Genomic DNA, 142315 nt, shown 5'->3' on the forward strand with positions numbered 1-142315 from the left:
ATCCTTCTCAGAAGAGTCAATTACTATGACCTCTTCTTCTTCAGGGGTGAGGACGAAAGCCTCAACCTCTCTGGCAATGTCTGCCGTGAAACCCTCAGCACTGGGCATCACGGTATCCTCATTTTTGTGCTCAGCAACACTCTCCTGAATTTCTTCTTGGACCCCTCCCTTAGATTCGGGAGTTCTCTGATCCACCTCCATCTCAGGAGGTGGCGGAGGGGTCTTTTGAGGTGATTGGGGTGGTGGCCGGGGAACCCTCGGCGATCCATTGCCTTCCTCGGGTTCCCTTATTTCAACGCCGATGGTCATCGGCCTCCGCTGAAAGTCATGAGGGCCGATGATGGCCATTCTTCGGCGCCTTTTCTGAAGGGGCTGCTCGTCCATGTCTGAGTCTAAAGACTCTTCTTGTATTTGGTCTTCGGGACGAACAGGGGCTTTCCCTTCTCTGTGTCTGTTACTCTCTTCAGACTGTAACAGACAGGGGGGAGGAAGAATGTGAGTACAAAAAAAAAAAAAAAAAAAAAAGAAAGACAAAGTTAAGTCTGAAAGCTCACCAAGGTCTTCAGCAAAGCCTCGCCTTCTTCAGCTGCCCTAGCTGCAGCTTCTTCTTCAGCAGCTCTGGAGGACCCTTCTCCTCCCTCGCAAGCTTCGAGAACCCGTGCAACCTCTTCGGCAGTACGGGCAGCTTCAGCTTCGTCGTCCAGCAGCTGAAACCAGGGGTCTCTCTTCTTCCACCAAGGCTTCTGCCTCTGATACAGAGCAACAGCCTCAATTTGGAAGTGGGAAGAGTCTAGATGAACTTTCCTATGCCTCGGTTCAGTGATAGATGGGGCCCGATCAGTTACAACTCGTTCTCGGTTGACGCCAAGACGAGTGTAGTTAATGTCAACGTTGGTCTCGTCCCGTTCTGAAAAAGAAAAGGGGAAAGGTCAGTTCAGTTAGGTTGGCACAGCATAAAAAAGCGAAGTGAGGAGAAAAAGAGATAATTAAAAAGCCTCGGCCCCACCCGAAGAAGCTTACCATCCTTAAACTTTCGGCTGAGGCCAACAGCTGCTAGCATGTTCTCTTGGAAAACATAATGCGTATCGGGGAGCCAAGTCTCCGGGATATGCTGCATTCGGCCGCTGCCCCCCCGGTTCGGCAGCTTGCCGAAGATGTTCTGCTGATTAAGGTTCGGATCTGGCCCGTTATCTGCGGGGGGACCTAGACTTCCCATGTCGAGATCAGGCTCAGCAAGGTACCGGGGAGCGCTGAAGACGCAAGGGTGGCCTGGGTCCGTGGGTGCCCTAACCCAAATCCATTGACCTCTCCAGTCCTTGTCTGAAGAGTCGTTCGGCCACATGGTCAGGTACTGGAGCCGAGACTCAATTCGGTACCACCCAGAACCATGGCTTCCGTGCCCACTTTGAATATTTGGCACTAGCCGATGAAGCTTTTTGAAGCAGTGCAGGTTCGGCACATACTTGAAGAACTTGCAGACCCATAAGTATGTCATCACCCTTCGGATGCTGGTGGGAGTTAGTTGACATAGGGAGATATTGTAATGGATCAGCAAGTCTCGGACGAATACGTCCAAAGGGAACCTCAGCCCATACTGAATTTGTCTTGTGTACACCCCCACATACCCCGGGGGTGGACGATGGATTCTATCGGATGCCGCGGGCATTCGGCACCAATACCCATCGGCTTCAAAAATGCCGTAATGCAACTCAATTTGCTCGGCAAACCGATATTATTCGGCATTCTCCACCCACCATGAGTAGGGGCGGTTCTTTATCATGGCCGAAGCTACTTCGGCATTCTCCCACTCTGAAAACCCGGGGAGGATATCCCAAAGGACAGCGGAAACTTCATTGTCCCGTCCAGAAACGCTCGGCCCCACCGTTCTCTGAGGAGGAGCCGAGGAAATTGGAGTCGCCCTAATCCCTTCAGCAGGGTCAGACTCTGGCCTTTGTCCATTCCAGGTCCCAATCCTGTTCCTATGATCGGGAATTGGCCTTGCTCTTCTTGGAGCACAGGCTCTACCTCTAACTCCTCTTGCCATTGATTATTTCGAAGAAAAAAGTCGAAAAAAAGGGAAGGAGTTCGAATTCGAAGAAAAATAAACTGAAATCAAAGGAATTTACCTTAATCTGAAGCGAAAGTTGCCGATTTACAAGTTCGTAGTGGCAAGTCTCAGTTTCTAAGCTTAATGCTCGGGGAATTTGCGAAGTTTTGATGCGGGTTCTTGGGTTCTATCAAGAATTCTGGGTTTGTGTTGGTGAATAAGTGAGGAGAGATGACGCGCCTCTGATTATATCTCCAGAAATGGGAATACGGGGAGTCCGCGTTTCAATTTCTCTTAAATACCCCACTAAGTAACCGTTAAACACACGACCTTGCGATTAAACTGCCCATTATCCGTCCAACTTCCACAATCATCCGCCTTAACCGTTGTTATCTCATTAATTACGGTTTAAATTCAATTTTTTGGATTAATTAAATCATTTACTTCCCTCTTTTTCTGAATTAAATCAAACCCGACCCGTCATCCTTCCAAATCGGGTCTGGGGGGCAAGTTGTTTGGGTCCAATTTAGTCCAATTGGGCCTAGGCATTAAATGATCCAATTAAAAGCCCAAGGTCAAGGTTCAACTCTCCAATTGTGCTAAAGTCAAAGGTCAGCCCTCAAAGCAAGCCAATTGGGCTAAGGCCCAACTTCTCCATGTATGAAGAGGTATAAAAGCCATCAATATTCACATACACATTCATTCATATATTCTCATATATTCTCATATATTCTGATATATTCAAGAAAAGCCTCAAGCAACAAATTCTCTTGCATAGTGTTCTCTTTCTACACATTGTACTGACTTTAGCATCAGAGGGGCCTTCCTCGGCAACACCCCCGAGGCTAGTTTACGGGTGTTTACTGTGCAGGAAACCTTCGGCCCAACATAACTTGGACCGAATCTAGTCTTCTCTGTTTCAGCGGACCTTCGGCAAGGTCCCATTGTTTTCACCCGAAACATCAACTATAAGTCGAGGAGCTTACCCTAGGGCAATTTCTTTTGAACTCACAACCACGATTTGGAATTTGATTCGTCCTGTAAGCAAAAGCATACGAGCAGCTTTGATAATATGGTTGGCCACAAACTGGCGTGGGTTGTGGTCTATAATAAGTGAAGTATCCCAGGGGCCGGAAGTTAAACGAAATATTGTCATAGCCGCCACCGCTGTCGTCGCTGCCAATAGTATCAGCTACCCCAACATATGGTTGTGGTGTGCTCATTCCACTGCTTGCAACTTCTACACAAACAAGTATTTGAAGAATTATTACTACTTTCACCATCTTTATGGTTTTTTTTTTCTTTGACAAGCTAAGATAAGGTGTGGTAGTTGCAAGCACGAGTAAATTTTAAATGAATTATTTGCATTACTTTATAGAGTGGGCGCATACATTTACGTACGAATTGGATAAGAAATAATAGGTCAGTTATGGTTTACCATATTACTCACTGTTACACCAATTAAGCCTTGGCCTATTGAATCCTTTATCCAAACTCACTCTTAAAAAAAAATAGATAAATAAACAGTAATGTTAAAAATCAAGATGTGTCAACTAAAATAGATCAAAAAAGCTATGTGGTAACAATAAAAGTAGTTTCTTACCTTATACTGAGTATATAAAGTGTTTAACTCCCTTTTATACCAATTAATTTGATACACTAACATTTATGGTTTCATAAGTGAAAATTCTACATTATCCTTCAATAAAAAAGATTACCACAAAAATGAAAATATACTCGTACTTAGTATATATTACGGGTAGGGGTGGGACTTCGGTTTGACAGTTCGGTTTGACTTTGGTTTGAAACGGTTTCGGTTTGAAACGGTTCGGGTTGAAACAGTTTCATTTAAACGGCGGGTCGGTTCAGTTCGGTTCTGATTAGTCACAGGTCGGTTCGGTTTCGGTTTATTTTTGTACGGTTTAAATTCGGTTCAGGTCATAAACGATTCGGTTTATAAACAGTTCGAGTCATAATCAGATCGGTTAGACACGGGTCAGTTCAGGGGCGGGTTTACTCGGGTCAATGCTGGTTCGGTTTTTAAACGATTCGGTTCATAATCGGATCGGTTTGAAACAGGTCGGTTCAGGGGCGGTTTTACCGGGTCAACGTCGGTTCAGGTTCACATCGGTTCGGGTCATGAACGAATTATTTTGAAACGGGTCGGTTCAGGGGCGGGTTTACCCTAGTTAATGCTAATTCGATTCATATCGGTTCGGTTTATACTCGGTTTGGTGCTAAAATCATTCGGGTTAGTTTGGTAATCAGTTAAATTGGATCGGGTTGAAAAGGTTCATTTCTTTAGCGAACTAGATAAAGTCGGTTTGATTCGGGTTGAAATTGAGTTCTAAAAAGTGGTTTTGACCAGTTAGCGCGTTTTGTTTTATATCAAGTTGGGACTAGTATTTCCATTTCATTAGCAGGTCAGTATAGGTTGGTGAAAAAAAAATGGATCGAGTAGAAATTGGGTTTAAAGAGTTTTTGACCGATTAGCTGGTTTCGTTTTATATCAAGTTGGTATTTCGTCACTTTATTTTTAGACATCGGATTATATACAATTACACAAATCTTCATTTATTCAATTATTTTATATCATGTTAATATGTTATGTTTCAAGTTTGGTTATACTCTTGTTGTTGTTTATTAGATATTATCATATTAGTCTATTATAAATTTATAATGTATTATTGTTTCATTATCAAATATTATCAGGTTATCAGCTTCTTGTTGGATTGTTTTAGATATCGTGTCATGACCATATTTTTATGAGTTGCTACTTTGAATACGATAAATCGATTCAGATATCAGATTATATAGAATTACATAAATTCTCATATTCTATATCATGTTAATGTGTTATGTTTCAAGTTTGGTTATAGTCTTGTTGTTGTTTATTAAATATTAGTCTATTACAAATTTATAAGGTATTAATGTATTATTGTTTCATTATTGATTATTATGAGGTTATCAACTTCTTGTTTTTAAAGATCGCGTCATGACCATGATTTGATGAGTTGGTACTTTGAATACGATAAATCGATAATTGATATTGTAATAAACTAATAATTTAATGTTACAGAACTATATTTGGATATTTAATTAAAATCACAATTATTCAATTTCCCATTAGTCTAATAAAGTAATAATTGACAATTGTTTGTAACTATTCCATAATTTTGGTGTTAAAGTTATATTGCTGAATTACTTTGTTCTCTTACCCTCTCTGATCACCTTTTAAGATTACGTGCCTACAAGGCTGCAACATATATATGTTGCAACTTGCAAGTTAAAGAAAACGGATGGAGAAGTAGAAGTATTCAATTAGATCGATCATCAACTATTTTAAGTTTTAATAATCAGAGACATTTATTGATTATCTATTCATACCAATGATAGTATGATATCAATCGTACCATACATTATTATTTATTACATATAATAACTAATATACATTAAATATGTCGTATTGAATCAATTTGAATTTCCAAACATTTCTGTTTCTTACAATTGATAAGTTACATAAAGTTAATCATTTTTTAAGAGTACAGTAGTGTTTTTATTAGTACGTAGCTATGAATAAAAAAAAACATACTATCCTAATCCATCATTCCACGATCCGTGTCACCGTCTTAAATTAAATATTAGCCATTGATTTTCATGTCATCTAACGGCCTATCATCGCACCATTCCAATTCATGATCCGTGTGTTTTCTTTTCCACTAATCAAATCACTCTTACCATTGTCTCTTTAGTACTCTTTGATTTCTCTCTCGTTTTCTCTCTCCTCTTCTGTAATATTATCAATTTTTTGAGCCATGGCTGCTAATATGCTCACTGCTCTCCCGTTTTCTCTCTCATCTCCTCTTCCATCTTCCTTTCTTCTTTTCCCTTCTTCCATCTATTTTCTCCTTCTTCCATCTCGTTTTCCGTCACCGTCCACCGGCACCACGCACGACGGTTTTTATGGTCAAATTCGACCACGAAACTCTAGATCTAGTTGTTTCATGATATAATTTGGCCTTTTAAAACCAAATTCGAGGCCAAATTCAGGATTAATATAATAATATATAAGGTATTTTCGTTCTTCCTTTTTTTCTGTTTTTTTTCAGGTTGTGGGCGACGGAGGGGGCCAAGTAAGGGTGGGTTCGGCGGCGGTTAGAGTGGGTTCGGGTGGGAGGGGAGGGAGGATTTTTCAAGGGAGGGAGGGAGTTTTATGGTGGGTGAGTAGTTAGAGTGAGTGGGGGGGGGGGGGTTTCGAGGATGTTGGGTTTCGTGGGGATGGGTGGGGTGGGGTTACAGTGGGTTTGGGTTTTTTTTCCGATTTTTTTCGTATGGGGTAGGGTGGGGTGTGTTACGGTGACGGTGGTGGGTGTGGTTGGGGTTGGGCCTGGTTTTTTTTTTTTTTTTTGTACAGTGACAGTGGTGGGTGGGGTGGGTGGGGGTGCGTTACGGTGATGGTGGTAGGTGGGGTGGGGTATGGGTCTGGGTTTTATTATTTACGGTGACGGTGGTGGATGGGGTAGGTGGGGGTTTGGGTCTGGGTTTTTTTGTATTTACGGTGGGTGGTGGGGTGGGGTGGGGTGGGTTATGATAATTATGGTGGGTGGGGGTGGTGTTAGGGTGTGTCTGGGTTGATGGTGGTGGGGTGGGGGTGGGTTACGGTAACGGTGGTGGGGTGGAGGTGGGTTACGGTAACGGTGGTGGGTGGGGGTAGTGTTAGGGTGGGTCTGGGGTGACGGTGGTGGGATGTGGTGGTGATAGGGTGAGTCTGGGGTGACGGCGGGGGTGGTGTTAGGGTGGGTTACGGTGGTGGGTAGGTGGAGGGTGTTGGATTGGGTGGGTGGCCAGATTTTTTATAATTTTTTTATTCAATTTATAACTCCTAATTTAGTTATGCAAGAATATAATTTTAATTTTATAATAGCAAAAAAATTTATAAATTTAAATTAATAATTATACGTACAAAAAATTGTACTGTTAAACTACATTAAACATCAAATGTATTCGTGGAATTCTAACAAATTGTTAAAGGCTGTAAATAGTCCAATTTGAATGGAACGGGTTGTAAACGGTTTGTAATCGGATCGGTTTAAACGGGTTGCGGTTTGAAAATAGTTCGGTTTAAACGGCTTAACAGGTTACAACGGTTTGGTGTAAACGGTTAGCGGGTTGTAAATGGTTCGATTTAAACGGTTTTTTCCTACTATTCAAACGGTTTCGGTTTATAATCGGTTCGGTTTAAACAGTTAGCGGGTTAACATTAATCGGTTCAAACGGTTTCGGTTTATAAACGGTTTGGTTTGTTATCGGTTTACGGTTCGTAACGGGTTAACATTAATCGGTTTGGTTCGGTTTCGGTTTGACATTATACGGTTCAGTTCGGTTTTCGGTTTAAAGCTAGCGGTTTACAAACAGTTCGATCCGTGATGGTTCGGTTTGATAACGGACGGTTTCACGGTTCGGTTTGAAAAGTCCCACCCCTAACTACGGGTCTACCACTATGATATGTAAAATTACGGAGTAATACCCTTGTTTAGTTGTTTGTAAATCAAGATTTACAATTTTGATCACTTTTCCAAACAATAATTATGTCCAATTTTTGTAGTAGTTCTTGTCATTAACAATAACAAAAACTTACTGGCCAGTCAGATCAAGGCCAAGATTTTAGTGAAGAAGACTATTGTGCCCGTGACATTTTTTATACATACGTGCTTATGTTGTTTGTCGGTCTAGTTCAATCATAGAGGATTTTTTTTTTTTTGCTATCACAAAAAAAAAAAAAAAAAAAAAGAAAAAAAAAAAAAAAAAAACAAACAAACAAAAAACAGAATATGGCCTATTGAATGGAGAATGAGATATTATTAAACTATACTCCGTACTTCGCTTTCGACGACAACAAGAACAACAACAAAAAAAAAAACACTAAATTATACTTCGCATTATTAGTAACTACGGAGTAACAAATATGTACGGCCAAAGCCGCTAAACCCTGAAAAACAAATACAACAGATACTTTGCTCAGGAAAGACTAAACCAGATTTGGTATCAACAAGATAATCTAATGATGTACTGGTCGTAGATTTACTGTCTATTAACCTCTTCGAAGTGCCTTCAACAACGCAAACTACTTTGAGAAAAGTTATCACCCGAGTTTGTTGATACACTACTATCAATAAAGCCAACATCGGTAGCACTTATCTAGATCGAAACTTTGATCCGCTGTACCATTAGTAATTTTGTTATTTTCAGCAGCTTCTTGAAGTTGTAACGCAAACTCTAACCCCCACACTACGTCCCCCATCGAGGGACGATCACTCCCTCGATCACGTACACACATATCAGCAATCTCTCCGAACTTCCTTAGACTCTCAGGTGCAATATGGCCCATGAGATTTGGGTCTACAATAGTGTGGAGGATCCCTTTTTTATATTGGCTTCGTGCCCAAATTGCTAAGTTTGTTTGTTGTTTGGGAAGATTTGGGTTCACTACAGCACGAGCACATAACACTTCGAACAATACTACTCCAAATGAGTAGACATCAGACTTCTCAGTTACTTGATGACGCAAATAGTATTCAGGATCTAGGTACCCTGCACTCCCTTTGACTGCAGTGCTAACATGAGTACAACCCAATTGATCAGTGTGATCGGGTCCTACCTTGGAGAGGCCAAAGTCGGAGACTTTGGCCCTCGTGGCATATACTCATAAATTAGCATCAATTCACCCTTGTCATCACAATACCCAATCAATGACACTAAGTTTACATAGCGTAGCCTTGAGAGCATCTCGATCTCGGTTTGAAACTCACGGACGCCTTGTTCGGACGTAGGGTAGAGTCGCTTGATAGCCACTGTGGTAGCTCCACCGTCTATAGAGCCCTTGTAGACCTTTCCGAAACCACCCCTACCTATGACCAAGTCCTCGTCGAAATCATGGGTGGCAACCCTGATTTCGGTGAACGTGAAATGGCGACAAAGTTCAGACGGCAAAGATGAATTCATTATGCTGTTTGTGTCCGTGTTTTTTTCCTTGTTTGCCCTTCGTTTATAGACAATCACGCAAGCAATTAAGAAAAGGGAGATAAAAACCGTACCACCGATTGCGCCGCCTATTATTAGAAGGAAACGATGGTTTGATCCTTTTCCAAGTTTTGCTGGAGGACTAGGCACTTGTGGAACTTGTGGTGGGTTAGGAGCTGCAAGATTCGACACGCCGTGCCCATCTAATTCACTAAACTTCATAATCTCCAAACCATTCAAAAAGGCATCTATGAAAGGTGGCCTAAAAAAAACACACAACATGCAGTGACACAATTAGTGACGGAACAAAATACAAACGTGTTATATAGTGGGATAATATAGGATTTGGACAATAATTATAAGCCAAACTTAATTTAATCGTACTGTTATATTTTATCAAAAAAAGGTTAATTGCACACAATAAAATGTAAGTTACTTACGTAACGTTCCAAGGATGAAGATCAAGCCTTAAAGGAACTTTGGTTCCATTCCCGGCACCACCACCATCGACTCGTATGACATAATCCTTAAACATAGCAAACCCAACACCCCCTGATAACATAAAAACATCGAGCCCTGTATCCGCGTCCAGATTATCAATGTACACGTTGAAAATTTGTAGACCACTCCTTGTTATTGAAGGATTCCTTTGACTAAAATGAAGTCTTACTAGGTAATCGAACCCAGGATCCACATCAAAGCTCCAACTTAGATTACTTCTCAATTTGGTTTCTATGGGTAAGTTCCCCATTATCCTCTCCGTAGCATACACCAATTTTGGCGCAACATATGCACCGATCAACGCGTAATAAACCACCAGCTCGGTCCCATATGAGAGGCCACCCCACTGTCCTTTCAACCCTCCTGGGACTAGATAATTTTCGTCATTGTACCACTTGCGCCACATGCTGCCAGAGTCCTCGTTAGGGCTAATATGATTGCCGCCAACATTAAGACGGTAAACAGTTTGCAACGCGGTGGTATGAAGTGGAGTGTATCCTGAGCTAGGATTAGAGAGGTATTTCAATGGTGTCGTCTTGGTAAGATTAATATATAGCTCTTGAGGAATTGGCACTATTTCAATGGCATTTATAAAACCATACTGACCTCCATCTCCTGGAGTAAAGGTTAAGTTGAGGTGGTTTTCGACGGTTACATGGAACTCGATTATAGGTTGTTGAGTATTGTCATTGGGGGAGTTAAGAAAAGAGCTAAAGTTTTTCAAGAGAATGAGTTGGTTTGCTTTTAGAGAAAGAAAGAATTCGGAGTAAGGGATGTTGTTGTAAGAGGTGAATGTTGTAAAATGTAAGCGTAAGAATTTGGGGCCTGGAGTGAGGGAGAAGTTGTAGGTAAGTGGGGATCGGAATAATCGAGCCGTGTCATACGGATGACCTTACTGCGTGGTGTTCGTGGCGGCGGTGGAGATGGTGTTAATGTTAGGAGGAGCGAAACTGGGATCGTCGTCGCTCTTCCACACACGGTTGTATATGACGACAGCAGTAGACTTAGGGATGCCACAGCTTATAAACAAAGGTTGAACAACAGATGATGATGATGATGATGATATTGAAGAAATTGCTAAAATGTTTATGATTAAAAAGATGTAAAGTGGGTTCATTTTTAAAAAATTTGTTGCAAAATGTATTGGTATGTGAATGGATTTCAGAAGATAAGGTCTGAAAATTTTGGTTTTAGATTAATATTTGTGTCTTAGGTTGATTATATTGAAGACTTCAGTTTGGAACGTTAGTTGACTCAGTTATGGATGACTTTTCAAGGATGACTCTTCAACATTTACAAGCAATCACAGTCAATTCGTATATGAAGACATTGCTAAAAGGTTTATGATTAAATAGATGTAAATTGGGTTCGTCTTATATAAATTTGTAGCAAAATATATTGGTATGTGAATGGATTTGGAAGATAAGTTGTGAAAATTTTGGTTTAAGATTCATATTTGTGTGACTTGGGTTGATTATATTGATGACTTCAGTTTGGAACATTAGTTGACTCGGTTATGGATGACTTTTCAAGGATGGCTCTTCTACATTATTGTTAATTCGTTCATGAGTTTTCTCATTCCAGTTTTTATTTTGGAAATTTTAACTTTTGTACCATTAAAAGACCTTTATTTAATTTTTGGTACATATTCAAAATTTAGTTTTATTTTACTACCTACCAAATTCTAAAAGTATAGGTTTTGACATCACTTAACGGTTTCGTTAGAGTCCCATTAGTGGTCAATTGGTCATCAAATTAATTTTTAGTCTCGTTTTGCGTGAAGAAAAATGTTCCGTTGAGGTTTTAGGGGTCATTTTAGATCTTGAGGAGTTAAAGGTCCAAATTGAGATCGGAATTGACAAAAAAATAACGTAAGTGTCTCATTTTGCGTGTCATAAAATGTTCGATTCGTGTGTCATTACTTTTTTTTGCCGCAAAAATTGTTCGAACACAAAATGAGGCACTTACGTTATTTTTTTGTCAATTCCGAGCTGAATTTGAACCCTTAAGCGCTAAAAAGCCCCCTAAACCCCTACCCAAACAATTTTCGCGGCAAAAAAATGCTTCATATTACTTGAATCCAAGGAGTATAAGCTACTTTCTTTTATCACGCTTGCCAATGCAAAACTTTAACTATCCATAACTTTAATTCTTCATAAGTAAAAATTATAAGAGTTATATATTATGATAGTACTTATTGAGACGAATTTAAAAATATCCTACATCGACCGGCACATAGCTTTTAAGCAATTTAATTGACTTAAATAAAATAAGAGATAAGTGGGGTAGTTGAAATATTAAAAAATTCTAAAAGAAAGATAGTGGGGTTGATAGTTTATTGAAAAGTAATGAATGTGAGAGGAAATAAATAATAATAAAAATAGTGATGGGTTTGGATGGGAACCATGAGATGAGAGAAATATAATATTAAAATTTAGTTTTTTGCCAAAAAAGGAATCTAATTTTTAATTGGTCGAAAATATACCTTTGCTTATGTGACGCGCCGAGTGCTCTCCAAAAATGCCTACTTTATTTATATATATATTATATTAATTTTATAATCATAATTCCTCCGTTCTTTTTTACTTAACCCGCTTTGACTTTTACGTTATTCACCACCCCTCCTTTAAGAATTTTGCCACGTAAGTAAAAACAACGAATATTGATTTATTAGGATTTAATTATTTAAAAAACTAAAAATTATCTTTTAAAATAATCATCTTTAGATATAGGATTTATATACCTACTATTATAAGATAAATTTTGATAGTGTTTATGATAAAAAATAAAAATTATTCCTTAATTATAAGTAAATTAAAATTTGTGATATTTACCATTATAAATTGACGCATCATATGACACCAACAAAATTTCGTATTAATACAAAACCAAACCAAGCAAATTTTGTGTCATTAATTTTGTGTCAGTTTTATTAGGTCATCAATGGCTAGATAATTCTTAGCCTAATTTTTAAAACCCATGTTTAAATGAATATTTGTGATTATTGCTTAAATTGTGTTTATTTGGGATACTTAATGATTATATGTTTATGTTTTGTTTACTGAATTTTGTTTTTACATACAGATCTAATTTAATCAGATAATTATATTCGAGCAAAAATCTTTGGAATATCAAAGTACGAGTTTCTCGCCTGATGATCCTATTGGATGAGAAGGTATTATATCTTTATAAATCGTTTACATTTATTAAATTTTTTAATGAACCTTTTAGTTTTTATCAATTAATTTTATGATTAAAACAATTTTTTTGTGATTTAGGTAGCTTAATTAAGTCATAAAATTAACTTAATTTTTTATTTTTAATTACAGGGTGATTACGTTCATGCCTCAATTAATTCAACTTTGTTCTACAATTTTGTTCAAAATTGATTCAAGGAAAAGTTTACTCCATTAGATACTTTTCAGTCGTTACAAATAAGAATCAATATTGCACGCATTGTCAGCGACAGCAAAATAATGATTCAATTTTCCAAAATACTATTTTTTGGGCGATTGGAGACGATGAAAAAATTCCAATGCATAGATTAAATTTTGTATGATTACAATTTTTAGATTAATTTCACAACAATTATTCACTTTCTGGTAAATATTTTAATTTATTATATAAGACTATAAAGATTAATTTTATATAAATTTTATTTTTGCTAACATGTTCAATTTATTCACTTTTATTAGGTGGAAGATATATGGGTGTGAACAAAGTTAGTGATCTTATCGAAATTTTTTTTTAATACAAATTTTTTTACATCGAATTATTACATCTAAATAACTATTATTTTTAATGTTCTTATCAAAATATTTATTAGGGGAATAAATTACATAAAATTAATAAAAAATTATCCTTAACAAACAATAGCAAAGTAATCAAAAATATTATGAGTATGATCTAATTACAAAAATTATTTTTATGAGATTTTATGTATAAAAAACCGTGGGATATTAGGATTTGAATTATTAAAAAAAATAAAAATTATCTTATGAAGTTAATGGTTTTATCTAAATACACGATTAATAAGATGTTTTTTCCACAAAAAAAAAATAAAAAAAATAAAAAAAATAAAAATTAAAACTTATAGCGCAATAAAAAACTTTACCTTCTTTAAACATTAGTCTAAAAAATTGAAAAGACAGATAATTTGTTAGAGATCAAGAGATCACAAGAAATATACAAAATGATATATAGATTTGAGAGTTTAATTTCAAGTGTAAAAGGCAACGAATAATGATTTAGAATTTAAATTATTTTAAAAATAAAAAATTATTATCTTTTCATATTAAAGATCTTATCCTAATATGTAATCAATGAAATATCATATTTACAATCTATTTTTATTTTTTATTTTGAAAAATATCATATTATTGTCATATAACTAACAACAACGAATAAAATACAAATAACAATAAATTAAGTAGCATTATAAATTACATTAAAAAAAAATTATACTTTTGTAATTGGATATATCATTTTAATTAAATTATTATTTGTTTTTTTTTTTGTCTGAAATTATTAAATTGTGGAATGAAGAAGATCGTTGAGCAACGGTCTCAAATTGAGACGTTGAGCAACGGTCTCAAATTGAGACGTTGAGCAACGGTTATGCAGCTGGCACGCGGGTCGTGCCTTGCGGGCTCGTGTCGTGCTGGAAATTTTGAATCTCTGAACGTGGCACGGCCCACGGCCCGCCGACCGACCACCGTGTCGGGCCGGGCCACCTCACAGGTCGTGCCGAGCTTTGTCGTTCACCGGGCCGCGCCGTGCTGCCCGTGTGCCGCCCCGGCCCATGCCCACCTTTAAGCAAGGGTGTCTATTAGAGGTGATCAAAGTTAGCCCGGCCCAGCCCGTTTGTCCGATTTTGGGCAGAATTTTTGGGCCCAGCCGCCCCGAAAATTTATTTTTTTTGGACGGGTTTGGGAATGCGTTTTTATGCATATTTAGTTGATTTTTTTAGGGCCAGCCCAAAAAGCCCGCACGGCCCGACCATTTTGGGCGGGTTTGGACACAAAAACCCCCCGAAGCTTGGCCCAGCCCGGCCCGACCCAAGAAGTGGGCATAATTTTTTAGTTTCGGCACGGCCCACCCAATGATCACCTCTAGTGTCTATGTAATAACACCACAAGTTACTATTCATAAGCTACAATATTTGGTTTTCATTTTTATAAATGTTATTATCAAATTAGATTTTTTTATTTAATTTTTTTTGAATATTATCTCATTAAAAATTAAAGATTTTGGTCAATAAAAGTGCCCCTAATCCTTCAAAACCAAACTCCAAAAAGGTTGGTAGATTTCTCGTGGAATACCAATAACTTAGGAAATTGGCCATTAAAAAATAAAAATAAAAAATAACATAGGAACTCCAAATTTCTGATTCCCTTTGATTCTCTCTCAAATTCCGCCATCTTTTCTAAAATATATGGATTCCATGAAAAAACCCCCAAAAAGTTGCAGTCTTTAATTTCCTTCAACAAATTTCAATCACGGCTTTCTTTGTGATCAACGCCCAAACAACCCCCAAATCCCACCAAAAATCCCAAATTAAAAACAACAATTTTGATCGATTGACAAAATTGGGTGTTGATAAATTGAGAACCCCTTCTCCTCACGGAGGCAGGGGTGCTCTGCCTTCTGACGGCGGTTGCCCTTCCGATCTCCTCTTCCTTGCTTGTGGTGGCTTTTCTGTCACTTACCCTTTTCGTCTTTTTTCTTTAATATTTCTGGGTTTTTCTTAGATTTTGCTGATTTTCTGTTTTTTTCGAGAATTTTTGGGAAGTATAAAAATGGGGGTTTTGGATAGAACTCTTACTATTAAGAGGGTTCCCACGGTTCTTTCTAATTATCAGGAGGAGGGTGATGTTGGGAAGCTTGGTTGTGGGCGCAATTGCCTTGGGAAATGCTGCTTGCTTGGTATGAATTGATTTTGGTGCAATTAATTTTGTTAATTTTTTTTATGAGTTTGATTTGCATGATGTTTTTTCGTAATATGCGTTTATAATTTGATCAAGTAGGTGCTGCCTTTGTTGAATGATTTGATGTTTTTCTTGTGATCATGACATTTATGGCTCAATTTGCATGAACATCCAATATTTATGTTGAAAACCTGTTGCATTTATATCGAAAAGTGCATTTTTGGATTGTGCTATTTTATTTATCTATTATGTTTGGGATTATAATCACATTGACTAGTTATAGAGATTGCTTTATTGTTCTTTTATATGTTTGCCCATGACTTGATCATGGAAGCTTGTTTAAGTTTGATTCTCTTAGGTATTCTCCTTTGTAGGATTTAGATTCTGAATTTCATACAATTGTTTGTTGAAGTTGTTCTTATCTCCTTGATTCGCTCTTGGTTGTGTTCGTTTTACAGGAGCTTGCACTCGAGCTTCTTTTGGCTATTTTTTATTCATGATCCTCTTAATTTGTTGGAATCAAGATTTCTTTTGGGATATTGTTGAGCAATTGCTTTAGAGATGAGATCAAGATTAGTTTGGTTTACTGTATGATTAACATATGCTGTAGACCTGTAGTTCAGTAATTGTAATCAGTGTAAAGCGTGAGATTAACACATGTGTATTATCAGTTGTTTGCATTTGATACAAGATGAGAATCGAGAACGTGTAGCTTTGAAGGATGAGAGTCAATGTGTGTGTGTGTAGTCACTAGTGTCTCTACATAAAGATACAGATGCAAGGACTTGAGGATTACTAAGAAGCTTCTGGCTCACTCTAGTGTTAGGTGGATTTGTTTCCTGCCTTAGCTTTGTGCATAGAATATACTACCCCATCTATTCAATCCATTTGTTTGGTTTTGTTTTCAGTGTCAAAGCTTCCTTTATATGCATACAAGGAAGAGGATGATGCTATGATTGAAAATGGCATGGCCTATTCTTTGGATCAAGGGCCTTCTATTTCCTTTCTACATGACCTCTTGCTGGGACAGTGGGAGGACAGGATGAGGAAAGGGCTTTTCAGATACAATGTGACCAAATGTGAAACTAAAATTATAACGGGAAGATATGGATTTATTGCCCAGCTTAATGAGGGACGTCACCTGAAGAAACGGCCCACTGAGTTCCGGATTGATCAGGTTCTTCAACCATTTGATGCTAACAAGTTCAATTTTACAAAGGTTGGCCAAGAAGAAGCACTTTTTAGGTTTGAACCTAGTAACGACCATATCACTCATTATTTTCCAAGTGCACCTGTCACATCAGAATCCGATTCACCAAACATTGTTGCTATAAATGTAAGTTTTGTTTGTATATCTCAGCTTTGCTTTTCTCGCTGTCTCCCAAAAAGCAAATTGCCCTTTATTTTTGCATATTAGATTAGTTTGTCCAAGAAAAATTGTGTGGTGTGGCTCATGGGTAATTGGTTTGATTGTCAGGTGAGCCCGATAGAGTATGGACACGTTCTTTTGATTCCTCGTATATTTGATTGCCTGCCTCAGATGATTGATCATGCAAGCTTCTTGGCTGCTCTTTATTTTGCAAAAGAAGCAGCTGATCCCTTCTTTAGAGTTGGCTATAATAGTTTAGGTGCATTTGCCACGATTAATCACCTGCACTTTCAGGTAAATATTAATAGAAATCTTTTGGACTGCATTACGGACTGCATTTTGACTTCTGTCTATATCCATGTGCTTAATTTGTTTTTTACTTATGACAGGCTTATTACTTGCAAGTGCCTTTCCCAGCTGAGAAAGCACCAACTCAATTGATATCTGAAGCACAAGATATTACTCGTAATGGAGTTGTGATATCTCAAGTTTTGAAGTATCCTGTTCGGGGGTTTGTCTTTGAGGGTGGTAACACTCTTCAAGAGTTATCTGATGCTGTTGCTAATTCTTGCATTCGCCTTCAAAGTATTAATGTCCCTTTCAATATTCTCATATCTGGTTGTGGGAAAAGGATATTGTTGTTCCCTCAGGTAATCATTTTTCTTTTGCAACCGTGATCCAACCCTATAGAGTAAATTGTGTCACGCTTTTCTTAGTGACTTTTGTGTCTAGTTGCATTTATATCTTGTTGGGATTTATTAAAGGATGCTGTCATCGTGTTCCATAAGTTTACTGCATATTTCATATCTTACAGACTTGTATATTGAGGCGGGACAGGGTTGGGGGTATGTTTCTGATGGAATTATGTGATTGATTTTCATTTTAGTAGCTAATGTTTTTCTTGAAATCAGATGTTTGACAAATGATTGAAATGATGTATTCCTTCAATTAATGGCATGTTTGGCTGTTAATAATAAATGTTGGTAATGGACTAATGGTGATTAGTTTATAGGTTTTTGTAACTTTGTGAAGAAGATTGCCAATGGCCCAATACCCATGGACCCATGGTAATGCTAGTGCCTCCCCAAATACCAAATTTTCATTACCATTTTAGGGGTGGTATTGTGTGAAAATGAAAATTGTTGACAAAAATACATGTTTGTAGGTGAGGTTCCATTGATATGGTAATGGCCATAGGATTTCCTTGCAAAATTACATACAAATCCATTACCATTCCCGCCATTAATGACCGCTTACCGAATGTACTGTGTATATTATTTTCAAACCACTGTTTTAGTGTTTGCTGTTCTTTAGTGCAATTGAGAGTAAGATGCTAGTGCTTTGCAAGGAAAGAGACTAATATTTGATATTTTCTTTTGAAATACAGTGCTATGCTGAGAAACAAGCTCTGGGACAAGTGAGCCCAGAAGTGCTGGACACACAGGTGAACCCAGCAGTGTGGGAGATCAGTGGACACATGGTGCTGAAAAGGAGAGAGGATTTCGACAAGGCATCAGAGGAATATGCATGGAGGCTTCTGGCCGAGGTATCTCTGTCGGAGGAGAGATTCAATGAGGTGAAGGCAGTAGTATTAGAAGCTTCGGGGCTGAAAGAGATTCTTACTTGTGGGACTTGCATAAAAGAAGAGGAAGGGACTGAGGAATTTCTCCAAGAATCATGTGAATCGGCTCAACTGCTGCCAAAAGATTGTATAGTTTTGCAGTAAAGTTAGCAGCCAGCGTTGGCACTGATGCAGTGTACTAAGTGCCTTACCGCCTGGCCTTCACTGTGCTAACTTTTGTACTCCCGTGTACTTAAGAGAGCTTGACCTCCATGTTAGGCCACACTGCTTTCTCTGCTTTTTTTTTTTTTTTTTTCATTCTGATATTTTTCATAGGCTAGATTATAATTTCTGTATAATAAATCAGGATACGCCTGTAAAACTTCTCAAGTCCTGGAACTCCAGAAGCTCTATCTGAGAAGCAAATGTCTATTGTCTGTAGATATCTACATTCTCAAAATAATGTACCATTAACTGTTGGAGTACGAATACCCTTTTTCTGCTATTTTAAGTTTTTTCCTGTTCCTCAATTGTCCTGAGCCATCGCCCAGTAGTTTGGACATCTTCGTCATAACCTCGGAGAAAAAATGACACCCAAGAAATTTAGTTCTTAGTATCTCGGTCTACTAGCAACTCTGTTGATCACAATGTTATTCTAGTAATCTCCTCATCTATTACGGCCTCCCTTTTTAAATACCAAAACGCGTCGATAATCATACAAGTTGTCAACAATGTTATGCTAGTGGTCTCATCCTCATAACCTCATCAATTAAGGTATACCGTATTGAATAACAGTCTCATCCTAATAACCTCGTCTATTACGGTCACCCTTATTAAATAACAAAAAGCGTTGATAAACATATATACGAAGTATACAAGTTGACAACTTGAGAGTTTTCGTTTTCACAAATAACAGATTCGCAGGCCTCTATGTTCTATCAAATCAAACTTCGGAAAGCTTCAAACTTTTGATATAGTTTTAGGGAGGATTTCTGATGGGCTTTGGAAATGGTCTTCGGGACATAAATGGCCTTTATTGAAGACACTTAAGAGCCCAATTAATATCTGATAAAGTTTTATGGAAAATAAGGAGGTTTTTTTTAATCGTGACCTCTTTGTTACATTTGAGAATTGAGATTGACTTTTTTTATGTGAAATATTCTAAACTTTCACAACTAATACTCCATTCTCTGATTCTCAAGCAATACTCTTATTTGGGTTTGTTAAATACTTCCTCCTTTTTCAAGTAATTGATTTATTTGGACTTTATAATATTCACACTTTTTTTATACTCCCTCCGTCCCCGAAATTTCAACCCTTTTGGGTTGATTTCGCGGGTATTAAGAAGTTAAATTGGAAGTGTAAGAGTGTATGGGGAAACTAAGAAAAGTACATTGAAAAGGGAAATTTACATTGAAATTGCAAAAAAGTAGAGAGAGAAAGTAATAAAAGTATATAGAAAAAGCAAAATTTGCATGGGGAAGCTAATTTTGCACAAATATTATTGCAAATTAAAGGGTATTAAAATGCAAATGGGATGAACATTTTGGGACTAAAATTAGGCCATAAGGGTCGAAGTTTCGGGGACGGAGGGAGTACCATTTTTTCAAAGTATTATTAATGCTTTTTAAAAAAAATTGTCATAAATTCTACTAACACATCTCAAATTCTCAATTCATACCTCTAAAAAGAAATTTATTATAATTTTTAATTAATAAATAACTAAAGATATTAATAGTCAAGTCAAGCATGATCATGTATATAAATCCATTTATAGTGATTATTATACGGATTAGATAATGGAGGAACAACCGAACAAGTATAATCCTTATTCTTAGGAGTCTTAATGGCTATAGCACTTAAGGGTTCGAATACATTCTACACATGATTACTAAATGCTTATTGTTTTCATTTTTAGATGCCTATGTGTATTACTAATTTAGTAATGTAGATAAGACTTTATCAAATTATTTATGTCACCTCAATGCTTTAATCAACTTTGGATTAATATGATACTACAATAGTAGTATTATACAATGATAATATAATACCCCCTCCGTTTTATATTGATCTTCTCATTTAAATAATTTTTGTGAGGTAAAATTGGTCAAAGTGAGAAAATCAATATGAATTGGATATAGTATCATCGATTACAAAGTAGAAATATAAGGGATAAACATATCGTGGTAGAACTCTCCACTTCCTCCGTTTTCTTTTACTCGCAACACAACCTTAACCTTTATGCACATAGTTTAAGGAGGTGATTAGTGAAAGTAAACAAATATTTTAACACTAGATTTATTTATTTTTTGAACAAACATTTTAACACTAGATTAGAGAAGGGTTAGGTACTATGTATTTCGTATAAAATTTATTTTTAATTAATTTACACTATAATATCTCGATTTCAAAGTGTGTATCACAAAACTGTATTGTAAATATTTAAAAACGGAGGAAGTAAATTATATGTACAATCCAACAAAATAATTTTTTTTTAGACAAATTTAGAAAGTGTTAACAACCAAATTGAAGCAGTAAATCAACTAATTAGGAATCTCGTACTAATGTTCTTCAACTATATTTACTTATTAACGGGGGCAATTGTGGGTCCATCAACAGAAATAGTTGCGGTGACTCGGTGAATGGTGACCAATCTGAGCATTGAGTTTCTGGAGCTTGGGCCCACATATAGAATTTTAGAAGATGATTTTCTGCTCTTTTATTTCTTTTGAAGAACTGTAGCTGAAAACAACTTTAATGAGAAAATTAAAAAAATTCATTGACAAATTCTTCTGACATTATTTAGAATAGGTTATATATGTACGACATGTTCTTTTCCCATATATTACTCCACTTCCTTCTCCACATTCGCAGGAAACCTTAGAAAAGTTCTAAGCTAAACAACAAATCTTAACGATAATTCATACGGAGTAATTGTTGTAATATACGGAGTATGTGACTTGTATACATTACTTTATACTATGTATATCGTATTTATCGATCTCTATATATTTATCCATTGTAACTTTGTTACGTGAAAGTGTTTTGAAAAAATAAGACAAAACGAGATTAGGGTAATACTATAATATAAAATGATGTGAGATAATAGAGGGTATGTGATAGATAAGGGATTAATTATACGTAGTATTTTGACATAATTTCAAACGTTTTACAAATTTGGTAAAGAATATCTGAAGTAATTACGGAGTATTAAATAAAAAAAAATATTGTTAACTCAATATAATTACCATAGTAGCACAGATAATACTAAATCAAAATCATGCAAGCGAAAATGATAATAATTACCAAATAGAGAATTAGAAAATAAAATTATGATTTGAATAATTTACATTGATTTTGTACGCAAAATCATTTAGTAAACAATTAAAAAAACCTGAGCCATATGCTATTGCCGCGCCCCATTGAACATTTCAGACATGTCTTGAATTTTCGCCACATGACTAATCAATTCTTCAAGAGTCTATATCGTGATGAGCATTATAATACACTAGATAATGATGTGTCACGATAATTTCCTCCAATGAAGGAAAACCCCCAAAATTAACCAAATAATTTTGTGTGTACATTAATTATTATAGGTAATGCACACTTGATTGTTTTTGTGGTCATAAAATTTCTAGTATGGGCAACTCGCTTTCTTTGCTAGCACTGTCTTTGTTACACCATCCGTTTATGAACACGATTAAACTTATACGAGTATATTGATAAGTGATGATTTCATAGTATGGTACGGCATGCACCATTTTAGACGCACCTATTACCCTAGTTGTATGTAGTTCACACGTTAAAATCTTACCCCAAATACACGTTATAATTCTATATTACAATTGTCACAAGTAGCCTACTAGCTCCCATATCGATTACACGATTGTCAAATATACACCGTGTCTGTCAATTCCATACCATAAATGAATCCCATCACGAATCAAGCACTAAAATCGACAAAATTGATCGTAAAACACAATATTTCTTAACTCATATTTAGAAATTGATCAATTGATTAAAGAAAACCTAACTGAATCTAAATAGAATAACTCCACAATTAGAATAAAATAAACAAAAGAGTATTACGAATTAAAATGAGAAATTAAACTAAAACCAGTTAGCAAGCAAAGTGTATTCACAAGAATACTTTTCCCTTCTTAAATCCCTAAAAAACGTTAATTAAGAAACCATTAACTAGCAGTAGTATATTTAACCACTAATTAACAATCAAAAAATTACACTTAAAAAAAAGTAGTAATTAAAATTAAAATTAAAAATCATCACCTATACACAATTAATCTTCTTCTTTCTCTCTCTAGAATAACGAACGATTTCATCGATCAATTCAATCAATGAATCAAGCGGCCATCATCTTCTTAAACTCCTCGAAATCGACATGACCATCACCATCAGCATCAACAGACTGAATCATCTTCTTACAATCTTTCAATGAACATTTCTCACCTAAACTCTTCAAAACATCGTATAACTCACGCGCTGAAATCTTACCGTTGCCATCTTTATCGTATAAACTGAAAGCTTCTTGAAGTTCCTTAGTGGAGCCGGCATTGCCGCCAGATCCGGCGTGAAACTCGGAGAATTCAGTTAGATCGACGAAACCGTCGCCGTCTTTGTCCATCTCATCCATCATCTTCTTCACTTCTTCTGGCGGTGTTTCCGATCCTAGGGCTTGTAAAAGAGATTTAAGTTCCGACGCCGAGATCTTTCCGTCGCCGTTTTTGTCGAATTTCTGGAAGATTATCTCGATTTCTGTTTGAGATTTTCTCTGAGGATTTGAATTTGAAGTAGAGTTTTTCGACATTGATGAGACGAGAGGAGAGAGAAAGTGAGGGTTGAGAGGAGAGAGAAAGTTGAGGAGAGGAGAGAGAAAAAGGGGAGATTAAAAGGTTTTTTTGGGAAGGTAGTGATGGAGTTGTTTTATAGTTGGAGAAGACGCGGTTTTAGGAAGACGCGGTTGAGTAATAACCAACTTTCTTTTCATATGATTTATCAATTTTTTTTAATTTTTTTAGATTCTTTTTTTCTGTTTTTTTTTTTTAGTTAGTTGGGGCCTTGGGGGTAGTAGTGCTGTTGCTGCCTCTTATTATACAGTTAGGGTTTATATTATTAATTATGTAAATAATGGATGATTTCAGAATTATTCAAAATGGAGAGATGTGATAATGTGTCATATTGTTATGGTTGAACAAAGCAAGTAAGCAACAGATTATATCATTGAATCATTCTTTTTAGTTCCCTTCCAGTGGTGGACAAAGCTATTTGTTTAACCACGACCCAAGTTGCAATTTAGTACTAATCCAATGCGATCCAATTTTCAGGCTGGTTTATGTGCTAAATTTATAGTCCACGACCTAGTCAAACTTGTTATGAACTTATCCTATTTTGCGACATAAATTCACTTTTCAAATACACCTTAACAATCTGATACAAGCCCCGATTAACCCACGTCTTAAATTAATGAGAGTAAGCCCTAATCCAATCAGTATAATTTGGTACTTTATTGCTCCCTCTTCACAACCTAGCTTGCCTCCAACCTATCTAGCCTAACTTAAAGAACTAGGATCGTTAATATAAAAAGGACGTGATAATAGAAACCATTTGAAATTTATGCATATCTTACACACGCTCTCTTTCATCCGTTTCATAATAATGGACACATTTTGATTAAGGCATAGCTCAGACTATGTTGTGATAAGAGTCAAAGCATGTCAATGATTACAGAACGAAGAGAGTATCAATTGGTATTCTACTTATACGGGTACAAATTATGAAAATAAAGTTGTCTGGATATATATAGAAAGATGATATAGTGACATATTAAACCCTTAGGGTTACATATAAGATACTGAAAGTGGAAAAAAATACACAAAATATAACAAATTAATAATTGTTACGTTGATTAATGTGTATTATACATCAAATGTATCCAATTAATACACTAATGTAGTATAATCAATAAAACATAGCAAATGATCTTCAACCAAAAAAAAAAAAAAAAAAATCATAGCAAATGATCAGCATATTAAAGTTAGTAATTTATCTTAACAGTTAACGACAAGTTTGGGCTTTAAAACGTACACGAGAAGTGTGTGCAAGTAAAACCTTAGAAAGTGAATAAACTCCGAAAACGTAAAAGTAAAGCAGTTAATCGAAAGGGATAGACAACCAATTTATTGTGATCCATGTTCGAATAGAAGCTCCATGTGATGTAGTTATAGGTCCTATACTTTTCTGTGGGCTTTTTGGTTCGGCTTCTTTTTTTTTGGACGCGTTTTTTTGGGTACAATTCCAATCAATTTTACTTATACTATAGTATATAGTCTATTGTTTGTATGCATATTTATTATCTTCTTAATTGGTGAGTGACACAGCGGCCACAAATCCAGATTTAGCGGACCCGATTCACGGATCTGCTTTTCTCAACGGAGTTGTAGTTCAATTTATTTTATTTATTTCATGAGATGGGAAACATTATGTCAAACACTATACAAGTATACAGTGAGAGACGGTATATGATAGCCTGATAGCCGGTAGGTCACATGTTCAATTCTCTTATTCATATGTGTAATTTGTAAGGAGGATTTTGTCTTATCATAATGAAATTCCTTAAAATTTAGTTTAATTTAGATTAGCAGGTTAGATACCTTATGAGTGAAGAAAAGGGAGGCATATTTTGAATTGAAAACAATTCTACAAAACAATTGTACCAGTATGAGCAAGTATCCCCTCCGTTTTTTTTTTTTAAATTACAACACTTTAATTGACACGAAACTGTATGTGGTTGATTTAAATTTGTTAATATATTAAGTGAGTGGGGTTTGTTAGTAATTACAAAAAAAAAAAAAAAAAAAAAAAAAAAAAAATTGATAGTGGATGTACAATTGAGATAACACAAACTATTGGGTGCGGACGTCCGCACCCAACAGTTCGTGCGTTCGTGCCATTTTGCCTTCTCTTTCTCTCTCCTTCTTCTCCTCCTTTCTCTCTCTCTCCTCTGCTCCTTCTTGTTTCTAGATCTAAATCAAAAGGTTTGGTGGCAGTTTGGGTGCGATTTTGGTGGTGCAATTTTGTGGTGGAGATTGCGGTTTGGGTGTGGTTTGGGTGCGAATTTGTGGTGGTGGTTTGGGTGTGGTTCGGTGGTGCGGTGGTTGGTGGGTGAGGTGGGTTCGGTGGACGATGGGATCGGTAGGGGGTGGCGGTGAGGATTGTGGCTGGGTTCAGTGGACGGTGTGTCGGTGTTGTTGGTGGTATTGTTCCATTGAAAGAGGAGAGAGAAGGAAATGAAAAAGAGAGGAAAAGAGGGGAAAGAGGAGAGAGAAGGAGATGAAAAAGAGAAGAAGAGCTTCGTATATGTTATGTTAATAATATAAATTATGTTGTTAATCATACTAGCCAACAAATGACGCATATCATCCATTAATATAAGCATATTAGCCAATTGATGTTTGATATCAGTCAATATTAGGGACATATCAGACATTAATAAAAACGTATCAGCCAACAAAAGGAACCTATTAGCCAATAAGAGTAATATATATCAGCCAACAAAAGGTACTTATCAGCCAAGAGACGGAACATATCATCCAACAAAAGGATGAAATCAGCAAGCAAAAGGTATAAATAAGTCAATAGAAGGAACATATCAGCCAACAAATGAAGCATATCAGCAAACAAAAGGATGAAATCAGCAAACAAAAGCAACATATAAGCTAACAAAATAAACATATCAGCCATCAAAATAAAAGTTATAAGCCAACAATTAAAATATACATATCAGCCAACAAAATAAATATATCAGCCAACTAAAGAAACATATAAGCCAAATGATATCTGATACCAGCCAACAAAAGGGAAAAAAAACATATCAGCCATCAAAAGGAATATATTAGCCAACAAAAAAAACATATCAGCCAACAGGCAACACATGAAACATATCAGCCAACATGTAAAACATATCAGCCAAGCCAGCCACACGAAAATTTGCGTGCGGACATCCGCACGCAATAGTTTCTCTTGAGATACAAGCAAGGAATAAGAATGAAAAAAATATTTTAGTAAACAGTAAAAAAAAAAAAAGTGTGAGTGTGTATGAGTGGGGCCACGTAAAGTGATATACGAGTATATAATAAAATACTTCATCCGTTTAATTTTACATATGTTAATTTATTATAAATCATAAAATTTGGTCAAAATTATTCAATTTTGACTACATGAATATATGGGTCGAATTTTTAGAAATAGAGGTAATAATTAATAGCCCTTCACATTTATATTAACAATTTTTTTGTGAAGAAGAGGACCAGACCCATACTTATACAAATATACTATGTTAGTGTCCATGCGATGCATGGATTTAACCCCAAAAAATTGCATAACGTTACGTTGTATATTATTAAATTAGTTTTAAATCAATACGTAACTTACTACAATAATAACGTTTGATACTCCAATCCATAATTCAATTCAATGGTACGTAGAAAGTGGATAAGAAAAACAAACGAAATAGGGGATGAGATAGGTTGACATGAGATGAAATAGAAGAGGATAGTTTAGCTCGATAATTTATTTGGGGAAAAAAGATAATAAAAAATGGAAGACTGGTGGTGCTCCAGTTTGTCAAGTAATCCGCTGAAAGCTTTCATTTAACACCATGGATGACACACGCACCCCCATCAGGAGACTTTGACCCCATCAGAGAGACAAAACAATTTTTTTTTGGTACATGAAACATTATGATCAATGACATTCTTTAGATTTCAACCTATGAGTTATGCTAATACTATTTTGTGTTTATGGGATAGAGAATTATATTTAATTCTCAATCACCTCATATGCCTTATACTACATTATTTCATGCACATCTCAAAGATGTAAATGGTGTATATTAGAGTTGAAGCGGATACAAATTGAAGGTATAACATTATAAAACCATCATGACTAAATTTTGATTATTCTTAACTAAATATTTTTTGAGGGAGCACAGATTAATCCCTGAGATTAACATTCCAATTTATCTCCTCTCACACCTTTATGCATTGATTTATGCACCACTTTGTTATTTAAAAAAAAAAACATTATATGGTTAGAGGAGATATATTTACAGATTTATCACTGAGATCAATTTGGATTTTCCCATATTTGGATTAAGTAATACACTATATAAAATCGGGATATTCTCAATGGTAACCCCCTATAATTGCTACACACCAATGGTAACCCTTCTTTTTTTGGATTATACAAAATGACACCACTTTTCTGTTTTCTCCTAATAATAACATTAATGATGGTTTTTTAACTTACATATCTTTAATAAATTTAACCATGGTTAACCTTTCCCCCCCAAAAGTCAGCAAACAGGTTATAAAAACCCTTTCTCCCTTGATTCCCCCAACTTCCTCCATTGTTGTCTTCTTCGCCATCCAAAATTACGCAGCCACCATGGGAAGAGCTCGAGCAATCAAGCTTCGCTGTTGCGAGTGTTCATTTAAGAGGTATCTGGATGTGCGTTTTTCTAACACACGTTCCAATCCAGACAGGCCCTACTACAAATGCAGTACTTGTCACTTTTTTGCGTGGGTTCCTGAAGAAAATATTGTGAGGATTGTTGATGAGGTGAATGATGAAGGTTATTTGGATGGCTTTGGGAAGAAGATGATGAAGATTGCAATTTGGATTTTTTTGATTTGGTTTTTATGTACTTTGATTAAGTGAATTTGTTTATTTTTGGACTTTGTAAACCCTAGATTGATAATTTGGGGGAAATTAGGTGAAATTAGGGTTTCATGTAAGGGCATTTTGGTTGTGTGTACTTAGTCCTCAACAATGTAGGTAGTTGAATGATGTACTGATCTTCCTAGCTAAATAAAATCAGAATTTTGTTCAAATTCAATTTCTTATGTTTAGTGACTGTGTTATTCAACTGTATCAATGGTTCATATAATATAGCTGGACACAATATAAACATAAAGGAAATACTTGTAGATTAAAACTTAAGCAATTTGTTCACAAACCAAACTTAAGCAATTGTACACAAACCAACTGTTAATATGCCTTGTTCCCCCCAAAATACCCAAAATAAATTGATTCAAATACCCAAAAAAATCAGTTTCCAGTGCTAATTACAACAAACACTTTCATCTACTGAGGCTGGGTTGAGAACCTAATTCCCCTAAGTGTCCTCCATTTTGGAGCAGGCTGTGATTAGGACATGGGTCTTTTACCTTTATCCTTTGCAGAGGCAGAAGCAGGAGCAACATCAGCTTGCTTCCCTTTACCCTTTGTAGAGGCAGAAGCAGCAACAACTTGTTTTGCAGTGGGGCCTCCTTTACATGTAGCTGAGTTGTGCCCAAAGCATTGACAGTTGCTGCACTTAATGGTTTTGCTTCTCTTGCCCTTCCTTTCTTCATCTTCATCCCTTCTTCTCTCTCTACAAGGCCTGCCAACTCCTCTTTTCATGGCAGGAGGTTCAATCTTAGGCATGTCAAAGTCAGGCCATTGATCATTGTCAGGGATGGAGTTGATTCCACCAGCATATGCAGCTTTATACCTTCTCACATAGTACCATTCATGGACAAAGTGTTTTGGATCAATCCTTGCACGCAAGATGGCTCTCATGCCATGCCTGCAAGGAATTCCAAAGATCTGCCATACCCCACAAAGGCACCTTTTATCAGCAAAACTGATAGGGAGCACTGATTTTCCATCAGTCACCTCATACCCATCAGCACTAGGGTATGCCTTGCAACACCTGGACTCTTGAGTTATCACTTTAAGTCTAGCCTTGATGTTTGGACATATGTCATCATCTACCCAATTTGCAGAACTTGCTTCCTAGTGCACATCCTGACCATTGTTGTTCTTCTAATTCCTAACAGTAATAAGCAAAAGTGTTAATGCTACATTCACCAATATAGACACATTACATGTACATAACAAAGAATATGTTACCTTCTAACAAAGTCAGAACAGGTCTTGCTCTGTCAGTACCCAATGTGGCATTAAAGCTTTCCACAAAGTTGCTTTTGTTTACATCACATTTGATAGCCTCATTGAATTTGTGCTTGGTTCATGTTGATTGTGGCCCAACTTTAGACAGCCATATTAAAGCAGCTGGATTGACCTTCTGTAGCTGTTCCATGGCTTTTTTGAATGTGAACTCAGAATATGCCCCACAAGCCATCCAGAACAGGCTAAACATCAAAGGGCCAGGGAATGGTTTCTTCCAATTCTTTACCAGGTGCTTGCAGCAATATCTCCTTCCAGCCTTTGGCCACAACTCAGTTAATGCAGCATCAATACCCTAAAAAAATAAAAGATAGATATAAGACAAACACATGCTCAAGGAAGCTAACATATAAAACTGAGGATAAGTTTTATACCTTCTGTCTGTCTGAGATAATGCACCACTCATCCCCTCTCCCACTGTCTTTGAGCAAGTTCTTCAAATGCCACAGAAAGAACTTCCAATTCTCTGTGTCCTCAACTGATACAATTGCCCAAGCAAAGGGGAATAGCTCATTGTTTGCATCTAGTGCCACTGCAGATAACAGGACACCGCCATAATTCCCCTTTAGGTGAGCCCCATCAACACCTATAAAGCTCCTACAGCCAGCTAACAACCCATCTTTACAGCCTTTGAATGATATAAAGATGTTTAGGAATTGCAAAGGCCTGTCAATATGATCTTGAGGTGTCCAAGCACAGAATGCAAAAGAACCTGGGTTTGTTGATCTCACCATTTCACAGTAGTCAGGAAGTTGGGCATATGAGATGTCATGACCCCCATAAATATCCCTCAGAGCCTTTGACCTCATCCTGTATACAGTACTTGCAGACATTTGTACTCCATATCTTTGCCACAGTAACTAGTTCAATGTCTTGGCAGAGATATCATTGTTGGCTCTTATTTCCTCCATCAACACTCTTGCTGCCCAATTGGTAGACACCATTGGATTCTTCACCTCTAAACCAGAACAAGTGTGCTCCATGTTCTGAATGGACTTGATTGCCCATGTAACACCATCAGGAAGCCTAGATGCATGCAGCCTCCATTCACAGTTAATGTCAGAATATGTAACCGTCCACCTCATATTAGATGCCTTGAGAACAACTACATAAAACCCACTTTGTATGCAGTAATCCCTCACAACATCTCCCAAATGCTGTTTATCTGTAAATAATTGCCATGGTTTGATGACAATTTTGCCAAACTCCTCCTCATTGTACAACTCTCCATTTTTGTACAAGTTTGCAAAGTAATCTTCAGCTTCATTGTCATTATCCCACACAGGGCCTTCCCAAGGATCAAAGTTGTCATCAACTGGGCCTACATCATCAAAAGTGTCATTATCATCTTCATCTTCATTTTCCTGATCTACATTGTGATCTTCCTGATCATCTCCTTCTTTAGAATCAAATTCACCTCCATCCCCTTCATCCCCTTCATCACTCAGATCAGCTCCATCTCCACCTAAACTCACAATAAGTTGGTTTGATGGCTCAGTTGCTTCATCATAACTTGTTCTGATAATCAATCCCCTCCTTTTAGTTGTAGTCCTTGGAATTCTCTTACCAAATGTGGTAGATGTCTTGGAAGATTTAGAAGATGTCACTATCTCCCCAGAGGGCCCTGCAACTTGCTTTGTGATAACATTCATCTCAGTTATAGGTGGTGCAATCACATCCATCCTAGCTTCTGTATGAGTTTGGAACCTTTTTCTTGGACTTCTTCTGAGTACCTGCACTAGTTTGGCTTGTTCTATAGGTGGTAACCCTAGTTCTTTCCTCATCTCTTCTTCTCTCTTCTCATACCTTTCCCTAGCCAACCTCTCAGCCTCAGTCTCTACTGCATTCTCTAATTGCTTCCTATACCATGCCTTCAAGTCTCTTCTAGGTCCAAGATGCCATATCCTACCTCCTGTCAGCCTGACAGGTGCTTCTTCCCCCCTAACTCTACCCCTACATTTCCCCCTACCTCTCCCTCTAGGTCTCCCCCTCCCTCTTCCTCTCCCCCTACTCATGTATTCTTTTTCTTCTTCCATTTCCCTCATCAAATCAGCCCAGGTATCATCACTAGGTACTGCATTATATATTTCAACTATAGGGTTTTCAACAGGTTCACCATCACTTTCATCATCAGCTTCATTATCTCCCTCATTAACAGGTTCACCACTACTTTCATCATCAGCTTCATTATCTCCCTCATTAACAGGTTCAGGAATAGGATCTGGAACTGAGTCTGCAGGTTCTCTGACATTGGATGAAATGTTTCTCCTAGGGGTTAGTTTCGTAGGACTCTCAACATCTATCACAGGTTGACTTGAACTACCCTCTAGATTCCTTAGACTTCTCCTAGGGATTCCCTTTTCAGGATCACATTCTGTTGTACCCAACTGTCCCACACTTTGTTTCAAATCAGCAGCTATTCTACTTGCCCTCAAAGTCCTAGCAGCCTTCAGTAACTCATTTGGTGAATTAGCCTCACCCACCCATATATATATATAAGGTCTCTTCCATTTAGTTAGCAAACATTTTCATCAAGTCTTGATCAGTAATCAAGTCCACATGTTTCATTTTGTGAACATAAACAAAACTAGCATGTTTTGGCATTGGTTTTTTTACTCTCAATAGCTTTATCCCAATACTCTATCACTAGGTCAACTAGGTTGACTGTGTCAATATCCTCAACTACCACATCAACCTCAACACCCTTATACTGAAACCTCAACACCACTGCATCACTCATTCTAACACCATACCATATTCTAAGCACAAACACAGACAAGCAAGTCCATAACACAAAATCAGTAAACAAGACAACATACATTTTCAATTTAGGGCATAATACTTGAACAAAACCACATTAAACATGCAACAAAACGATCATGCCAAAACAGAGTACATAACATGCACAACTCAAATGTTATTTAAAAATTAGGGTTTTTTAATGCATATCTGAGCTTCTTTTTGGCAAGAAGATGCAGAAAGATTCGATCTTTCACCAGGTACCTCCGATCCTTAGCCCAAACTTCAATACCCTACTCGTAATTGTTGAAATCACAAAATTAGGGTATCACCGCCTTTTTTTATGGTATTATACACTGGCATTCAATGCTCTGCGTTTTTTTGTGTCTCGATGAACCCTTGATGGGAAAGCTATCACAGGGAAGAAGATGATGAATTATGATGAGGGAGAAAGAAGGAGAAAGAGAAATAAATGGAGGGAATGCAAAACGGAAGGTTGGGTGAAATAAAAGGGGGGCATTCTTGTCTTTTCGCTATTTTGCTTAACCATGGTTTAATTTTAAGTTAAAAAACCATCATTAATGTTATTATTAGGAGAAAACAGAAAAGTGGTGTCATTTTGTATAATCCAAAAAAAGAAGGGTTACCATTGGTGCGTAGCAATTATAGGGGGTTATCATTGAGATTATCCCTATAAAATCACTTAAGAAATATATATATATATATATATATATATATATATATATAATATATATATATATATATATATATATATAAAGTAGGCATTTTTGGAGAGCATTCGGAGCGCCACGTAAGAAAAGATATTATTTCGACCAATAAGAAGAAAGATTTGTATTTTATTTTTGAAATAAAAAATTATGTCGCCACCTAGATAAAAGTAACGAATTAGATTTGATATATCTAAAATTTTAATGCCACGTAGATTATAATCCACGAATTAAATTATTTTAATGAAAAAAATAAAGTAAAAATTTAGGAAAAGATAAATTTATTAATTCAATACTACGAGTATAAGAAATCCAAAAAAAATATACTAAAAAATATTTAAATGATAAACAATAAATTAAATAATTAAAAATCTTAGATGATTGTTAATTATAATTAAATTAAAATTTGTGATACCTACCATTATAAATTGACACATCATACGACACAAAAAAAATTTCGTATCAATAAAAAACTCCATCAAGCGAATTTTGTGTTAGTAATTTAGTGTTAATTTTTGGTCATCAATGGCCGGGTAATTTTTAGCTTAATTTTTAAAATCCTATGTTTAAATTAGTATTTCTAATTATTACTTACATTGTATTAATTTGGGATACTCAACGATTATATGTTTATGTTTTATTTACTAAATGTTTTTTTACATGCAGATCTAACACATCATACGACACAAATAAAATTTCGTATCAATACAAAACCCCATCAAGCAAATTTTGTGTTAGTTTTAGGTCATCAATGTGTGGGTAATTTTAAAAATCTTATATTTAAATTTATATCTGTAATTATTAGTTACTTTGTATTTAGATACTTAACGATTATTTGTTTATGTAATGACATACGATTAGATGTTGTATACTTAATATATGGATGACTTTAGTTATTTTTGGAGATGATGAAAAACTTCCAATGCATAGATTTGATTTTATACCGCAACAATTTTTCATTTATTGGTAAATATATTGATTTATTTTATATAGACGTAAAGATTTAATTTATATCAATTTCAATTTGGCTAACATTTCACGGTTCAATTTAGGTTGGTTGTAGACGAGGTTGGTGATTCTATCAAAATAAAAGATATTGTAAAATATTGAATAATGATTTAGGATTTAAACTATTAAAAATTTATCATTTCACATCAAAGATTTTATATAATGGAAAAAAATATCATATTTACCATTTATTTATATTTAATAAATTCATTATAAATTATAGTAAACAATAAAAAATATTAAACTTTTGTAATTTTGTCTGAAATTATTAAATACAATAAATCAAATAATTAAAAATATTAAAGGAAAAAATCGTGCACCGCACGAATTTCCATCTAGTTAATATAATATGGAGTAGAAGATCATAGTCTTGGAGGATTATTTGTGGTGGATCGCGCCGCCCAATACTCGTATTTATAGTCGATGTTTTGGTGGTATGGAGGAAGAGTCAGAAACTTCTTTATAAATTGCTACATTAATCTAGAAGTTTCTTGAACATTCACTATTTTTAGTACAACATGCAAGTATCTACTACAGTATCTAGAAACTAATCATGCATTGAGACGAATTGAAGTTGATTGATCTTATGGACTTTAAGCCACACTAACCCATTATTTATTTTATTAGAGAAACCATTGTATTTGTCCAGACAATACCCTAAATTATTACTTTAAGCACTTGTAATATGAGACGGAGTAGATTACATATAAGTTCATCTTTTAATTTTTTTTATTTCTTTATATTAATTATCTTTACAACCTTTGAGTACTTTAGCTTGTGCATCTTTTGTATTTCCTATGATTTTGTGAAATATTGTTTTTTATCCGTTATGTGGTACACATCTCTAAAAGTTGAATTATTTTAAGATAGTTTTCTACTTTTCTACTTATATAATTTTTTATGTTGAGAATATGTTAATGACTAGATTTGTATTACTTGAATTTATTTTTATTTGAAAAAAGTCAAACATAATGCTCCACAAAACCTAAGAATTTCAAATCAATCAAAATATCTTAGATTTCTATTTTTTATTTTTAAAAAATGAAAATCCAAAAAACAATAGCCAGAATTTTGCTTCCCCCACCTGAACAAAACCATCCACCTCCTCATCTCCAAACAAGGCTTTCTCAATCAAGTCAACACTCTCAAGCTCTTACTCAAACTCACTCCAAATTCTTCCCAATTTATCTCACTCATATTTTCAGCTCAATCACTATCATATTTTTGCATTTTATTTTCTTGAAATTAACCATATAATAGCATAATTTATAATTTTGTACTACTTGTAAATTATATTCTAAAATATATTTAATGGCTCTGTATTTATCCCCTTTTCACTTCACTTCTCTCTCTTCCAAATCTGATTATTCTTCACCCTCTAAATTTCCTGGCGCCGCCGTCTTTTTCCGGCGAGAATTTCCCGGAACTTTTGTTGCTCCGCCGTCTACTGATTCCGGCCGCCGTTGTATCTTGAAAGGTACCAAATTCTTTCTCAAATAAATATATTTAATTTAATTTAGATTTCTTAGATTATTTTGTCAAGTTTAGTGAGTTTGTGTTTATCAATGTGACAGTTATTAGTAGTTATATTATGAACATGAATTAGTTGAGGTTGTTAAAAAAACAAAAAATGGTAATTTTGCCCTTGTTTTTTTTATTTTTTTTATTTTTTTTTTAAAAGTACAAATGACGTGATTTTGAAATTGATTTCCCTTGAAATTCACGTGATAATTGAGAGTTGATACTGGATTATGTTGCAAAAAAAAAAAAAAAGGGTTTGGAATTTTAGGGTAAAACAAACCATTGATGGGTAATTGATTTGGGGTTTGCAAAAATTCTAATTGTGTTTGAGTTGATAAAGATTAACTTTAACTTTGATTATTAGTTGATAAACTATAAATTTTGGACCTTGGATTGATGATCGCCTATAAAAGTAATTTTTGTTGACATGGGTACTTCTATAGATGAATTGAAATTGCTTTAATTAGTATTTTCAGATCGAATCTAGTATAGTAGTCAATGCATAAAGTTTAACTTTGGCTGAAACCAATTTCAGCAATGGCTTTAGCAAAAGTGTTGATAGTTGATACTATTAAAAGGCTTTAGCAATGATTGATCAGCATTTGCTTTTCGGGCATTTTGATAGACTTTATAGTAAATATCTTTTTTAGTTATAAGTTATAACTATTGATTTGCAGTTTTGGTATGAAATGGGCTCAAGGGAAAAGAGGAAATGTCATTAGCTTATATGAAATGGGCTCAAGGGAAAGGGAAAAGGGAAAAGTAGTAAGTAGTAGAGAATTGGTAATAATTCTGCTAAACTATTGATTTTTTCTTTTTCTTTTTCTTTCCTGTGCTATGCTAGGCTTATCAAAGCATAGTAAGTTTTATAGTTATGGCCTTTATGGGTATACATATCACAATTTCCACTTCTGATTGTGAACCGTTGTGCAAATTTCTTGGTACTTTTATCCTCTCTTTCCTTTTCTCTACTAGATATATATCATCCTACAACTCTATTCTTGCGTTAGCATTGCCTCCAAACTTCATACCGCAACAGTTATCTTTATATATCATGTTGTTGCTTTCCCCTTCTATTCTGGTCTTCTGGGGTATAGTTCCTAATATTGACAAGTTTGATTATTTGATATATCGAAGATGTGGGGGTGGTGCTTAATCTTGTGTACATGATCTTTTTTCTCCTCTTATTTGATATGTTGTTGATTATGATATTGATCCTTCCAATGTTTATTATTTCATCTTTTGTAGCTAGGGCACAACCAGGAAATAATGGTTCATTTGAAGCAAGTGAGTCCTCCCTTGTGGTTTGCTTCGGGGAAATGCTTATTGATTTTGTGCCCTCAACAAGTGGGCTTTCCTTGGCCGAAGCACCTGCATTTAAGAAGGCTCCCGGTGGTGCCCCTGCCAATGTTGCTGTTGGAATTGCTCGTCTAGGCGGTGCATCTGCATTCATAGGCAAGGTAACAATCCCTCCTTGTTACTGTGCTGCACGTTCCATTGTTTCATGTAATCACTGCTTTTCAGTTAATTTCACAGCTTTTCCTTTATAAACTTTCAATATCCTGTACTTTGAATTTTATCATTTGAAGCAGAGCTAAATTTACCTCAGTATCCTGCACAAGACTGTCCTGTTTCTAACGAGTAAAACCATCTGTTTCTAATGACTAGAGGAGAATGAATATCAAATTCTCAATATTTGTAACATAATGTAATAGACTAACTTACCGCAATTATAATTTAAGACAATTTGCAAGAACCAAAGCTTAAACTTGAGTATTTGATTCACTGATGATTGAATTACAAGGGATAGGCATAACTTGAGGTTATGAATCTCACAGTAGCTTGAGGCCACAAGTCTCTCATGTGTTTTCACTAAATTCTCGATAGTCTCTACTGTCCCCTAACTACAATACATATACTCAAGACTTAACTAGAACATGTGACATTAATTAACTAAAATAGAAACCCACAAAGGTTATGATTAAAGGAGGCTGCCTTCTTTCCTCAACTTCCCCTTAATTGGCCTTGTCCTGTTGTTCATTGTTCCTTCTCACAATTGACCCTTTCTGCTGCCCCTGTTTTGCGCGCCTGGAGTACACCAAAAGTGGTGGTTGAATTGGTCCGATAGCTTTGTTGACCTTATTGACCCGTTCCATAACATCACTCCCCCCTGTGAGCTTCACCTTGTCCTCAAGGTGGAAGGAGGGAAAGCGCTCATTGACTGCATCGAACTCTTCCCAAGTAGCATCATGCGCTGGCAAACCCTTCCAAGTGAGCAGCACTTCAAGCACGAAAACAGGTCCTTTCTTAATGGTGCGCACCTCAAGCAATTCTGCTGGTTCCACCAACAATTCCAAGTCGGGGGAGAGTTGGGGTGGAATCGTGGGCGGGCAGGTAGAGTCCCCTAATGCTCGCTTGAGTTGTGAGATGTGAAACACGGGATGGATCTTGCAATGTGGTGGTAGTTGTAGTTTATAAGCTACTCTGCCAATGCGCTCCAAAATTTCAAAAGGCCCATAGAATCTGGCAGCCAACTTCTCAAATGGTCTCTTCGCAAGTGATTTCTGACGATAAGGTTGCAATTTAAGGAACACTCTTTCCCCAATCGAAAATTCCTCATCCTTCCTTTGTTTGTCCGCGTAACCCTTCATTACTTGCTGGGCTCGGTTCAAATTCAATCGCAGCTCGTCCAATATCGCATCCCTCTCCATTAACATTTCTTCAAGACTGCTAACCATGGTTTGACCAGCCCTCAAACGCCACAGCTTGGGTGGATCTCTCCCGTAAACCACTCGAAAAGGTGTCATCTTAGTAGAGGTGTGGGGTGAGGTGTTATAAGAATACTCCGCCCACGGGAGCCATCGAGCCCAACTCTTTGGTTTTTCCGCAATGAAACATCGCAAATACATCTCCAGGCTCTTGTTCACGATCTCCGTTTGACCATCGGTTTGAGGATGGTAGGACGTGCTTCTTCGGAGATGCGTTCCTTGCAATCAAAACAACTCCTTCCAGAATATACTCATGAAGACTCGATCTCGATCCGACACAATGGATGCCGGAAATCCATGAAGTCGGACAACTTCTTTGACAAAGAAATCTGCTACTTTGAGGGCGTTAAAGGGGTGTTTGAGACCAATGAAATGGGCATACTTCGACAAGCGATCCACCACTACTAACACCGCGTCGCTTCCTCGGGATAAGGGAAGACCCTCCACGAAGTCCATTGAAATTTCCTCCCAAACGGCCTCGGGAATAGGGAGCGGTTGGAGCAATCCCAACGGCCGCTTAGTGATAGTCTTGCTTCGTTGACAAACATCGCATTCCCGAACAAATTTAGCCACATCTTTCCTCATCCCGGCCCAAAACCAATCGGCGGTGAGCCGGAGATAGGTCTTGAGCTCACCGTCATGGCCACCAATGGGGGTACTGTGATACTCCTGCAAAAGTAAAGCAATATATTTTGAATGGTTAGGCAATACAATACGATCTTTATAAAAGAGTCTATCCCCTTCAATGTGAAACCCTTTAGGCCCTTCTTTCCCTTGTTTCAAGCCCAACATAATCTGGCCCAATCCTTTATCATTCTCCAGCTCCTTCTCAAGATCAGTCCAGTCCACATAACAAGAGTGAACTAAAGACCCAAACTCAACCACTTCATCTTCTTTCTTCGTCCCCTTCACTGGTTTGATAACCAGAGCTTCATCCTTGCGTGACAACGCATCAGCCACCCTGTTGGCGGTGCCCGGTTTATACTGAATGGTGAAATCGAACCCCACGAGTTTCCGAAGCCACCTCTGGTATTCACTACTCACTTCTCGCTGCTCAGTTAAGTACTTGAGGCTCTGCTGATCCGTGCGCACAACGAATGATCGACCCAATAGATAATGGCGCCACTTCGCCACCGCCAATGAGATAGCCATTAACTCCTTCTCATAAATCGATTTGGCCCGAGCTCGCACCCCCAAGAGTTTACTAAAGAAAGCAATTGGGCGATCTCGCTGCATCATTACTGCCCCCAATCCGTATCCGGAGGCGTCGGTTTCCACCACGAAACCTTCGCGGAAATCAGGAACAGCCAGGACCGGGGCTGTGGTCATGGCGGTGAACGCTGCCGTGGCTTCTCCCGTCCATCCGTAATTTTCTTTCTTCAATTGAGCCGTGAGGGGGCCGGCAATCTGAGCATAGTGTTTGACAAACTTGCGATAATAACCCGTTAATCCCAAAAATCCCCTAAGCTCACGGAGATTCCTCGGGGTTTTCCACTCTACAATGGATCGAATTTTATCTCCATCCATGGAAACTCCCTGCTTCGATATGACATGACCAAGATATGCAATTTCACCCTTCCCAAATTCGCATTTCTTATAATTTGCATATAATTGATTTTCTTCCAACTTTTGAAGGACCAACTGTAAATGATGGACGTGCTCTTCCACTGCCTTACTATATATTAAAATATCATCGAAAAAGACCAAAACAAACTTCCTTAAATATGGCCGAAAAACGTCGTTCATAAGTGATTGAAACGTCGCCGGCGCATTTGTGAGGCCGAAAGGCATCACGAGGAACTCATAATGCCCCTCGTGTGTCCGAAAAGCCGTCTTGTGAGTATCGCTCGGTCGAACCCGGATTTGATGATAACCGGATTTCAAATCGAGCTTGGAGAAAACCGTTGCTCCATGTAACTCGTCTAATAGCTCATCAATAACCGGGATTGGATATTTATCGGGAACGGTTTCCTTGTTGAGGGCCCGGTAATCTACACAAAACCTCCACGAGCCATCTTTTTTTTTCACGAGTAAAACCGGACTTGAGAAGGGGCTAGAAGACGGTTTGATAATCCCGGATTCGAGCATTTCCCGGATAAGCCTTTCAACTTCATCCTTTTGAATTTGTGGGAATCTATATGATCTCACACTAATTGGGTCGACCCCATCTTTAAGAACAATGGAATGCTCATGGCCCCTTTCTGGTGGCAGCCCATTAGGCATATTGAAGACCCCTTTAAATTGGCCCAAGACATTCATCAAGTAAGAAGGTGGGCTAACTTCAGTTGGGCCCATTTCTTGTGTTTCAGCTTGGTTGAATTCGACCCAAAGGCCTAACTTCTCTTTTTTAAGCACCCTCACCATGGCCTTTAACGAAACTTGGGTCTTTTCGAGAGTAGGGTCTCCGGTAAGGGTCACCGGCACACCTCCGATGTTGAACTTCATGATGTGAGTACGCCAATTAGTCACCACCGGACCTAACTTCTCGAGCCATTGAACTCCTAAAATTACCTCGGCACTCCCTAAAGTGAGAGGAAAAAAATCCTCAATAACGGTGATACCTCCCCTCAATTCCACCTTGACTCCCTTACACACTCCTCTACCACGAATTGTATCCCCGTTTCCTAAGGATACCGCAAATTCCCCACCTTGTGAGATGGGTATGGCCGCTTGCTCTACTACCGAAATAGCTAAAAAATTATGAGTAGCCCCGGGATCAATCATCACCACTACTTCTTGCCCTTTTACTACTCCCCTCAACTTCATCGTTTTTGGGTTGTGTATCCCGATCACCGAGCACAACGACATGCCTCCAACTTCTTCCGACAGGGTGTCACTTCCCAACTCCGGCCCTTCGTCCTCCAACTCGACTTCACCCTCCGCGACTAACAACACACTAAGCTCCTTTCTCTTACAACGATGCCCTACACCCCACCTTTCATCACACTTAAAGCACAACCCTTTTGCCCTCCTTTCTGCTAACTCACTCTCGGTCAACCTCCTCGTAACCCCGGAAACACTTTGACTTGGGCCCGACGTGGCCCGACCCAAATTCACGGACCCTTGGGACTCAGGAGCCTTGGCCAGGGTTTGGGCGGCCCACTGCTGCTGCTGGGCAGCCCGTAGGAAGCTATGAGGCCTCCTTTACTGAAGGTTGGGTTGCCTTGCATTGGGCCAGAGAGTTTGAGGGCCCAGCCGTTGACCCACCTCTCCAATTACTTAATGGCTTCTTTCCCAGCTGAACCCAATTCTTCTCTTCTATTCTTCCTGCCATTTCCATGGCTCTTTCAAGGTTAGGCGGGTTGAGGAGTCTCAGCTCCGATTTCACTTCCCTGTTCAACCCGTGGATGAATTGCCCTAACATGATACTCTCCGGCACGTCCTCTAGCGGCGCCGCCATCTCAATGAATTTCCGACGGTATTCTGCCACCGACCCCGACCCTTCTTGCGTCACCGCCAGCCACTGTTCGTGGAGCGTTCCCGAGTGGGAAGGTCGGAATTCGCTCAAGGCCCTCTGCTTGAGGTCCGGCCACCCATAAAAAGGCCGCCGCTTTTGCTCCCACTGGAACCATTTCAGAGCGGCTCCATCCATCGCCACTACCGCTACCTCCATCTTTTCCTTCTCCGTCAATTTGTAAAAATCAAAGTACATTTCGGCCTTCGCCGTCCAATTATCGGGGTCTGACCCGTCGAAGAGTGGCATCTCCAACTTCCGGTGCTTCCAGTGACCGCCTCCGCCACCGCCGCCGCCCTCTCTGGCTCCTCTCCAGCGCCAATCCCCTTGTTCAAAGTGCGGCCAGTCTTGCTCTTCGTACGGCTTCTCTCTACCTGGCGTGAGGTTATTCCCCCCACCCAATCGCGGGCTGTTCTCTTCCACCACCGAATAGGTTGCTGCATTCCTTGTGCTTGAGGTTGCCTCGTTTTCTCCAGTTCCTCCTGTAATTTGGTGATCTTCTGGCGATCGATTGCGGCTTGTGTATCGACCGTGGATCGGAAGCGAATCAAACGTTCCTCCACCTTATCAACGGCGGCTGTTACGTTCTCCTCGGTTTTCTTCCTTTCCTCCGCGATTTTTTGTCTCTCCTCCTCCATGGCAGCCCTTACGGCTGCTGTTACTGCTCGCGACAGGTTGTCGTCCGGGGTTTGTAGTTTCTCCACGATGGTAGCCATCTGGGCTTTCAGGTCTGCCAGCGTTCCCTCCAGGGCGTCCACCCTCTGCGAGGTGCTGTTTTCCATCTCTCTCTTTTTTTTTTTTTTTTTTTTTTTGGCTTAAAAGGGGGGTGGTGGATTCCGGTGACCACGGCCGCAGGACCACCGCTCTGATACCAAGTTTGTAATAGACTAACTTACCGCAATTATAATTTAAGACAATTTGCAAGAACCAAAGCTTAAACTTGAGTATTTGATTCACTGATGATTGAATTACAAGGGATAGGCATAACTTGAGGTTATGAATCTCACAGTAGCTTGAGGCCACAAGTCTCTCATGTGTTTTCACTAAATTCTCGATAGTCTCTACTGTCCCCTAACTACAATACATATACTCAAGACTTAACTAGAACATGTGACATTAATTAACTAAAATAGAAACCCACAAAGGTTATGATTAAAGGAGGCTGCCTGTGATGTTATGGAACGGGTCAATAAGGTCAACAAAGCTATCGGACCAATTCAACCACCACTTTTGGTGTACTCCAGGCGCGCAAAACAGGGGCAGCAGCAAGGGTCAATTGTGAGAAGGAACAATGAACAACAGGACAAGGCCAATTAAGGGGAAGTTGAGGAAAGAAGGCAGCCTCCTTTAATCATAACCTTTGTGGGTTTCTATTTTAGTTAATTAATGTCACATGTTCTAGTTAAGTCTTGAGTATATGTATTGTAGTTAGGGGACAGTAGAGACTATCGAGAATTTAGTGAAAACACATGAGAGACTTGTGGCCTCAAGCTACTGTGAGATTCATAACCTCAAGTTATGCCTATCCCTTGTAATTCAATCATCAGTGAATCAAATACTCAAGTTTAAGCTTTGGTTCTTGCAAATTGTCTTAAATTATAATTGCGGTAAGTTAGTCTATTACACATAATTCATATTGGTATATGTATTTAATCCTGTTACATGAGTCTTGTTTATGGGTGAAAACCTGAATCATACATTTTGCTCCAGAATTTAAATGCTTTGCTAAACTACTTTTAGTTTTACCATGAATGATGAGGCTTGTGACAGTTCATGATTCTAGTATCTCAAGCACAACAGACTTCATTGCAGCAGTTAGATATAACTGTGTGACTGAGTGTATGGATAATTTGATTGTTACGTCCTATACAGAATTATCTATTGCAATTTGTACAGCAAAAACTTTCTTGGATATCTTTAGTGTCTTAAGACTTGCATGATGTTATTATTAGTCCTAGAATGGACTTTGTGGCTGAATTTAATAGAAAATTGTGGTAATTCAAGGAGCTCACTCACAAATCTAGACACAACTATTAGACTATAGCTATTGCACAACACTCAGTTTAGTCATTATGTGATGCTCCATGTTTCCCCCACTTCGCCTATGTGAGGACTAAAAGCCTAAAACACTTTGTTGTTTTGGGGCAAGTCACACCTCAAGACTCATGAAGCTACAAATTGCAGAAATATAGTTGAACTTGAACATAAGGCTTTCTCCTTCAATGCATTTTTATTTTTGGGGGGGTCAAGAATTAGTTGCTCTTAGTATCTTTGGTGATAATTTGCTGTCATATTGCTGTTTATTTGCACAGTTGCCTTAGATAAGCTCTTCTGCTGTGTTTCTGCATTATCTGTACATGCAGGTTGGTGAAGACGAGTTTGGGTACATGCTTGCTGATATTCTAAAGGAGAATAATGTGAACAATGAAGGAATGCGATTCGATCCCGGAGCACGAACTGCGCTAGCATTCGTGACATTGAGGAAAGACGGGGAGCGTGAATTTATGTTCTATCGTAATCCTAGTGCTGACATGCTGCTTCAGGAATCCGAGCTTGATTTTGAGCTTATTAGAAAGGTATTTAAAAAAAAAAAAACCCCTTTCTGATTAAATGTAGAGACCTTGCTATATATAGTGCATACAAGTACATCAAATTTTTTTGTTGAAAAGTTAGGACTTGTGAGCTTGAAGTGCATGGATTGCAGTACAGTACTGATGAGAATCACTGTGACCGATGCTATGAAACTAAAGCACAACATTGCATGCATGTTTAACTAAGGCTGAATCATTAAGTAATTTGTTTCCATGTTATTTTCTTGAGGACTATGATCAGAATCCAAAATTCTTCGGTGGAAACCGGAAATGATGGATTATTCTAACAAAGTAAGAAAACTGAATGTTGCATTTAGCTTTTCTGCTTTAAGATTAAGGATTTTATGTGATTTCAAGAAAACAAGCTATCTACTGACTAATACTACATTTACTTAACAATCAACAGGCAAAGATATTTCATTATGGGTCAATAAGCTTAATTACTGAACCATGCAAAACAGCTCACATTGCTGCTGCTAATGCCGCTAGAGATGCTGGCGTGCTGCTCTCATATGATCCCAACTTAAGGCTTCCATTATGGCCATCTGCAGAGAGTGCGCGCGAAGGGATCCTTAGCATTTGGGATACTGCAGATATTATCAAGGTTGGAGACCAACTGTGACCTCATGCTTAAATACTGTTTTATTTATAAAATTTAAAGGTAAAAGATGGCTCTGACAGTTCATTTGGGTATAGATAAGCGAGGAAGAGATTTCCTTTTTAACTCAAGGAGAAGATCCTTATGATGATAATGTTGTGCGTAAACTATACCATCAGAACCTCAAGCTACTGCTTGTGACCGAGGGAGCAGAAGGCTGTAGGTATTATACCAAGGTAAGACTTTCTAAAAGCAGAGAAAGAAAAGCAAAATAAACAAGAAAAACTATTGGTAAAACAGTGTATTTGTATGTGATATGTTTGCAGGAGTTTAGCGGTAGAATTGAGGGTTTGAAGGTAGAGGCTGTAGACACCACAGGTGCGGGTGATGCCTTTGTTGCTGGAATGCTATCCCAACTAGCTTCTGACACGAACTTGATTCAGGTAAGGTTCCGATACCATATATCTATTACTGAGAATTGTTAAAATGAATCCGGCCGCATGGTGGTGTAGACTGTAGAGCCTTGTGTGTGGGGTGAGGGTCAGGAAAAAAAAAAACAGTGGAATCAAGTCTAAGCAAAGTGCATTGAAGTGTAAAAGATGCCTGCCATGAGACAATATTATTATGTCACGCATATTTTGTGGTACTTTTGCAGGAAGAGGATCGCTTAAGAGACGCTCTACGATTTGCCAATGCCTGTGGTGCATTGACTGTTACAGAGCGAGGTGCGATTCCTGCTCTGCCAACTAGAGAAGCAGTGCTTAATGCAATGCTGAAGTCTGTGGCTTAAGATTATGGTTGAATCCATGTAACTTTTGTACCACTATTCCCTCATTTTTAGGCCATAATGATGCTTAATAATATTATTTGCAAGGTCAACTTTGGTTTAAATAATGGCCCTTGCATTATTGCATGTCGTGTATATTAGCGTGCCAAATATTAGTGTGGCTGCAATCTTAGGATTTGCCGGCAGTTTTCTTACATATTGTAATCTTGACTATTCTTCCAAACAATTGAGAGATGATTTGCAAACATTTTCCTTACCCTTGATGAGTTGTGAATGAAATGCTTCAATTTTATGTAGTTACACCGAAATTTTGCTAGATTTTTTTGTTTTTGTTTTTAAAAAAATTGTTCTCTTACATAAACTCTGTTTACGAAGTTTTTGTTAGAGATTCCCTGATAAACTGCTTCATACTTACGTTCATCAAATAAATGCTTAACGACCCTACTAATACCCATGAAAGAAAGAGAGAGCCATCATCCAGAATTACAGATGCATAATGGACTATAGACCCTGATTTGCTGTCATTTATGTCTGAACTTAAGGCTTATGGACTAATGTTCATTAAGGTAAGACGCAACCTAAGAGAAGTACAAACAAACCTGTTGATATGATGTTATCGTAATTTTTGTACTACGTATAAAAAATCTTCCTTATCCAAGATTACCAAAATTCTGTGGTAAATAAATCCATAACTACAAATAGGACTCTAGTTTTTGAGTCTTTAACTATTTTTAGCAACAATAATCAATATTAGATTCTAATTACAACCACATCGTCAACTCTAAGCTTAAGGCGATCCGATTAGTAAGCTAATTAATACTCTAAAACCAATGGAAGACCTCAATACTCTGAAATTAATAAACATCTATATATATTTAAAACAAATGTATATCTTCCAAGAACTTAGAAATTTTTAATCCAATAACTAAACTGGCCAAGAGGTTATTTTGTTTGCCATTAACATTGAAAATAAACATGGCTGCTGAGGATACACCTCAAGACATTTCTGATAGGGAGAGAATCTTCAAGCGTTTCGACACCAATGGTGATGGCAAAATATCATCCTCTGAGCTTGGTGACGCCCTCAAAACCCTCGGCTCAGTCACCGCTGATGAAGTTAGAAGGATGATGGCTGAAATCGATACTGATGGTGATGGTTTCATTTCGTTTGATGAGTTCACTGACTTTGCTCGGGCTAACCGTGGATTGGTTAAAGATGTTTCCAAGATCTTCTAGTTATTTAGCTATAAACATTACACTAATGAACATGGAATGGTGTCTTTGGCTCTTGTATTTTTTGTAGAAAATATGCTTTTTCTTTGGTAGAAATACAAGGACAAGGCACTAAAATCACATGAATATCTGTAGGTACATGCATGAATGTTTTAACATAGTTGTCGTATCATTTCTGTAATATTTTGATGAATTGTAAGGTTTCAATCTTTCGCATTATTTGATATGCAAGCAAGGAATTGAATCTACATGTGATCATGTGATTTCATGTCTAGTTGTAGGAATTTTTTTATCCTATGTTTCCGGAAGGTGTATGCTATATTGTAATAATTCTGAGTGACAAGCGCGATTTTCTGACTTAGAATCCATACTAAAACAGACCTATTCCTAAATTCACCAACCCGAAACAAACCTGACTTGGACTCACACAAGAACTTGTATGGAAAGTGTGAAAATGTAATTGTTTCGGCATACTTTTGTTCATAGGATTAAGGCTTTGTTGTTGTTGTATAGACGAAACAATAAAGTTTTATTCAATTAGGCTGCAAGGCAAATCAGACTACACAAACATTTATAATTCATTCAAACAATTCAGGAGCAATTTTCTGACTTTCTCATTTTTGATGTGGCTGATTCTAAAAGACTCGAGTCAAACAATAAGACTTCTTGAAAATAATATTTGAAATAAAAAACATGTTACTGAAATACATAGGTCAAGTGCATTGACATTTTATCAGAAATTTCTTGCATCAACACTGCAGCAGAGTTAATATTACAGATGTGAAATTGAAGTGTCAAAAAAAAAATATATATAGAACAGACTCAATCAATCTGAAATTCTGGACAAATTTCACAATGTTAAGTTTCTCAGTTCCCCAATCAACTTCCTAACGAGAAGCTCGATCCCTCTCGAGCAACACATTGAAAATAATTATGTACACACTGATCCTACTTCTATACAAAACATTTAGCATCCCCTGCTCCTATCACCCCTGATGAAAGAGCCTGACAATTTCTCTCAATAGTCAACTAACGGAGAACAATAAACAACGCTGATGTAGAAAATGGACAGCCATTCACACACAAACAAAAAAAGTTCACAGGACTTTCATTAGTGTCATCGACCATAAAGGAAATCATCATCTTCCAGCTCAGATGCTCCAAGCATAGCCAAAGCCAAATGAGACTTCATTTCACTTTTTGTTCGTTGTAATATTGGAGGAACATAACTTCTTCGACTGCCTAAACTTGCCTTACCCTTAACAAGGCAGCCTTCTCCTCTTAGCAGAATGATGGCTTCATTGATGCTTGGCCTACTAGATTCTTCACCGCTCACGCAGGCAGCTGCAGCACGTACCAATTGGGTTATAAGTTTTGAACTTTTAGGAGTAACTTTAGCTCGTGGGTCAAGCAAACTGTCAAATGCTGAGCCTCCCTGGTCCATTAGTGGCTTCGCCTGCAATAGCAAAAAACGATGATTTAGTACATTTTGATTCACACCTGAATACAGTAGCAGAACACAACATTGTGATCTTCAAAAAAAATTCACATTTACTCTAAAATTTTGAAATGCCTTCGTAAACAAAACTTCGATACATTCAGAAACACTAGTATAATTTTTTAGTATTCATGGATTTTGATACTCTTATTATCAAATAGAGCTGCATAATTGTAAAGATATGGTAGGTCCATTACGAAGGAGTCTCAAGGAAATTTTTGATATAAAAACAGAACATTTTCAAAAATTATCGATAAATGAACTAATGAGCCATGTCTTTGTCAAACTAATTATACACCGTACAGGCTGTTGGTGTTAGTCGCCATTATCCTCTACCAAAAAGTGGGGACTACCAAGAGTACTAACCATATTCATTGAAACTAAAAATCAGTTGATGGCCTCACTAGAGTTAATGCTATAACCCTCTTGCACATTTGTACTAAGGAAAATAAAAAGGATCAATCGATCTTAATCCAGAACTAGTCAAATACCACAGTCTCAGCTCTTCTGGTCAGCGTATACAACGAAAGCAAACCGGCAAATGTCATCATCAAAGTTAATGCTGTAACCTTCTTGGTGAATTGTTTGTTTTAGGATTATCTAAGGAGGACCAGATTATCTTAACACCTAGTCGAAAACTAGACAATTACTACCAATTTAGCTCATATTAGAGGCACTTAATGAAAGGAATACAAGATTGAAGCAGTAACATACCCATTGAACCAGGTTCTCTTCTCCGGATGGCCTTGATGATTCTATTGGTTTTCGGCCTGTTATAAGCTCTAAAAGGACAACTCCAAAAGCATAAACATCAGTTTTATCGGATACCTTCCCGTGTTGGAAGTACTCAGGAGCCAAATATCTGCAAAAAATCAGGATTCACTGAGTAAAGTAAAGAAAAAAGTAGAATTGCTGCACAGAAAACAGATGAAAAACCAATTTATTTCTTTTTCAAAATTGACAAACAATAATAGTTCTATTCATTTGTAAATCCATACCCAAATGTTCCTTTCACAGTTTTGCAAAGGAAAGGGACTGATGGTGCTGCAGTCCATGTTGCTAATCCGAAATCACATAGCTACAAAATTCATAAATTCAGTTTAGGCATCTTATCATATATTACAATCAAAGCATAACATTAAATCCCCGAAAAAAAAACCAGCAATTCACCTTTGGCCTTTTCTTGGAAGACAGAAGAATATTGGAGGGCTTTATATCTCTATGAACAATACATTTTTCAGTTCCATTATGTAGATATGCAATAGCTTCTGCAATTCCTACAGCAACTTTATACCTTGCAGAACATGAAAGCGACGCAAAACCCTTCCCACTCTTCTTCTTACCTGCAAATAACATCTCATATTTAAATTTTCCATCCAATATTTACACAACACCAATGAAAAATCTCATAAAACAACAAAGAATCGCGCTAGCTATACCGTGCAAATGTCGCTCTAGGCTTCCACTGGACACATATTTGTAAACCAAGAACAAGCCTTCCTCAGGATCAATACAAAATCCCAAAAGAGGAACGATGTTTGGATGTTCAAGAGAACTTGCAATCATCAACTCTCTACAAAAAGCCTTGGTATTCTCCTTATCCTCTTTATCTAACCTCTTAACTGCCACTGCTGTTCTCAAAAACCCAACTCTACCTCTAAATACATAACTCAATGCACCTCTGCCCAATACTCTACCTGATTTCACATGAAATATACACCAAAATCAATCCCAAATTAACAATTAATACTAAAAAAACAAAAAACAGAAAAGATTCAAACAAAACAAAAACAACCCATTCAATAAATTTAGAAAAATCATGAATTGTAAATTTTTTTTTTTAAAAAACAAAAAAGATAAAAACTTTTTGCAATTAATACAACAATCAACCAAAAAAACACAGAACCAAAGTAAAGCAACCCATATAATCAGCACAAAAACGAACAAAAACCCAGAAAAGAATGAACTGAATTAAAGCAAATCCATAATTTTTTTTTTTTAAAAAAAAAAAATTGAAATGATGAAAGCAAATGAGAAAAAACACATGAAAATACCTTCAGAGAAATTGCGGGTAGCAGAAAGAATTTCAGCAAAGCTAAACCTGATCAAAGAGTTAGCAACAGGTGAAATACTCTTCTCCAATGATTCAATCCTTCGCCATTTTAGCTCTTTGGAGTTGGAATCACTCGAATTATTATCCAAATTCACCATCAAAATAGTAGTGGAAGAGTTCAAATTAGCAGTTTTTAAGGAATCAAGTTCCTTTTGAGAACATAAACTGAACCTAAAAGAGGAGTGAACTGAGTGAGGTTCACAGTTTGCTAAATCACCACCAGATTCTGCAAGTAACCATGCTTTATTGTGCTCTGAATTACTCTTCTTTTGCCCTTCATTTTTGCCCATTTTTGGTACAAAACAACCAAACCCAAAATCCCAAATCATATTCATCAAAAAAGATTTAAACTTTAATTCATTGTAATTATCACAACAATCATCATCATCATTGTCAATAGTATCACTATAAACAGGGATTAAAGAGAGAGCATTTGAAGAATTTGTAAGAATTTGTTGGTTATCAGTGTAATCACATTGGGAAAACCCCATTTTAGATCTCAAAAAAGAATATACAAAAAACCCAGAAAAAAAATATAAAGAAGGATGAAAGAAAGATTGCTACTTTACTTGAAAGAGAGGAACAGAATACAACAGCTTTTGAGAAAGAGAGAGATTATTATGAGAAAATTTTTAAAGTATGTGAATAATATTATAAAAAAAAAATGAAATGTGAGTGATTAGAGTAAACCAAGATATTAATAATTAATAAAAATTGTTGGTTGATAAAGATTTAATTAAATGAAGAGGGGGTGAGGGGGGTGGGCTGTTGAAGATGCTTGATGTTGAGGAGAATGAAGACAATAAGCACCTACTTGGGACCGTTACTCCATTATTTGGATGGTAGTGAGGTTGGGTGATCGATTTATTAGGGGGTTTATAGTGTGCTTTCGAGGATTGATTAATCGACCTAAATAGAGGGTTTTTTTGGGATGGAAGAAGTCGTCCACGTATTGTTTTTTGGTAAGCATTTATGTTCGTCGTGTTTTAATTTTGGATTATGAGTTCATATTGGGTGAAATTTGTCTACTAATGATCTTTTAGGATATACTTCGTACTATGATCAAATCTTAAGGATTGGGATATTGTATGTCTAAAAGGAATCTAAATATATGGTAAAGACGTGTGTATATATCTCTAGAATTTGGATATTACTCATATTAGTCATAAATATTTAGATTGGACTTAACTACTTAAGTAACTATGTGGTGATAAGGTCCAATTTAAGAAAATAAAGTATAGAAAATTATAAGGTCTTTGACCCCTTTGCCTTGAAAATTTTTTCAATTTGACAATTTTGGTGTTATTTTGGTAACTAATTAAATTGATTTTTATCATTAAAAGTTTCATTTACTTATTAAAAGCGATTATACATTTATACCTAGTCAATGATGTTTTTTGCCCATTAATTAGATGTAAAAGTATAATATGGATTTATTATAAAATATTATATTTACTTAACAAAACTGGTTTTAATTAGAAAATAAAGGTGTGAATAGTTTCCATGTTGGAAAATCAAAATAAAATTATTGGTCAATGAGATTTGAAAAAGAGTGGGATAAAAGTGGTCTATATATATCTACGGATCTACCTAAGAAGAGAAAAGCAAAGAACAAGATATGAAAGGTTGTGACTTGTAAAAAAGATATGGGGATTTGGACGTTGGGATATGAAGATTAAAAAAGTAATAATAATACGATAATTAGTAGCCAAATTAAACAAGTATGATTACTAGTTTGGTGACCATCCGACACTTTTTCATTCTTCACCCCTTAGCAACTAAGCATGACAGATGAGATGTTTTATTTATAGCTTCGTTTCCTCACCACTTGAAATGCAAACTTTTTTAATACACAGTGTTTATTTGTTATTGCTATGTATATACTCTGTACTTCGGAAGTATTAAATACCCCGTATATTATGTAATTTATATTTTAAAAGTTTATGTAAAACAGATTTGCATTATTAAGCATCTATGAAAGTGTAGAGGGTATTTAATACGAAGTATGAGTACGTACTTCGAATCTATTTTTTAATTCTCATCCCCTTCTCGAGTTTAAATAAAAACATTCCTGTTAAACAGTTAAAGTAAGCTGATAAGAGTATAAACTACATTTAATGTTTTTCATCTTTCATTTATTCATTTTATATTTTTTTTTCTAGATCAATCTCTTTTGAGATTTAGGGTTGGGGTTGTTGTATTATTTTTGTTTGTTTATGGGACACAAGATTACAAACACTTTTGTACAAAACTTTTATGCTTTGAAAACTTCAAATGTTGGCTAAAATTGATGTGCAAAAGTGTGGTGAAGGTGTAAGTGTCATTTCTTAGAACACACGAATTGACTTTTACTTATATTCCTTAACCATAATTGTCATTACGGATTACTCCTATATCTAAATAAACTTAGGGTTTGCTACAAATTTATTTTTATAATTTAATTTTGTTATAATTTTTATTAATACACAATTAAAAATATTATGGTCAAAATGATGCATTTTTTTTTTTAAAAAAAAGGAGAATAAATTAATACAGTATAGGATAACTCGATATGGAAATAAATTAGGAAAATCAAACATCAAAATAGAAAGTGTAACAATTAGTATGGAGTTCTACTATATGAGCTACATGTATTAGACCATCTCCAATGGTGAGACTTGAGAGAGTTTTTTTAGGAAAGAGAGAGTATTTTTTGCAAAAGATACCAATAAGTTGGTATCTAAACTTAGCAACTCCAAAAGAAAGTTGTTAAGTTTAGATACTCAACTTTGAGTCTCATTTGACAAAAAGTGTGGGCCCTTTATCAATATTATAATATATTTTGTAATTTATTTAATTTTTTTTTTTTTTTTGAAAAACTTACAATATGGATTTGGTGGGCCATAAATTGAAAGTGACATTAATATACTTTAGAGAGTCTCACCATTGGAAGTTAGATTTCACATGAGTTACTAAATTGAGAAATGGGTTGGGTATCACCATTGGAGGTAAAAAACAACTCATTTTGTATTTCAATATTCAAAGTTCGGTCTCACCAATAGAGATAGGTCTAATATATGCATAACATGTGTTATTAATGCATTAAGTAATGGTATGACATGGGCAGATTTAGGAAAATGAGAAATAAAAAGTCACCAACAAATTAAAATTGGTTAGAATTGGATATACTACCTTCTTCTTCCTTTGGTTTTATTCAGCTTTCTGCCAAAACTAACGGTTTTTACTTTTTAGGTATGAACTTTCTAGTAATTGGTTATGGCTTCTTAATACGTAGTATTTTTCTTTTACAACATTAAAGGACTAACTTTAAGAATATAGCAACATACTCCGTATAATGCATAATCTAAGGAAAAAAATGAATAAAATAACAATGATGCAAAACAATCTAAATTCAGATTTAAGAAGTATGGAAGTTAATTGCACATGATCTTTTATGAAAATCATAAAGGGTATCACGCTATCACCTATCATTATTCATTACAGTAGCAGTTAATACTAGTATGGGTGCGGACCTTGTAGTGGACTAGTAGTCATTTGGAATGATTAGCACTATAGCAAGCTCTATGTGATTTGACGTAAAATATTTTTAACAGGAAATGATCTTTTACAAAAAATACTCGTACTTCGTAATGAAAAGAAAAAAAAAACACCCCACACATTTTCAATTGTATTTCACTTTTTTTTGGTTTTGAATAATAATAAGGAGAAAACGAAATTGTAAGAAAGAAGGTGGATTGGAGGCTTTAATTTGTAGGGCTAATTAGTTGATCATTTACATTGTTATCATCACTCAATTTGTAGGGCTTTCAAATGCTCAAGACAATGATAGCAATTTATGTAAGAAGCTATTGATGAGTGGTCGGTTGAAAATGGTAGTTATTCAATTGTAGTTTGATACTCTTCCTACTTTAAAACCCTGAGTAAAAGGGTCACCTAATTTTATAATGTACTTTAATTCGTATCAATCAATCAATCAATAACATAATACTAAAACAGACACCGGAAATGACACATGTCACTTAATGGTGTCGTTTTTTCCCTCTAAAAACCATTTTCCAAAAATAAATGTTATTCTAACTTTATTTTTCTTTTTATATCTTTTTAACTGACAGCTTATTTAAGACAATAAATTTATATATTATAATACCAATTAAAGATTCTTATTACTAATATTAATATTATTTGTTTAAAATGATTTTTTTTCCTGATCAATTACACTCATATGGATTTAATTTATAGTATGAAATATAAAAACATTTTTACGTTGTATTGCATCAAATTGACTTTAACACAGAAATCTATAACTATAACTATATATTATATTAAAGGAGAAACCAAGAATGACATGCGTCATCTCCTTTATTTTTAAAAAATTTCCCACCAAGATAATTTTTTTTTTCCAAAGCTTCTTAGAGCAAGATTAGCCCTGTGTGGTCTTAAGATTTTAATCCATTGCCACATTAGATTTTATATTAAATTTAATTATATTTTTTAATTTTTAATTATGTTAAGCCTCAATTAGATTTATCTCTTCATTCCTCAGACTTATTTTAGATTTCTTTAAAATCTTTATTAATTTTTTTTTTCCTTTTAACTTATATATTTCATTATACTTTTTTGAAATACATATATATTTTTAATATGAATATTCACATCGGTGTTACAAATTTCTAATCCAATTTAGATGTCATAGTTGAAAAATAATAGCAAAATAGATCAAGCAGAAAAATCAATTAAAATGGAACTACATGAAATTAAATGATTTAAAAATGCATGAAAATTAAAAATTACACATATTGCATTAAAATAATTGTAAATGTAAAATAAAATTGACTAATGTAAAATTGATTTGAATTTAAATAGTTGTATATGTAAAACATTTTTTTTGTTAAACAACGTACATAAAAAAAAATTTGAAGAAATGTTCATAGATTTAAATGTATTTAAAAAGTAATTTTTTTTTTTCTTCAAAACACTGTGTTTTGATGTATATAGGAAAAACACTGTGTATAGAGTGTAGAGTTGAGTCTTAAGTTGAGTATTGAGTTTTCAAGACTCCACTTCAGATTTTGTTAAGACTCAGCTTCTTAAATGCATAAAAAAACACAAGTTCTTGTCTTAAGACCAAAAACTTTAAAAATGATGATGTCATCCTAAGTCTTAAGACTTAGAGCTAATCTTGCTCTAATACTATGAAATTATATTTCCTTTACTATTTGATAATCATATTCCATTTATACACATTCAACAAAAATATTATTCTTTATTTAATACTATGCAATAATATTTTCTTACATATAACTATGTGACGTAATCTGTAATTATTGATATTGTAATACTCCCACGATTTTCTGTAATATGATATAATTTCATTTTTATTTTGTAATTCTGAATTTTTTATCTTATTTCGCATGCAATTAGATAATTTTTATAATTAAATATATTGTTAAACTAATAATAAATAGTGAAAATTACCGTGCATGGCACGAGACTTAATCTAGTTAATCTTATAATTCAAAATCTAAGGAACAAATGAATTTTTTGTGTGTTATTATTCTTCCCCTAATCACGTCATCAATGTATTAATTTTTGTGCATTAATAATATTATTGTGATTTGTAAAAATCATCCAATATTGAACCAATCAATTACCAGCGTCCAACACATCCATTATGCAAAATGAGATATGAATAAAGTACTCGTATAAGAATAAACTTTTTTTTTTTACGAGAGCAAAACATTCAATTAAATAGCAAAAGCGTCCATGAGTACATACGGGGTTACAATTGGAGGATCACAATGGTCCCATATTTGCTCAACATTAAAAGGAAGAAACTTTGCAAGATTGTGTGCTACTTCATTGCCCTCTCGCTTCACATGACTCCACTGCAAGCTATTATAGTGAACACTCTGAGCCATAGCATCGCATAACGCCGAGTCAAGATCGGTAAGGTGAGTTGCGCCCTTTGAGAGTCTAGATTAAACTTAATTAATATATTAAATTTAAATTTTACAAAAATACCTATGTTTTATATTTCATATGTACTTGATATATATATCAATTAACCTAAAACAACACATAAATCAATTGATAAATAAGTATCTAGTACAAGTGTGAAACAAATAAACCATCCTTAATTACTTATTGTAACATAAATTATGTTTGTTTTCAGATTATATACGAAGTATATAAACTCAAATGTATCCTATAACTTTTAATTAAACTAAATATGCATGTGAACCAACGTAGTTAAAATTAGTACATAGCCAACAAGTAAATATGTTTAAAATCAATAAAAAGTAAGTAATATAAATAATAAAATTTGCTATTTTATGCATAAACGTGTAGCTCACCTGTGACTGATAAAGAAAAGGCATTTTAGACTAAAAAAACATAGAAGTAGACGAACGATATATATCAAATTAGTCAATAACACAAGGTTTTTTATAATTTTTATTGTAGTCGTGTATAAGAGGACTTTATAATATGTCACCAAACTCATCTTAACTAAAAATTTAATGACTTTTCTTATCTTGGTCGATTGTGATTGCACATATTTTGCTCACGCAAGAAAACAACTCCAAAACAAAACCAATATGAAAATAAAAATAGAATTTGATGTACCTAAACTAATTAAGTGTCTTTATTAAAACTAACCATATGGTATATATGAGGATGACAATCAACTTGTATACATTAAGAAGTTAATACCGTTTTAAATTTAGTACAATAAATAATCTAGTAGGAGCTGAGGTAAACGTATGGTATTCGGTAGAGCTCTCACCTTCTGATTAAGACGGTTTAATTAATTAATATTTTTTTACCCTCAACTACATAATTATATTGTGGGGGTTTTCCTTTGAATTTAAAAATTACTCGTATAGGTATCTAAATGATTAGTATTTTCTGTGAGTTTTGTCATTTGTGGGTAGTAAATCGCTTAGTAAAAACTAATACTTCCTCCATTTCTTTTTAGTTGACACGTTTCTTTAGTCACGTTTGCCAATGCACAACTTCAACCGTACCAGTAATATCTTTAATTACCACTAAACAAAAATTATAAAAAGTTGATATTTTGAAAATATATATCGTGACAAATCTAACAAGATCTCACACGATTATACTTTTCATTACGTTTAAAGCACAAAACACGCTCAAAGGGGAGTGAGTGAATAGTGCTAAAGTCAAAACGTATCAACTAAAAAGAAACGGAGGAAATATATAAATGAATAAAGTAAGTCAAGTTAGTATTTAGAGAATTCCAATCCTTTTATATTCAAAGTATAACAAATTACCACCTTTTTTTTTTTTTTTTTTTGTAAAATCAAGAAAGTACAAAATCTCTTCTGAAATGAGTTTGGTGAAATACGACACCTAAATTCACATTTAAAAGTCGAAGATGTAGCGAACTGCTTTAATCTCTTCCGGAGTATCTCATTGTCATTGACCAACTCTAGCTTGACTCTATGGCACTACAGCACTACTACACACTACCCATATACTCGTACAGTTGTACAGAGATACTGTATATATATACTCATCACAATTTCTCAAGATAGCAAGTAAATACAAGGTGGAAAATATAAGAAATGTGGGACCCATAAGATAGGGTCAATATTCCTCAATCCTCATGCACCTAATTAAGGTGACCCTAATTAAAACCAAGTGGACCATAAAATACCTAAGGAGACATAATATCTTACACAAGACATACATTGGATCATATTTAAAACCATATCTTATAACAAACACTCCTATCATTTTGACACTTATTAATTATAATGGCAATTGTAAAGTGTACATCAACAACAATTAGGGGCCACAAAACTATATAAATGAATGAAACTTCTTTAATTACACCTTTTGTCTCTATATAATATATATATATTAATGCACATACATGCATGTTCAGAGATCGAATTATTTTCTAATGAACCCACTAATTATGTAATTATGGTTTTCCCATGCATGATGAGTTGCCAAAAATCAATCATTTAGCAACATAATATATTATATAATATATATTATACTTTCATGATTTAACCTAAAAGCTCATTTTCAACTTACATATATTATTTCAGAGCTGTTTTTTTTTTTTTTTTTTTTTTTTTTTTTTTTTTTTTTTTTTATCTCTTTGCACTCACATCATTCACTCTAAATACCTTAAACCATACTCGCATAACGTAAGATTACAGCTATGTACTTATGACTTATGAGAGATTTTATTACGGGAGCTAGATGCCTAGATTTTAATGAATGATTCGATATTTAATATCAAGTTTTTATAATTTTTACATATCATATCATGTAACTAATATATAAAGCTAAACTTTTAGTCAGGTCACGAGACAACGAAACTTAGAGTTCCAACTTTTCGCCAAATGTCGCACCACATTGGCGACAAATAAAGATTATCTTGACATGTAGGATTTATTTGAATATATTTTTTTTTAGAATAGGATAAAAAAAGTTGGATATATTCAGTAGGATAAAAAGTTATTTTAGTGTTTTATTTTCAATAAAATTTGGATAGATTTAGTAGGATAAAAAAGTTAATTTAAAGTTTTATTTTCAATAAAACTTTTGGTTTAGAATGTTATTTTCAATAAAATACCAATATTTCTATACAAATGAAAAAAAATTAAAAATTCAAAGAGACCTGTTATTATATATAATCCATCCTTTTCTTAGGTGTTCAGAGAAAATGAAAAGAGATCACAGCTTTGAAAAACCGTTCTTTTTGTACATTATTACTTCTAACTTTTTTAGATTTTCAAGTGATTATTAATCCATAAGATACCCATAAATGGACAAGTATGATTGTCAAGTGATTATTAATCCATGAATAAAAAATTCTAATAACATATATATTTTAGATAAAAAGTTTTATTTTAGAATTAAATAAACAACGCGGGTATCGCACAGGCACAAAACTAGTTGGTTATTAAAGATATTACCAATTGAAATAATGCTCGCATCGGCAAGCATGAAAATAGAAGTACTGCAAATAAAAAAAAAGAATAGAGCAAGAGTACGTATACCATATTTCTAACTAAGGGCTTATTTGACATCGTTTTTTGTTTTAACCAAAAACAGGAAACCAGAATAAGGTGTTTCCACTTTTTTGTTGACAGTTTTATTTCAAAATTACCATGATTTTAATAAGTTTAACTAATGTCTTCAAAAAAAAAAAATTAACTAATTTTTGATTCATTATATGACTTATATCAGGCCTGGCCCTTACCATGGGGGCTGCACAAGGCCCAAATCCGGTTAGGGCCTCAAATGTAAATATGTATATATAAATTATACTGCAATAACTTTCAATGCATGCTAACTATATCCTAGTGGTTTAGAGAACTCATGTTTGCTGCGGGGAAATCAGTGGTTCAATTGCCACTAAACAACAAACCCTAATTTGTTTTTTAAAAAAATAAATCGAGTAGAGAAAATTCATGTACCAATTTATTTTTAAAGGTTGGGACGGCCCTAACTTATATCATATGGTTTTGAAAAACAAAAAACTGAAAACCACAACAATGTCAAACAAACCCTAAGTTCTTTGTTTTTTTTTTTGTTTTTATTTAACTATTTATATATTCATTTTGAATACCTTAATTAAGCCATATTAAAGTAAGAGTAATAGCGTAATACCTTAATTAACCCATATTATATTTGTTTCAATATGTACATATGTATATGGTCGTTGTACTGTAGGGAGCTAGATGCCTAGAATAATGTATGGCTCGATATTACAAAAACTAAATTGCTCATAAAGGTATGCATTCACATTGTGAACATACCATAAACATGCATGCATGGTACAATGGTACGGTTCTTTAATGAGACCACGTACCATATAACATGCAAAATGGAGTAACGGTGAAGGCAATTAAATTAAGAGTAGTTTTAAACTTTTAATGATTCTTGAAGCAAGGAAGCACGTAAAGAGGTAGATCGATCACGAACAAACACAATAACCCATAATCATCATTCCCCAATACCCAAGTTTCTCATGCACACGTGATGATGGGCCCATTTCTAGCTTATGACAAAAATAATTCCCTAAAATTTGGTAAGCTTAGCTTTGCTCCCTTGCAAAATTTCTCCTAATCAATGTTTTGCTCAACTAAACAAGTTACTTTAAATTCTTAGTTTAATTAATTTAGTTTATATGTGTAAGAATTTTGCAAGCCTTCTAGAAACAATCCCTTTCATAGTCTAATGAAATCATTATTCCAAATCTTAGTTATGTAACAGTAAATTAAACACTAGTATTAGATTGTCATGTATTTTGTGACAATGCAAGTTCATGATTTTTAAGATATGACACATTTTTCAAAGTTTAGTCAGCATGCATGTCCTTGTTTGATTTATTTTTATTTTATTCTCAACGTTCTTCTAATAAGTGTGTGTACACTACTGAAAAATAATATGATATGCATACAATATAATGCGTACTTAATTAGCTTTTCTACAAAATAAAAATACACATCTATAAATATAATTTAATAAAATAACTAAGTAAATAATTGAAGCACTACTTTAATCATAAATAAATAAATAAATATTAATCCGTTAACATAAGTTCCAAGGAATGTTTTCAAAAAAAAAAGTTCCAAAGAATTATTGCAAATGATGGGAAGAATATTATGTACGAAGCATTATTTGTTCATGTTTATTCACAATATTTGGCAGAAAGATTAATTTAGTAATTTAGTATTCTTTGCTCATAAAGGTGAGGTGCACTATCACAACTCACAAGTAATTCCAAAAGATTAGATTATTCTCGTACATTTACAAAAATGAGTTTATTATGATTATTGGTTGATTAGTAGATCATCGACTGATGATGGATATGCAATAATCATCAAAAATGTAGTTTTGGCCAATTTGTAGAAGAATTCATACTAATTACTCGTCCAAACTACAAATAAAGATGCAAGGGCCATGTGCAAATTAATAACATATCCACATGTATAAACAAATAAAACAATCACAAAATCTTCAAAAAATCAAAAAGTTTCTAGAGTTGTATGTGGATTGTGATTCATGTTCAGCCCTTTTAATCTTTTAGTTATAATAATGACTAAGCCATGACTGTGGGCGTGCCGGAGTGGTTATCGGGCATGACTAGAAATCATGTGGGCTTTGCCCGCGCAGGTTCGAATCCTGCCGCTCACGACTTTCTCTTTGCCTCGCTTTTTTGAGATCTTAAAAAGGAAAATAGCTAAAAAACACATGATAAGACCGCTAGAAGGAGGGGTCGAACCTCCGACCTTGTGGTTAACAGCCACACGCTCTAACCAACTGAGCTATTCCAGCTTCCGTATCTATATCCATTAAATTTTATATATCTTAAAAAAACACAAAAAATCTAGCACTCAATATTATTACGAAGTACTTATAAAAGCATTAGAGTTTGTTTAATAAATCACACTAGAATTCATACTTCTTCCTCTCAAATTAAGACCACTTAATCTTCCATTATAGAGTATATGGACTATACTGAGCTCAGCAGGCACAGGGAGTTGGTTGTTCCGGGCAGCGATGGAGCCACATTTATAACATCAACTTCAAAGCTGATATTCTCTGTAGGTAAGTTCATCATGCATAATATAGTAAGGCAAAGGAGGACGATCATGTTTATTGAGTGTTGTCGAACTTAAAGAGGTCGAATGTTGATATTATAAAAGTTGGTAATAAACTTGAGCTTTTCTGTTAACATCAACTTCATCATAGAGCAACCCTTTATAAAATTAACCATGAGAGCACGAAATAGTAAATAACTAAGGCAAACTGCTCCATGTAATTCATCAAAGAAATCATCGTACAGAGTAAAAAATGTCTCACTTATTGAGGGTACATTCTGATTATTCTCTTGTTCATGTACTCATTTTTGTTTTTGTTTATTTTTTGTCAATTCTAATTAAGATCATGTGCGAAGAGAGTGATGTAGAAAAACTGGTTAAATACATCACCAACCACGAGTAATTCTGGGGTGGAACAGAGGTTCACATCCTACCACTCACCTTAAAGGCCTTCGACATCACAAGTGAATCCAAAAAGCTTTTGGAGTACTACTTTTTTAGGACAACTCAGTCTGAAAAATCCATGTCGGTTTTCCTTCGTATCAAGTATCAACCAAGGACATCTGGAGTTGATACAGAAGTTACATTTCAGCACAAATTATCAGGATGAAAATGAGTGCCACAAAACCAAGGGCTATTAAGCAATATAGTAGAAGACAACACCGGTCACATGAGAAAAACTTCAATGCTCAAACACATGAAAAAGAACTATGGATAAAAACGAACATAAGTATTTTCTCCCTTATTTACAGAAGAAGAAAAAAAAACCATCATAAGATCAATTGTACAGTTCTGGCTACTGAGTACAGGGTGTGCCTCCAGAAACATTTTTGGAAAGGGAAACAAATTAGTGTTTAGATTTATGATTATAATGTTGACATCCTTGTTACCGCTGATCAGCAAGTATCCCTGAGTGAGTATGACATCACACCGGCAGATCAAAAATAAGCCAATGCTTCTAAAGGCTCCCACTTGTGCAGGTAAGGGGAACACAGTCCACACCCTTGCAACAGAGAGGCTGTATGAATCTGGAAATGACATAGGAAGCCTGGAGAGTGATATAGCAAACCTAACGAAGTTTCCACTTCCTAAATAGTTCATCATATACAGGACCTTTTCCTGCCTTTACTAGGTTTTGTTTCAATTTAGACAGTGTAAAGGAACTCAACTTTATCTTCCGTTCAATCATGTCTTCAGCATACTTAACTGCCTCTTGAACTCTATTGCAGTCACGAAGCCCTAAAACCAAGAAATTCCCAGTCTCTTCTAACTCAGACTGATAATTCTCAACCATGAATTTCCAGACCTTAATAGCCATGTATGGATCCCCAGAGTCTAAGAAAAGCCTAACAGCAGCAATGCAATTAGCTTGGGTTGGTAAAAATTCATTCTTCACCATCTCGGTAAATACAGATGAAAGCTCATCAAGCTTACGACTCTTAACTAAGTATTGAAACAAAGTATTATAACTCTTTGAATCTGGAAAAACACCATCATAAACCATCTCATCCAAATACCTTCTAGCTATATCAAAATTAGCAAGATGAGAATGCAATGAAATCATCATATTGTACATTTGAGTGTCAGGCCTGAAATCGCTCCTCACTGTCATCGCTTCCCACAGCAATGAAGCTCCTCGGGCATCACTCTTCCTCACACAATCCTCCAAGGCAACCCCAAAAAACTTCATCCCAGGGGAACACCTCCTCTCCTTCATGGTGTTCAAGAACTTCAAAGCTTCATGAAATCCACTTGGAGCCTTAATCAATGTGCACAAAAAAGAGTCATAAGCCGGCACATTCCTAGGGTCCCAACCAATCTCCTCCACCATCTCTCCAAAAGTCCGCTTCGCACCAGCTACATTCCCTTCATTCTCCCACCCCTCTAACAATATAGCAAACGAATCAGCATCCAACCTAATCTTATCCTTTGCAATCCTCAAAAACTCATCCGCTTTCTCTGTCTTCCCTTCCCTACAAATCACACTCAAAAGCGAATTCAATGCCACAATGTCCCTAGGAACACCATACTGATCCATAACCTCGAACGTCATAAATGTCTCATCAACCCGATTCCCTAACACATAACTACTAAAAACCGATGCAAAAGTCGCAAGCGAAAGAATCCCTTCTTCCTTCATAGACTTAATTGCATCCCACATTGCATCAAACAATGAATTCTTCCCTAACAAATCAACAACTAAATTCCAAGCATAAGGGCTATGTCTATCATTCAATTGGTACCCTGCCCACCTAAAGAACTTCACAGCAGCAGCAGGACAACCATATGACAATTTAAGAACTTGTTCAACATCTTCCTGAGTTACCCTAATACCATTATCATCTAGAACTTTCGCAACTGATAAAGGTGGGGTACTAGCTACAATTTCACACATTAATTTGATTTTTGGGGGTAAATTTGGGGATTCAAGATACGAAATAAAAGCTGGGCGATGCTTACCCAGATCATGAATTTGGCGTTGAGGGCTTTTGCCGTGAATATGGTGGTGCTTCTTCGATGATGGTGGTGATGGAGATCGATCGCGGCCGTGACGCCGCTTTGGTTGCTTCATTATGCAATCATTCCGATGGAGAAAACCCAGAAATTTTGGTGATTAAAGGGAGAATTTCGTTAGGGTTTCGGACAGTTTAAAGCTTTGAATGAAAAGGATGATTTTTACAGGAAAATATAAGTCTAGCATAAACCCTAATTCAATTTGGGAATTTATTTTTTAAAATTCCCCAATTTCAAGTGTCTCACGCAAAAGCTAATGCCATGGCCCCGTGCCAGATCTAATTTGGTATGGTTTCAATTATTTATTTATTTATTTATTTTTTATTTTTTTTAAGAAGCCTTAACAAAGAAAAACACACTCAAAAGCTAAAAGGACCAGCAAAGCAATTGGCGACGACGAGCGTGAACAGCCAACCAGTGAGCTGGGGCAACCCACTAACGAGGAACCTTGCGAAGCTTGCAGATAGAGAACCGCAGGAGAGAAAGTCGAATATCTTGCAGCAACCAGAAGAAAAAAATATCGCCATCACGACCATCCCTCAGAAGAGAAAAGAGATTCGAGCAGTTGGAGTAGATAAGAAGACGACGAAAGCCTCGGCGATCAGCAGCCCGAAGAGCCCACAAACAAGCCTGTAACTCAGACTGAAGAGCCGAAGAAGAGTAAAAGGCCCTCGAGCAGCCACCCATTACAGAATCTGAAAAAACATCCCTAAAAATCCAACCTGCTCCCGCGCTAAGATCCCTAGCACTCCAAGCCCTATAAAAAATAATGCAGACATCAAAAGTAGAAGAGGATTCACCCTGCAGATAACAAGAATTAGAAGCTACCAAAGAAGGGGGAGAAGGTCTTCCCAACGAGCAAATGAAGACCTTGAACCCTTGGGCTGAGACACTTAGCTTCTAGAAAACCATTCTTGCACCAAATGGAAAATCGTGCTAAGAGACAACACTGCGTGTCTGAAAATCTTGTGGTTATGTGCAAGCCAAACTGCCCAAAAGAAGCAAACAAAAGAGACCAGACCGTCCCAATTTCGAGAGGAACGAAACCCAGAGATCGTGTCAACGGACCAATCGTTTAAAGGTTTCCCATGCAAAAGAGGAGGAGAGGAAACCAACGGAGCACAGGCCCAAAGATGGGAAGTGAAGGAACAATCACGGAATAGGTGATCTGACGTTTCATGTGCCTGGTAGCAGAACACACAAGTTGGGTCTGTCGGAATTTCCCTAAGCTGCATATTCCCGGAGAGAGACAGAGTATTGTGAAGCAATTTCCAACAAAACATTGTATTTTCGGCAAAAGAGGTAATCCCTAGAAATGCTTCCACCAAGAGGTTTGAATTGCACTAGAGACCCCTGAAGACACTGACTGATTAAGCAACATAGCATAAGCAGACTAAGTAGTGAAAGATCCATCCCTAGAAAATTTCCAGTAGACGAAATAATCGTCCATCGGCTGAAGAGGGCGATCCAAAGCCAGGATGCGAAGCACTGTAGAACTATCAAAAAGCCGATGAATTGAGGTCGAATCCAACACGTAAGAACGCAGATTAATAATAGAAGAAACATGTGTCGGAGATGTTGACACACCTAAACCGTCACGAAAAACAACAGACCCCCGGTATGGTTTCATTTAGGGCTTAAGCTATTGACTTCCTGTTTAAGTTGACAATTGGTACAATATTCCATCCATGGCCGAACCAAGTACCAAAAAAATATGAAATACAAGTATACAACTACAATATACAAGTATTCACTTCCCTTCAACTTTGATCTTACACTCGGGGATGTATAATATATACTTTGATGAATATAAGAATGGGGTAGTAAAGTGAACAAACTCAACAAAGATTACAAATTTTACAATTTATTAATGTATCATTAATTCATTATGTGGTGAATCTGAGCCTTGGTATGTTGCTCTCTTGGTCTGTCGCCCTCGAAACCGGCCTATGTTAAGAGCATATATAATAGGTAAATAATGTATACAATCTTAAAATTTAATACATTTTTTTTATTATTGTGATGCTCCTTGTTAAATTGAAATGCTTGACAAAATCACTCGTTAATTGGTGTTACTTATGCGACTGTTGTGTGTTAGAAAAAGCTAATCTAGAGAAATCTAAAGGTATATCATCCAATGTAATTCTAGGACATAGTCTAGAAAAATCTAGTGAGATAATATCTAGAAAGTCCGAGGAAAATATTAGTTTTAGAATAATCTAACATTTGATATTATCATATTTTGTATGAAAAATGTAGAATAATTCAGATTAACCTATGTAACTTCTCAAAATATGTAGTGTGGAGTCATACAATATCCATAAGCAAGAGTTCCTTAACATTAACCTACCTCCAATTTCTAATGAATGAAATTTCATATTTTATAAAATCGGGTCTATCAAACTTTCACATATCATTGTGTGCTACTAAGGATGATCTTTGTGTGCTATTCATTATTTTGCCTCACACTGAAGTAGGCATCCTTGAACATATCAAGTTGTTCAGTATAATCATCTTTTTGGGCATTAGATTTAAGAGTTTCTTCCTGGTTCTTATACAACCATCCTACGATTATACTCATCTTGCCTCTGATTGAATGATTCTTGCGGCTGATGATTAAAGGATTCTTGTCTCTGACTTTTAGTCTCTAACCTTCCTTCGAGGTTTCTGACTTGTTCCTCCACTGCAAATGATTAGGGGATTTTGCTCCCACCAATCGGAATGCGCCACGTGAGCCAATCAGGTCCTGCCAAGTGTCCCCCAGTTGGAACTGTCAGGGCTTGCCACGTGGCACACGCCTATTCGTCCACCCTGGACCTATTATGTCATGACACGTGGCATACTCCATGCCTAATGGAGAAACCGGCCACCTAGGCCCAACTTCCAAGGGAAGCCCAATCAGCCCAAGGTTAACCTAAACCTAGGATTGGCACGTTTCCCAAGGTTATAAATACCTCCCTTAATCCTCATTAAGGGAGATTACGCACATTAAACACTCTCACCTAGAGAGACCCAATCACTTTTATTTCCGCATTAATTACTCCTTAATCAAGTACTAACTTGACCGTCGGAGGCGGATCTCCAATCATCCGGAGCATCCGTTTGTTTTGCAGGTACAGGCGTCCGGTTCCAGTCTCGGAATTGTAACTCTCCCGCAGGACGTCAGAAAACCCCGAAACATTTTGGCGCCGTCTGTGGGGAGAGTACTTCTGAGATGGCATCCACGTCTATACCGACTCCTGAAGAGAGGCGTCCCCTGGACGACCCTCAAGTTCAGTCGGACCATGATACTGAGGAAGAATTTGAAGTTGAAGCTCACACAGCTTCAGACGGGACCCTAAGGGCCTGACGCACCCGTCATACCGAAAGGAGGGAACGGGAACATCTTCAAACTGGACTCAGTGATCCAGCAGGCGCACCGCCTGTTCAGCAGCAGCCGGATGATGGGTCTGCTCCCATTACAAGAAACGAACTCATGACCTTCATGAGGGGCTTCAAGGGAGAGATTCAAGAGTTGCTCAACAAGAAGCCTGCTCTGGCCAAGGAGCAGTCGGCTAAGAAACCTTCCACATCAGGAAAGAGGAAGCCAGTTCAAGGGCGAGAGGCGACCCCTCATCCTAACTCTAGGAAGTGGGAGGCGCCTGCCCTTGATTTCACAAAGTACCACTTTCCTACTCCAGGAAAGAGGAAACCTGTTCGTCATATTCAGGCGGACGGGTCGAAGAAAACATACACAGATGCTCGGCTATTGCTAGAGCAGAAAAAGAATGACCGATTGTCAGAGTCGGCCTCTACTTCAAACTTCCAAGACAGACTGCGTAATACCTCGATGAGGCATACTCAGTCTCATCATGAGAGTCAGTCAGGCGGTACCTCCCGTCAGTCCGGCTTTCATAGTGACCAGGCGATACCAAACTTACCATTTGTACCGCAACGACAATATTTTTTGCAGCCACCTCTGTTTGGTGGGCATGCAGCAAAGAATGTCCAACCTATGGACTGGCAGCTACGGTTGCTTAGACTTTGGGAACAACCGTCAGCCTTCTCCAAGGAAATTGCTGAAGCCGCTCAGCCGGCTAAAGTGAAAAATGTATTAGTAGGCGCCTATGACGGCAATACTAACCCAGAAGACCATTTGATGGCATTCACCAACCTGATGTACCTTCAAGGGTTGGATGATTCCACTTGTGCAAGTGTTTCCCAGCGACTCTCAAAGGAATCGCACAACAATGGTTCGGCAACCTGCCGACTGGTTGTGTGAATAACTTCAGGACGCTTGCTTACTTATTCACCTCCAACTTTGCCATGAACATACCTACGAAGAAGACGACCCTTGATTTAGGAACGATTCAGCAGGGCGAGAAGGAGGGGCTTCGTTCTTACATCAGGCGGTTTAACCTGATGAGAATACAGATTCAAGGGTTACCGGATGAGGTAGCCTATACTGACTTTTTTAGAGGCCTCAAAGATGGATCGACATTCAAATTTGATTTGGTCCGAAAGAGGGTGGCGACTCTTCAAGAGGCCTTGATTGAAGCAGAAGCCTATATACAGGCGACTGATCTTTGTAGTACAAAACAGTCGGACGGGAAAAGATTCGACAAAAAAGAAGGGCGACAGAAACAGTTGTCGAACAAAGATGAGAAGAAAAGAAAAGAGGTCTGGGCGGCTGATTCCTCTAAATAGCCGGCCCAGAAGAAGAAAAAAGAATTCAAACCATACTCCCCAAAGTATGCGTTTAACAAGGATAGCCAAGCTATCCTAAAGGAAATCAAGGGACGGATCTCAATTGAGAAGCCGGTCCCCATGAAGGGTTCTGCAAGCAACCGGAACCAAGAAAAATTCTGTGATTATCATGAAGATGTTGGTCATCACACCAATGAATGCATCAGTCTCATGCGGTTTCTGGACCGCCTGGCTGAGCAAGGCGATCTTGACATTTATGTCAAGAAATCTACAGGGAACACTTCCTCGAAAAAGCAGTCGGCCAAAAAGAGTCAACAGGCCGACAACTCTGATATAGATGATGCAGTCGTCTACACCATTGCAGGCGGCTTCGCAGGAGGCGGTCCCACTATTAGGGGCAACAAAGACAATATTAGGCGGCTAGATGTAAATTCCGTTCACCAAGGACGACCCTCCAAATATTCATTTCCTGAGATTTTCATCACTGAAGAAGATCTAGGAGGGGTAAGGGGGCCGCATGACGACCCTATCGTTATTGAATGTAAAGTGGCCAACCAGAGAGTTGGCCGAATCCTTATAGATACTGGAAGCTCCTCAGATCTTATCAGTAGCAAATGTCTGTCAAAACTAAAATATCAGACTGATTGCATACATCCGACATCCCACCCTTTAGTAGGGTTTGGAGGAGGAGTCTTCCACCTAGTGGGACGAGTGGATTTACCCATCCGCCTGGGTGAGAAAGGGGAAGGACGACACATGGTAGTCCGGTTCCTGGTAGTAGAAGAACTCTCGGCCTACAACATGATTCTGGGACGACCAACCCTGAATAATTCCAAGGCTGTTATAATCCCATCTCTTATATTTCTCAAGTTTGAGAGGGATAATGGAACAGTCGGGTCCCTAAGGGGAGATCAGAGGATGGCCCGAGAGTGCTATCTCTCGGATATCAAGCCCACTGTTGTGACCGCTGGGTCAAGTGGTGGAATAACAGACCTTGACACTGTCAAGAAAAGTGCGCCTGTTCAAGAAGCAGGCGGCAAGAAGAGAAAGGAAGCAAAGACAGAAAATAGCAATCATTGGCAGAGGAGCGGTCGGACGAATTCCGCCCTCAGCCGGCTGGTGAGCATACAGACCTGATCTTAGACGACTCACGTCCTGACCGAACAGTCAAAGTTGGGACGACTGCTCTGAAAGTCTTGGGTGACGATTTGCACAAACTATTGAAAGAATACAAGGACATCTTTGCATTCGAAGTCCACGAAATGCCAGGCATTAGTCCTGACCTGGCGGTACATAAGCTGGCTGTGGATCCGAAGAAGAAGCCGGTAAGGCAGAAAAAACGGAACCATGGCGAAGAAAGAAGTCAGGCGGCAGCCGCCGAAGTTAAAAAACTACTTGATGCTAGGTTCATTCGGCAATGTTACTTCCCAGACTGGGTTGCAAATGTGGTGCTTGTTAAAAAGCCGAATGGCACCTGGCGAATGTGTGTAGACTACACAGACTTAAACAAGGCGTGCCCCAAAGACAGTTACCCTCTGCCTAAAATTGATAACCTGGTCGACTCAACAGCCGGCCATGCTTTGATGAGCTTTATGGACGCCTACTCTGGTTTCCATCAAATTCCTTTATGGAAGAAAGATCAGGAGAAGACGACCTTCGTCACTGATCAAGGGTTATATTGTCACACGGTCATGTCGTTCGGTCTTAAGAATGCCCCGGCCACCTTCCAGCGAATGATAAACACTGTGTTCTTTGATCAGATTGGGAGAAACGTCGAGGCATACATTGATGATATGATTGTCAAGTCTAAGCTTCAGATAGATTATCTGTCGGACCTCCGAGAAACTTTCGCCACACTCAAGCGGCACCATGTCATGCTCAATCCCAAGAAATGTGTATTCGGAGTTGAGTCTGGGAAATTTCTCGGATTTCTTATCAATCAGAGAGAAATAGAGGCGAACCCTGAGAAGGTGCAGGCGGTCATCGACATGCAGTCGCCTCGTACCGTCCGAGAGGTTCAGAAGTTAACAGGTTGTCTGGCGGCCTTGGGAAGATTTCTAAGCCGATCAGGCGACAAATGCTTATACTTCTTCCAAGCCATTAAGAAGAAGGCAAGGTTTGAATGGGGGCCGGATGCTGAGGCGACCTTCCAGAGATTGAAAGTTCACTTGCATTCCTTGCCGAGGCTGGTCAGCCCTTTGCCCAAAGAAGTACTCTATATGTACCTGGCCGTCTCTGATCATGCGTTAAGCGCTGTTCTTCTTGCTGAAAGAGACGGCTGTCAGCTCCCGGTCTACTTTGTCAGTCATGTATTGAAAAATGCCAAGTTGAGGTATCCCTTAGTGGAGAAATTTGGTCTTGCGCTCTTCATGGTTGTTAAAAAATTGAAGCCCTACTTTTTGGCACATGCAGTCGTCGTGTATACAGATCAACCTATCAAGCGGCCACTGACCACCATGGAGTCGTCAGGCCGGATGATCAAATGGGCCATAGAAATTCAGAGCCTCGAAGTTACTTTCGAGCCTAGAAAAGCAATGAAGGGGCAAGCTTTTGCTGACTTTATTGTTGAGATGACTCGTCCCCCTGATTCTCGAGATCTAGACCAAGTCTGGAAGGTATATGTGGATGGAAGCTCTACTTCAAATGGTTGTGGAGCAGGCGTCATATGTTAGTCGCCAGAGGGCGACAGGTACGAGTATGCTCTACGCTTCAATTTTCAGGCCTCAAACAATGAGGCAGAACATGAAGCTTTACTAGCCGGAATCCGCATGTGCAAGGCGGCAGGGGCACGAAAGATAGACGCCTGTTCTGATTCACAATTGATAGTGAGTCAGTATAATGGCGAATACGAAGCAACCCATCCGGCCATGATCAAGTATTTACAGGCGGTACGACAGGCAGTCGTATCCTTTGAAGATTTTCATCTGACTCAAGTGCCGAGATCAGAAAACAACCAGGCGGATGCACTTTCAAAATTAGCATCATCTGCCTCTTGTGATACTCCTCGAACTGTTTTTTGGGAGGTGATGGAGAAGAGAAGCATCGAGGAAGACCCTATTGGAATCCTAGACATAAGCTCAACCTGGATGGATCCAATCAGGGCATATCTGACAGACGGTACCCTGCTGGATGATCATCACCAGGCGGCAGCGCTGAAAAAACGGGCAGCCAGTTTTGAAATGATAAAGGGAGAACTCCACAAAAGAGGGTACCTTCAACCCTACTTAAAGTGTGTTACTCCAGAAAAGGGACGAGAGATACTAGACGATCTTCACTCTGGTTACTGCGCTTCCCAGGCGGTACGTCACTTGCTCAACGGACAAGGCGGCAGGGCTACTTTTGGCCTACTTTAGAAGCAGATGCAATGGAGATGGTGAAAAAATGTGACAAGTGCCAAAGGTTTGGCAAACTAATTCACCGACCGGCTACTGACCTCACTACCATTCATAGCCCACTACCGTTTGCTAAGTGGGGCATGGATATTCTGGGTCCCTATACGCCTGCTACAGGCGGAAGGAGGTACATACTTGTTGCAGTCGACTACTTCACTAAATGGGTGGAGGCGGAGGCTGTAAAGGGAATCAAGACGAAGGATGTAATTTCATTCATCTGGAAAAATGTCATCACTCGGTTCGGGGTTCCCATGTCTATGATTTTTGATAATGGTATCCAATTTGAGACGCCTGTTCTCAAAAGCTGGTTGGGTGACCAAGGAATTGCACACCACTTTGCATCAGTCGGTCGTCCACAAGCAAACGGCCAGGTAGAAGCCTTTAATAAAATCATCTCAGACGGTCTCAAGAAAAAGATTGAACGAGCAGGCGGCCTATGGGCGGATGAATTACCACATGTTCTCTGGGCCATTGGGACGACTGAAAAAGGGGCGAATGTGGAAACTCCATTCCTCCTAACGTACGGTGCGGAAGCTGTTCTTCCAATAGAACACTACGAGCCGACTCTTCGAGTAATGCTATATGACGAAGAGGCAAACTGGGAAGCCATGCGCCTGGCATTAGACTCACTCCAAGAAAGGAGGGGCAATGCTGTCTTGCGCCATGAAATTTACCGCCTGAGAATGACTAGATCATACAACAAAAAAGTACACAGGCGTCCACTCAAAGTGGGAGACTTTGTACTTAGAAAAATGGAAGCAGTTGGTAGGGCTAATGAGTTTGGAAAATTAACTCCCAACTGGGAAGGACCCTACCGAATCTATGAAGAGGTCAGGGACGGTACCTACCGTCTGGAAACACCAGACGGCCAACCGTTGCCTCGAACCTGGAATGTAGATAATCTTAAGAAATATTTCTTTGAATGATGTAAATAGTCGAGGGCTACTTAATAAAAAGTTTGATGTTTCATTCAATTTTGTACTAAGAGGGGCATGCCTACTGACAAACAGTCGGCTACTCTCCATGTTTAATTTTCATTTTTTACCTAAGAGGGGCATGCCTACTGACAAACAGTCGGCTACTCTCCTGTTTAATTTTTATTCTTACTTAAGAGGGGCACGCCGCTTGTTCCACACAACCGGTTACTCTCCCATAACACAGTTCACCAAGAACTATCAAAGGCTCATGGCTAAAATGATCAGACCAGGCGCCAAGCCAACTGATCCAAATATAAATTCAATTCGACTTGTCCCAACATTATAGCAGGCATCCGACGGCATCCATACGGATGAAATTCGTCGCAGAGAGCAGCTCCCTTTTGGGTGGAACATTGTTCTATAAAATCATTACACGACACCTATACGGCTGTCTAACCAAGACAACCACGTAGCCGTTTCTCGGACAAGGATACCTCTCACTAAACTGACTAATCAGGTCAAACGAGTGTTCGCAGTAACCATCCGTGTCAACCAACCGACTGAACTACTTGGGATAAGAACAGTCGGTCTCTTAAGAGTTAATAGCCAAAAAACATTGGTGAATAAAGGGGAACAACCGGTGCCCACCGCTTGATACCTCTTCTACTCAGTCACTTGGCGACTTGGTAACAATTATGTTTACTTGGTCACTCCTTAAAAATTTAGTATGAAACTAAAAAGATGCTCATACAGCGTCTGTTCACACTAGATTAAATGTGGCGGGGAACAGTCGGCCTGGACCGACTAAAGTCTCTAGCTAAAAACAAACAAAAACAAAACAACACTCGGTCAGTATATGCATAAACCCAACTCCAAAAAGAGAGTGAAAGGTTCGAAGCTCACCAAGGGCGCCCCCTTGTTGGGGGAGTCGGTTGAGGACTGTTGCATGATGGAGGCCCGCAACATGGCCGCCACAGTCTTGGAGGCGGTAATTTTGCTCATGGCGTCCGCTGAAAAAACAAATAGCAAAGTTAATAAAAAGTCATAACAGTAACGCATGGAAAAATAGAGTATTCGACAGGCCGGCTACCTCTTGAGCACCGACTGCTGAGGCCACAGGCGGCCAAAAAGTACTCGTCGTAAAGCCATTTGAAGCTCGGGACGCAGTGCAGGGGTACTTGCTCTCGTACCCCTGAAGTAGAGTCGACCCTCGACTCTACTTTAAGGAGTCCTTTATCCAGGATCTCTTTCTTAGCCTTGGGGGGAACAGGCGGCATGCTGCGGCCGCCTGCAAGAAGAGGCGGATTCCTGTTCCACCTGTTGAAGCGCTTGTTCAGCTCGCTGTCTGAACTCTCAATGCTAAGGAAGGTGCTTCGCCAGTCCTTCCACTTGTTCGCTTTACCTCTTGTCATGAGGTAGCCTCGGTGGCTTGTCAATTGATACCAGCCGGTACCGCCTGCCTTAGGGGTCCGGATGAGGTAGTTCATGTGGGCGAAAGCCTCGAAGTTTGGCTCCACCCCGTGCAGTTTGCACCCGGCCACATAGCCGAGTACGTTGACCCAGGAGTTCGGGGCTAACTGCCATAACCCCAACTCATACCCATCCAAGATCCGCTGAACAGCCGGATGTAGTGGGAAGCGCAGCCCAGCCTTGATGGCCGCCTCGTAGCAGCCAAAGCAGGCGCCATCATAACTAGTACCAGCCTGCCAGACGACTGTGTCTTCTGGATCCGGCACGAACACTAAAAATCCGGGGCCCATTGTGTGGTTCGCAATAAAGCTCCCCACTTTCTCTTGCATGGCCGTGATCCGGCCCCGTGGGACAGTGCAGTAGTAGGGGTATTTTGCTCTCGGTAAGAGGCGGATGGCTTCGACCAATTGTCCCCCTTCTCAACTGCGTGAGAAAGTCTTGCCTCTTGTAGGCGACTGTATTTCTCTTCTGTGTCCAGAGAAGCATGACCAGAAGAGCTAGACTCGGATTCGTCCTCTGACGAGTCCGAAGAGGACGACTCCTCCCCTCTCCCAGAGGGGCCCGCCTCCTCTCCTTTAAAAGGAGTAGGAGAGAATGTAGACTTGTCAACTGTAAAATTGGAAGGGGTCACTTTGACTCCTCCCTCAGAACTGTCGGCTTTCAAGCCGCTTTGGTTCACTTCCACATCTGGCGCCTGGTCAGATGTTTCACTAATCGGCACCCTGTGGGAGGAGCCGTCTGAGTTCGAAATCCTAGCAGTTCTTTTTGTTCTGGCCATCATGTTCTGCATAGACACAGAGACAGTCGGACTTTGTATAAAGGGCAAAGATGGGTCCGGAAAAGGGCAGGCGGCACTCCTAGTCCTAGATTCAGCCGTCCCCGGTGACCGGCTGATCACTAACCTAGGTCGTGTCGTGTGCTTCCGTGGTGCCATTTCAAAAAAGAATAAAATAAAGAGAAAATTAAGAGTAAGAGAACCGACGGTTACCTGAACGAGTGATGTTGATGGAGTTCTGAAAATCCTGTGCAGTCGGCTTGACAGAGCAGGCGGTAGGCAGAAAGGGTCCAAAATGTCAGAGCAAGTTCAGGGGTCCGAATGTTCTCTCAAAAAGTTCTCAAGTGTGAAAATGACTGAAGTCAACACTCTCTTATATAGGCGAAGTGAGAAGGCGAAGGGTCACTTCCAAAATTCAAAATTTGGGCGGGAGAATCGCTCGGCCTTTCGCCGAGTGACACCTGTAGCAGGTCGTCGCCTGTCGCAGTGCGACACCTGTCACAGGTAACACGTGACCAGTCACGTGCCACCTGTGAGGGGCAAATGATTAGGGGATTTTGCTCCCACCAATCGGAATGCGCCACGTGGGCCAATCAGGTCCTACCAAGTGTCCCCCAGTTGGAACTGTCAGGGCTTGCCACGTGGCACACGCCTATTCGTGCACCCTGGACCTATTATGTCATGACACGTGGCATACTCCATGCCTAATGGAGAAACCGGCCACCTAGGCCCAACTTCCAAGGGAAGCCCAATCAGCCCAAGGTTAACCTAAACCTAGGATTGACACGTTTCCCAAGGTTATAAATACCTCCCTTAATCCTCATTAAGGGAGATTACGCACATTAAACACTCTCACCTAGAGAGACCCAATCACTTTTATTTCCGCATTAATTACTCCTTAATCAAGTACTAACTTGACCGTCGGAGGCGGATCTCCAATCATCCGGAGCATCCGTTTGTTTTGCAGGTACAGGCGTCCGGTTCCAGTCTCGGAATTGTAACTCTCCCGCAGGACGTCAGAAAACCCCGAAACAACAGTTGTTTTCCGGGGATTCAATTCAAAGCTAGTGCGGATAATTTAGGCAGCATTTTTAATTTGATACCACTGATGCAAGAGTGTAGTAGAGATTAGAACTTTTAGAGAGAGAAAGGGAGGAAATGGAAAAGAGGAAAACAAAATAAAGGAAGAGAGGGAAAAATAGAGAGAAAAAGAGCCAATTGACTATTTTCTTAGATCTTTTGGTTATGGAATCCATAGAGTGTAATTTTCTTGAAAGCTTTTTTCGCAATAATCATCTAAAATACAGAAAAAGAAATCAATATTTAAAGATTAGAACAAAATTTTGACTATTTCATAATTTGAAATGAAAAAAATCTATATTACTTGTAATATGCGATTGCCGATGATACCTAAATGATTTATGGAATATTTATTTGTCAAAGAATTCTTGTGAATTGTTAGGTGGAAATGCAGGTTCCTTTAATTTTTCATTGAACCTAGATCAAAGATATAGTGGAAAGTGAAAATAAGAAAGAGATCTTCAATTTTTTATTTTTTCATTTTTTTTTTGCAGCGGGAATTTGGATATGTAGGTATCGGTAGAGGTAATAATAGGGCTAGCTAAAAAAATTAATTTCATTGTTACTTAGGTTTTAAGTGTCACACTTTTGTCAATTGAAAATTTCAATCAAATTTATAATAAGTTTCAATTAAATCGAATAAGTTCTAATAAGTTTCAATAAATTCCAATACGGTTTGTTAAGTTTTAATCAAGTTAAATAAGTTCGGATAATTTTTCATCATTTGTTGAAACTTGAACTTATTGGAAACTAATTAGAATCTAATATATATATATATATATTATATAAATAAAGTAGGCATTTTTGGAGAGCATTCGGAGCGCCCTGTAAGAAAAAGGTATTATTTTGACCAATAAGAAGAAAGATTTATATTTTATTTTTGAATTAAAAAATTATGTTGCAACCTAGATAAAAGTAACGAATTAGATTTGATATATTTAAAATTTTAATGTCACGTAGATTATAATCACGAATTAAATTATTTTACTGGAAAAAAATAAAGTAAAAATATAAGAAAAGATAAATTTATTAATTCAATACTACGAGTATAAGAAATCCAAAAAAAATATATTAAGAAATATTTAAATGATAAACGCTTATAATACAGTTTGATACCTATCATTATAAGATAAATTTTGATAGTATTTATGATAAGAAATACAAATTGTTCATTAATTATAATTAAATTAAAATTTGTGATACTTACCATTATAAATTGACACATCATACGACACAAACAAAATTTCGTATCAATAAAAAACCCCATCAAACGAATTTTGTGTTAGTAATTTTGTGTTAATTTTTTGTCATCAATGGCCGGGTAATTTTTAGCTTAATTTTTAAAATTCTATGTTTAAATTAGTATTTCTAATTATTACGTACTTACATTGTATTAATTTTTAAAATTCTATGTTTAAGTTAGTATTTCTAAGCTTCAACCATTATCTAAAAATTCAAATATTCAATGGTATGCCTTTTTATGTCAAGTACTTATAAAAACTATACCAATTTTGGCAAATTTAATGATACTAATTTCTCATGCTTCCTACGTCCCTAAAAAGTTTGAGATAACTCTTATAAATAATGCTTAGACAAAAATGTCCTAGTAAGCCTAAAAAGAATCATCAATAAATATGGTAGGGTTGATGAGTGCGTAACAAAAGCAAATTAAAGATATAGAGATTGAGAAATAAATTAATAAAGAAAGACAAATAGTAAAGACTAAAGAGGGACACACAATACCCATGACCTATATTTATAGTTTAAAACTAGGTTAAATCCCGTGCCATACACGGTTTTTTTCACTCTTTGTTACGGAGTATAATTTAGAACTATATTTAAATATAAAAAATAATTTGGTCTAAAATCTATTTCTTATTTTATTCCAAATCAAACAACTGAAAATGTTATTTTTTTTATTTTTTTATTTTTCATCTTTATGACTACATATTATATTTTTAATTCAAGCTTTCTTCGACTCGTATTTTGAACCCTAATGGCATTTTTTTTATTTATATTTCACATTTGATCGTCTTCCATTCACCAATTATGTTAGATCGAAAGATTAATATTCATGAAACTTTTTTTATTTTTTATTTTTTTTATAAATAATCACTGTACATTAAAAAAATTAATTACTTATATAGGAATTTATATAATGATATGGTTAGATATCTAAGTTGGTAAATATATTACTTTACGATTTCTTTTCCTAAATTTAGGAAAAAAAATATTTTGCGTATATTCTCTATCAATTTTTATAAAAGTTTTTTTTTTCCTTACAAAAAAAAAAATATATACTAAGGACACACCAGAAGATGACGCATGTTATTGCTGGTGTGTCTTTTAGTATATACTAGGTTAGTCCCGTGTGATGCACAATTTTAGCAATAAAACTTTTGCTCTTATGTGCATAATATAAATAATTTTTTGTAAAAAAATAATGATCTCTCTTGGTAGATATACTGAACTAAAAAAACGATGTTAAATATTCTAATTAACTTCATAATTAAAGTAAAATATATGAAATTTTAGCATTATATATATCAGCTTAGTTGTTTTGTTTCATAATAATTTTTTTTACAAGAATTAATAAAGGGTAGAAAATTCAAACTCATACCATCAGTCCATCACTGATAAAATGTTGAGAAAAAAAGATTCTATACAAGAAAAAAGAAAAATGACAGAAACCAACCATCAATTTTTTAATTTTTTTTTTCTCCATAGGAAAATTGGTATTTAGTAAATTTAGACATAAAAGCTTTTTAAAATGTATAATTAATTCACCTTTTCCAAATGTTAACTTTAGCTTGAAATGGAGAAAAAAGATGCTATTTAAAATTTTGGAGGGATTGTTTTTAATAAGAAGCTGACACATGACAATGGTGATGTCAGCGGTAATTACTTTAGTATTATTTATAGATAGAGCTTAGAAGAAATGACCGGAAGATTCTAAAATTTCCTTCGTCACTCTTATAATCATAATATTGTAGAAGGTTCACGAACCATATCATCTTATCTTAGCATGATTTGTTATATTGGGTCATATCGCGCTTCTTCCAAATATATGAGGAATAAATTTGTATTTTTGAAAACGTAGTTATGATTTTCTAAATCAATTGAAATTGGGAAAAAAATGTAAGAGGAAAGAGTTGTGTTGGGTTCACAGTTTCACCATATATGGGCCTAGGCTAGTGGCCTCTGGGCAATACTCATCTCCGAGTAATTTTTCACCACGAAAATGTTGGGGTTTACTTCAGTCTTCAGCTTTATGGTTACAGTTTTAGTTTAAGATAGTCTACTCAAATTAATACTCTGCTCAGTGCTCACCAACTTTTGATTAATTTCTTCCCCAAATTCCCAAATTTATTGAAAACCCTAATTCCAAATTTTACTAAAATTCAGTTGAAATCAAGTACTATAATGGCGGAAGAAGCTGGTTTCCAGCCCATCTCACTGCTATTGTTACCCCAGCAACAGGAACACTCTCAAAGTAAGCTTCTTTTATTTTCCCTTTTTTTACCGTGCTTTTTATTTTGGGTTTTAGGAATTTAAATGTCAGCTTCTATGCTTTTTTATTTGATAGATAAAAGTGAATAAATTTTGATTTTTTATTTTTGATTTTTTTATTTTTTTTTATAGTGAGAGTGAATAAATTTGAATTAATGCTGTTTGTTCTGGGAATTGGGGTGTGTTTAATTGGGATTTATTACCTTTGTTTGTTACAGATTTGTTTAAATAAGTGTATGCATGCTTGATTTTGTTTCTGGGTTTAGTGGGTAATTGTTGAATTAACGGCTAAATAAATAGGATGAAGAAGCATAATGTTTGAAATTTGAACGAGGGAATTGGGGAGAAAAGTGAACAAACTCAATGAAGATTACAGATTTTATAATTTACTGATGTATTGTTATGCGGTGAGTTGGAGCCATGGTATGTTGCTCTCTTGGTCTGTCGCCCTCGAAACCGGCTTGTGTTAAGGCCATTAATTATCAGCATTAATAATAGTTATACACCGTATTATACATACAATCTTTAGCATTCAATATATTTCTTAATATGATGCTCTGTATTGAATTGGACTGCATGTCAAAATCACTCGTTGATTGGTGTTTGTTGATTGGTGTTATTAATGCTTGGGGGCGGAGGGAGTAGTTCTAGTAAAATTGCACATAGATTGCTTGTATGCGACTGTTGAGTGCTACTGAGGATGATCTTTGTGCACTATTCATATTTGTGCTAGGGTTTAACGTAATAATGTGTCTCACACTGTAGTAGTCATTACTGAGCATAATCAACTTGTGGAGTATAATCAAGTTTATGTGTCTCACACTGATGTAGGTATCCCTGAGCATTTGCTGTACAAGAATCGCTTGCAAGAGTATGCTCAAAAGGCAAACATACCGTTACCAGTTTATCGTACCATAAACAAAGGAGGACCTTCACAAGCTCCAAGATTTACGTCTACTGTTGAGATAGATGGAGAAACTTACACATCTATGGACACACTTACTAACAGAAAGGCAGCTGAACAAGATGCTGCAAAGCATGCGCTGGAAGGAATATCTAAGAAGATAAAGAATTGTATATCCAAGAAGACAACTGAAGGAGGATTTCCTCCAATTTTTCAGGTACATTACGTATCAATAATAGGTTGAAATTATTTAGTGCTTGCGGTTTGCTAAAATTCTTTGATTTTTTTGCTTTCCACCTCTTCATCAACTTAGAGTTGTGATTTTTTTTCCCCTCATTTGATTCTTATTATTGATAGCAACCATAATTTCGTGTTCTATTGTGTGAATGCTTGATAACTGCTCTTTATCCTTTCTAAACTACACCAATTCTGAATAATTAGGTCTATTGAATAAACATGAGAATGAGATAGATATGCCTACTATATGATGATTTCCAATTATACAAAACATCCTTAATCTTGCTCAAGTGGGAGAGACCATACAACAATAATCAGGGCTGTTTGTATCACAATTTCCCAGATTAAAGAAAAGCAGATGGTCATCTCATCGGATTGAATAAGTAATTACTTTACTATCATGCATAAGTGCACAACTATTTAAGGAAACCATTTTAACGTTGCACAATGATGTAAGACATAACTTAGAAAGATGGGCAGCTTTTGAAGATAGAATTGTATATTCCGAGATTGATCTTCATTTCTTTCTGTTTCAGTTCAGATTTATGCCTTTGATTTTCCTCTAATATTTCATATTCAAATCTATGTTTTAGGATAAGGTATTTTGTAAGTCTATTCTTCATGAGTTCGCTGTGAAAATGAATATAGAAAAGCCCAAGTATGATACTGTGAGGTCGGAGGGGCTTATTCCTGTTTTCATTTCCACTTTGGAATTCAGAGGGGTAAGGTATGTTGGTGAAGCTAGTGTAAACAAGAAAGAGGCTGAGCAGTTAGCAGCACGTGCTGTTATTTTATCCATTTTAGGTATGTTCTCACCTTAATGTGAAATTTATACATTCAAGTTCTAGCTGTGATGCACGATTGTATATATAGCTCTTTACATGGTATCTTTGATTGTGCAGCAACTGAAGAAGGAATGCATCTGTCAGAGATTATCAAATCCAAAGCTAAACTTTTTTCTGCAGTGCATGAGCATATTCATGCAAATGCAGATACATGTGTCTCCTCTTTGCAGCCAAATTCCGGAACGGCCCTTAGGCCTTCTGCAATCAAAGGAGATGCTGAAGGTACTTGTCAAGCTGGTGAGATTGTGAAGGTTGCTGCATTAGCCGTACCAGACCAATCAAGCAAAAAGGAAGATAATGCTGACCAAGCTAGTAATGGGATTGGGAATGTTGTTGCATTGGCCCTCCCAGAGCAATCAAGTGTAAAGGAAAAAGTTACTGACCAATCTAGTAATGGGATTGGAAGTGTTCTATTGAATGTTCTCCAGGGACAGTCTCATATTCTACCCAGACATGAATTTAGAAAGCCAGTACTAGAGACATATTCTGAACCAGTTCCGCTTACAATTGAATTTATATCTTCACTTGGGGAAGAAACTCCTTTAGATGCATCAGATAGTGTGGGGAAAAGGAAGCGTAGAAGGAAGAAAAGGGCTAACAAGAAAGCCAAAACTGAAATACAGTAAGTCTAATTGTGGTTTCCTGTTTTTATTTTTGTATGCATTTTGCAATGTTCTTGGGGCATTGAATCTCTACCTGGTTATATCTTTGGCTTTGTCAAGACCCTAAAGGCCTAAAGTTAGTGTCTTGGTAATTTCTTTTTTTCTTTCTTGGGTAAGTAGAGTATCATTGACTAATTTTTGTTATTAAATCTTAAGCATGGGGAGTGGGGGACTAATTTTTCAGGAAGGACATGCTAAAGTTTTAAAAGTGAAAGTGGCCACAACCTGGCCACGACTACATTTCTTTGGTAAGTAAAATTCTATTACCAAAACATTGCATTTACACACAAAAGCCGAGTTGGAAATTGGACAAAATTTTAGGATCATCCAAAGACCAAAAGGCTAAACAATACATGAACCAACAGCCTGGTCCAGTACATACATTGCACACTCTAAACCAACTTTTATCCTCTGTACTGACTTTCTTTTTAATTATGTGCATAATCTTATTTTTTTGCAATGAATTTAATATCGTGTATGGTTGTATGAGGACGGAGATAAGACAGAATGATGCCAAAAACATGATTCCTTGTATACCAAATACTATACAAAACATCTCATAATATAACTGTTATCATTACAAACTGTATGCTTAACATTTTGTGCAAATTTCCCTACGTAATCTACCTTGTTCAAAAGTGAATCATTCCTAGCTTGCCATAAGCTGTATACAGCAGCTGCAATAACTGCTTTTATGACCTCCTACCTAAATGCATAGCCTCTCTAGCTTCTTCAAATCCACAAAACCTGCTGGGGTAGGCTCCTTTATGTATTGGAATCCTTTACCACTGCTGTAAGTTGGTCATGCATGATTTGCTAAACACACATTTATGGACAAAGATTTTGGTGGCTTACATTGCCACCAGAGAGATTAGGCACCTATAATGCATTGCATGCATGTGTTACTACTAACTTACTTTGATCTAATATATGAGTCGTGTCAACAATTTTTTTAAAAGTATCAAGATAAAAAGTTAATTTTTAAATATTGTTAACATTGTAAAGTGGCACACAGGATTGTTGATTAATGATACTACAATGATATTTAGTAATGCATTGGTATTGTAGAACGACTTGTATATATTGGGTCAAGAAGGATTAGGTAAAATCACTCATCTTTTGTTTCAAATGGAGTATTTCATTGTATCTTTCTATTCATTTAGGTCCTTTTGGTTTAAGTAGTGTGAGGTTTATTTGTGCATTATGTCTTGCGGGTCACAGATCTGTAAGTCTGACATTCAGTTCCAAAATGAACTAATTTGTCAATTATTGTCTACTACAAACTTTTTCCCCTGAGTTGTAATAATTGTTGTTGAGCTCCCAATACCGTCTCTTCTTTTAAAGGGCGGGGGGAGGCTCTCTCTACTTCAAGCTTGTGCTGCTTTCATGTGTGCATGACATATGCTGAAGCTTGTTGACTTATAACATGTTAGTGAACTTCCCGTTCACAGATTTTTTTTTTTTCATCAATTCTATCTTTTCTTATAATTACAGGATTCAGTGATCTAATTTCTCCTCTTACTAGGTAATACTGGTATTGAACCTTTGTTGTATTTGAAGACAACTCTCGAACAAGTGGAACCTGATAGAGATATATGAATGCGCATAGAGACTTGCTGATGTGCTTCCATTTTGTCAATTGATACCAAGATTACCAACTGGAATAGTCTGCCCCAATTACTACATCGTGTATTTAAGTTCCTATGATGATTTTCTATATTTTGTTGTATATATAGGAACCATGCCTTAAATAGTGGCAAGGAATTAGTTTTTTTTGGCTTGGGTTCTTGTATGTGGCAAACCAACTTTTGTAACAAACAAGCAGTATTTTTGTAATTTTTAATGTGCTATTTTAGACCATGAATCAAATCATGTTTTATGCTTGTATATAAGGTGTAATACTCAATTTCTGATTTGTCATTGACCGTTAACCAGCTATACACAACTAATGACTGTCTGATGAGCCTCAAGCTCACAGCTCTGGCTCAAAGTTCAGAATGTAAGGTATTCAAAACCTAATGGGCCAAACTGGTTTCAGTTTAGCTGGGCCAACTGTTTGGACTCTGGCCTAAGGAGAGCGTAGTAGCGTATGCAGGGCTGGACCGTGTTAAAAAGGTACTCATGGCCCAACAGTTTTAGTACTTTTAGATTTGGGGTTGTCTGTTGGGCTAAAAATAAAATTGTACTTTCTTTTTCTGTAATTTTACATGGTTATTGTTATCATAAATAAATGCCATATTGGTGTATGCTTTTCCTTTTCAAATAAATAAAATAAAATAAAATAAGAAAATAAATAGTAAAATTGATGTATGCTTCTCATGCGCTAAAAACAAAATACTACTTTGTAAATAAAATATTAATAAATGTATTCCAAAATCCAAATTTCAAAGAAAACGTGTATTTTGTCCTTGTCTCCTTTGGATGATTAAATAAGCATGAACTGGTTGAAGAGATACGACAGAAAAATCTTTAATTTTTTCCTTTTTGGTGAAATTATATTATTAGATTTTTTAGATGATTTTACGGCGGTCATTTGAAAAATGACTACCATATTATTTTAATAATATATAATATGATCGGTTTATTTTTTCACGTTATAAAATGGCACAGTTAGTCTTATAACTAGTATAGAACCCGTGCAATTGCACGTTATAATAAGTTCATATGTATAATTTACTTATCAAAATAAATTTAAATAATAATAGTGAAGTAGAAATCAAAAGTTATGCTCTAACATATATAGCTCCTACCTAGAAATATCTTAGCATGATTTAACATTGGTATTTACATAATTATTCTACTATTATTTTATCTATTAAATTATTTATAACCTTAAAATTAGGGATGACAAGTGGGTATAAAAATGCTAGTCCCGCATCGCACCTGCCCTAGATGGAGCGGATATGGGTCCAACTTTGGCCGGTAAGTAGGCAGGTACGAGTACATAAGACATACCCACCATGGTTAACGGGTAAGCGGTAGATTTGATGTCATACCCGTCTATAACCTGCCTACCTGCTCAATTACCTGCCAACTTATTACTATCACTAATTTTCTTATGTAATTCTTTTTGTATTTGTAATGATGAAGGACTACTTTTTATACAAATAAATTGACTACTTATTACTTGTATAATATATTGTTAAATTATCTATTTACAACAATTTAGATAGCATAATGACATATTCTATAGAAAATTATCAAACAAATGTAATATTATAAAACTTTATATGCATGATCTTTCATAATAATACTCATAGTAGTAGTTTTAGAATTTTCAAAGTATATATGGAGAATACATTAGTCCAAATATATATGTATGGTTTATTATAAATATATGGCCAACATATATGTAGGTGTATAAATAATTATGTTGATATTGCCAAGGCAAAAAATCCACACCCAAGGCCAAATTATCTACTCTTACCCAATATTTATGAAAATCTATATATATCAAACTTAGTAATAATTCAATGAAATATTTTGCAATCTTTTGATAATATTTTATTGCCAATAATCTTTTGTGATATTTTATTAACTGTAATTTAAGGCGGGATTTTTCTGTATGGCTGGCCGTGTGGCCGGAGTTACTCGAGTTACTCGGTCAGGGGTTACTCGAGTTGTCGTGATTACTCGAGTTACTCGCTCAAGGGTTACTCGAGTTGCCGGGGTTACTTAAGTTACTCGGTCAGGGGTTACTCGAGTTACTCCTAACCGAGAAGCAACCCCTTGAGTAACCCTTGACCGAGTAACCCCTGACCGAAATAATCCCTCAAGTAACCCCTAATCGAACCCTCAAGCTAAGTAACCCCTGACCGGGTAACCCTGATCGAACCCCTCAAGTAACTCCTGATCGAGTAACTCGAGTAACCCCTGACCGAACCCCTTAAGTAACCCCTGACTGAATTCCTTAAGTAACCCCTGACCGAGTAACTCGAGTAACCCTGACTGAAACCCTGATCGAGTAACTCAAGTAACCCCTGACCAAGTAACTCATGTAACCCCGACCACACAGTGTGGCCAGTCACATATAATAATTTGTGTGATTTCAGTAGTTATATATTCCAATTAAAATCATTCCAACTCCACCAACTGATTATTCTCATCAAAATCCGCCACTAATTATTAACTTTTGGGGTAAGATCGAAGACTAACATCCAGTAAGTCTAATACTTATTTACATAGGATATATACTTTTATAATCACTCTTAAAATCTAACTTTTGGGCATTCTAAAAGATTGGTTTCAGAACATATTTTAGTAGACAAAGGTTTTTAAACAGCTATATCAAAGTGACCAGTAGGACTAAGTAGGAGATTATTTTTAAGTGACCAGATTATATTATACACGATGTGTGTTTCAAGATACTAAAAGTCTAAAACACATTATGATTCATATATACTAAGTAGGAGATTATTAAACGTAATTTTCAAAATGGCGTAGATTTTTTACAAAGTCCTTTGTATATTATAATATTTTCTAATTAAAGAAAATATTTTACAAAGTACTTTGTATATTATAATATTTGAAGATTTGATAAAAATTAAATGATTAAATTAAAAAAAAAAAAGAATAAAAAGGCGTAGATTTTTTTTAATTAGATATAATCGTACTTACCGAAATGAGCCAAAAGATGTGAAAGATAATATCTTAAGATAAAAATAAATAATAAAATGAAATATTGCAATAATAATTAAAAGATATTATAAAAATTTCTTTATTTAAAAGTTTGTAAATGGGCGGGGAAATATTAATTGACAGAGTGACAAATGTCATTTTTGCATCTAGGCGCCCTTTATTTTAGTATATATATAGATATCTACAATGTAAATATAATTTTGAAAATTTTAATCCAACATAAAATAAATATTTTTTGAGAAACTTTAAAATAAGAATAAAAATTACATAAATGAAACTAAAAATTTGATAAATAAAAAAATGTTGATAATAATATTTAATACCATTAATAAAGTAATATAATTAATTACTTGGAAAAAATATATCAATTATGAACTATATATATTCATTAAAACATTATGATAGTCATATTTCAAACGACTACTGTAAAAATTTCAGATTTTTTATGGTAAAAAAAAAAAAAAAAAAAAAAATCTTGCTTATTTTATTTCTTCCAAACAAAATTAAAGAAATAAAATAATTGGATTTTGGACCATGCTAAGAGTCAGCCACTGCTATAAGGGCACAAAAATATGAATATACGCCCACAATGTTTGAAAGTTACTCAAAATTATATGCTAAATTTTGCCTTTATCCTCATTTTCCTTTACAATTTAGCGGCTCATAATAAGTCAACAAGATAAAAACCTTGTTTTTTCAACAAAAGCATATTTTTGCAATCATAAGTTTAGAAGAAAGGACAAAATTGGACTAACTTCCAAGCTAAATTCCAAGTATTTGAAGGTTCCTTTATTCCAATTTTCTTTACCAAGTCCGAATCATTGGGGGCAAGGTTTACTTATACATTATGAACAAGCTCATGAAGTATATACTAGAGTCTAGAGATGTCAAAAACCAATCCAACTTATATAGGTATAATAATTTAGTAAGTTTAAACTTAAACCAGACCCAGCCATATCAAATCCGACCATCTATTTAAAGTGATACCTTTGTAAAGTTTCGATACACCCTTATGCTTAATCTGAATTATTAACACACAAAAGAATGTCTCAAAAGATGTAGTAACTCTTGTTTCCCTTTGTTTTTGGAAGTATGTTAGAGATGAATTCCACTTTTTAAAAATAGTTTATTATCAATCCGTAACTCTAAATTATTTAAATGTTTGTTGTATCATTCTTAAAGAAAGAAGTATAGAGATAAAGTTACTATGAGTACAAAAGAACACCATTCAATCTAAATAACTACGAGTACAAATGTTTATGATCTATGAATCGGAGCTGAAAAAACTCTATCTACATTAGATATATTTTCTAAAATAGTAATCCGTACTTTGTATTAGTACCTAATAGCTAACATTCTGCCTTTAGTTCATTATAAAATCGAATACATCATTTTCCGTTTATCTACGGAGTAACATCTTGATCATAAAAAAAAGAGAGAAAATAGTTTGAATTAAAGACAGATGTTAGGAGATGTCAACAATGTTGTTCGAAATTAGCAAAAACACGGAAATGCTCATATTACATTAAAGAGCCTCGGAAGTTAACAAAGAGCCAACATGCCTAAGCACAAAGTACAACTACCTCATTTATTACTGGAGTATAATTATTAATTTTTGTAATTTGCAAAATCCAAGGGTGAGATTTTCAATTTTGTACTAATTTCTTTATTTAAAAAAATAATGGAGATTTTTGTTGTGATATGATTCATAATTGCTACTTCCACTAATAATATTTCTTTAATCATACCCGCTGCTCAATTAATATGTCTGGCCTCTAGCTAGTGGCTCAAGAAGGATTTTATTTTTATTAATTTTTTTTGAGCTAATCGTAAAAGAAAATTTGGAATTATTTAATTTGTGAAAAATGTACGAGTTGCTTCGAAAATTGTTACTACGAACAAGGAATAAGTTAATGTAATTATGTATGGGAGTATGGTTGGTCATTTTGGCTAATCTAATCCTTATACTACTCCTACATTAGTCCTGTGGAATATTTTCAAAACATATATTAGTCCTATGGAATTGTTCTATTTTGAAGGTGCCCGTAAAGTTCATTTTGGAGGTAAGTGGAACACTACTGATTATTAAAGCAAAATTAACCTCAATAGCACCAACTATAAGTTGGGTGCAGAGAATAGCACAACCTTGCTCGAGTGCACTCTACATCACAAACTATGAAGTTTGCTGCACAAAATGTCATTAATGACATCGGAGGACGAAGATTCTGTCAAAAAAGTGTATTTTTAATGTTTTAAACCAATTTTCATCCTTTTTGAATCTTCTATAACTTATTTAATCACTTTATTATACCTAACACGTGCTCCCTAGTTACTTTTCTTTAACTTATTTTGTAATGACGTTCATGATAAATTGCAACGAATGGATAATGTTTGGCAAAATAAATCGAAATCTAATGACACAAATTAAAAATTCCCAACCAACACATACATCAATTTCAACAAATCATCATAACAGTACAGTACACCAACTAATATCCTAATTTCATGAAATTATGAAGAAGAAAAAAAAAGACAAATAACCAAATGCATGTATTCAGCACAGAGATAAAAATTGAATTTCAAAATTTACCAAAGTACAATTTAAAGAATATCTTGTGCCAATTGATTGTCTAGGATTTTAATGTTGGTTTTCGTCTTATTCCTTGTTTACCTTGGTGTTCTTCAAGGAGTAGTATTAATTTTACTAAGTGGGGCAATGGGTGATAATAATAATGGGGGCAATTCCTTGGTATAGTAAGAGAAAATTTTTTTAACAAAAAAGGGGTGAAAATTGGTTAAATATATTTGAATAATAAAAGTATGCTTTTCTGGCAAAATTTCCGATCTCTGATGTCTTTTATGACATTTTTTGCACCGAACTTAATAGTTTGTGATGTAGAGTGCACTTAATTAAGGTTGTGCTATTCTTTACACCTAATCTATAGTTGATGTTACTGAAGCCAATTTTACCGATTATTAAGGATAAACCTCTTAGAGTTTTAAAATTAAGATTGTGAAGTCATGTTTGTGAGAACCATTTCGATATTTCAGAACTTGATAGATACCTGGAGGCCGGATAATGCATCCAACTTTCTTTAACAATTAACAGGTAGATAATTTTCAGTTTCATCCTTGTCATTTGACCCATAAATATCATTGAAAAAGTTACAACTCATCTAGCTTAGGTTAGAGTTAGTATGGAATAGTATTATTCTTCCCAATATTGCAATTTAACTAGGAATCCAATCTTAATATAAATTAAGGGAAAGCTGTCTATATGGATTTTCTAATATACCCTAAAAAAGATGTAACGTCATACATGCATAGGAAAGTAGGAATAGGATTTGATAATGTGGTAGCCTTGGACAAAGTCATTGCCAATCAGAAATATTTCAAATTCAAATGGGAATTCATGGTAAAATTTCAAAGGTAGCATCATCCTTAGGGTTACATTCATTTTACGGAATATTACAGAGTAACGTTGAATGATGTGTAATTTTTTAACTTGATAGTCGATACAATTTGAATAGAGTTCTCCATATTAGAGTTATAACAGGGTTTTATTTTTGCAGAATTCAATAATCACCAAACGATAATAAAAGGTAATAATTTGACGTAAGCAAGTTTAAAAAAATGAAGAATAGAGTGGGAAAGGCATAATCTCCTAGAGACAAGGGAAGTGCGAGCGCTTGTTACAATGAGAGTCATAAATTGGTCCCCAACGTCGTTGTACTTGTACTGCCTCTTCTTCCAATTCATGTCTTTTACTGAAACATGTGCTCTCTTAGCTTGTTTCACCCTCATGATTCACGACTTTTTCAAATTCTATGTACTAGTACTCAATCTTTTAATGCTGCATTTTTGACAATCAAGATTTCAGCTAAGTTGTACTTCGTATATGATGAGCATCATGATTCATGGCATTGTACGCATAATAGATCGAAGCTTTAAATGTCGTTGCTCGATATTTCAAGCAAACCTTTTTTTTTTTTTTTCAAATGAAGATGTATATATATACCTCTATTTATTTAATAAATCTTTACACACTTTGATTAATAATACTATAGGTTGTAATGAAAAAGTAAAATAATGAGAATGAATTAAATATATGTAAAATCTCGAATTATATTGCCGGCAAAACACATTTTTTTTTGTTGACGAGACAAAGCAACTTCATCCTCAAATAATGTATACACCTTGCTTCATTTTCACTATTGAAATTTATCACCGCCTATCATATAGACCAATAGAGAGGGTTGATAAGCATGATTTTTGGGCGGTATTAACAAAAAACACCTATATTTACAACAAGAATCTGTATATTTACCAATCAATAAAAATATTTATAATAAGAACACGAAAACAATTTGTATGTAGATGTCCATAGGTATAAGATATTTAGCTATTGTCTCACACTTATAGCTTATTGTAGCACATCATTACAAGTTAGCTACTACTTAAACTAAGGTAAGAAATTACTTGTACAGTTGAAAAGAAACTCATTGTTTCACCATATACTAATTGACTAATTGTTATGACTGTTGTTGTTGAACCATATCATAAATAGTTTTACCAATAACCTATTTGTTTGAGCGTAACTATATTTGAAAAAATTCATAATATATACGTAATATCTTGTATGGGGTGGGATCAAGAACCCCATCCAAAGTACAATCTTGCCAAGAACTTACAAGGACGGAGGACTACAACATTGTTTTAAGACCATGTTGGTTAATTTGATGGCTCCAAATCAAGCCAAAATGATAGGTTTTGCATGACCTTATATGTGGAAGACTTAATCTCCTCCCCCTCTCCCAACCAAGGGTTTTCAAGGGAGAATGACGATGAATGAGATTTTATTAATTGGAATATTTAATAGTATCAAGGCCGTCTGTAAGTCTGTTGACGTTATGATGTCTTGGGTGAAACAGCTGTCAAATTGTCGACATAAACATGCTCTATGTACTCTGTTAAGAACTTAAGATGGACAAAATTTTGCCATTAAATGAGCCACGACATTCTCAACTCTATAAACGTATGTACAAAAAAAAAAAATTCAAATTGTGAGCTAATATAGGAACATCCTCTACCAAAATAGAACTCCGTACTAAAATTGTATTTGACTATTACAAAGTAATACTAAACAGAGAAAACCTATAATTGTGCTTACCTAATTATAGAATTTGTAGATCTGCCACTCATTACTGTAGCTAAGTCGTGATGACGCCAATATATATATAATCTACAATATGATGCAAACTGATTAATTAGTACTCCTAAAAACAAATTAATTAAACTTCTTAATTCCTATAAAACACAAAAAAAGTCCTAACTCTACGTTAATCAACAACAAACAAGCCTAAATTCATGTTAGCTTCCCAAGACACAAATTCAATCCAAAATTAACACGTATAATTATGCATAAATTACTAAATTAGCTTAGGTGAACTGTCTTTTACTACTGTACAAAATAATTCTTGAGTAATAATAATCTTATTATTGATATTAATGATATAATATAAGGTAGCTAGCTAACATACAAAGAAAAAAATTATACCATAATAATATAAAATTAGGAAAGCCACGTGAAATAGATAGTTCTAAATTCTAAAATGATGGAAAAAAAATAAGGGAAACTAGGTAGGAAAGAGAGCAAATGAAAGAATTGATGAAAGTGAGAGTATTAAACTCATGATTTATATGTTTAAAGGAATCTCTTCAGACGTGGGCTTCGCGAAAGATCCGCCGATGTTTCTGCTCTTTTTTACTCTTTTTTTCATCCGCCAACTCTCAATCCCAAGGTATACATTCATAATTTATCCGATTATATGTGCAATTAGCTTAGCCTTTTTTTTTTCTTCCCTTTTTTTTTTTATGGGTGCAATTCATTATGTCTATTATGTAAGTATGTTTCAAGGGTACACCTAGAGATATCGGGTTATAAATGAGCAAAAGAATAGCCTTAGATAGGACACTGAACATTAGGTGTGTTTGAGAATAGATATGATTTATTTATTTTGATTTTGCGTTCTGATTGAATTAATTTGTGTTGATTATTTATTTTTTCCATAACCTAAAAAAAAAAAAGATTTTTTTATAAACTTGTTGATAATTTAACCCTTTTAAGCCACACATCTATCAATGCCATAAAAAAATCTTTTTAACAAAACACCTACATCATCATCCCTTTAGTATAAGTACCTTCAAACCTTAATTGAGTTCCCAACAAATAGGTCTTTCCCTCAAAAACCAAACTCACCTAGCTTGTTCATCATAGTTAGGGTTTGAGCCAAACTCTATATAGCTAGAAATCAACTCAAAAACTCAACTAAATTAGAAAATACACTAGTAGAAAATCTTGTTCCCTCTAAACCTTTTTTAAGTAACTAGCTTTGCTATTTCTAGGCATGGCACTTGCAAAAGATCATCATCAAACACCCTCTTGTTCTTTTTATAGTAATATGTTAGAAGCCGGTTCATCGCTTCAATTCCCTCATATTTCCCCTTCTGGATTTGATAATTTTAATAAAAAACGAGAAGGCGATGCCCTAGAAAGCCCTAGTAGCAATAGTAAGATAATAATGAACAATAATACTCAAGTTATGAGCCCTTCACCACCCCTATCTAGCTCAACTAGTAGTGCTAATTCTAGCAACGGCGGTAGCTTTGTGATTCAACACCCTCAAGCTTCAAATTATCAACCTCATGAGGAAGCTCACTCCTTGATTAACTTCAAAGCCGGGTACGAAAGCTTGATGCATAGTGGTGGATCATTACTTAGCTTCCAACAAGAGGATAATACTACTTTTAGTAATGATCATCACCACTATCATCCAATGTGGGAGGCTAGTAGTAGTAGTGGTATGAGTCATGATCACCTCAAATTAATGAAAAATTGCACCTCAAACTTGCGCCTTTTGGAAGAGGTTAACTGCTTACAAACCGCAAGTGATGGTGGCTATCAAGATGAAGCTAATGAATGGCTCTACACCGAGGCCATAACCGATCCTCCTCAAGAGTCTGGAACACCACAAACATGCTTCAACAAGAGACCTCATATGGTATATAAATCATGTTCAACAATTTTAATTTTTTTTTTAATACATATTTTATGATCATCCTTTTTTTTCATTAATTATGTTACATGCTTGTATTAATTAGTGATACATAGACATAGATCTTCAGTAATTATGATACAGGAGAATTGAACATAGTTTCATGCTTAATTAATATAATCCGGAGTTCATTAATTTGCTTTGGTGAATTAAATTTGCATATCTATGTTTGCATAGTAATTAGTGAAGCTTTTGAAAATTATATTGTAGAATACCTAGGTCTATGTTTTTTTTTTTTTTTTTTTTTTTTTTTTTTAATATTTGTTTGATTTACTTAATTTGAATGATTTTGTAGGAGGAAGAAAACATGCAAGCCTCCAAGAAGCAGTGCACAAGTGCCTCAAAAAAGTCTGCAAAAACCAAATCTTCAACCTCAAAGGATCCCCAAAGCATCGCTGCAAAGGTACATAAATTTTGCTTCTTTCATGAACTTTGAATCTTTATCCATGTGATTTATAACTAATTAAAAATGTGTGTGTATCAATCCAGAACCGACGAGAGAGAATCAGTGAGAGGCTAAAAATTCTCCAAGATCTTGTACCTAATGGCTCCAAGGTATATATATGATCATAAACCCTAATTGTTTCATCAATTATGTTTTCAAATTTATTTTGTCAAATACTATGTTTCTAATACATTCACTTCTTTAGGTTGATTTGGTGACCATGCTAGAAAAGGCTATAGGCTATGTCAAGTTCCTACAATTGCAAGTAAAGGTAATCAATCAAATCTCATCCATATCTTGTTTTTTTTAGTAATAGTCGCGGTAGTATACCATATTTTTTTGCACTAGCTAACCTAATACATAAATTTTGATTAGGTATTGGCAACCGATGAATTTTGGCCCGTGGCAGGCGGAAAAGCTCCTAACATCTCACAAGTAAGGGAAGCCATTGATGCAATTCTTTCAACCCAAAGACCAGAAGGAACAACAAGCTAAGTTAAGCCAAGATGAAGCTCGATCGATCAAAGTAGGATGAAAGAGAGAGGAGAAAACACATTTCCAAGGATGTAAGAATATGAAGTAAAGAAGAGACAAAAGGAATTGAAAAAATAGTAAAGAAATAAGAAGTCATAGGGACAAAGTTCTCAGACAAATTAATTACAAGTAGTAGCAAAAACCTAGGTAGTTCTACTTGAAAGTTTTTGGTTAGATTCCATCAAGGAGACAAAAGATATATATTGTCTAATTAATGTTTATTAATTTGTTTGTATTTCCTAATATAACTTTTTTCTTCCTGCACTTGAAAATCATAAATGTAATGCCAAAATTTCAAGCTGTTGTTTGAGTTTGAGATTTTATGAATAAGATCGAGAACTTGCACCAAACAAAATAAATTTTAAATTAAAAAATGTCTTTTTGTCTTCTTCCGTATACACTTACTTCAATTCGATGTCTTCATGCGTTTTCATGAGTATATATGGACGCACGCAGCATCCTAGATATGATTCTTATTATATAGCTCCTTATATCATACTATGCCCTATAGATTTACTATTGATATGCATAATATCACGGGATACTCAACACATTTTATTTAGGGACGTAAACAGGCAGGCTTGCGAGAGTTTCTTTGATTAACAAGATGACTTTTATTTTGGATGATCTATCTATTACAAGAATAATTTGTAATATCTCAATCAAAAAGCAAGGCTTAATATTTACTATCCATGTATATCCATTATCTTATTTAATGTTTAGTAAGAGACTTATTCATATGAATAATATCAATTTTAATTATCTCCCATATAATTCTTTTATATTTAATAGATATATCAATGATCATCTCTTGTGAATGTCCCATTTTAAAATCAAAAGATAAAAATTAATAATGTTGAGGATCCTAAAAATGCAAATATTATTACTCATATTTAATTTATTGTTTTTCAAAGATATATAGAAGGATTTATAAGAAAATATAGTTGTTCCCATAAAAAAAAAAAATACAAATAGTTGTTTTGTAATATTGACTTATTTTGAAATGAAATTAGAAAGATGTAGAAAGAAAGTGTTAATATGCATGGAGAGTAATAACTCCATTGCCTCTTGAATTGTGAAATTCAATTTACTTCACCATATTTCATACTTTTGTTGCATGCATTGTCAATTGTGAAATTCAAAACACTTCACCATATATCATATACTTTTGTTGCATGCATTGTCAATGCTCAAGGGAAGTCCTTGGCTTCATTATTTTTTTAATATGTCTAATTAAATTTGCATAGTTGTAATTGTTGTAAAGTATTAATTTAGATAAAGTGATAAAATTGTCGACATAATTTGGATAATATTTTCAATTATCTACATTTTTTTATTGTCATTTTCGAAAACCACCTAACTATAACTCTGTACTGTTTTAAACAAAATACATTAAAATAAAGCATGGGATTGTATCACAACAATAAACTACAGAGTACTATAATTCTTGTTGTGCGACAGCGGAAGCAAAGGTCGTAAACAAACAAGAAAACAATAAAGAAATTCAATGCAAACAATAAGAACAACACCAAGAATTTACGTGGTTCACTATCGATGTGATAGCTACGTCCACGGGCACCGAGATCGAATGATTTCACTATAAACTGGCAAAGATTACAAAGATTACAATGAAGAACTTAATCACTCAAAGTATTCTCTCTCTTGTGTTTCTCTCTCCGTCTCCCTAATAATGATAATAGGAAGTTTATATAGTAGTGATTCCTAATTAAGATATACTTAGGTTACAATATCAATTGTTGATAAGTATTAGGTGACTCGTACTTCGTTGCTTTGTCCGCCCGATCGGGCGGACATTACCCGGTCTGACCGGGCGGAAGAAGAAGAGGTGCCTGGCAAATTCGTTGAAGAAGCTGCTCTCGCGCGCCCGACCGGGCGAGCTTTCGCCCGACCGGGCGAGCCTTCGCCCGATCGGGCGGACATTGCCCGATCGGGCCGGGCGGAAGGGGTTTTTTGGAGTACTTCGGTTGTTGGAAAAGACGTGTTCTCGCGCCCGATCGGGCGGGCCTTCGCCCGACCGGGCGATCTGGGTTTTTTCAGCGATTACGAATTTAATATTTATCATATTGTGATATTGTAACCTAAGTATATCTTAATTAGGAATCACTACTATATAAACTTCCTATTATCATTATTAGGGAGACGGAGAGAGAAACACAAGAGAGAGAATACTTTGAGTGATTAAGTTCTTCATTGTAATCTTTGTAATCTTTGCCAGTTTATAGTGAAATCATTCGATCTCGGTGCCCGTGGACGTAGCTATCACATCGATAGTGAACCACGTAAATTCTTGGTGTTGTTCTTATTGTTTGCATTGAATTTCTTTATTGTTTTCTTGTTTGTTTACGACCTTTGCTTCCGCTGTCGCACAACAATTGGTATCAAGAGCTCAGGTTCAATCCTTGGAGAGTTTCTTGAAGATAACAATGGCAGGAGATTCAACAATAAGAATTGAGAAGTTTACCGGGAAAAATAGTTTCGGGCTATGGCAAATTAAGATGAAGGCTCTGTTAAAACAACAGCAGATATGGCGTCCGTTGGCTCCAAAGAGTACTACTTCGGAGTCAGGAGACGGACCGACTGACTCGCAGTTAGAAGTTATGGAAGAGAAGGCACACTCTACCATATTACTTAGTCTTGATGATCAAATCATCACGGAGGTTGCTGATCAGGAAACGGCGGCTGGATTGTGGCTGAAGCTGGAGTCATTGTATATGACTAAGTCGTTGACCAACAAATTATTACTGAAACAGCGGTTGTTTAGCCTCCGGATGCAGTCAGGTACTTCCTTACGGGAACATCTAGAAAAACTTAACTCTATTTTGCTTGATTTACGTAATTTAGATGTTAAAATTGATGATGAGGATGCTGCGTTGATTTTACTTGTATCTCTACCGTCTAGCTTTGAGAATTTTGTAGAGTCTTTTGTTGTTGGTAAGGATTCTATAACCTTAGAAGAAGTGAAGGCAGCACTTCATACTAGGGAACTCAGAATGAAAGCTACGAGTGATAATGGGGATAATGGTAGTGGGTTATTTGTTAAGTCCGGAAAGTCTAAAAAGAATAAGGGGTTTAACAAGGGGAACAATGCTGGGTCGGGTGCTGGAAACGGCAAGGATGGATCTAGTAAAACTACTACTAAAACATGTTATTACTGTAAAGAACCGGGTCACTTTAGGAATAATTGTCCGGTGAGGAAAAACAAGTCCCAGGCTGCTGTAGTTGAAGAGAAACCGAATGAGAGCTATAATTCAGAGGAAGATTTAGCATTAGTCAGTTCTGCTAGGTCTGATGATTTATCTGATAACTGGGTTCTAGATTCGGGGTGTTCGTTCCATATGTGTCCACGTCGAGATTGGTTTGATACATATGAACCTCGCAATGGGGGTATGGTTATAGTCGGTAACAATGCTCCATGTAAGGTCACAGGTATTGGTTCCATGAGGTTGAGGACTGTTGATGGGCGGAGGTTAACTTTGACTAATGTACGGCATGTTCCTGCTTTAGGAAAGAATCTGATTTCATTGGGTACCCTGGATGAATTGGGGTACAATGGTGTGTTTTCAGATGGGGAGTTGTGTATTTTCAGAGGTTCTGAGTTGGTACTTAAGGGTATCAAAAGGAACACCCTCTATGTTTTTGAGGGTGTTACACTGCCTAGTTCTGCGGTTTGCGCATCTGTATCTCACCAGGAGATGACTAAGATTTGGCACATGAGGCTTGGTCATATGGGGGAGAAGGGGATGCAGCTATTGTCCAAGAGGGGTCTTCTATCCGGGGTCAAGGTTGCCAACCTTGAATTTTGTGAGCATTGTGTGTTTGGTAAGAAACACAGGTCAAAGTTCAGCAAGGGTGCTCACATTACTGATGCAGTGCTCGATTACATCCATTCAGATTGCTGGGGTCCATCTAGAGTTGAAGGTATGGGAGGTTACCACTATTTTGTGTCATTTGTTGATGACAAGTCCCGATACACACGGCTTAGGTTGCTTAAGTCAAAGGATGAGGCCTTCAAAGTTTTCAAGCAATGGAAAGCTTTGGTGGAAAATCGACAAGGAAGGAAGATCAAGAAGCTACGAACGGACAATGGGCTAGAGTTTTGCAAAGACGAGTTTAATCAGTTCTGTGCAGATGAGGGTATAGGTCGGCATCATACTGTCAGGAAGACACCACAGCAGAACGGTGTAGCAGAACGGGTTAATCAGACACTGCTAGAGAGAGTTCGATGCATGCTCTCTAATGCAGGGCTTGGGAGGAGGTACTGGAGTGAAGCTGTGTTAACAGCTTGTTATGTCATTAATAGGGGTCCTTATTCTGGAATTGATTCCAAGATTCCGTTTGAGATCTGGAGTGGTAAGTTGCCTAATTTTTCGAATTTGAAGATTTTTGGTTGTGTTGCTTATTATCATGTTATTGAGGGTAAGCTGGATCCACGAGCCAAGAAGGGGTGTTTTGTTGGGTACGGGGATGGTGTGAAGGGGTTTAGAATTTTTTCACCTTCGGAGGGTCGGGTCATTCTTAGTAGGGATGTTACTTTCGATGAAAACACCATGTATTCAATTAAAAATGCAGAGATTTCAGATTTGAGAAGGGAAGGAGACAATTTATTACAGACAGATGGGGTACTTGAGGTACATCAGTCTACCATTGCTGATTTACCTCGGGTACAATATATTGATGATGATGCTGATGTTCCAGTGCCGGGTACTCCTGAACCTGAGATTACTCCTACTCATTCTAACTCTGGGGATGAGGTGGAGCAATCTAATCAGGGGTCATCTAGTCAACCTGACACCATTCTTGAGATGCCTAAACGAGTTATCAAGAAGCCTGTTAGATTGATTGAAGAGATGGAGGGAAGAAATTGCTGTGTTGATGCGATGACAGGTTATGCATTGAGTGTAGCTGATGATGTAGAGTCATTTGAACCTGCCACATATAAACAAGCAATTAGTTGTAGTGAGTCTGCGCAATGGCTTGCCGCAATGGGTGAAGAGATGCAGTCTCTTTACAAGAACAGAGTGTGGGAACTGGTAAAAGTACCGGAAGGGAGGAAGCTTGTGGGTTGTAAATGGATTTACAAGAAGAAAGAAGGGTTGTCGGAAACTGAGCAAATACGTTTTAAGGCTAGGCTAGTTGCTAAGGGGTTCAGTCAGGTAGAAGGGGTTGATTTTGTTGAGATATTCTCACCTGTGGTTCGACATACTTCTATCCGTGTGTTATTGTCAATTGTAGCACATTTTGATCTTGAGCTGGAGCAGTTGGATGTTAAAACGGCTTTCCTTCATGGCGATTTGGAGGAGGAGATTCTGATGAAGCAGCCCGAAGGATTCGAAGTTCCTGGAAAGGAACACTATGCCTGCAGATTGCTAAAGTCATTGTATGGACTTAAGCAATCCCCCCGACAGTGGTACAAAAGGTTTGATTCTTTTATGGTTTCACAAGGTTTTGACAGGAATTCATATGATTGCTGTGTGTATCATAGTAAGCTGGATAATGGTTCCATGATTTATCTTTTGTTATATGTTGATGACATGTTGGTTGCCACAAAGAATAAATCTGATATTGCTAGATTAAAGGAGATGCTTAACTCGGAGTTTGACATGAAAGACTTGGGTGCAGCTAGGAAGATTTTGGGTATGGAGATCTACAGGGATCGGGCTAGAGGTAAGCTTTTCTTGACTCAGAAAAGCTACATTGAAAAGATTTTGTCTCGTTTTGGGATGGAAAAATCGAAGCCTATAAGTACGCCAACTACTGTTAGTTGTAAGTTGTCTTTGTCTATGTCACCTCAATCAGAGGAGGAGTTGTCTTATATGTCTAGAGTTCCATATGCAAATGCGGTTGGTTGTTTGATGTATGCTATGGTCTGTACTAGGCCGGATATTGCGCATGCCGTTAGTGTTGTAAGCAGGTTTATGGCTCGACCTGGGAGGGAACACTGGCAAGGGGTGAAAAGGATTTTTCGCTACCTGAGAGGGACAGCTGATATTGGTCTTGTGTACGGGAATGATAAGGAATGCTTGGTCACTGGGTACAGTGATTCTGATTATGCAGCTGATGTGGATACCAGGAGGTCTGTGACTGGTTATGTGTTCACTTTGGGTGGTTCTGTGGTTAGTTGGAAGTCTACATTGCAGTCATCAGTTACGTTGTCAACTACTGAAGCTGAGTATATGGCTTTAACTTCTGCAGCTAAGGAGTCTATTTGGCTCAAAGGCCTAGTAGGTGAACTGGGTATTGCACAGGATTTTGCTACAGTGTATTGTGATAGTCTAAGTGCGATTTGCTTAGCTAAAGATCAAGTACACCATGATCGGACGAAGCACATTGATGTCAGGTATCATTTCTTACGTACTGACAAGAGGATTAAGGTGAAGAAGATTGGGACTGCTGACAACCCGGCTGATTTCTTCACTAAGCCTGTTCCGTTTAGCAAGTTTAAACATTGCTTAGACTTGTTAAATATTGATTACTACGTGATGTAGTAGGCCCTGAGGGGCGAAGTTGGGGAGCTCCTGGTGTAGGTGTGTTGGCCTTAAGGTGGAGCTTGCCCGGGGCTTGTGATGCAGGTGGAGCATTATGAGTTGTTATACTTGGAGACGAGTATGTGATGGGTCTTGGTTGAAGACTTATCGGGATGTATGGCTTATGCATGAGTCTTGCATCGGGTTTGGCTTGAGATGTTTTTCACTATGTCTTGATGGGGTCGTTTGCTGACTACGAGTTCTCGTCAAGGTGGAGATTGTTGATAAGTATTAGGTGACTCGTACTTCGTTGCTTTGTCCGCCCGATCGGGCGGACATTACCCGGTCTGACCGGGCGGAAGAAGAAGAGGTGCCTGGCAAATTCGTTGAAGAAGCTGCTCTCGCGCGCCCGACCGGGCGAGCTTTCGCCCGACCGGGCGAGCCTTCGCCCGATCGGGCGGACATTGCCCGATCGGGCCGGGCGGAAGGGGTTTTTTGGAGTACTTCGGTTGTTGGAAAAGACGTGTTCTCGCGCCCGATCGGGCGGGCCTTCGCCCGACCGGGCGATCTGGGTTTTTTCAGCGATTACGAATTTAATATTTATCATATTGTGATATTGTAACCTAAGTATATCTTAATTAGGAATCACTACTATATAAACTTCCTATTATCATTATTAGGGAGACGGAGAGAGAAACACAAGAGAGAGAATACTTTGAGTGATTAAGTTCTTCATTGTAATCTTTGTAATCTTTGCCAGTTTATAGTGAAATCATTCGATCTCGGTGCCCGTGGACGTAGCTATCACATCGATAGTGAACCACGTAAATTCTTGGTGTTGTTCTTATTGTTTGCATTGAATTTCTTTATTGTTTTCTTGTTTGTTTACGACCTTTGCTTCCGCTGTCGCACAACAATTCTTGATATAATCGGCAATTATAATGTAAATTAATACTTGTAAGCTTTTACATTTCAATAATAATAACTAGTTTCGCTAAACCAAATCTTCGAAAATTTGATTTGGTCATATAATACTCCATCTCTAGTCTCTATAACGTATAGCAGTTCTCTTTTTGGGCCTATCAAAACAAATTTTTTTCTTTGTCTTACCTTAGATGAAAATCTTATACAGTACCTTTGTATAGTCTGAAATTGTCAGCTTTCTAAAAATAATTCAAATTGAAGGAATCTGTTAATTATTCATCTAATTTAGTGATCGAGGCAATCGAACAACAATTTTTAATTAATTAAGAATACTTGAAAATTGAGCTTCAATGAGTAATTAAATAATGATTAAACGGTGTACTTTCAATAATAATCCTTTCTTAAATAAAATATCTAATAATTGTACTACCAAGTATGGTGCTAGTGGCCGTAATTGGAATCAGGAACATTCTGCAAAGTACTCGAATTATGATTTAAGCCATACTAGTAGCTGAGTCACGCACATGTGTTAAGATTATGCTATTTTCCCCAACTCGATAACTATACCCGTTTTGACGAAAATATCACAATTAAATAATTTTTCTCCCTATCTCAATCAGTACATTACTTTGACTTTTATACTATTCAATTGCAAAAAATAATCATATATTAGCATGTAAACTTTTGTATATGTAGGATTACTAACAATGTACATTCACATATATAATATAGAGTATCAATTTATTATAAGTTAAACTAATACAAAGTATACAATTCATGATTTTAATTGTCAAAGTTGTGCATCACGAATGACAGTCAAACTGATACACTTATTAGTTATTTAGGTGTAAAGGAAGTATAATGTCTAGATCAAGTGAATAGAAAGCAATTTTAGTGTAAGAAAACACATAAGGCATGCATGATTTAATACATAGATAAACACCCGTATATTTTATATTTTTTGTGGTTGAATTTGAACTCGTAACTTATGTACCTCAATTATCGCCAATATGCCATTAGTGAGAGTTAAACTATTGAAGTATGAATGTAATTAGGTCAATTTACTTGTACTGTATACATTCATAAATTTGGTAATTGCTAATATCTTATTATCTTTGTATATATTTCAAGCAATTTGCAATGAAGCGAAACTGGGGTTAAGTAGTTGTTTAGTTGACTAATATAAATAATTGTGATGCCAATTAATGATATATAACACCTGTTGTTAATTGTTTTATCGTGATTATACTTGTAATTATGAAGGTATAAAGAGTAATTATGAGGGTATAAAAGCATATCTTTTGGATATTCCTGTTGACTAAGATTAGACTGGTAAATAATTTCCTTTTTGAGGCTTCTGATAGAAACTGTCTAGCTAACTGTGTCAATCATAAATCCCCTGAGAAAGAGATGGGATCAACCTATTTTAAACCCAATTAATAATTTGTCATCTAGTATATTATGAGATTATTAACATGAGTTTGAGTTAAATATATGAGTATATGAGATCATGCAGTAAAATAAAAAATTTAAAAAAAAAAAAATTAAAGGGGAATTTGTTTGGTTCCATCACAATTTTGAAGTGTTCGTCAACACAACAGATTAAGTACGTTCGGAAAAGATGAGTTTTGATATGTTTAGTTTTGAATACGAAGTATTGAAGATGGAAAGCATGTGTAAATTCCATTAAGGTCCTGGTTGGTTTGATGTAAAATATTTTTAATCAAAAATTAATTTTCGTGAAAAATCACAATTGTAAATTAGTTTTTTTTCTATTTGGTTTCTTACAAGAAAAGTTAAGTAAAAATGTGAGGATAGATGAAAGGAAAGTAAAAAGGAGGTGAGGATGAAAGAAAATGTGGCTTCTCTTATTTTATAAAGGAAAATGTTTTTCATCATTAAAAATGCAACTTTCCACCCTTAGAAAAATTATTTTAGACCCTTCACAAACCCAAAAAAAAAAAAAAAAAAAAAAAAGATCGTTTTCCATAAAAATATTTTACATGGCACCAAACGGGGCCTAATATTCAACAATTATTCTATGTTATGCATAAATATAATGTGAAAATTATAATGAGAGAAGAAAGAATAAAATGAGAAAATTAAAGAATAAAATGAGAAAATTAAAAATGAGAGAAGAAAGAAAAGAGGCCTTTGGTGAAGAAGGGGGACCATGACAGGGCACGTGTCTCTTTAATTGGGCTTCACATGCTTAACCACATGCCCAATCCTCCACTGAACGGGCACAGTTCCGAGGTTATACAAAATATATCTTACTCTAACTAATCTTACTTTTAATTAGGGTTCAACACCAAATTATCTCCATCTAAATTTCTTTTTTTTCTTCTTTTTTTTTTAATTACAATGATGATAGTTTTATGTTTGTCAATACATATTTTACATCAATAATTTTAAGTAAAGTTTTGATATATTTAAAGTTTATAAACAAATCTAATAAGATTTAACTTAACTATATATTCTCTAATGTATAAATCACAAATAACAGTTAAATAAGTGTTTTTTTTTTCATTCGAATTTTCTTATGGTAGAATGTTTTTAATTGATCAAACAAGTTAGTTATACTTAGTTCGAATGATATCACGAATCAATAATATTGCACGTTTAAGTGATTAAGACGACACATATATGAAGTTAAGAGATCAAGCAAGCCTTGTTATAAACTTCGTATATATTTGTATATTATCACTTATTTGAGGTAAAAAAAGTAAAAAAACACACTTTGAAGATAGGCAAATTTAATAAGATCATTAGATCGATCAGACCTTGACTCGAGCTCATGTAGAGCTTGTTATATATGAGTCCAAATGACCCTGCTTTGGGGCTTGACAAACTCGAGCTAGTGTTTACTAATTATGAGGGGAGTCAATTAAGTAGGATTATGATAATTAAACGAGTAATTAGCTGACAAGCTAAGTGACTGCTGACGACATACTTGTTTCTAGCTAGATCCATGTCTCTCACCTTTGGGGTTAACCAACAATTAAATCATAAAAAATCAACCTTTGATTATAATTGCATCTCTTAATATGATATAACGATAATTTTTGGGATTTGTTAAACATCGCCCACAAATTACTACATAAAGCCCACAAAATTCACTTGGTTTGACAATATTGCCCTTGACCTAAAAAAAAAACACTCACACTCTCATCGCTCATCTTCTTTCAACCTCTCTAAAAAAAAAAAAATTCAAACAACGACAATGTTGAGGCGGCAAGGCAAGGAATTGGCGGCGGCGGCGGAGGGAAGGAGGTCCCAAGGAGGCAAGGTACAATTTGTAAAAAAAAAAAAAAAAAAAAAAAGGAAAAACCGCCGTGACGGAGGTGGGGCGCCCTGGCTGGACGCCCAGCCAGCGGTGGTGGCGCCAGCTGCAGACGCCGCCACCAGTAGGCTGGCGCCTGGGCTGGACGCCATAGCCACGGTTGTGGCGTTTATTCAAGGCGCCGCAGCCGTGGCTGTGGCGTCCAGCCCAGGCGCCAGCCCACTGGTGGCGGCGTCTGCAGCTGGCGCCACCACTGCTGGCTGGGCGTCCAGCCAAGGCGCCCCCCCCCCCTTTTTTTTTATATATTTGTTTTAAAATATTGTTTTTTTTTTTTGTGTAATATCTTTTTGAATTGTTTTTATATTTTGTTGTTTATTTTTATAAATTTTTTCAATTTTGTTGTATTTTTTCTATGTTTATATTTTGTTTACAATTATTTGTTTGTTTTTTTTGTACATTTTGTGTAGAATTCACTGGGTCGTCATGGTGCGGGGAAGAATGTAGAGCTTCTTAGTAGAAGCTATTCAGTGGAGAGGTCGGGGCATAGACATGTCAGATCCCGTGGTATTTCGGCCTCAGCTCGTAGAGAACGGATCCACCGTTGGGATGAGGATGACAATGACGATGATGATGCTGAGGAGGGTGACCAGGAGGAGGAGCAGGAGGAGGGCGCAGATGAGGATGAGGATGTGGACGATGGCAGTGGACCATATGATGATTACGGTCCATTTAGTCAGAGGGTTGATGACATGTACAAGACACATATGGTGGAGGTGCGTAAGGGTAGTGGTGGTAGGTTTGTTAGTAGATCTGGCACATCATCTGCGTCCACTGTATCTGGGGCAAGCAGGAAACGGTCGAGGGCCGGTAATGATTCTTGGGTTGTTAGGAGTGAGGTGCCCGGTGGGCCTGTTGACGGGAGTGTGATTCCTAGCTTTCTAGGACACATAGCTGCCCGTATTTGGGAGGACCAGGAGAGGCCTTCAGTTACGGGGTTGTTGAAATGTCATACCCGGGAAAAGACTTGTAGCTTTTTGCGTACATGGGCTGAGGCTTGGCCGGCGGAGAGCGAGATGTTCGAGCGACTGGAGGGCACTGGGGTGAATCACGTTCCTGCCACCATGCACGATAAGATTGACAGTACGCTGATCACGGCTTTCATTGAGCGATGGCAGCCGGATACAAACTCTTTCCACCTTCCGTTCGGTGAGATGACGATCATGTTACATGACGTCGAGGCCATTCTGGGGATTCGTGTTGAGGGTAAACGACTTTGTGCTGTGGCTGATGCGGATCAGGAAGATTTGCTGGCAGAGTTGTTGGCGGTGGACAGGGCTGCACTGTACACCGAGGCGCTAGGTGTTTGGGAACACGGAGGTGTGAAGATCGCATCCGTGTTGCAGCGGTGTTTGTACCCCAGTGCACGTAGGACGCACGACGCACAACTGAGTGCTTATGTTTTTCTACTCCTCGGATGTACCTTGTTTCCGGATAAGAGCGGCGGAAACAAGCTCAGGCCACGCGACATAGTAGAGGCGTGTGACCCCGACAGTGTAGGCCAGTTTTCCTGGGGATCGGCTACGTTGGCGTATTTGTATCGCCAACTAGGATTTGCGAGTCGGGCTGACGCGGCAGGTATCACTGGGTGTCTGACTCTATTGCAGACCTGGATATACGAGTACTTTCCTGCATTGCGACCACATCGTGACCCAGTTCCTGTTGTTGATAGTCTGGAACAGACCCTTGCGCAGTGGGAGTCGTCGTCGAGGAGGGATTACTGATGGTTTTGTCATTTTATTTATAGAGCACTTTAAATATTATCGTTTTAATTTATTAAATTGGACATTATGTTGTAAGTTTGTAACATTTTAGATTGTTCTTTTAGCTTCCAACTTAAACATATTATCATTGCTGTTTTTAAATTTTGATATAACCATTCGTGGATCCGCGCAACTTACCCATGCAACATATAGAATGCAGTAAGCAATACAATATAAAAGATTAATGTTCTCATTAAAAGAGCAACGTACAAATAAGATTACAAATAAAGAATGTAAACATGAAAAACTAAAATGCAGCTAGGGTGTTCCATTCGTGGATCCGGTCTACCACCCCGTTGAGATTTATGAGTTACTACTACCAAGCAAAATCCAGCTGCAATTGCAACCTGTTTTGCCCAATCAATCGCCTGTTGAGCTTCTTCGAATGGACCATCATGTCCAAATATCCCACTGTAATCATTTCCGTCTCCACCATAATCCTGCATCAATTATATATTACAATAAATACATTTAACGGATAATACATTTAATTTCTATATTTACACAGAATTAACACAAAAAAAAAGCATAATTATATATAATCAAACTTAATTTTTATAAAAACCCAATTCGAATTTTCAAACTAAATTTAAAAATATACCATTTCGAATTTTCAAACTTAATTTTAAAAAAACCTATTTCGAATTTTCAAAATTAATTTAAAAAAAAACCATTTCGAATTTTTTTAAAAAATCATTTTCGATTTTTTTTTTAAAAAAATAAATAAAAAACAACAACAAAATCAAAAAAGAAAAAAAAAATTTATAAGGGTGGCGTCTGCCAGGGCTGCCACAGCCACTGGACTGGCGCCTGGCAGGGCCGCCTCAGCCAGTAGAGTGGCGCCTGGCCAGGACGCCAGTCTGGTGGTCTGGGCGTCTGGGCTGGACGCCACTCTGGTGGTTCTGGCGTCTGGCTTGGACGTCCAGGCTACGGTTTGGGCGTCCATCCTAGGCGCCGGAGCCACTCCGACGGTAAACCGTGAATTTTAACGGTGACTTACCTCGTTTTCCGTCGACGACGACGTACCTCCGGCGTCCCCCGCATCTCCGGCCTGCCCTCCGGTCTCCCCCGGAGAGCCAGTACGGCTCCACATTTTTTAAACCGAGATTATTTCAATTTTAGAAAATGGGCATAATGGTCACACCAAATCATATTTGTGGGCTTTATATGGTAATTTGCGGGCGATGTTTAGCGATTCACTAATTTTACAGTAGCCTTTTGAAAAGTGATTTCCACAATGCTTATTATGTGGGCATGATTTGATTAGATGTAAAATGTCATGTAATCTTTGACTTTTCAAAACATATTTTAATTAAAATTTATTTTTGTAATTTCTGAAATTCTTTTTTATTTTCAAAAATTATATTTTATAATTTCTGATTCTTTTTAATTTCTTAATTAATTTCAGAAATTCAAAATTTAAAATTCAAAATAAAAAAATTAAAATTAAATAAACTGTTTTTCATTGTTTTGAATTTCAACTGATGATTGAACACGGCGGCTTTGTGGCGTTGATGCTTCCACCACCAATAAGATGGTTGTTATGGTAACACCGATCGCGGCGAGCAAACTCCTTCTCAGTCTCACGTTTACAAGCTTCGATTTCTTCTTCACGACATTGAGGGAGATGGCGAGATGGGTTGTTATGGTGGTGACGGGTATCATCCCAATTTTTCCGGGTATCATCCCAAATTCTCAAGAAATTATCCCAATTTTTCTGCGTATCAACCAAATCATTGCCAGGTTGAAGCCTCTCAATTGAAATTTTTTCCTAGAGGCGGATGCACGATGCTCCATGCATCCGTTTTTTTTTTTTTAAAATAAGGCGGAATGAACATATAGTTGTTCAGTAAAGAACATATAGTTGTTTTGTAAAGAACATATAGCTATTTTATAAAGAACATCACATATAGTTGTTTTGTAAAGAACATATAACTATTTTGTAAAAAAACATCTAGCTTTATGTTCTTTATATATATCTAAAGAACATCCGCAATATTAATAAATAACATGATAATATAATGTAATGAACATTATTTTTATTCAACCACCATAATCTAAAGACAAAATTCAAAGAACATTTCAAAATAAACAATTAACATTATGTCACAAATAAAAGTAAATTATATTGACAATCAAAGAACATGGAGATAAAGAACATTATTTAACAACATGTTATGTTCGTTACAATTCTATAACATTTTCTTTTCACTATAACTAAATGTTCTTTACATTTCTAAACAATGTTTTTTCCGCTCTTTTTTTTTTATTTTTTATTTTTTTTTTGGAAGGGATGCACCATGAGGATTGTGCATCCGCCTGCAGGAACCACGCGTTGCATCTCAATCTTGTAAACAATTTTCTTAACCACCTTCTTACCTTTCCTTCCACTAATTTTCTCAGTAAGTGACCTATCAGCTTTCTGGGTTTCATCTATAGAGGTATTTTTCTTCTGCTTGGGTTTTGAGAGGTCAAGAACTTCATCAGATGGAAGAATTGTTTTTTTATTTTGATTTTTGATTTTATGATATTAATTAAGAAATTAAAAAACGAATTTTCATAAATTATAAAATATAATTTTTGAAAAAAAAAGAAATTACAAAAATGAATTTTAATTAAAATATGCTTTGAAAAGTTAAATATTACATGACAAATTACATCCAATTAAATTATGCCACGTAATAAGGCTTGTGGTAATCATTTTTCAAAAGATTACTGTAAAATTTTCATTAATATAAACCCTTGATTTTATTTTTATAGTACTGTCATCTCTCTTTTCTTACATGTTTCCGCGTGCAAGACAGAATTCCTCCCCTAAATAATTTAACATAATTAAATTGACAAATTGATTCTCACTTTTCATATTAATTGGCTAAACTTCTGATTAGAATATTTGCTCATCTTGATTTTTAATGATTGAGTGGCTTTTGTCTTTAATTTGTTGACTATATTAAACCCAAGTATACTTTAAGAGATTATTATATTACTGCTACTAGTACAAAATAATAGCTTTGAGATTCGAAATTCACCAATGATGTCACTATTTTCTCTTAAATATATAGTTTAATTAAGTTAAATTATTAGTTAATTGATGGTTTGTAACACAATTCGTGGCCCCTAGTACGATTAACAATTTAATCTTTTGTCTTTTTTACGACTATGTGTACCATAGTACAAATGTACAATAGTACTAGCAACAACATCCAAATAAATAACTTGTACGTACCTACTAACCTATATGCCATGCGCTAACATTGCACGTACTTATTAGCTTTAATAAGAGTATAACCTTAGTCCAAGAAATTAATCAATTCATTGATATTGTCTTTATATATATATATATATGGATAATTATAAAGATGATTATAGGAATACAGGGGTTAAGCCTTTGTTTGGCATAGAGATCGAGTTTTGATAATAAATGGTTTTTAATACTTATTTTTCATCTAAATCTACCAAATACTTTTGTACAAGTTACAAATCTAAATCTACCAAATACTTTTGTACAAACAATTAATAATGCAAGGTAATTCAAACATCTAACGCAACTTAAGTTAAGCTTAGATATGTAATTATGCAAAGATATGAGCTTTAGTCCAAAAAAGTTATGTTCAACTTTATTATAAAATTGAGTCCGGGGTTCAAATTTGGCCAAAAAGTAGTTCATGTACTTCGTATATATGTGCACCTTTTCAGATTGTTCAGACCCACCTTTTTCGGCGTGATAAATGAATTAGATTATTGATGATCTATCCGGCCTATTAAGGTATACATCTCCAAATTGTGTTTCATCACAAAATTACTCAAAAATAAAAGTGTGACAAATATTTAAATACAAACGAAATTCTTTTTTTTTTTTTTTTAAAAAAAAAAATCTGTAAACTTGTAAAATTAAATTCTCTTACAACTCTTGTAAGTATGAAATTAATTATTTTATTTTTCTACAGATCATATCGTAGGATATTAATCAACTTTTGATCATTGTGTGGATATATAATATATGTCAAAGAGCAGAAAAAAGGACAACTATTTTTTGTTGGCTTAGATATATATGTAATGCGAAGCCACTACGTCAAATTAAAATTATAAAGCACAAATTATATCTCGATTTTTCATTGGTCATCTATCAAATAACCTATTAATCATTTTTGTCATTATGTACAAACCAAATAATCCACCATAATTTGATTATACTGTTTTGATTATCAATCTAATCAATAATGATTAAGGAATTAAATTGATGACAATTCAACTTAGGATTAACCTAGCTGTTCCGGCACATGATGAACCCACAGAATGAGTGTGCCTAACTTGTGTCTGCTTACCTCATCCTATACTTAAACCAATTTTATATATATATATATATATATATATATATATATATATATATATATTATATATATATATATATATATATATTATATATATATATATATATATATATATATATAATTCGTATAAAATTAAATTTTTTTTTTTAGAATGAAGTATACAATTTTTTCCGAACATGTATGAAAAAATCTAAAATTTATGAGTATTAGCTCTAAATTAATAAGAAAACTTTCACTAAATCCCGGATTTTATTTATTTATTATATATATATATATATTATAAAAGTATACAACTAATCATTTGGGAACCCGGCCTAAAAGAAGGTGTAAATCTGACCTCGCTATTTTTTTATAAAAAAAAATGATTTGAGAATTGACTTTTTTTTTTTTTTTTTTTTTTTTTTTTTGGAAGAAAAGAATTGTAACATTTTGTATGCAATTGTTTTGCACATAAACTTTATAAAAACTTTTATTTATGTTATATACATTCGAACAACAATACAACACCCATTGTATATAAATCCAATTGTTTCAATAAAATGTTAGGGTTTGAAAATAAAAAAATATTCAGCAAGATTATTAACTCAATTATTTATCGGTTGAGGTTTTTAGTCAAATTAAAGTGGCATGCCATACTGTTAGTAGCACGTGGAAGATCACATAAATGATTCATACGAAGAAGTAACAATGTAAGTATAAATGATTAGATTATGAAGACCTAACTTTAATTAATCAAATTGGGTCAAGTGGCTGAAGCTCCTAACTCTAAAGCCACTCATATTTATCTGGTTTATATTAATTTAATTTATGGTCTGAAAATCATCATACACTTAACATATGCATGGGAATCAGACCAGCGGTACATAAGATGATTGATGAACCCTGATATATATGATGCCACCATGCCATCATGAAAATTAAAGAGTTTTCTACATACTACCCTTGTGTAACCGACTATTTAAAGTTGTGCTCACTATTTTTTCATATTACACATGTTACCCGTTAGTTATAATTTTTTAATATACTATGTTCTTGTCGTTAACCTGACATTAAGTAGTAACACAAATTCTATTATAACTCGATTGGTACTCCCAACCCACTAGTTGATGGTTGAACTCCAAATTCAACTCAACTTGCCCTAGTTACATTAATCTTCTAGTTTAAGACCAAAACTACGAAGTACAACAAATTTATTAGACTTTTCACCCACAAATTAAACATATAATTAAGTTGAATGAATTCTTACCAATTCAATATATAGTAAAGGTCGCATAATAACAACAAAGAAGATTATGCAAGTTGATAATCTAGATAAAAGGACATATATATCAATCAATCTTTAGACCAAAATAGATAAGTTTGGCGTTTAGTAGGCGTGTATAGCAAGTTAATTAATTAAATCCGACATTAGTAATAAGACGAAAAACTATCTTTGAATTTACATAAATAAAACATATAGTCAAATGTAAACCCTAATTATAGACGTGTGTCACCACTACTTGCGGTCGGTAGTTAAGTAGTTTCCCCTCAGGTCTATACCAACGTTAGTTTAGTACTTAAGTTTAAGTCTTAATCTAGTTTAAGTTTAATTTTAATGTTAATTGGCCGGTTATTAGTTTTAGCTTATGTCACTTCCACTTGCAAGTACAACCCCCATGCTCACTTTACTTTAGATCTACCAAACATACCATGAAACCATGATTAAATACTTATACTATGGTAATTATATATTAATTGACTTCTGATTAGGATCTTTATCGAGTACAGTTTTATGACAGTGAATTACTTAAAGTAATAATCAATAACGGAATCAAATTTGTCCTTACCTTAATTATCTTGTAAAGAATGTGATTAAGAATGTATAGATTATAAGAAATATGTATATGTAAGGACATAAATCAATTAACCTAGCTTGGATAATATATATACCCAAGTAATTTGGAAATGTTTTGTCGTCTTAGGTTAATATAATCATATTAAGAAAATGTGACATGAGTTAATTTCTTCAAAATCAATAAATCATGAAAATATGAATGGATAATTATTTGAAGTAAATCTTAACATAATTGAACATTAATTACTCCTGTAGATGCTCTTTATAATATGTAATTATGTTGGTTTTAAGAGGTGGCAAGTATAGAATTACAAAAAATTCATCTATCTATCATTCACTTGGGTGTTTTTAAGAAAATTCTCAATAAGTCCACTAAAACTGCGTGGGAATATCACACTTGACACGCATTATATTATTTATGAGTAATTGTCCCTAATGCATTGTGGATGTAATGCTCTAAGTACTCTAATACCATGCACTTGTTAGCATGTAATCGATCCCTAGCTTCAATGACAGTCAACAATTCACGAGAATGAAGTAGATCGATCATACATGCACTAACATGAAAATCTCCATCAAGCAAGTATATGCTGACACCTTGCACAAATACAAAATCATCATTTTTCATAAACAATGGAACACATATATATTATGGGACCACTTACAAAAGTTGCGAGAAGACAGATCATTTTTAGATGATTGAAAATAAACCACCAACCCCTACATACAAAAGGAGACACCCCATGCTTAAAGTTTAGAGAGATCTCACATCTCTAAAAAAAATACAAAACCCTAGCTGAAATATTTACATATACCAATATCTCTTAATTTAATTATATCTTCGTTATAATCGGATTTCAGCTTCTTTCTTAAACATTTATGATAAGTACATGTAAACTAGAGTATTTTATACATACGATGTCTCATTACAACAATAATATAAAAGACGAACAACTAGAGAAAGTACGGAGTAAATTAAAATGGACAAATAACTAAAAAAAAAAAAAAAGCGATGACCGATTGCTATTTCATTCACTACTAATTCATTATTTTGCCCTAGAACATAGAATTTGAATGAACTTTCAATTTTGGGCTTATGATGATTAATTAAGTTATAGATTAATCGGGCTTTTCATCTCATGTTCCTGACTTAATTACCATATCTATTCATATATGCCTTTGCGGCCTCGTCTCACTTTTATGATGATATTGAAACATAAATCAACAAATTTTGATCTTGTCACTTTATGTTACGTTTTTTTCATTGTCACACCTCGATCATGTACTATATGCATTGCATGCACTCATCTCAAGCAAGAAACAATGCAATTAATCCACAAAATTAAAGATATTATATTTATTCTTATGATCAATCCTCTTATGCGTTGTTCCATGTGGTAATTGTCCCTAAACATGTAGTAAGCTAAGGGTGATGAACCTAGAGAGTGATTAACTAACTAACTAATAACCTAAATTATCATATCATACTTTGGTTAGCTTATAATATGTAATTAACCTAATTAATTAAAACTGATTATATTTCATTTGCATTGATAGATACTTGTATTATCTTGATAACAGTCCATTTATATTACGTAAGAAAGAGAAGTTAATAAGATGATTGGAAGATACAAATCGCGAGAGACAAGGAAAAAGCATATAGTATACGAAAATGTTATTTTTATTAAAATGAATCTTAGCTTCGAGGCTAAATGTGAGGGGTCGATCCAAATGTCGATCATTTAATTGAATTTCTGAAAAAATTGTAGAAACAAAGGAATAACGTCACGTGTGTGGAGAATGCATGGGGAACGTTGCTCAAATCGACATCTTCTACGTGTCTAGTTAGTAGTGGTCCACTCTTCTTAGCACGTGGAAATTACAAAATAATCAGAGTACTAATCACTGACTAATTACAGTAAAAACACTGTGAAATGTGATACAGTCCAATGATCCAATCTTCATGTAGGATTATACGGAGTAGGATATAAGTACTACTTGTGAATAAAATTATGTTACATTGGAATTTTTTCAACCAATATATACTGTGGGAAATATGTTTGTTTTTACTCAAAAGGATCAAGTCATAGATCATAGATGAGATCTAAGTTGAATGTTTATCACTAATTCACTACTAATCAGTCGTTAATTAAGGTTAAAATTTTAGTGACGTTTAGAATAAGTATAGGTTTTTGTGATCAAAGTGATGCTCTACTAGAAAAATAATTGTTAATTGTGACTTGAAATCTAGTGCAATGGCGAAGGGTCGACTTCAAATGCACGTATCTCTCAATCCAGAAGTGATTTTGAGGTGATTCAAGTTGGATGTGATAGCTTGTTTCAAAAGCTTTCCAACGATAGGTCATGTTGCCAATTCCGATAAGCAACGAGAAAGTTACGACCGTTTTACAAAGAACTATCGAAGCTGGGGAAGGGACACGGACGTGCCCTAAATAGCACGCCCGTGCCTAGTCCAGTGAAGACGTTTTTGCTTCCTATTTTCGGGTTTGTTTATGACGGCTACTAATGATATTCCTTGGGGAATAATCTAGGGTTTCTTTAGGGTTTTCTTATGATATATAAAGAGTCGTTGGGCGGACAATTAGAAGTGTTAAATATTGATTAATTAGCCTAGCCAATTCAAGCCGTTATGTAACTCCACTTGAGATATTTTGTGAGATGAATAGTGTTGTATCTCCTTTGTTTTATCTCTTGTTTATCCTCCATGAAAGCTAATAAGAAAATATTATCCCTTACCCTGTGGATGTAGGTCATGTTAACCGAACCACCTATATCTATGTGTTCATCTCAATTATTTTCTACTCTATTTCTTAAATTTACGTATTATATATTGTTTTCTATGTTCTGCGTATATCAAACATATAACCTAAATCAATCGATCCTCATCTATTTCCTAACAATAATAATAATAAAATAAAATATAAAAAGCTTCAATCACAATTATCTTCATTAGAGAATACAAATAATGGTTAAATACTGATTATGACCTAAAGAAAAAAATTATTACAATGCAGATTACTTCTCTAACTCAACTTTAATTATTTTTTTACATTTTAATATTATATAATTAATTAATTTCATTATTGTTAAATAACAGACACAATTTGACTTTTACACTATTTATATAACATTGAGTCAACAAACGCACCGTTACAAAATAATACAAGGAAAGTAATTTCACACTCGGAATTTACTTCATATATCGTTAATTTTCCTCAGATAAAATAAGAGAACTTAAGTCTTAAAGCTCAAACAACAATTTCATTCGGATTGTTAGCAAGGTGTTTTTATTATTTAAATTTATGATGATAATTGTTGAATAATCTATTAGGCCTTGCTCTTTAGAGCTGTTATGCTCTACTGAAATCTGCTCTGCCCAGAAGCACAAATGAACAGGCCCTTACTTTGCACTATACTACTATTTACAATACTCTACTACAGCCTAAATGCAGATTAATAAGTATAAATTTCTCTTAAAGAGCAAAAAAAAAAAAAAAAAAAAAAAAAAAAAAAAAAAAAAAAAAACTTTACAAAGTTATGTTAACGAGTCTCAAATCTCACTTATGTTGATAGCCTCATGGTTTAAAAATAAAAAAATAATATAATGTTCATAGCCTCATATTGGGCCGATAAGTACGAAGTATTCGTAATTCGAATGCTTACAACCTATCAGCCCATTACAAAACTGGACCCAAGCCATAATATCTTATAGGAAATAGATTATTGTCTGCATTATATTATACCATCAACAAATTCACTAATAACTTTGCTTATTGATACATAATCTAGCTACTTCTCTATCTAAACTTCTGTCTAATGTTTATCAATTTCTATAAACTCAACAATGTTCATAGTCTATTCGATCAAAGCACAGCCTTGTTAAAAGTTGTCTCTCTCTTTTTAATTTAGAGAATTCGTATCCTCTAATTAACACATACAAATCCAGGTCTTTTATTAAAATGGGTAAAATGAAGAGGACTCACCTAAATAGGGGAGGCAAGAGAAATCTCTTGAATTAGGCCCATAAATTTGAACCGTAGACCACAAGTATTTGAGGTGGGGAGCAATCTCATTACTCCACCACCTCAACCTCATACAAATCCAAGCTAGTATTGTCAAAGTTGGACGTAACATTTATCAATAATTTTTGCTTTCACTATCTATTCCAACTAATAAGTCCTTATACTCTTTAATGGCACTAGTCGCTTTACTCATGTTGTGTGTACCATTATCTCTAATAAACTACAAGTCAAAATTTAGGCCATGTTTGATATTATTGTCAATATCGATTTCAATTTTTGAATATTATAGTATATTTTTTTTAAAAAAATCAATCATTAACCTGTATAATGAGTTTAAAGTTAATCATAGTTATACTATTTTTTTTGAAAAATAACAACAACAAGAGAAAACACATACACATACACATACGAGTACTTTTTTTTCCATAATTTTGTTTCTAATTTTCAAAAAATTTAATAAATTAGAAAGAAAAAGGGCAATGGATCAGATGAGCTCGTTATATTACACTCTTCCCTCAAAAAGATGTTACAATTTACAAACCTTTTAAACAAGAAGTTACTAAGTTCTTTAATTTCATTTGATATTGTACATTTGTACTAATTATCATCACTACAACGGTTTCAAAAAAAATATAGTAAAAATTATCATCCACAACAATTGAATATTTTTTCCGTTGACTTTTCCCCTCCCAACCATAACAATTACGTATGAGAAATGACAATTAACTAATTAAGTATTAATGCTTCACCTGGAGAATACAATGTGGGCTTTTTGTATAATAATAATGGGCCTAATGGGCCCATATAATTCGTGCAAGAAAAGACAGGAGAAATTACATGATTGCCTTTTAGTCCAATAAAACATTGACAACGTGAAAATTGATGATTATGACGAGTCAGTTTGTAATTGCTGATAATTCCCCTAAAATCCAGACAAATTGGTAGCTAATCTCCAATAACATTCAACTCTCTTAATACAAAGCCCACGACTCCACAAGACATCCAATACTTTGGTTTTTTCTGTCCAATAATTTGAAAATTGGATTAGGAATGAAAGGTGGATTAAACTTTGTGGATTTTGCACCGTTTTTATCTCAATTTGATTAATTGTAGATATGTTTTCGAAAGACATTGGGCATTTATTGATATCAAAAGTTATATGTGTTATGAGTAGTAGGTAGGTAATTTATGAATTTTAAACCATACTAGTCTTTTTTTTTTTTTTTAAAAAAGCAAATCAATTAATCAAAAGTCATACGTCATCTATAAATGAAATCTAAATCAACAATTACATAAAATTGAATCAAATAAAGGTTTCATTCATCAAAGCTACGATCGTTAAATAGATCTTGGAGTGTGGTACATCTCTCGCACATATCACTGGAATATACAGCCTTTTCAGAGAGACGGTCTAACAATTTATTGTAGGCGTAAGGATGATTTTCATCTTATTCACTTGAACACCTTTGAAGATTTAACGACCGCTGCGATCTCGGACAACTCTTTACCAACAAATTGATAATAAGGAAAAATATGATTATCTTTTTAATAAACCCTAACACACAAAAAAACCCTAAACAAACAATAAACAACAAAACTAACAACTCTACCATAGGGAGATGGACGAATATCTACACTACTTGTGTAGATTTATTGAAAGCAAAATTGCAAAACTAAAGAAAATTAAGGGAAAAGGGTCGGAAATAGTCTATTTTCGGTCTAAACGGCCAAGAATTTGGAGAAACCCTAGAAGAGAGGAGGAGAGAAGAAGAGAGGAGAGGCAGTGAATCACTACTATACTCAGCTCGTCTTATATCAGTCCGCATAGACTCACTTTACCCACCTAGACTGACTCATTTATTTTGTTATGATGATCTTTTGCAAATTTGTTTAACTATAATATGGTATATAACTATATATTTAAGCTTCATGTTTATGTAAAAAAATAAGAATCCCTACTTTTTAAAAAGTGGGAGAATACTCTTATGAATAGTGTCATGACATATAAACCCTTAAAATGTTTATTTACCATTATACCCCCATTAATGTTAACTGTTTGTCTCTCTATGCGTTATCCCTGATGTGATTGACTAATGTTTTTCCTCTTTCTTCCTCATAAGCGTCACTTTCTCTCCTTCCTCCTCTACCTCTCTACTCTCTCTCTCCTCGATTGAAGCAACTCCATCGAAGTAGGTGAAGCAAACTATTAGTTCTCCATTGAAGCGCCTATTGTGCTTTATCTCCTCCATCGAAGTAGTTTCTGATTTTCACTTCAATTTCTTTTTTTGCTCTATTTGTTTATTTATTTTTTTTATTTTTTATTATTGAATATCAAATCAATTGGACTGCTTTGCTTTTGCCTTTCAACCATCCTAATGGTGCTAGCATCTGATAGAAATTCATTCTACCCTGATTGAAAGTTTTTCTTCTCACCTATTATAATAATTTCGGTTGAAATTTGTGTTCATTTCTAATCTATCTTGTTCTGCTTCGCTAATTACTTTGGCCATTTATTTCATTCTAGGTTTATTCTCATACTTTCTTGTTGGATTTTTTTTTTGTTTAATATGACTTTTTGCTTGTATTTTTTTATTTTCTTTGTAACCTAAAAATTTGGCCTAATTTAGTGTCTAAATTGAGCTCTAATATTGTAGCCGATTTCGAATTTTTGCTAACTTTACTCTATATCCTGTCAATCACTGAAGTGTTGGAGTTGGCTGTAAACACAGCACAAAACAAGATTGCAATGATGAATGTGCAAATAAGGCTATTATGTTGGAGTTCCCGGCAAGGATAACAAATTCGAGTGCTTAGAAGTGTCAAAATAATTAATGGTTGCTTTGAGAGTTTGAGTCCACTAAAGGGAATGAGCATCAAAGGAAAACGTAGTCTCGCCCAAGGCCAGGTTGGCAACCTCTTGGTTTTCTAAGTGATACTTTGTATATACAGTTCTTATTAATTGCAACAACTACTACGTATAACAAAAAAATTATGAACAAAAAAAATTACATTTGTTTTTGCTGTTTAGTACATCTTTCATGTTGAGATTTGAGTTGAGGTGTATCATGCATGTGTATTAAGTAGGATTAGAGCAAAACATCAATTGGCTTACTTTTAATCATAAGTCAATAATACATGGTTGCTTGGTATGAATGTCTGTCCATATGTAAAAGAATTTAGATATTTTTTGCTTAGTTGTATCCGTTTCTACATTATATGCTAGATATTACAAGTAATAAATTTATCACCTTGTGTTCTTCTGTAAAGTAGAGAAGATCAAACTTTAGAAGTCGAAAAATGCTTTGTGCCCGTTGGATTTCACTAGCATTAGCTAGCTTCTATTACAGCCTTAGTGGTGGGTAATTTACTCGCCGATAAAAAAAAAAAAAAGTTATTTCATGAAATTCAAACCCAATGGTTACGACTTATGAGGTTTTTAAAAAAATACAGGTTATTTCATGAAATTCAAACCCAATGGTTATGACTTATGAGGTTTAACAAGTGCAAAATATAATTATTTAATGGATTTTAAGATCGGAGAAAACAATCTTGTATATTAAGATTAAAATTAAGTTGTTAGGTACCCCATACCTATGTGTATGTGTATGTTTTTGTTTGCAGATGTGATTGAGAGGCTTAACACATGATATGGAATACATGATGCTGATATATACGTATGTGTATCTTTTTATTTGCAGATGTGATTGAGAGGCTTAACAATCTGAGAGGGAGAGGCATGGCTTCATTCAATGTATTCGTGGTCTTCTTAAAGGTAGTCATACATTATCTTGTCATCATTATTTTTTAAGGCTCAATACGTAATTCTTCTAAGATGTCTAACACTTGCTGGACATGAATGTAGCAAGGTAGTGGTGGAATCATAGTTAGTGTTATAAGTTTCATACTATTACTTTGGATGCATAGTAGTGTAGCTGAAGTAAATGTAGCAAAAACTTGAATGTTCTATATGAAGCCCAAGGAACTAAGGAACTCAAGTGTGGGTTGGTGAATCGATTGGGTTTCGTATACTGCAATTACTGAAAACTGATGTCCATGCTCATGATATTAAATTTACAAGGGTATTGGTTCATATAAAAGTTCGTGAAAGTGAAATCCGAAAGATCATATGAGCAGCTCTAGCAAGGAGGGGGAAAAAAAAAAACTAGAAGCTAAGACAAAGGTTGGTCAAATACAGCAACTAGAACTCGTGTCCAAGTGTAAAGCCACATTTCTTGATGTATTGGAGGTGTGCTTGCATCACACAGAAGAAGTCAGTTTCAACCGTTCATTACAATTACTGGTATTGGCTTGTCATGACTGTCTCAAGCATTCTTCGAATTGGCATCTATTAATCTAAAGTTTTTATCGACATAATGGACCCTGGTCATAATTGAAAGTTAAAATCATTGTAATTATAACACCATACATCTGTACAAGTAATTAAACAATTTCCTATCTTTCATACTTTTTCGTTATAATGCAAGCTTATTTTTGTCGATAATTCTATTTTTTTTTTGAGGGGGGGGGGGGGTGGGGAGGGATAACTCTAAATTACGAATAAACTCAGCAAAATTTGACTTGAATATGAATACGATTACTGCTTGAAAATGTAAGTTACTTAAGAGATTTTGTATTTTGGTTAATGGTTGTTGAGATAGTTTGGTTAATTAGTCATTTTTGCCCGTCTACTACATTTTTTGCCCATTTAAGAAACCATTTAAGAAAATAACTTCAATAGTTTTGTAACTTTAACAAAACAAATTAATAACATATAATTTCAATTTACTCCTTAAAAAATTTGTTTTACATAGAAGAAGAATAAACAATAGTTATATGACATTTACAATAATTATTATGATCACAACTGTAACCGATTAAAACTTAAAGCGAGGTGTATTTGGTATCTTATGTTTTTCAAAGAAACTCAATGGACAAAACACTAAGAAAATTAAACTAAAAGAAAAAATTATCCTTAAAAATTAAAGGTAAGAAATATAGAAAATAGACTATTTCATCCTAAACAATTGAGACAAATGGGATCCCAAAATAGTGGTTGCTAGGTTTTAGATTTAATTGTCACATTACAATTAAATAATACTTCTATTCAAGAAAAAAAAAATGAATAATAATTTTTTTTTTTTTTTTCTTTGTTCACATCCCTTCTTTTTCTTAAGGCTAAATGATTGATAATTCGTAAATAAAAAGTTGTTTTTTTCACATTATAACCGCATCTCTTTTACTCTCTCCAAATTATTATTGTTCGTCTTTCTATTTGGAATTTGGTCATTGTTTAGTATTTTTTTTTTCAAAGGATATCACTACTAAGTATTATAGAGACTTCAAATTAATTCTATTATGGAATACAAGAAAATGTGATGTCTTGTTAATTGAATCATCTCAATGTGTACTTTAAATATAGCAAACATTTTACAAGTCCTTCACTAATTCTAAAGTAGCTTGCTAAATTTTTGAACATTGCAAAGATACACAACATTTAACACATTAATCGCGTATGTACAAATAACTTAAATATAAAAGGTCATGCAAACAGGCATAAGGTATTAAGACTAACTGCAATAACTCTTCTTGAAACACTACCGATGCGCGCGTGGATACCCCTAGTAATAATAAAAGAAACAAGTACTAGTAAGGCCATGTCGGTTCACTTTAATTTCTCTTATTTCAATATAAAAATAAGTTCAAATAAAGATTAATGAGTTTAGATAAAATTAATATTAATAATTAGCTCTAATAAATTCATATAAGGGTTACGGGTTATCAATAAGTTTGGATAAAAGTTCTGATATAGATGATAAATATGAGTTGAATTCTTGTATAACACACCCTAAATTAAACGAAATATTAGCAAAAAAAAATAAATAATAAGTGAACGTGGTAAATTACAATTCAAAATAAAGTTGACAAAATACAAAGTTCAATTATTCAAAAAAAAAAAAAAAAAGTTCAGTATATATTTCCCTTCCCTTCACTATCTTATAAATAAATAAAAAAAAAAAAAAAAAAGGTACACGTACTTTTGGAACTTAAATGAAATTTATTTCATACAAACTATACGATTATGAAGCTTCACCAACTATGTTAGATTACTTTTCGTGTGAAATAGACCAAATAATAAATCTCTTACGGAGTACGATGTTTGAGTAATGAGTATCATGACTATCATCTATACATTATCCTTAATTAAGTGGAGATATTGGCAGTCGTACTTATAATCGAGTATCATATTTCTTCTAATTATTTAACATCACTTTATGATCATTATTATATGGAGAGCATGTAATTTATAATGAGTAAATTGAGGTAAAATAAATTAAATATTGTTGAATATTGATTAACTATAACGGTGGTCAAAAATCTGTAATGTCTTACATTAACTTTATTAATTTTCTTACTATTTTTTTATGATAAAATATAGTTGAAGGCAAAAATTAGTACTTATTAATCAAAATGGAATTACACATGTCCATCTTAGCTAACTCTTACGTATACTCTGTCCTTTCTTCCACCCATACTATCTTTTAAACTAATAATGTACAAGCTTAGAAATCTTTAAAAAATACCGGGTAGTTCATTGATATTTCAAACGAACTAAAACAATAATATACAATATACATCATAATTTAACACACATCCGATCTAGTGAAAAGATTTATATACCTCTCAATCACTTGATTGTGGGATCAAGCTTCACTAGAAGCACTTGAATTAAGAATTTTCTTACCTCTCCCTTTACTTCTTGAGGATATAACTCATCAACTCGGGGCGGGTTAATCCGGAGAGATTCCGGTCTGATTAGACTACTCTTCTTTTAACCTAACTACAAATATATACTACCTCCGTTAACTTTCAATTGCAACAAAGGGGAATTTTTTATGAGATATAAAATATTCCTTTGATGCAACTAAAAATTAACGGAGGTAGTATATCCGTTCTAGCAATATTGCAATAAGAATGAAATTGCACATTCATTTTATATGCTAAATATCTGTAATTATATAAGAGTGGAAATTACTTTTTAATAAATACGTAGTATATTACAAGACGAAAGTCAATTGTTACAATATTATTATAGCGGAGGAAGTATTAAATGAAAATGTTAGATTGTTTGTAGGTTAAATATATATAACAATATTTATGTTAGCATTGATCTTCAAGTAGTAAAAAAATTCCTTTTTTTCCTTAAATTTTTTCTTATCATTGGTCTTTCTTTCACAACCTCAAAAACTTATTTTGATTAACTCTGTCCTAGTGGCGATAGCATCCCATATTCTTATGTGCTTTGAAATGCCGGCATCCATTGCGAATAAAGTAGATTCTCTTCTAGCCAGGTTTTTCTGGGCTAATAGGAAAACAAGGGTATGCACTGGGTGAACAAGGAGACACTGCATCTTCCAAAGGGAATGGAGGGACTTGGAATTCGTAGTTTAGGTTCATTCAATAAAGCCCTTTTGATGAAGCAAGCATGGAGAATTAGCCATAATCCACAATTGCTTCTTTCAAAAGCCTGCTTAGCACGTTTTCAGTCTCCATTTTGCAAAGGAAGTCTGGTTTCTCTACAGCACAAAAATTACTGGTGGGGTATGCGGGGTCTTACAAGAGCAGGTAACCTACTTATCAAGGGCTGTAGTTGGAAATTCGGGAATGGAAAATCTATATTGGCGGGGAAAGATAGATGGATGGCAGGTAAGGTGGTAGAATTCAAGTCTCATGTTACTTTATCCCAGGCTAAGAGATGGAAAGCAAGTGATTTCATGACACCCTTGGGTAGTGGGTGGAATCACGCTAGACTAGTTTCTTGTTTTGAGAGGGAGTATGTGACTACAATTGCGAGTTTGGAATTACCGGATCAAGACACGGAGGACTTTCTATATTGGCATTATCACAAATCTGGCAGCTATACGGTTAAATCTGGCTACGCTTTCCTAAAACAATCAGAGGGAGGTTTTCCGCCAAATAGTTCGACGAACATCTTTAAGGTTTTGTGGTCCTTGAATATCTTGCCTAAATGGAAGGTGTTTATCAAGCGGGATTGCAACAAAGAGTAATTTGAGAAGGCGGGGTATGGATATTGATATTAGTTGTGATTTATGTCAGTTAGGTGATGAAGATTTACAACATCTTTTCAGATTCTGTAGATTTGCAAAGGAAGCATGGAGGGGTGGAATTTTGCATATCCACTCAGAAGCAAATGCAGACCAGCCATTTTTTGATTGGATTTTGTACTATATCCGGCTATTCTTTGGCCAGGATGGAATCAATGGTCATCAACCACTTTTTTTATAGCCACACTTTGGGGGTTGTGGGTTGCATGAAATAATAGAATATTTGGATTAACTAGCAGTGATCAAGGGTTGACGCCGGCTATTATTTCAGAAGGCCTAAGGCAGCAAGGTTTATTTGCGGAGGTCTCAGGGAACAACCTAAGGTGGTTACATCCTCCTGAAGAGAGTTTGGATCACCCACCGGGATTTTTGCGAGCTATTTTACAAAATGAAGGCAGGGAAGGTCCTTTTACAATGCCAATACTAGTAGATGGCTCATGGAACAAGCATACACATAGATTGGGAATGGGGTGGTGCCCGGAGGCTATAGAGCTTGGTATTCAAGAAGAGTTGGGAGGAGCGGCTTACGTTTTGGCTCAATCGGCTTTACATGCGGAGATGAATGCATGTCGTGAAGGTCTACGATGGGGGGCAATGCGTTTACTACATGATGTCACAATTTACACGGATTCTGTTTCTCTGGTTAAGATGCTCAGGGGCGATACAATCACAGATGTCAGTTTTCGATGGACGACGGATAACATTCGTCGAGCTAGTACGGCATTTGCATGGTGTAGAATCCACAAGGTTCAGAGAGATCGTGTAGACAAGGCGCACATCCTTGCAACCACGGCTAATAATAGTTTATCTCCTTTTAATAATGTTGTTTAGTTTGAGTGTTTAAGCTTATGTCCCGAAAAAAAAAAAAAAAAAAAAATCTTTATTCTTGCCCCAGTAGAAAAGGGAAAAAATGAAAATGAGAGGTAGAATGTCACCCAATAGTGAATATAGCATTCGTACAAAAAGCAAAGTCTTCAAGTAAAAACCCTTGAGTTGCAAGGAAGGAATTTTTCATCCACAGTATAATTTGGATAAACTTATCTTTTTTAAAAAAAAAATGAAAAAAGACAATAAAAATTGTTATTTGTAGCCGAAAGCGTAGCTGGGCCCCCATTGGTTGATGAGCTGACCCAATTGAAATGGGTTTGTGCAACAACATGTTTTGATCACGCTATTCAGGCACTTAATTAATTTAATTTCAGAATCTTGTCAAAATAATAATAATTATAATAATAATAATAATAATAATAATAATAATAATAATAATAATAATAATAATAATAATAATAATTTCAGAATTTTTTCAACATATTATTGATAATTTTGCTTAGTTTAGTTAGATCACGTGCAATTAACAAATTATTTGATCGATTAAGATTTTAGAGTACATGCAACCTAATATTTTGTCTGCGATTAACTGCCAATCTTTCATAGAAAGTTAAAATAATGCAATAAATTCTTACCACTTTACCACTAATATTGTAAGATGTTTAACAAGGAGTAGAAGATTTGTGTGTCTATGGTATACTCCGTAATAGAAATGACCTATATAGATTCCTACTAATTAGGAACCTCGTATACTCGTATGGATCAGCTTGATTTATTTTGCTTAATAGGGTGGGTGACTCTGGCTCGAAGATCTTATGAAAGTTAAAGAGAGGGTAAAAGAACTCTGTCGTCCAAGTATTCTTAACAGTTTTGATACATATACTACGAAACACTAAATTATGCATAACAATAATTGTGGAGAGTTTTGGTCCACAAACAAAGCTAAGGAGATTCCATACTGAAACCAATTGGCAATAGAAGAAGTAACTCCTCTACCTTATGAAGTGGAACCATCTCTCCTCTTTCTCCAATGTGGGAACACTCACAAGTGGGTTATAATAGGTTTCAACACTCCTCCGCGATTAAATACCCAGTTTAGAAGAGATCCGCAACCCAGACTCTGATACCATGTTACTTTTTGAGAGAATATAAAATGGATCTGGACAACCCGAACGAGGAGGAGAGTTTTGGTCCACAAACAAAGTTAAGGAGATTCTATAATAAAATCAATTGGCAATAGTAGAAGTAACTCCTCTACCTTATGAAGTAGAATCATCTCTCTTTTTCCAATGTGGGAACACTCACAAATGGGTTACAATGGGTTTCAACAACAATGATTGATAAATGAAAATTAAAGTTAGTTCCTAGAAGTATATATGTATACATTGATGCGAAAATCTGAATCTCTAGCTTTATTTATTATGTACGGAACATTATTAATATAATTCTTGTCAATTTGTCTTGTGTAAACCATTTTACCTAATTTATAAGTGAAATACGTAACAAGTCACTTTTTAATAGGAACCAAATACAATTAATAAGATGTCACTCTTCAGTTTCATAAATAGTCAATTTCTAACATAATACTGTATTAAAAGCCAATTCTCAGGTCTCAACTACGTATAATGTCAACCCAAGTCTAGTCGGTCACACAAAGATGTTACGACGAAACTGACCAATGGTATCGTAACAAGTCACTTTTTAATAGGAACCAAATACAATTAATAACATGGTATCGGAATCAGCGTGACACAATGGTCACGGGTTCAGATCTCATCCACCCTCCACTTTCAAGTGGAATATTAAGCGCTCGGTATGAAGAGGGCCCATGCTACATCTACACTTCAGACCCAACGAACTTTCGTGTGAGAGGGCGTGATAGAGTACAAAACAATAAATATATAAATAGATTATTTACATAATCTAACTGTTTGGGTCCAATTTAGTCAAAATTGGGCCTAAGCACTAAATGATCCAATTAAAAGCCCAAGGTCAAGGTTCAACTCTCCAATTGCACAAAAGTCAAAGGTCAGCCCACAAAACATGCCAATTGGGCTAAGGCCCAATCTCACCAAGTATGATGAGGTATAAAAGCCATCATATTCACGTTCATATAAAAAAATTCTAAGTCATATGCTCATTCTTGCATTCAGAAATATTCCACAAAAGCCTCAAGCTACAAACTCTCTTGCAGAGTGTCTTCCTTTTACACATTGTACTGACTTTAGCATCGGAGGGGCCTTCCTCGGAAACACCCCCGAGGCTAGTTTACGTGTGTTCACTGTGCAGGAAACCTTCGGCCCAACACAACTTGGACCGAATCCAGTCTTCTCCATTTCAGCGGACCTTCGGCAAGGTCCCATTGTTTTCACCCGAAACAATTTGGCGCCGTCTGTGGGGAAGACTTTCAAAAATCTTTAAGCCAAATTCCTAACCAAGATCATCTTGCAATTATCTTAGCAGCCATGGCTAAGAACCGCAAGAGCAAAAGCCTCCGTCAAGGAGCGGGCGAAAAGCCTAAAACCCCTACACCATCGCCCTCGCCGGACCGGAACTCTCCCAAGGGTGTCGGCTCGGGGGGAGGATCATACAAGGAGGATTCCCTATCTCCTGTAATGCATGACTCTCAATATAGGCCGGACCACTCTCGGTCTAGCAGGGGTCAGTCTGATCATAGGACATATTCAGTGTCCCAAAGCCAACCATCGGCTGCACGACCTCATTCCCACACTCGGCCGAGGACCCCTTTGACGAGGCCCAGTTCGGAGGAGGTGGCAAGAGCGCTGGCAGTACTCATGGAGGCAATGAGGGCACAGAATATGCCACCGCCTCGTGATCGAACTCCTCCGCATACCCGGCATCAGCGGAGGAAGTTAGACCATGACGGCGGGAAGCTTCCTTCCTTCCGGGAATTGGAAGAGTGGGAGGAGGATTCTTGGAAAAATGAAAAACAGAGGAAAAAGAACTCTCAATTATTTAAAGGATCCTCATCCTCAAGACCAGAAGCGCATAAGAGCAGCAGCTCAGCTTCTCGGCCAGAATCTACTCGCCGAGAACCTGAGACTGTTCGCAGAAGCGTCCTTGACCGACTCGGCGGCCAGGAACCGAGCGTGCGTAGTCGCCTCTCGTTCCCTGCAGCCGAGGCCCAGACTTCCCAGCTAGGGACGAAAACCACTCCTACCTCTCTAAGAGGGCGGAGCGCGGTCCCTTCGGCCAGGAACAAGGGCAAGGCCGTTATGCTACCCGCTAGTTCACCATTCGAGCAATGGATACTGGAAGAGCGCGTACCCACGGTTAAAATACCGTCGCATATCACATATGACGGGACCACGGATCCGAAGGACCATGTGGCCTCGTATGAGACTCATATGCATCTTTGCCCCAGATCCGAGGCAACTTGGTGCAAATATTTCCCAACCACTCTCAAGGGGGTCGCGCAAGCGTGGATCTCCAAGGGAGTAAGGCAAGGCTCCATAACAGGTTGGGATGATCTGTCCTCCAAGTTCAGGAGCAAGTTTTCCACGGCAAACCGCCGAGAGAAGACTACCGCAGAGCTCATGAGTCTGCAACAGGGGGAAACCGAAAGCCTCCGAGACTACCTGACCCGTTTCAGTAACGAGTCATCAAGCGTCTCCCAGCTGGACCAGGGGTTAGCTGTTTTTGCAATGCAGAATGGCCTTCAGCCAGGAAAGTTCCTAGACTTCATGGTCATGCATACCCCGCAGACCTTGGAGGAAGCTCTTAGTGCTTCGGATAAGTTCATCCGAGCCGAAGAATGGAATAAAGCAAAAACCCAACCTCAATCCGGGGGAGGGAAACAGAGGCAAATACCCTTGTCTGAAGGCCAAGGCCATAAGGCAAAGGGAAAATCAAAGGCTCCGGAGCCATCTTTGGCCAACGACCTAAAGAAGGACAGATTTGCCTCATACACAGGCAGATACGAGTCCTACACTCCGCTCTCTCTTCCACGCGCCAAAATTTACAGTGTGACGAAGGAGGAGCAGAGTTACCGAAAGCCGAGACCACTCCCAGAGTGGTATCAGCGAAAAAATAAAAATCAGTGGTGTGAGTTCCACGAGTATTCGGGCCACAACACTGAGGAGTGTATCCAACTGAAGGACCAGATAGAGGACATGGTCCGGAAGGGATACTTGAAAAAATACATCGCGGATCACCGCGAGAAAAAAGAATCCGAGAGGTCAGCAAAGGACCCTCGGCAGGACCTTGATTTCCCCCGGAAAAACAGTAAAAAACCGGAGGGGAAATTCCCTCCGATCAATGTTATCTCGGGAGGAATATACTCTCGGAGGGAGCACAAGCGTCACCTTAGAGCTTTGACTCACCAGGTGAACAACGCTGACATTCAATCTCCCCAGTCGCCGGTGCCGAACATGACATTCACAGCCGCCGACTGCCGGGGGATTACGTTCCCTCACGAGGATCCGTTGGTGATCATCGCCACGGTGGCCAACCACGACGTCAGTAAGGTCCTTGTTGACGGTGGCAGCGGAGCAAACATTCTGTTCCGAAAGGCCTACAATCAAATTAAGCTGAAGCCCAAGCACCTTACGCCGGTACCCTATCCGGTATCCGGGTTCAATGGGGCTTCAACTTATCCAGATGGGAAGGTGACACTTCCTGTCACCATCGGTTGCGATGAGGCAGCCCGGAACGTCATGATTGAGTTTTTGGTCATCGACGCTCCTTCAGTGTACAACGTGATTTTGGGGAGACCCATAATTCACGAGATCCAAGGGGTCGTCTCAACTTATCATCAGCTGATGATTTACGTCTCAGACGCCGGCTTCCCCGAAAGGATACAGGGCAACCAAAAGGACGCCCGAAGGTGCAACTACCTCAAGCCATCCAGTAGTCGCCCAGATGACGACAAGGATGAGGAGGAGAAAGAAAAAGAAAGAGAGCCAAGCACAAAAAAGCCGAAAGGCCTAAGTGCTTCGGCCCAAGGATCCGTGCCCAGAGAAAAAGGTCCCGAAAGGGAAAAGGTTGACTCTTCAGCTGAGCCGCAAGACTCAGAGAGCCATCCGAAGAACACAAAGACTGGGACACCTGCTGACATTGGCAGCAGACCAGATTCTGAAGAGTCCAGTCCATCGGCAATGGACATGGATCAACAGACTGAAACAGTTGAGTTGGCCGAAGGAGATGCTGAGAAATGTGTAACAATCGGGATGGACCTTGATCCGAACACCCGTTGTGAACTTATTCAACTCCTTCGGGACAACAGAGATGTGTTTGCTTTCTCGGCAGCTGATATGCCCGGGATAAGTTCAGACCTCATCTCCCATAAGCTTAATGTTGACCCAACGTGTCGACTAGTTAAGCAAAAGAAGCGGAATTACTCCGCCAATAAGAACCGAGACATCGCAGCCGAAGTCAAAAAATTATTGGAGGCAGGGTTCATTGAACCTTGCCAATATCCGGAATGGCTGGCAAATGTGGTGATGGTTCAGAAGCCCAATGGTACCTGGAGGATGTGCGTTGACTTCACGGACCTAAATAAGGCTTGTCCAAAGGATTTCTATCCCTTGCCGAGAATCGATCAGCTAGTCGATTCGACAAGTGGCCATGCCTTGCTTAGTTTCATGGACGCATTCTCGGGGTATCATCAGATCTTTATGCACCCCGACGATCGAGCCAAGACAGCATTCGTCACGAACGCTGGGGTGTATAATTACAAAATGATGCCCTTCGGATTGAAAAATGCGGGGGCAACCTATCAAAGGCTGGTGGATCAAATTTTCGCCGATCAAAAGGGCCGAAACATGGAAGTCTATGTTGATGATTCAATCGTCAAAAGCAAAAAACTAGAGGACCATGTAAAGGACCTGGCTGAAACTTTCGCCACCTTGAGAAAGCATCAAATGAAGCTGAATCCGAAGAAGTGTGTCTTCGGCGTGAGGTCAGGGAAATTCCTGGGTTTCATGGTCAGCAAAAGGGGGATTGATGCCAATCCCTCTAAAGTCAAAGCGGCGCTCGACCTTCCTGAGCCGAAAACGAAGCGGGATGTTCAGCGGCTCACCGGAAGAATGGCAGCCCTTTCGAGGTTCATTTCCAGAGCTTCGGATAAGGGGTTACCCTTCTTCAAAGCCCTGAAACTCCCGAAAACAAAAGAGCTTGTCTGGGAGGAAGAGCAAAAAGATGCCTTTCAACAGCTTCGGGAGCATCTGGCTCAACTCCCAACGCTGGCTAGCCCAGCTGAAGGAGAAACTCTATACCTATATGTGGCCGTTAGCCCGGCCACCATCAGCGCAGTATTGCTGAGGGAAGAGAGTAAGAGTCAACAACCGATCTATTTCGTCAGTCATACACTGACGGATGCCGAGACCCGCTATCCTCTACTCGAGAAAGTTGCTTTCGCGGTAGTAGTAGCTGCTCGGAAGCTGAGGCCCTATTTTGATTGTCATCAGATAGTGGTCTTAACTGATCAGCCGTTGGAAAAAGTTCTCGGCAAGGTTGAAAAATCCGGTAGGCTAGCCAAGTGGGCTTTTGAGCTCACCGAATTCAGCATCAGCTACCGTCCGAGGGCTGCCATTAAGGCTCAAGCCCTAGCGGATTTCTTGGCCGAATGCTCATACCAAGAAGCGCTGGACAGTGAAAAGAAGGTCTGGACCGTGTTTACGGATGGGTCTTCCACCGAAAACGGTTCGGGGGCAGGAGTAGTGATAACTTCTCCCGAAGGCAAATCCTTTGAGTATGCACTAAAATTTTCTTTTAAGGCCTCGAACAATGAAGCCGAATATGAGGCAGCAATCGCCGGCCTACAATTATGCATCTCCTTGGAAGCCGATCATGTCTGCTTAAAAACAGACTCTCAGCTAGTTGCATATCAGATCAGTGGCAGCTATGAGGCCAAAGAGCCCTCCATGATAGCTTATCTTGCCAAGATCAAATCAGTCATTGCAGAGCTGAAAACTTTTGAGGTTCAGCTGATCCCAAGGGGTCAGAATACTCAAGCCGATGCACTCTCCAAACTTGCTAGTTCATCTTTTACCGAGCTGAACAGGTCTGTATATGTAGAAGTGCGTCGAGAGAGAAGTGTCGACGAAGCACCTGAAGTGTGCTGCGCTGACCCAGAGCCTAGTTGGATGGAACCCATCTTAGCTTTCAAGCTTCGGGGAGAAACTCCTGAGGATAAAGCTTTGGCCTCCAAGATGAAGAGAACCAGTTCTAGGTTCATTGTCTTCAGGGGGGAACTTCTGAAAAAGTCCTTCTCAGCCCCATTGCTGAAATGCGTGGGACCAACAGATGCAGATTATATCCTACGGGAGATTCACCTCGGCATCTGTGGGAACCACATTGGGGAAGAACCTTAGCCCACAAGGCATTGAGGGCCGGATATTACTGGCCCACCATGATCGCAGATGCTAAGGAGCTGGTTCGGAAATGCGAAAAATGTCAAAAATATGCTCCAGTTATCCATCAGCCAGCAAGGGATCTTCAGCCGATCCTTAATCCACTCCCGTTTGCCCAATGGGGACTGGATATACTGGGACCATTTCCAGAGGCTGTGTACCAGAAAAAATGGTTGATAGTTGGTGTCGACTACTTCAGTAAATGGATCGAGGCCGAAGCAGCCTCGAACATTACAGAGCAAACTGTCAGAAAATTTATCTGGCAGAATATCATCACTCGCTTTGGCATCCCGAGAGTATTTGTCTTCGATCATGGGAGGCAATTTGATAACTTACCGCTGAAGCGATATACAGATCAGTTCGGCATAAAACTGGCATATTCAGCAGTATGCCACCCGCAAAGTAACGGACAAGCCGAAGCAGCAAATAAACAGATCTTAAATGCCCTCAAGAAGAGGGTGGAAGATCAAAAGTCCAAATGGCTAGAGGAGCTCCCTGGAACCCTTTGGTCCCTTCGGACAACTGAAAAAGAGGCAACGGGCCACTCACCTTTTGAACTGGTGTATGGTGCCGAAGCCGTCCTTCCAGTGGAAATTGGCTCTGAGAGCCTTCGAGTGCACCATTTCTCGGCTGAGAATGAGCGACTGATGAGGGAATCTCTCGATTTCCTCGACGAAGTAAGAGACTCAGCTCGAGATAAAATGGCCGCCTATAAGCAGAGAGTCAGCAAATTTTATAACCGAAGGGTCCATGCAAGGCCTCTCAAAATTGGAGATCTTGTCCTTCGGAATGCTGCTGCAGTTCAGAAAGGCCGAATCCATGGGAAACTCTCAGCTACATGGGAGGGACCTTATGAAATTTATGATGAGCTTCAGCCAGGGACATACCGACTTCGGCAGTTGGATGGAACTGAGTTGAAAAATCACTGGAACGCTGATGTACTGAAAAAATATCATGTGTAAACCCTTTGGGGCAGAACAATCTTTGTAAGTACATTTTGAACTAATGAAAGGCCTTGGAGCCGCCATTTATATAAATGTTTACAACTTTTTATCCTTTCAAAGTTTTCTTCGTTCTATCTACTCTTTAAGGGTTTTTTATTCAGCCTCGTCTGAAACCTTCGCCTTCAGGTAACTGGGTTTCAGATTGCTGACAAAACTCGTCTTTTTAAAGAACACTGGTCTTTCAGCTGAAGTCAAACTTCAGTAAGACTTGTTCTCCAAAGACATGAGTCCATGGACAATTCTGGGATATTGCCTTAACTGAGCCTTGTATCCCAGAGAGCCATTATCCGAAACATTGCCTTCAGTTGGCCCTGTGTTTCGGGTATCCATTTTTCAAAGATAGACAGAAAATCAAGGATAACAGCAACAGTTGAAAATTTTTAAAATCAGCCTCGTCTGAAACCTTCGCCTTCGGGTAACTGGGTTTCAGATGGCTTACAAAGCTCGTCTTTTTAAAGAACACTGGTCTTTCAGCTGAAGTCAAACTTCAGTAAGACCTGTTCTCCAAAGACATTAGTCCATGGACAATTCTGGGATATTGCCTTAACTGAGCCTTGTATCCCAGAAAGCCATTATTCGAAACATTGCCTTCAGTTGGCCCTGTGTTTCGGATATGCGTCTTCTTTAAGAACACTAGTCTTTCAGCTGAAGTCAAACTTCAGTTAGATTTGTTCTAAAGAGGTTAGTCCATGGACAATTCTGGGATATTGCCTTAACTGAGCCTTGTATCCTAGAAAGCTAATATCCCAAGCATTGCCTTCAGTTGGCCCTGTGTTTCGGATACCCATTTTGAAGAGGTGCAGAAATTGCTTATTCAACTGAAGTCATACTTCAATTTCTGGGGGGGCAAGAAGCACTCAGTGCAACTATGTTCGGCAGAATTGAAGAAAAGAAACAGTAAAGCATTCAAAAATAAAGCAACTGAAGAAAAGAGCATCAAAATAAAGTAACTGAAGAAAAGAGCATCAGATTAATATTTCATGCTCAAAAATTGAGCTACAAGTTCAATAATTCAATATCGGCAGCCGCCCACAAGCGGAAAATAACAGCTGCCGAAATACGTACATAAGCAAAAAAATAAAACTGCTGTACGACAAGGCAAGCTGAAGCAAAAAACAAGGCAAAAAACTCAGAAAGCGGCAAGTCTGAAGTTAAGCACATGATGAACCGCAAGATTCTGAAGACGACTGCCCGAGTTCCTATGCTTCAGCCTGAGGATCAGACTGATCAGCGTTGAGCCCCCCAGCAGCAGAAGAAGCGGGCTTTGCACTTTGCCGAGCCTCCCTTTCCCTCTGCTCAGCTTCCAACTCCAGTCTCTCAGCTTCCTCTTCGGCTTCCTCAGCCTTAAGAATTTCAGCTTCGGCTGGAGTTGCATACTTCATGTGAGGGTCTTCGGGATTCTGGACCCACTCAGCACATTTAGACCAGTCCAGCTTCGGCTCAGCATGAAGGCAGACTCTTCGGCATACTCGGAATCCGTTTCTGAAACCCATCTCATATTCCTCTTGGGTATAAACACGGACTTTGAGTAAAGCCTCAGCATCAGCCAGCTTCTTCTGGGTCTCCTCCAAGTCTTCCTTGGATTTCTTCAGCTCATCAGCGACTTTGGAGGAGGAACCTTTCAGCTCATTCAGCTCTTGCTGAATTTGGAAAGCCTTTGTCTGAGCCTGGGCCACTTCAACTTTCTGGATCAGCAATTGATCCTCAGCCTCTTGGAATTTAGCTCTTTGGGCTTCAGCAGCAGCAGCAGCCTCTGAGAGTTGGACGTCTTTGGCCAGGAGCAACTCTTCAGCAGCCATTCGGCTGGCTTCAAGAGCCTCTAGACGCTGCTGCACTTCAGCTTGTGCAGCAGTTCCTTCTTGAATTCGGCTCTCAACAGCAGCCTTGAATTTGGAGACGTCCACTCCCATATGCTCCTGGAGGAATTTTTCCCCTTCCATCAGTGGGGGAAAAACTTCCTTCTCCATAGCATCGCAGAAGGTTTTCAGGGCTTCGGCAGCTTTTTTCCCGTACTCCTCAACCTCCTGCTGCTTCTCTTCAGCTGCTGCTTGCTTCAGCTTAGCAAGCTTAACTTCCTCTTCATCCACCTTCTTTTCGTGCACAGCAGCGTCTACCCTATCTTGTAGGGTATCTATCAGCTCTACAGTGAGAGTCTGATTGTGCACGAACTGAAAACAGGAAGACAAAAATAAATAAAAAAAAAAAATATATATATATATAACGAGCTGAATTTCGGAGGAAATGAAGGAAAATTACCTGCATCATCAGCAGTTGGTTAGACCTGGCTGGGTCAGGAACTGATCTGCTGGATTCGCCCATCCCAGCAGTGGCCTTCAGCGACCAGATCCTTGCCCTGTCTACTTCGGACATGCCAGCAAAATTGCCGAAGTAGGCTGCAGCTCCTTCTCGGTTTTGACCCCATATGAGGTCCCAGATGTGGTCTGGGATTGGAATTCGGGGGCCGAGAAACCCATTTCTCCAGAATGCAGAGTCTGGAAAGAAGGGAAGGATGACGATGGAGCTTGATTAGCTTTGGTTGTCTCAGCATCATCCTTCTCAGAGGAGTCAATTACTATGACCTCCTCTTCTTCAGGGGTGAGGACGAAAGCCTCAACCTCTCTTGCGATGTCTGCCGTGAAGCCCTCAGCGCTGGACATCACGGCATCCTTATTTTCGTGCTCATCAGCACTCTTCTTCATTTCTTCTTGGACCCCTCCCTTAGGTTCGGGAGTTCTCTGATCCACCTCCATCTCAGGAGGTGGCGGAGGGGTCTTTTGAGGAGATTGGGGTGTTGGCTGGGGAACCCTCGGCGATCCATTGCCTTCCTCAGGTTCCCTTATTGCGACGCCGATGGTCATCGGCCTCTGCTGAAAGTCATGAGGGCCGATGATGGCCATCCTTCGGCGCCTTTTCAGAAGGGGCTGCTCGTCCATATCTGAGTCTGAAGACTCTTGTATTTGGTCTTCGGGACGAACAGGAGCTTTGCCTTCTCTGTGTCTGTTACTCTCTTCAGACTGTAACAGACAGGGGGGAAGAAGAAAGTGAAAAAAAAAAAAAACAAAAAAAAAAAAAAAAGAAGAGGAAAAAGTTGTCTGAAAGCTCACCGAGGTCTTCAGCAAAGCCTCGTCTTCTTCAGCTGCTCTAGCTGCAGCTTCGGCTTCAGCAGCTCTGGAGGACCCTTCTCCTCCTTCGCAAGCCTCGAGTACCCGTGCAACCTCTTCGGCTGTGCGGGCGGCTTCAGCTTCTTCGTTCAGCAGCTGAAACCAAGGGTCTCTCTTCTTCCACCAAGGCTTCTGCCTCTGATACAGAGCAACAGCCTCAATTTGGAAGTGGGAAGAGTCCAGATGAACTTCCCTATGCCTCGGCTCAGTGATAGACGGGGCCCGTTCAGTTACAACTCGCTCTCGGTTAACACCAAGACGAGCGTAGTTAATGCCAACGTTGGTCTCGTCCCGCTCTGAAAAAAGGAAAGGGGAAAGTTTAGCTCAGATATATCGGCACAGCATAAAAAAAGCAAAGCGAGAGAAGAAAAAGAGGTAGTTAAAAAGCCTCGGCCCCAGCCGAAGAAGCTTACCATCCTTAAACTTTCGGCTGAGGCCAACAGCTGCTAGCATGTTCTCTTGGAAAACGTAATGCGTATCGGGGAGCCAAGTCTCCGGGATATGCTGCATTCGACCACTCCCCCCCGGGTTCGGCAGCTTGCCGAAGATATGTTGCTGATCCAGGTTCGGATCCGCCCCGTTATCTGCGGGGGGACCTAGACTTCCCATTTCGGGATCAGGCTCAGCTAAGTACCGGGGAGCGCTGAAGAGTCCTTGTCTGTGGGTGCCCTAACCCAAATCCATTGACCTCTCCAGTCCTTGTCTGAAGAGTCGTTTGGCCACATGGTCAAGTATTGGGGCCGGGACTCAATCCGGTACGACCCAGAACCATGGCTTCCGTGCCCACTTTGAATATTTGGCACTAGCCGATGGAGCTTTCTGAAGCAGTGCAGGTTCGGCACGTACTTGAAGAACTTGCAGACCCATAGGTATGTCATCACCCTTCGGATGCTGGTGGGGGTTAGCTGACATAGGGAGATGTTGTAATGGATCAGCAAGTCTCGGACGAAAACGTCCAAAGGGAACCTCAGCCCGTACTGAAGCTGTCTCGTGTACACCCCCACATACCCCGGGGGTGGACGATGGATTCTATCGGATGCTGAGGGCATTCGGCACCAATATCCATCAGCTTCAAAAATGCCGTAATGCAACTCAATTTGCTCGGCAAATCGATATTGATCGGCGTTCTCTACCCACCATGAGTAGGGGCGGTTCTTTATCATGGCCGAAACGACTTCGGCATTCTCCCACTCTGAAAACCCAGGGAGGATATCCCAAAGTACAGCGGGAACTTCATCATCCCGTCCAGAAGCGCTCGGCTCATCCGTTCTTTGAGGAGGAGCCGAGGAAAGGGGAGTCGCCCTAATCCCTTCAGCAGGGTCAGACTCCGGCCTTTGACCATTCCAGGTCCCAATCCTGTTCCTAGGATCGGGAATCGGCCTTGCTCTTCTTGGAGCACGGGCTCTACCTCTAACTCCTCTTGCCATTGATTATTTCGAAGAGAAAAGTCGAAAGAAAAGGGGAAGGAGTTCGAATTCGAAGAAAAATAAACTGAAATCAAAGGAATTTACCTTAATCTGAAGCGAAAGTTGCCGATTTACGAGTTCGTAGTGGCAAGTCTCAGTTTCTAAGCTCAATGCTCGGGGAATTTGCGAAGTTTTGATGCGGGTTCTTGGTTTCTCTCTCGAGGAATTCTGGGTTTGTGTTGGTGAATAAGTGAGGAGAATGACGCGCCTCTGTTTATATCTCCAGGTACGGGATACGAAGAGTCTGTGCTTTAATTTCTCTTAAATACCCACTAAGTAACCATTAAACACATGTCTTGTGATTAAACTGCCCATTATCCGTCCAACTTCCGCAATCATTAACCGTTGTTATCTCATTAATTACGGTTTAAATTCAAATTTTTGGATCAATTAAATCATTTACTTCCCTCCTTTTCTGAATTAAATCAAACCCGACCCGTCATCCTTCCAAATCGGGTCTGGGGGGCAAGTTGTTTGGGTCCAATTTAGTCAAAATTGGGCCTAAGCACTAAATGATCCAATTAAAAGCCCAAGGTCAAGGTTCAACTCTCCAATTGCACAAAAGTCAAAGGTCAGCCCACAAAACATGCCAATTGGGCTAAGGCCCAATCTCACCAAGTATGATGAGGTATAAAAGCCATCATATTCACGTTCATATAAAAAAATTCTAAGTCATATGCTCATTCTTGCATTCAGAAATATTCCACAAAAGCCTCAAGCTACAAACTCTCTTGCAGAGTGTCTTCCTTTTACACATTGTACTGACTTTAGCATCGGAGGGGCCTTCCTCGGAAACACCCCCGAGGCTAGTTTACGTGTGTTCACTGTGCAGGAAACCTTCGGCCCAACACAACTTGGACCGAATCCAGTCTTCTCCATTTCAGCGGACCTTCGGCAAGGTCCCATTGTTTTCACCCGAAACACTAACAATCATACATATAAATGATTTTGCGATTACACTGTCCAAAACGAAAAGACGCACAAATCTCAAACCCCCTTCACCATATATACAGTGAGATATCATACAGATTCGATCCCATTTACACGGGTTGAAGCAAACTCCAATAATTCTAGCTTACTAGTTTAACACGGACTAATAATGCTATCAACCAGTTCCGTATATAACTGATCTTGTATTAAATTATCACTGTATAATACAAAGTATTTTATAAAATAAAATATCAAAAAGCACTTGCATTTTGAAGATCGACTGTGATTTGCTGCTAAGCCCCCCACTTGCAATTTGGAATTCCAGGGGAATGTTAGCTAATATACCAGGCTAGTTGACTTAATTAAACAACCAAAAGTCAAAGTGTACCTTCTTATTTAACTTGAAGAAGAATACAGAATATTTTACTAAGGATGTAAAATTGAAAAGTAAATTAAATAAGTTAGAAATTGAATGGACATCAGTCAACTTTAGGTAGGATTAGACTGATTTTTTCATAGGATTAGGAATGAATGGTGTAACTATTCGCATAATCAAGTGAGGTTTATGAAAAAAGTGACAAAGTGATTAATTGATAATGAGATTTTAATTTATTAATTGAATAAGAAAAGACCAATTTATTTAACGGTTTTAATTATTACTGTGCTTTGGAACAAGAAACATACCTTTTCATCATTACTTTAATTGATTATTTGAATGCATAAGATGACTTGTGAATGGTATATCGTAGCAATTAAAAGATATGAGTCTCATCGTGACGATTAATTATATAAAAGAATTATAATTGTGAATGAGATTTTGATTGATTAGAGATATCTACCAATCTAGTTCTTCCACAATATCACGAGAATCTAAGGGAGTAGGTAATCATTTAAGAAGATA

General features: G+C 36.7%; 9 protein-coding genes, 1 long non-coding RNA gene, 2 other non-coding genes and 1 pseudogene across 13 annotated transcripts; 7 read left to right on the top strand and 6 right to left on the bottom strand.

Annotated features, from left to right (window-relative positions):
- Window positions 1–7963: 7963 nt before the first annotated feature.
- On the bottom strand, window positions 7964–10736 carry LOC110703602 (annotated as a pseudogene).
- Window positions 10737–14822: 4086 nt separating this feature from the next.
- LOC110703610 (GDP-L-galactose phosphorylase 1-like) lies at window positions 14823–18936 on the top strand. The gene is made up of 5 exons (XM_021881392.1): window positions 14823–15493; window positions 16404–16831; window positions 16973–17158; window positions 17254–17514; window positions 18252–18936. The coding sequence occupies exons 1-5, from the start codon at window positions 15367–15369 to the stop codon at window positions 18588–18590; spliced, it is 1341 nt and encodes a 446-aa protein (XP_021737084.1). The 5' UTR covers window positions 14823–15366; the 3' UTR covers window positions 18591–18936.
- Window positions 18937–22426: 3490 nt separating this feature from the next.
- On the bottom strand, window positions 22427–23734 carry LOC110703620 (probable calcium-binding protein CML18). Its single transcript, XM_021881404.1, has one exon. It carries the CDS (start codon window positions 23251–23253, stop codon window positions 22789–22791), a length of 465 nt encoding a protein of 154 aa, XP_021737096.1. The 5' UTR covers window positions 23254–23734; the 3' UTR covers window positions 22427–22788.
- A 4918-nt stretch (window positions 23735–28652) lies between these two features.
- LOC110701949 lies at window positions 28653–30289 on the bottom strand. The gene is made up of 3 exons (XM_021879571.1): window positions 29831–30289; window positions 29572–29751; window positions 28653–29282 (listed from the first exon to the last, which is right to left on the bottom strand). Exons 1-3 carry the CDS (start codon window positions 30287–30289, stop codon window positions 28653–28655), a joined length of 1269 nt encoding a protein of 422 aa, XP_021735263.1.
- A 4701-nt stretch (window positions 30290–34990) lies between these two features.
- Window positions 34991–45950, top strand: LOC110703632 (probable fructokinase-6, chloroplastic). The gene is made up of 7 exons (XM_021881423.1): window positions 34991–35408; window positions 36701–36912; window positions 44038–44250; window positions 44672–44869; window positions 44962–45099; window positions 45190–45306; window positions 45519–45950. Exons 1-7 carry the CDS (start codon window positions 35243–35245, stop codon window positions 45651–45653), a joined length of 1179 nt encoding a protein of 392 aa, XP_021737115.1. The 5' UTR covers window positions 34991–35242; the 3' UTR covers window positions 45654–45950.
- A 603-nt stretch (window positions 45951–46553) lies between these two features.
- Window positions 46554–47114, top strand: LOC110703640 (polcalcin Che a 3). Its single transcript, XM_021881431.1, has one exon. It carries the CDS (start codon window positions 46626–46628, stop codon window positions 46884–46886), a length of 261 nt encoding a protein of 86 aa, XP_021737123.1. The 5' UTR covers window positions 46554–46625; the 3' UTR covers window positions 46887–47114.
- A 476-nt stretch (window positions 47115–47590) lies between these two features.
- On the bottom strand, window positions 47591–51609 carry LOC110703624 (probable serine/threonine-protein kinase PBL7). Its single transcript, XM_021881414.1, has 6 exons — window positions 50436–51609; window positions 49821–50078; window positions 49552–49724; window positions 49380–49459; window positions 49096–49243; window positions 47591–48339 (listed from the first exon to the last, which is right to left on the bottom strand). The coding sequence occupies exons 1-6, from the start codon at window positions 50983–50985 to the stop codon at window positions 48001–48003; spliced, it is 1548 nt and encodes a 515-aa protein (XP_021737106.1). The 5' UTR covers window positions 50986–51609; the 3' UTR covers window positions 47591–48000.
- Window positions 51610–61596: 9987 nt separating this feature from the next.
- On the top strand, window positions 61597–61678 carry TRNAS-AGA. The gene has a single exon. It is a non-coding gene; the product is annotated as a tRNA-Ser (tRNA).
- A 67-nt stretch (window positions 61679–61745) lies between these two features.
- TRNAN-GUU lies at window positions 61746–61819 on the bottom strand. Its single transcript has one exon. It is a non-coding gene; the product is annotated as a tRNA-Asn (tRNA).
- Window positions 61820–62700: 881 nt separating this feature from the next.
- Window positions 62701–65355, bottom strand: LOC110703647 (pentatricopeptide repeat-containing protein At1g77360, mitochondrial-like). The gene has a single exon (XM_021881441.1). The coding sequence runs from the start codon at window positions 64655–64657 to the stop codon at window positions 63155–63157; it is 1503 nt and encodes a 500-aa protein (XP_021737133.1). The 5' UTR covers window positions 64658–65355; the 3' UTR covers window positions 62701–63154.
- Window positions 65356–79986: 14631 nt separating this feature from the next.
- LOC110703655 lies at window positions 79987–84964 on the top strand. Its single transcript, XM_021881452.1, has 5 exons — window positions 79987–80412; window positions 81261–81550; window positions 82164–82374; window positions 82473–83037; window positions 84603–84964. The coding sequence occupies exons 1-5, from the start codon at window positions 80343–80345 to the stop codon at window positions 84604–84606; spliced, it is 1140 nt and encodes a 379-aa protein (XP_021737144.1). The 5' UTR covers window positions 79987–80342; the 3' UTR covers window positions 84607–84964.
- Window positions 84965–93289: 8325 nt separating this feature from the next.
- LOC110701641 (transcription factor bHLH83-like) lies at window positions 93290–96154 on the top strand. The gene is made up of 5 exons (XM_021879257.1): window positions 93290–94776; window positions 95126–95233; window positions 95320–95385; window positions 95481–95546; window positions 95651–96154. The coding sequence occupies exons 1-5, from the start codon at window positions 94123–94125 to the stop codon at window positions 95768–95770; spliced, it is 1014 nt and encodes a 337-aa protein (XP_021734949.1). The 5' UTR covers window positions 93290–94122; the 3' UTR covers window positions 95771–96154.
- A 24283-nt stretch (window positions 96155–120437) lies between these two features.
- LOC110703664 lies at window positions 120438–123030 on the top strand. Of its 2 annotated transcripts, XR_002507735.1 has the most exons (3): window positions 120438–120782; window positions 121235–121434; window positions 122228–123030. It is a non-coding gene; the product is annotated as an uncharacterized LOC110703664 (long non-coding RNA). The 2 variants fall into 2 exon arrangements; XR_002507734.1 differs by having other exon boundaries at window positions 120450–121434.
- Window positions 123031–142315: the final 19285 nt, after the last annotated feature.

Source organism: Chenopodium quinoa, unplaced genomic scaffold, assembly GCF_001683475.1.
Source record: "Chenopodium quinoa cultivar QQ74 unplaced genomic scaffold, ASM168347v1, whole genome shotgun sequence".
In the NCBI taxonomy this organism is placed as follows: domain Eukaryota; kingdom Viridiplantae; phylum Streptophyta; class Magnoliopsida; order Caryophyllales; family Amaranthaceae; genus Chenopodium; species Chenopodium quinoa.

Bases quoted from the DNA above. Each gene is read 5' to 3' on its own strand.
- LOC110703610 (XM_021881392.1), top strand. From the start codon at position 15,367: ATGGGGGTTTTGGATAGAACTCTTACTATTAAGAGGGTTCCCACGGTT. The intron at 16,832-16,972 runs GTAAGTTTTGTT...TTTGATTGTCAG, and splicing joins CAAACATTGTTGCTATAAAT to GTGAGCCCGATAGAGTATGG. The intron at 17,159-17,253 runs GTAAATATTAAT...TACTTATGACAG, and splicing joins TTAATCACCTGCACTTTCAG to GCTTATTACTTGCAAGTGCC.
- LOC110703620 (XM_021881404.1), bottom strand. From the start codon at position 23,253: ATGTCGAAAAACTCTACTTCAAATTCAAATCCTCAGAGAAAATCTCAA.
- LOC110701949 (XM_021879571.1), bottom strand. From the start codon at position 30,289: ATGTCTGCAAGTACTGTATACAGGATGAGGTCAAAGGCTCTGAGGGAT. The intron at 29,752-29,830 runs GTATAAAACTTA...TTATTTTTTTAG, and splicing joins TTATCTCAGACAGACAGAAG to GGTATTGATGCTGCATTAAC. The intron at 29,283-29,571 runs GTCAATCCAGCT...GATGTGCACTAG, and splicing joins CCATGGAACAGCTACAGAAG to GAAGCAAGTTCTGCAAATTG.
- LOC110703632 (XM_021881423.1), top strand. From the start codon at position 35,243: ATGGCTCTGTATTTATCCCCTTTTCACTTCACTTCTCTCTCTTCCAAA. The intron at 35,409-36,700 runs GTACCAAATTCT...CATCTTTTGTAG, and splicing joins CCGCCGTTGTATCTTGAAAG to CTAGGGCACAACCAGGAAAT. The intron at 44,870-44,961 runs GTTGGAGACCAA...ATTTGGGTATAG, and splicing joins ATACTGCAGATATTATCAAG to ATAAGCGAGGAAGAGATTTC.
- LOC110703640 (XM_021881431.1), top strand. From the start codon at position 46,626: ATGGCTGCTGAGGATACACCTCAAGACATTTCTGATAGGGAGAGAATC.
- LOC110703624 (XM_021881414.1), bottom strand. From the start codon at position 50,985: ATGGGGTTTTCCCAATGTGATTACACTGATAACCAACAAATTCTTACA. The intron at 49,725-49,820 runs GTATAGCTAGCG...TGTTATTTGCAG, and splicing joins CCTAGAGCGACATTTGCACG to GTAAGAAGAAGAGTGGGAAG. The intron at 48,340-49,095 runs GTATGTTACTGC...TTGCTATTGCAG, and splicing joins AAGAGAACCTGGTTCAATGG to GCGAAGCCACTAATGGACCA.
- LOC110703647 (XM_021881441.1), bottom strand. From the start codon at position 64,657: ATGAAGCAACCAAAGCGGCGTCACGGCCGCGATCGATCTCCATCACCA.
- LOC110703655 (XM_021881452.1), top strand. From the start codon at position 80,343: ATGGCGGAAGAAGCTGGTTTCCAGCCCATCTCACTGCTATTGTTACCC. The intron at 80,413-81,260 runs GTAAGCTTCTTT...ACACTGATGTAG, and splicing joins GCAACAGGAACACTCTCAAA to GTATCCCTGAGCATTTGCTG. The intron at 81,551-82,163 runs GTACATTACGTA...TCTATGTTTTAG, and splicing joins GATTTCCTCCAATTTTTCAG to GATAAGGTATTTTGTAAGTC.
- LOC110701641 (XM_021879257.1), top strand. From the start codon at position 94,123: ATGGCACTTGCAAAAGATCATCATCAAACACCCTCTTGTTCTTTTTAT. The intron at 95,234-95,319 runs GTACATAAATTT...GTATCAATCCAG, and splicing joins CCCAAAGCATCGCTGCAAAG to AACCGACGAGAGAGAATCAG. The intron at 95,386-95,480 runs GTATATATATGA...TCACTTCTTTAG, and splicing joins TTGTACCTAATGGCTCCAAG to GTTGATTTGGTGACCATGCT.